The sequence below is a fragment of the Pseudochaenichthys georgianus genome, chromosome 16, assembly GCF_902827115.2.
Source record: "Pseudochaenichthys georgianus chromosome 16, fPseGeo1.2, whole genome shotgun sequence".
NCBI classification, from domain to species: Eukaryota; Metazoa; Chordata; class Actinopteri; order Perciformes; family Channichthyidae; genus Pseudochaenichthys; species Pseudochaenichthys georgianus.
This window is the reverse complement of record NC_047518.2, coordinates 30,729,412-30,873,590: the sequence shown is the minus strand read 5'-3', so window position 1 is coordinate 30,873,590 and position 144,179 is coordinate 30,729,412. Positions and strand designations below refer to the sequence as shown.

The window sequence follows — 144,179 nt, the reverse complement described above, 5'->3', positions numbered from 1 at the left end:
ATTTGACATCTTGACTAGGCCTCTTTCTGTGTCAAGAGTAAATGCCTGAAATGAGATTACAATCTGAATCTAGTCAGTGAGTAATAGATACAGATCAGTATCTATATTCCATGCTCTGTGGCAGTAATAATGTTTGGCCTGTTAGTCTCTGACATAACTACTGATTTACTGTCAGCTGACGTTTATAGTCAAACACATCAATCAGACATGGAGTAACATCAATGCATCAAATGCCACCCTGAGTTAACCCTTTCTATTACATAGTGATTTGATCCATTGTTAATTAGAAAATATTCATTACGATTTTTTCCAGCTTTTAAGGTTTGGTACAGTTGGCAGGTCATCATGTCTAAGAACTCTTAAAATTAACAAATTGTTGAAAACATAAAAACTGTAACCTATACATCATATGCCACTGTAATTTGCCCATGGTACAAAGAGGGAAATGTACATATTCTAGTATTTTAGTAAGACTCTGGATGTTCAGCGAGATAATAATATGCAGATATTGATGACTGTGTTTTTGTTTACTAAAATAAATCATCAGAAGCAAAATGTGTTTTCTCTACTGTGTAAATCGATTTGAAATAACATGCCAGTTTCCCAGCACTCTGCTCATGTAAGACTTGGCTCAGTTCTGCACTTACCACAAATATGACTCTCCTGGTGCCACCCATACTTATAATAAACAACGTAAGCATGCGGTGTACAGTGAATTGCTTTGAACTTAAGACGTTGGCATGAATATTGAATTATGTGTGTAATATAGCGGCAAAAGTCTTCATGAGTGAGTTTTCTTCAGCCACTTTTCAAAAGGTATTATTAAGACCCTTAAAGTGTGACCTGTGATCAGCAGGGGAACAGCTTTTTCTTCCATCAGTCTCAGCTAGTTATCTTCAAATGCAGTCTAACTATTTTTAATGACCAAATATAATTTGTAACAAGTGAAAAGGGCGTGCATATAATTTCTGGTTTCAGACCAATGTGGCTGGTAAAGTAGAAAAACTTGTCACAGCCAATTTTTCACAGCATTTAGCCGGGGGTTGTTTCTCCACCCTGCTTGTGGCACAGAGGTTGTTTTTGAAGTGTGTGCAAGTCTCTGCATGTTGGGTAGTCATTTTGTTTCCCAAATCTTACATGACAATTAAGATGGTCGTTATTTCTTGTTGACTTCTGCTCTGTAACCGCTGTCAGGCTCGATTGGAGCTACAGTTTTATTCTCATCTGAACACATTTGAGAGAAGCTCTGCTGGCTGCAATCAGAAACAGCATGGTTTCATTTGCCAAGTGCAGTAAATGTGTTGAAATGAATCACATGTGGATAAACACATTAGCATTTAAAACTGACAAAAGCGAGAAAGGAAAATGTCACATTGCTTTTTTTAATGTAATGTTCACGAAAATACAGTTAAGTAACCACATATGATTTTAATGAATGCAAATGCATACTTAAAGTAGATATTTCTTTTGCTGATTCCCCACAGAGGTTTTCAAACCCTTGCAGTTTCCATATCAGCAGGGGCCACAAACCCCGACCATTAAGTTCATGCATAATTTATCGCTGTGTAAAAGGACCCAATTATATTATGTGCGTATTTCACCACACTGGGGCTGCAGGACTCACATTAAACTGTGGTTTTTCACCAAAAGGCTACAAATAGAGGCCTTTGAAATGAATACACCCGGGGATCAGAGATGGCAAAGTCAACAGTGCCAAAGTGTGTAGGAATTTATAATCCGCCAATTACAGCACATGCATACATTCAGCTCCCTGGTTGTTTAATACATGAGTGTCTGGAGGGAATTCTTCATAATGTGAGAAAGGAGAAGAGAAACTGCACATGGCTCTGTGACTGTGTTTACGTGCGCGCGCGTGTGTGTGTGTGTGTGTGTGTGTGTGTGTGTGTGTGTGTGTGTGTGTGTGTGTGTGTGTGTGTGTGTGTGTGTGTGTGTGTGTGTGTGTGTGTGGAATAAAATGGAGAGTTGTAGCTCAGCCTCCTGATCCACAGGGGGTTAACAGCAATCGTGCACTGGGGGGATGTTGATAGTCAAGACATTTGTTTTGGTGAGTGCCTGAGCAGAAAGCTGCTCCCCCAACGCTTCACTGAGGCTGCGGCCCCACGAGGACGAATTCGGTCGTTTGCGTTACTGTTTAGTGTCATATAGACCGTTCGGCCCCACGAGGACGACCGAATATGGCACTAAACGACTGAGGAAACGACAACGGGTCCCAAGGTGGATAGAAAGGCATACGCAGCTCTCTGGGGGGTCAAGCGGCTCCGTGTGTGCGCCCTATACGGACATTTTCAGATCACTGATAGTGATTGCGCAATAGCCCCGCCTCTCCCCACCTCTTCTGCTCACCTCCGCTTACCCCGCGCCAGTGCTGAAGTGTTTCGCCACCAACAACAACAACAATGGCGGATCGCAGAGTTGCTATCGTGCTCCGGACGCTATTGACCATGCTACAGTTGTTTGTGCAACATCTACAGCAATAATGATGAGGCAATAGCCCCGCCTCTCCCCACCTCTGCTGCTCACCCCCGCGTCAAAGTAAACTGCACCCTGAATTCAGATTATTTATCTTTCTCTCGCGAGTGAAGTCTAATCTGACAGGACGGAGACACCAGCTCTGCTCCCCTGCAGCTCCTCCCGCTGCAGCAAAACACACACTTCAAGTCAGATCATCACCCTTAGATATTTTAATTACCTCTCAAACTGCCTAAACTAGTTATAACAATGTTTATTTTTACTGTCGGCCGGGTCACTCATTACTGGATGAGCTGCTGCATGAGACAGACACTGACGCATTCTGAAGAGAGGGAGGAAAAAGAGAGGCTCCGTGTATTTTATCATTATATTATATAGAGTCGTTATTCATTTGTTTTAAAGCTCAATAAATAACAAAGAAGACCTTTGACCGGCACTTTTATAATTGTGTCCGGAAGATTTCAACTTTAATACACGCTGACTGGCGAAAAACTCTGCCCGGTTCCCTCGGCCCCCACCGCGGAGAATAAACAGAAGGGCAACCATGACAACCATGCTTCTTCGCTGCTTTTGTGGAGGAAGTTACAGCGCCACGTACAGGCTCGGCATATGTACTGCAGCTTCTCCAGCGGTTGGAGCTAAACGGAGCGGTCTCGTGTGGGCAGACACTATCCAGATAATTATTGCATGTGGACGGAAGCCGTTTGCGATTGCGTTTGCGTTAATCCTATGCGTTTAGCCGTTTTCGTCCTCGTGGGGCCGCAGCCTGAAGCACCCTGAGCAGAGGAAAGCTGAATGGATAATTTATGCACTGTACAGTCAGGCTCTGCGTATTAACTTAAGGCACCTGTGGGCCGGGGATTATAAAATAAAGAATACTTTGTCTAGAACTTTTGTGTTTCACTGGCTGCATCCCAAAGGAACAATGGGTAAACTATGCAGTGCTAAAAGTGTCTATCGTAGACATGAATCCACAGAGAATTATCACCAGACACACTCATCTCTACATACAGTATCTCTTGAGCATCTTCAAGCAGCTAATTTAACTTTTAACAGAATATTTTACACCTGCTCAGCACCTAACCACAGACAAAATGGAGCATTTAGCAGCTACAGTAAAGAGCTGATATTTCCTTTAAAAGTTAGTAGAGTTCAAAGCAGAGCCAAAAGGTGAGTAAACACTTTTAAAAGGTGATAAAAGAAATAGTTTTTCTTAGTACCCAAGTCAACAATAGATACGATACGATACGATACGATACACTTTATTGTCCCCGTAAGGAAATTTGTTCTGGACTCCTGCAGTTCAGCATACATGTACATACAAACATAGTGGACATTAAGAGACATACACAATACATATCATCAGTCATACACCGTTTGAACAAACACAATACACAGACGCACATACTGACAATGGCGACCTATTCCCTCATGGCCAACATTTAAAAAGTACATTTCATTACATTTGACTACATTTCATTTCATGTGAATGTTAAGAAGCTTAATCGACATAGGTAGGAATGAGTGCTTATAGCGGTTCAATTAAATTAAATTCAAAACCTTTATTTATCCAGGTAAAATCCCATTGAGATCAATGATCTCTTTTTCAAGGGAGACCTGCAGCAGTAGGTTCCACAAGAAGACATAAACAACAGAACAACAAAAAGACATCATACAGCAAAATGTACAGGGATTACAATTTACATATTTAACCACATGTACAGGTACCAACAGCATCTGATTTTGTAGCATCCAACCGAGCTTTAAAAACATGTAGTGGTTCTAGCTTGGTAGTTTTCCATTCTTTTTGCAGACTGTTCCATGTTAGTGGAGCTGCACATCTAAAAGCTTTCTTCCCTAAGACAGTCCTAGCACTTGGCACATTTAATAAAACCACAGCCTGCTCTTGGGAACCCTGAATCTTCTACCAGAAGGTAGGAGCTGTAATTCTGGGTGGAGTATGTGGGTGGGATCAGACACAATTTTGTTTGCTTGTCTGATAATGGACTGCTCGTATATGTTTTGGAGAGATTGGTGTTTTTTAACCCCCATAATTTTCATAGCAGTCTGTACCAGGCGAGCGATCTGTGACTTTGACTGCACTGTCAAGTTACCATACCAGGCAGTAATACCATACCTAATGATGCTCTCCAACACTGCATGATAGAACAGTAACATGAACTTCTGGTCGACGCAGAAAGCCCGGAGTCGACGCAGAAAGTACAATCGCTGTTGAAGTCTAGAGCACAGACCTTGAACATGCGCCTTCCAGCTGAGTGTATTATCTAGATCAGTGCTTCTCAAAGTGTGGTCCGCGGACCACTGGTGGTCCGTGAGCGCCCCCCAATGGTCCGTGAGTATATTGGTAACATTTCACATTTGAAATAAATAAATGTACTTAAGTTTTTCGCACTCTCGCGGGAATATCTCCGCAATGGAACGAGCTTAAGTTTCACTTTGATTGCATGATATAGCCCAGATAAGCACCTTCATCACACATGTTGCCACTTGTTTGTACAATTTTCAGGCGATTTGTAAAAAACGATGTGTTTTGGATATTTGTGGAGTTAGGTGGTCCGCGAGTGTTTTTTTATTGGTTAAGTGGTCCTTGGTATCAAAAAGTTTGAGAAACACTGATCTAGATGGACACCAAGGTACTTATAGGTAGGGATCAGTGGCGGCTGGTGGAACATATTTTTGGTGGGGCTATTGATAGAGTGAGTAAAACATTTTTTTTGGGAGAAATGACCCCTTAAATTAGGACTTCTGGTGATGTAATGGCGTGTTTCCAGTGCAGCGCGGAGCTCGCTTTAATGCTGCGTTCAGACCGGACGCAGACAGACGGCAGGCGAAAAACCTTTTAGAATGCTTGTTCCCTGAATGGAGCTTGGCTAAGCTAACGCTATATATGCTCCGACCGTCCACACTCACAACAACGGCCTACAGACATAAATAAACCAGCGACTGTATTCTCCATGACACAGACAGTCTGTGGTTTGTACTTGTTTAACTTTTGTCTAGTTTCTGAACAGATCATATCTGTCCCCGGCTGTTTGAAGAGCAAGCATGTGAAACAAAAGATAGCATTTACCTGTTTGCATCCAGCTAGCCATGTGAGAAGCCTTGTTGATACGTTGTCTTTTTGAGCTTGCTGTGATATATACAAATCGGGTTGGTCCGGTCCAAGGTCTTTAAGTATCAATTTATCTCCCAAACTTCTCCTTTCAAAAGGATTGGAGAGTAGCTCTTGGGCGGACCGAGGTTCCGGCGACTCCACCTGCACACCATTCTCATCCAAATACTGCATCACCTTGGTCACTCACGAGTCTAAAAAACAACTCCTCACGTCAACGCACGTAAGCAACATGGGCGCCAACGTGAGCGCCCACGTGACCAAAATATTTGACGGCGCTGATTGGCTGAAATTATTTTTTGGCGACACAGTTTACTATTGAGACTTTTGCAACCTGCTGGTTGCTGCTGTTTCGCTCGGGGGCTCTGCCCCGTAATGATAAACTAATGCCATGGGCAAGGCCAGGCAGGAAACAGGTGACTTATCAGTAACTTTAGACATCGCAACACAATTTTAAACGAGATTGTATTGTAGATTATACATTTTTGTGATACTAATTGTATGATATTTACCTTGTTCATTAAAAATTAAAATATAAAATATATTTTTTTTTTAAATATATTTTTTTTAAATATATATTTTTTTATTTAATATTTATTTTTATTTTTTATTTTGTATCTGGCAAGAGGTGGGGCGGTGCCCCTAGCGCCCCTATGGGCCGGCCGCCACTGGTAGGGATACTCCAATCGCCAATTTCGGGGCCGATCGCCGGAATCAGTATCGGCCGATACCGATCGCCGATTCGATCGGTGGGCGGGGCCTAAATGGAAGATTTAAACATCACTTTAAATCTTCCATTTAAAGTAGGGCCGGGACTTTAACGCGTTAATTAAGATTAATTAATTACACAAAAATTAACGCGTTAAATCACACTTATTTTTGCACAGCGGAACGTTTCTCACTGGATGAGTTTCAGGCGTACTGATTATACTGGAGCACCAACTAACGTTCATGACTTCAGCATGGGACTTCAAACAACAACAAACCACGGTGAACAATAGTCAAACATGAACGAACAAGCTGATGAGACCGCTTTGGTCGGCCCCGTGGATGGGAAATTTTGTTTTAAAAAACGGACGGATGGAAGCGTCGACAAGAGCACGGTTGTGTGCAAATTATGCAAAAAATAATGTGCATATCACCGCAGCACATCAAGCCTAAAGTATCACCTAAATGCAAAGCATGTAGCAGCTAGCGTGGACGTTAGCCCGACTCCGAGTGCAAGGAACCACACCCTGACCCAACCCACACTCAACCAGATGACTGGTTTCAGGGCCAGGATAAGTAAGTCCACGTCTGAGAAAATAACCAACTCCCTGGCTAAGGGCTCGACATTAAGGACTGCCCGATGGCCCGGGGCCATCTAGTATTTAGCTCGGGCAATGAAGCCTCACCTGCTGGTTGGCCGATCGGGCAATCTATTATGCCAGTATCATGCAGCTCATCCAGTAATGAGTGACCCGACAGTAAAACTAAACATATCTATAACTAGTTTAGGTAGTTTGAGAGGTAATTAAAATAGCTACGTGTGATATTATAACCTGAAGTGTGTGTTTTGTTCCGCTCACCGCTGCATGTGCTTATGCAGAGCTGCGTGTCGAGTCTCGACTCGTCAGCAGCAGCTGATCTCTCTCTCCCGTCAGATTAGACTTCACTCGCGTTTATGTCCATATAGATCCAGCTAGTTCTAGCTAATGATATGACTACCTGCTTATTAAAAGACAACTACACAATAAGTGTCGCTATGCAACTGGATGAGGCCACAAAGTATAGCGCAGCATTATGCATTTGTTTACATGCCCACCGGAACCCCGAGGCATTACCAACAGATCAACGCACAATCAACCCATACAGGACATCTCTTTATCCACATTAAGTGTTAGACATTAGAGTTGACTATTCTTGTCTGTCACATACTCTTCTTGTCTGTCACATAAGTGGCGCAACTGAAGCGGTATTGCTCTAAAGGGAAATTATTTTGACCGAAGATATTTAGATTTGCCGGCTAACGGGAACTCTGACGTGTGCTTCGCGGATGCGCTCGGCTCCTCTCGACTGCTGCTCGGGTCTGCTCGGTCAGCTTTCGGATGAGGAGGCATTCGTTCGACCAATTTACAGTAGTTAACATTACAAACATTTTTAACAGGGGCCATAATAGTGTAAATAATGTTTGTTTTGGCAGTTATAACTGAATGTAATGTTTTTTACTTTTTTCCATCTGGGAAGGCATTTGCCTTCATCAGATGGAAAGTGTTTTGACCAACAACTTAAGTATTTCTTATAGCTATGCAGGGCATGCAAGCGAGCAAACACAAACAAGAACAAACAAACAAGTGAAATGAAGAATAAAATTGAAATTGTACAATATAATATTGTGGTGGTTCATCTTATAATTCAGTCTAGGGAATGCACCAGACAGCAAAAATCAAAATGTTCTAGGGGGACGGAGGCCCCCCAAACCCTTCGTGCCATTTCGTCCGCGTGCATTTTTCAGGGCAATCTCTATTGGGCTCAGGGCCATCTGTAAATTAGCTTAGATGGCCCACAGGGCCATCTCCCAAAATCCTTAATGTCATGCACTTGGACTGTAGACCACTTGGAGTAAAATCCATGTGAAAATTGCTTCTCACTGTTCTCAGGTCAAATATGTATATTTGATTAAAAATGCGATTAATTTCGATTAATTCATTACAAAGCCTCTAATTAATTAGATTAATTTTTTTAATCGAGTCCCGGCTCTAATTTAAAGTGATGTTTAAAACTCAGTTAATGGGGCTCATTCACTGGAGCTTCCACAAACAACAATCAACTTAATTATTACATTCAAATGAAGTACATTATTCAAGTTTACATTCACTTTGGATAATAACACGGGAGAAATGAGCGGAAGCGCTCTCTTTTCCTCTCTCCCTCTCTCTCTCCCCCCCTCTCTCTCTCCTGACAGCCTGTCAGTATCTCATGCAGCTCACTGATCTAGTAATGAGTGACCCGACAGTGAAGAATAAATATATTTATAATAACTAGTTTAGCTTGTTCCAGAGGTAGATCAAATAGCTAAGTGTGTTAAGTCTAACTCTTGTGTGTTTCGTCCCGCTTACCCGTCCGGCGGGCGGAGCTGCAAGATTTCTGCTTCACACACACGTTGCATACCGCTATTTTACTGTATTTTTCGGACACCTTAAAATAATGCCAGACCGGTGAAGCTATTTTGGCGAGCTTGTTGTGCCGCACACAGAGAAAAGTGTCATGTATTTTACGTCATGCGATCGGCTCTCGCGATCGGCATGTTTAGAGAGCACCGATCGATCGGTGCATCCCTACTTATAGGAGCTGACCTGAGTTATGGGTTCATTGTGGATAACCACCGGCCTAAGGTCACCCACTGCCTTTGGGTCCCACACCATCTCCTCAGTCTTCTTCACATTCAGCACTAGATGGTTAAAATCACACCACTGCACAAATCTCTCTAGAAATGAATGAATACTGCTTTGATAAAGAAAACATGGAAGCATTGATTTTGTAGACTTCCAACACTTTGTGATACACAGTGTATTGTCACTGCATGTGTCGTCGTATCCACTGCAGCAGGGTGTGAGTATAAACCTAAACCCAATAGCTGGATTCATTGGTTTGTTTACAGTCTAACGAGCATCTGCCTTTCTGAAGTGTCCTTGAGTGAAACAATGAATCCCACCGACAAAAGTGCTCCTTCTGACCTCTGACCTTCCTGTAAAGAGGCCAAGAAAGTTTCCCTTTTCACAAACTCAACGACTCATCTGCTTTAGCTTGGACATGCATTATTTTCTAACATTAAGACACGTGATATAGTCCAATTGAAGTTAAACTAAATAAATGGTTAGTTTAAAAGAGTGTATTTCCTAAAGAGGTAGCAAATAGGTAATTATTATTTCTCCTTTCGCAGTAACAGGAGCTTTAGTAAATTGGTGCTGTTATAGTCGCACTCACTGTAGTTAAACTATTGGCAGTAGTACAAGTAGTGGGAAAAAAAACCCAATGTGTTTATTGACATGTAACAAAAGCTTTTAAATAACAGGCCTGACTGAAATTGACATGCTGTTATTTGCTGCCCTCTGGTGTACGCTTTGATGACCCGCTCTATGATTTATTTGTTGGCACTTTCTGAAAGCAGCACATTTCTGTATTTCATTTAATTTCAAAACATATATTTAATACCAGATTAATCATTGTCGCACAATTTCCACTGTAACACACACACACACACACACACACATACACACGCACGCACGCACGCACGCACACACACACACACACACACACACACACACACACACACACACACACACACACACACACACACAATACCACCTGCCTCCCTACACATGCATCTCATTGTCAGGTGATCAACAATGCAGCTGGCTGGTGCTTCATTTCAGTCATACTGTGTGTTAATGATGGCCCGAGGGACAGTAAGACACACACACACACACACACACACACACACACACACACACACACACACACACACAGTTATTTGCACAAACTGATACTGTACACGTAGGTGTGTATTCTCACTGAACCACTGTGTAAAGATCCATCAATTACTTTAATTTACCGCTCAGCTAATATCTTTAATTTGCTACATTGAATATAATGACAGACATTTTTTTCCTCTTAATTATTACTAGTGTTAATGACTTTACTGTAAAATAGTCTAACCGTTAGTAATTGGTTTTATTCTGTTACCAAACAGTCCGACTTGTAAAGACATTAACCAAACATTTCAAAAATAATGACAATTAAAAAACGTTTTATTTCAAGCTAAGTGTTAGGCATAATAACTGAAGTATGACACAGGATAAGAACACTAAAAGCTAAAAGTGTGTTCCTGTAAAGCCTATTACTTTTTGGCAAGGCTGAAGGGAAAAATGTATGGGAAGAGTATAAATGGTAGGTGAGGGAGATTTGGGTTAGAGACATAAAACATATAACTAAAAGTGGGGGTTATAATGCCCGACAATAATGCAATAATCCTCTCGTCTCTTTCTCTTGTTTCCTTCACATCAAACCCTCAAGAGGGAGCCATTGTAACTCTGATGAACACACAGCTCCCACTTTTTGTCACATCCTTAACTCCTGTTTAACCCTTTACCGAACGTTAACCGTGTTATCTTTTCCACATTATTTCAGTTTAAAAACCTATATATTTCATACAGTGTGTGCATGCAGGGGTCGAAAAGCATTTGTATGTTAATGTTCTTCTCATTTAGAATTTGACAAGTCATTGTAGAGCCACAAACAGTAGGGCAAAACCCCATGTTTTATAATCCCTAAAATCAGTTTGCTGTGTCTATTGTCTGACTGACAGTCTTATATTAAAGTGACTGAATTTGAATTTGACAACACCCCTCTAGATTAAAAAAGTGTGAAATGTAAGAGGTATTTGTTGTCCTTTTATGCAATTACTGTACCTCAAGGGTCTTTCACCTATTTTTTAGATACGGCCCTCAACAGAAAAAGTTAGCAACAACTTGGTGAACATGACAGTGACTATAATATATATTTGTACACAAAAAAGGAAGGAGAAGAAAACAATTGATTTAATATTGCTTTTAAGATAAATGCCTTTTAAAAAAATGTACTCTGGCAAAACATGAGTAAACCAGAATCCTTTTTTTGGTAATATAACAACGCAACAATAAATTAAATCTAGCGGCCCCTGACAGACAAGAATATGCTTTTCAAGTTTTTGAAGTCAAACAACCTCATTTAGCATTAATTGAAATAATGAAGAATAATGAAACATGGCGAGCTTGGTGCATTTAGCTTTGCTGGTGGTTAATCAATGATTCATTTAACGTTCACCTAGTTGATACTCTACTGCAGCTCTGTGTATCTTCTGCACTGTACAAGCTTCGAAACAGGATGTTGAAGCATGAAGGCTATTTTGGGATCAATTAGTCCAAGATCCACCTTGAAACTTGAAAGAAGTAAATTTGTCCTTATTAGTGGATCTATTTCACAACTTTACTTTCTCATGAAGATTAAATAAAAGGCCTCAATCACACCCTTTTTAACTAGATTCTCCTGTAAACTCCCTGTGATCACACAGTGGCTGCTTTCTTTGTTTACTCCGTATCATCTTTTCCTCTGCGTACACAGTAAAGCTTGTTGTGTTCGCCCATAAACAACACTTGCGCGTTAACGCCTACGCGGCTGCAGCGTTCACCACTGCTTTTGTCTGCAGTTGCATGCCAGGTCGTCTCTGTCTGTGATTAATTAGTATCCAGTTTGTAACCCCCCCTGAATTAGCAGCAGAGCACTCGGGCTAATGAGCTGACTGTGAACCTCGAGGTTACAGTAACCAGCACAACTCATCTGTCAAGGCCCGAGGACAGAGGGACGCACACAGGCCTCTGATCAGCTGGACAATGTGTGTGTTATGTGTGTGAGATATAAAGATGTCAGCAGATACTCACTGAGCTACCTGAGTGTCTAGGTACATTTAATTCAATACCTTAGTCCAAATATTCAGGTATTTGTACTTGAGTATTTACATTATCTGCTATAATTTTACATCAGTCACTACAGTAGGTGGCCTACTTCAAAATTATTCAAATTATTAGCAAAGAAATATAAATAAAAACATATACATTTGGAGAAATATTAAAAATAATATTATATTTAACTGTCCTCTATAAAAAAAAGGATAACTATAAAGACCATAACTTTCATTGTTTGCAGAAGGAGGTGTTTGGTCGACAGTTATTTAGATGTAAATATTGTTCAGTGAAGAGGCAATGAATAGGCAGTGGTGTACAAATACAATCATGGCCTTAGAGGGTCAAAGTTCATTCAGGGCATTGGAAACAATTAAATAACACACCACTGGGACCATTTAGCAGGTCTTCTGGACCTTATGGTGACATCGTTTGGAAACAGTTGTTTAAAAGGTCATTAATGAACTTTGAACTTGAGCTGTTAAACAAAGAAAAACATTCATTTTAATGCCTACAATGTGAGTCAACTGTGCACACTCTTACTGCTGATGAAGATTGTTTATGATGATCAAAAGCTTCAAACTAATTGGACCTCAAAGAAAATCTTGAATACAATTTTGATAGACATTACAATTTGTCACAGTTTCTTTTGTTGCCAAAAGTTTACGCCTCACAAACCATTGCCCTTTAAGAAAGAATAGATCACTTTTTGCTTGTAAAATTACAAATAGGCCTACAACACGTTACAATTATTAGTATTCTAACATCCTAAATTGAGATGTGTGAACAGTTACCCAAATTAACACTTCTGTTGATTCAAATCTGAGAATTCCAGTAATAAATACTAGTTGTCTGGATACATGATGGTCCACATGTGGGAGCCAGGTGTTGAAACATGTTAAGCAGGTGAGGAATTCCAACAAAAAACACTAATTGGACAAACTTTGATTAGCAGATTTGCCAATCTTTTCTACGCAATCAGACCTCCCACAATGCACTAGCACAGACTCTACACAGGCCTGGTGGTGGACTGCCTCCCTCAGTGAGGTATGACCCACTTGGCCACACGGTCCGGCCCAGAGCCGCCAGCTGCTGTTACCACGGGTGATGATGAAGATGTTGGCACAGGCATCGACTCAGGTGGCGTCTCCAAGGGAACCAGCGGGACTGTGACAATCTGATCATCACCACGGCGACTGACACCTGACTGCACCCCCAACAGGAGCGGCTAACGGCGTCAGCTGTCCTCACCGAGCTGAACGACAGAGACACAGGAGACTTATGGGCGGCACGTGACCCGATGTGACACGTGAGCAGAGCGCCTATAGGATGTACATTAACTGTCTTCGACCAAAAGTGGATAACTGACACATAATCAATTACAAAATGATTTAAATTCCTGAACTGAATTAGTTTTTGTCCCAACATACGATGAAGATGTGCCACAAAGTTTTCCAGGCAGTTTAGCTAGCTCAATCAGACTAATTAGACTGCAATCAAGGCTTTATCATTATTTAACATTTTGCCTCTTTGATGTTGATGTTTTGGGTTCATTGCTCTGAGCGACGCACACGAACGCACACAAACACACACACACGCACACAAAACTCTAAGTGTTGCCAAACAGGCTCTCGACAGAACTTAATAAACTCTTTATTTGCTATTTAGATTTATTTTTGTATAGATTATTGATTTTGTGTTGCAAGCAAAGCTTGAAAATGCTTTACTGTTTGTTAAATTAATCAAATTGTGAAAATGTCAAAAGTTCAAATGGGTGGCCACCTCACCTCCAGCACTCATTTGTTAACTTGCCCTCTTTGATTTGTCATTTGTTTGTATGATCATTTGGCTAATTTTAATTGGATGAGGCATTCAGGAGGACGCTCTCATTGGTTCCCAGGCCAGTCAAGGCTCCCCTCCCTTTGACCCCCTTACTTCCTGTCCCCCAGGACACCATTAGACGCTGCCAGGTCCGAGCCTGTTCGTTAAAGCCTGTCACGCTGCGCCGCTGCCACACAGAACAACAGCAGCACGAGAGAGAAAATCACTCAAAGCTCCCTCCTTAAAAACTGTAATGCTATATTTATAAGCCAGTATTTATAAACACATTTGCATATATCAAGATGAAAAAGTTGTTTGAATTGGGGGCAATTTGCATTTGGTGAAACATATGGCACAGCCACGGAAGCCATGGGCCATGCCTTCATTACCCGATCTTCGTTTCATCAGCCCCTCGCTCCCCTGCTGAGCCTCCCCACGGCGGAGCCTTCTGTCCCCGAGGTTTCAGTGACAGGGGACAATATGTCCCCAAGGTGAGGAGCAGGGGGAAAGCCGCACGCACACCGCTACTCCAATGATTATTTAATCAGACTCTTCACTCTGGATCTAAAAGAGGAGAGAGGTACAAAGTGTCGCTTATTACCCATTTGTTCAACGCAGGCAAAGGAGAGCACAGAGAGGGAGACAGACAGAGAGCGGAAGGGGAGAGGAGTAGGAGCAGATCAGAGAGGAGAGATCCAGAGGAAAAAAGGACGTGAAGACAAAAGATCAGGACCACGGAAGGTCAGAAAAAAGTAAAGCGGAGGAGAGATCCAAGGACAAACAATGAAAAGGACTTTGTTGAGTGAATGAAAGATGACAAAACGATAAAAAGAGAAGGATTTAAAAAACAGCTTCTGTTACAAAGTAGGGGTAATCATTTTAAAATGTCAGTTTCTTTTTTGATAAACAGTCATTAACAGTGAAACACTTTCCAGATATTAATCATATACTGTATTGGTGGAAAGTTAATTTACTAAAGTACGTACTTTCTTTATACTTATACTTTTTTACTGGTCCGAGGGAAACAACTTTCTTTTTTCTCCACTACATTTATTTGTCAGCTATAGATGCTTTGCAGATACAATTTAACATGCAAAACAGCTTGAAAAATAATTAGCTTTTTTTTAGATTAACAACCTAAAGTATATAAAATGATCTCCACCATGACCCACTACAACACTAAAATGCTATTGACACATCAGTACAGTAACAACATATTATAACATATCACTCTGAAAGTATAGGACATTGTGCTTTATGCGTACATCTCGAAAAATAAACACTTTCGTTATTATACTTGAAAGAAAATTCCTCCATTGTTGATCGTTGGTGACATTCATCCGGCTTAATCTCTAAGTCCACACAACATTTTAGAGCAACAAAAGAGCGGAAAGGAGAATAAAAGAACAAAGTGGATGTGGTTTGTGGGGTTTGGGTGGAGGTCCTGCAGGTGAGGGTTCTCCCTGCAGCTTGACGCGCCACTCACACCAGCTCCTTATTTGCATGTGCAAAAAAGCCCTGTGTTGAAGTGCGTCCCTCCCCACCTTCAGTGTGTGTGGTCGGTTTGTTTGAGTGCTTATGAAAGCTCCTCAGCCACAGTCTGCCCTCTCAGACCTGATATGCTGTTTCGACATGGAGGACCATCTTTTTCCAGGCTCCAGTTTATTTCCAGGAGTTATCTCTGTGACCTCCGCGCCATTTTCTAACCCCTCCCTGTACAGTTGTCTGTCATGGTTTCTGCCCTCAATGTTTGTCTTTCTATTTCCATACTCTCATTGCATTTGGATGAGGCTGAATTTAGAGCCAGGTGGTTAGTTTTGAAGGTCATTTCAGGAGTACCTGTCCACAAACGTTCACATGAGAGCCTAAATTAAGGCAACGCTTTAAGACCTGTTTTGTGTCCACCTGTTTTCTTCCATGTCGTAAGTTTTACATGAATCATGCTCTTGAGAGAAGAGGATTTTGTGTAATCAAATCCAAGTGGCTATTTGTGAAGATGTATTTTTACCTTGCAACTTGCAGACTTTTACAAGCCTGTTTTCAACCTTGGGATGGTTAAATGTGGACAAACTAAGAGCAGACAGAAAGTCTGTGGTCATATTTTCTACCCTGCTGCGATTTTTAAAATGATGATGGCTGAGGATACACTGCAAGTTATTGTGCCATTTGACACATGTGTTGATGTCCAATAAAAGTACAATGTGACTTGTTGTTGGTCATCCAAGTTTGAGGACTGACTTTGGTAAAAACTTCTAAACTTAGTTATTTGCACTAATTGCTAATACTAAAATAATATTGTATATTTAAGTTGTGACTGAAATATAATTTTCTCTATTACAGTGATTTCCAACCCTTAATTGATGTTCACCGTTCTCCCTATTATGTTCTTTTAAGTAGATTTTAAACTGAATATTATTTAAAAACTAACTTTATGATTATTTTCTAATTAAAGTCTTTAAGTCGGTTTGTTTACATTAAAAACGTTGAACTTATATCTTATTCCATAACTTCCACTACTGACTTTCTACACATCCATTTATCCATTTTTTATTTCAACCATGTCAGCTACTTCAATTTACTGTCTTAACGTTCAGCTCACTACTTGAGCTATTAAAACTTTCGGAGTCATAACTTTCTAAGATATTTATTATAACCATATATATGTTACTTTAACTATTTCAACTGTTTATTCATTTTATTATACCATTTATCAATTACTTTATATTTTTAACACATTATCTACTTTTGGCTTCATTAGTTTACTTTAACCTATTTATCCATCCATCACTTACTCTTAACTTTCCCTGGCAGCGTTATATTGTATGTTAATGCACTGGTTAGTCGTTCTCCTTCGTTCAAATGGTAATCGGGCATCTCCCTGAAGAAATTGGGGCCATTTAATATCAGTCGGGCCCACATAAAAAACACTCCTCTGCTATGTAAACAGTTGATTCTAAATACGGGTTTAATTAATCTGCCTTTATGATAATGATTCCATCTGAGCCAATAAATAGTCATTTTTACAATGCTTTTTCCCTCAGTGTAACCCCAATATTATTTCTGCCGTTTAGTCGGAGCCAAAGCGGGGGCAAACAGGATGAGCGCGTCATTAACGTCGACACGCGGCAACTGGGGAAAAAGTATCCAGTCTGTTAATAAGTAATGACTGCCCGAGATCACAGGAACCTTACGCTACAACAAAACAAGATAAGCACAAGTCTTTGATAATGACTGTTAATAATTCAATATGAGTAATTATCGCTTTACAGGAAAGCACAATGGCGGCGGCTTGCTGTAGGGATCGTGGTGCTGCAATTAAAAACGAGAGACATTGAGGTCAGCAGATCAAGGAAAGTCGACAAACCTTACAAACCTTACATGAGAGTCATGAAGGAAAAAGGGAGTTTGTTTTTTGGTCCTCTTTTAACTTAACAGTTTGAACATCCTTATGTCCTGATGATACAAAAAACACATTTCTTGATTAATGGGAAAGCCTCTTGGCCTCGGTTGTGACATGCACAGCTTGGGTGAGCAGCATCTCTCTCTGCTGTCTGTGTGTGGTATCTGCGACCTACTACTTCCTCAAATTTGCTTCTGCATTGTCTCTAAGACCTTGGTTCGCACTAGCCAAATCTCGAGGTTGCACATTTGCAACTCAAATCTAGCCAGATCAATGGTGAGCGTAATCACTCTATTTGTCATCCCTAGGTTTGAATTTCACAATGAGTGTGTGCAGGAGGAGGGAGACAAAAAACTGGAAAGATTCCTGACTCCTCTCAAAATCAATGTCTTTCAACAGCCCTCCGCTCCTCTTTGACGGGAAAGGGCATTCACGCGCATTTGGCGGCCATTGTCGGCAGCAAAAGGACTAATCATAACATCATTGAAAGTGTTAAAAAAAACGACTACAGACGACAGTACCATTGACAACCTTTGCTCCCATCCAGAGAGAAAGAGTTAATTTGATCATGATGACACCAGTCTCTTTCAAGCCCCTTTTCAGGCCAGCAGCAGCTGGGGCTGGAAGAGCAAGAGATGGGATGAATCCTCCGCATAGTGAGGAGGTGGGGGTGAAAAATGACAAGAAGGGTCGTTATTACGTCTCCATTTTGGGACTGAGAGGGGTTTCTGAATTGCCTGGATTGCGCTCCTGCGTTCGTTCATTCCTATATAGACCCTCAGAGCGGCAAATGGGCCTTGGGCCAGTGCGAGGCACTGGAGCTGGAACAAGAATAAGATCACAATTACATTTAAAGCCCAGAGAGGGAAAGAAGAGGAGGAGAGACAGAAAGAGGGAGCCTATGAGCCCTAATTGCCAGATGGTGAATATTTTCACTCCCTTTCAACGGTGCATTAATTGCAGGGCTGCCCGGGGGTTGAGACGTACTGATCAATGTGGCAGAGGATCCTGACCCTGATTATCCCCCCTTATACTCCCCCCGCTAGAGTCAGTGAGCAGTTAGGGGGGTGATGGGGGTCTGAGAAGGGAGGGGAGGGGTGTTCAGTTTTTTTTTGCAACAGTTACTCACCCAATCATTTGCCTATCAAGCCACCTGGGCCTCGACACTTTCAAGTTGGAGAGGAGGTGATGGTGAGGAGGAGGAGGCTGGGTGGAGGGTCTTTTAGGGACAAGAGAAGGAAGAGGGTTGTGATGAGCAAAGGTAGGGAGGACAGACCACCCCCGTCCTCCTCCGTCACCCACCTTTCCCCCCCCCCTCCTCTCCCAGCCCCTTAGCTCCTCGTTTACATATCTCCAAAAGATGTAATTGAATTAAATAAAGCTTTCCTTCGGGGCAGCTGCCACAGCTGCTGTTTGTGGCATGTCAAAAGGCCCGCCACTTTAAGAGCACTTACATATGCTCCAAATTAGCAGGTCAGATAGGCGGACGCACGATGACAGGGCCGAGGCTGCCAGCGCGACAAGGGGCCCACAGCTGTGAGCAATTCACTGCAGAGTGGAGGCTCTTTCAGACCCCTGATTATGAAGGGCAGCATTGCACGTGCTCATACACACACACATGCATGTTCACAGGCGTTTAAATGCAGGCTCATAGACAAACACATATTCATAGATGTAGACACAGAGGTCACTGCGGTATTTAGTAAGAATGACTGGTTTATTGGAGGATGATGTTTATGGTGACCTTGAGGAATCCTTTAGAAAACACTTATTAGAAATAAGGAAAAACAAATCAAACTGTCACAAATAATCATCTGTTATAATTGTTTGTGTCACACATCTGCTCCTTGTATCAAGATGGAGAAACACAAATGGCGCGTGTGCGTCAGACAGTTAACAAAGAAACTTCAAGTTAATTGGAAAGATAATTTGTTTAATGACTGCATGTTTACACATATTTTCTGCTTACATTGTTGTTGATTTACTTTACAACTTTTTGACAAATCTAGTTCACTGCCTAGATCGACATTTTAATTTATTATATTATTGTATTTAAAAACTTTATTTCCAGGTTTGAAATGCTCTTGCTACTGCTTTATATGGTTGTTACTTTGCACTATTTGAACACTGATTCATTGTTTTGTGGCACTTAAAGGTGGGGTAGGTAATTTTGGAGTGCGCTAGAATTTGAAAATACACAGCCGGAAAAAATCTGCCACTTCCTTACAGAGCCCCTCCTCCAACACACACGCACGCGCACATGACCATTGAGGGCACGAGATAAGTTTGTGCCCAGATGGAAGGCTGACAGGCCATCCAGTTATTTTAGCCGGGCCGGCTCAGATGATTGGTCGTGCTTTTTACAGCACTACGGCTTCCACGGATGACTGGATTTGTTGTCAAAGCACTTAAGATATTCATTGCTATCGGGATGTTAAGAGCATTCCATGGAATATAACAAAAAGTGTATCTCGAGCCGGTTTCTCAAACTTACCTACCCCACCTTTAATTTGTTTTCTTATTATTACCGTATGTTTTTTTTTTCATTATTAACTCGATATGAACAGTATCTGCAAATACTTATCCAGCACAGTGGATTTGAAATAAATGTGGCTTTGAGTGGTAGGTAGACAGGCCCCTATCATGGAAGACATTTCGAAATGTCATAGTAAAAGAGAAAAGTAGAATGAGTGGTATTAGGTTCATGGTATTGTGCTTGCTGGCTCTCAGTCACTCTTACAGGGACACTTTAAAAGAACAGAGCCAACGTTAATGTGATAAAATAGGTTACATGTTCTATTGAGGTCATGTGGTTCACTATGTGAGTTAAGATATTTGCACTCTTGGCCATGAAAGACTTCTTGGTAGTCAAGCATGATCCTTCTGAATTGTCCTAATTGGGTACCTAAGTTACCTTGATATCAAATATCACAATGTAGATGAGAACAAACTCAAAACGTAGCTGCACAAGAAGTTCAACCCGCAGTCAATGTGCATGCCCTTATCCTTACAACTTGAATGTGTGTCTGATTAACGAAACGTTGCACAAATAATAAAACAGAAAAGGAAATATTTGTGCTGCAGAAACGTTGCTGTTTATCGAGGGTTTGGATGTGATGTGCAGAGGCCTTTTAAAATGATGTCAACACTTTACTTCAGTTATGTATCCAGCGAGACACGCCTGTCACATCGTAATCAACCGTTGTGAACAATCATCTAATGACTTGTCACTCAAGGTCTGCTGGGCAATTATGATGCATTTGCATGGCAGTGAATGGTGTTTATGACAAATAATCCATGTCCTAATTGCTTGTCTGTTTTCCTTAAGACGTGTAGTGCTGATAGGATGTGATTAGCTGGAGGCTGAAGAGTAAAGCAAAGTCGGCACTGATCATACTGGTTATCTTTAGCAGCAGAGGGCGGACTTTTGAGATTGTCTTAAATCTTGGGAGCTACTTTTGCGTTGTTTGCTTGCCCGTTGCATACCTACATTTGAATTGTCCGAACCAGATCCTCGTTTATGTACACATTTTGTGGCAATCTAAAGCTGTTCAACTTCTCCTACCTTCAGCTAGTCGAATAAACAGTTGGTTGAAGCTTGGAAATACATTAACAACGCAGTATTAAGGAGAGAATGTTCTGGAGATCTGAGAGCACACTTTATTATACTGTTATGACAAAACGTTCTGATATTACTGAGGGTTTTTTCAGTTCAATTTGGGTTGTTGATTTATTTACGTCCTGATAAAACAAACGAAAAGTTGTGGATCACGAACTTGGATTTATCTGTTTCAAATCATAATATGAAACACCTTGACTTTGGAAGAGAACGTACGACATTACATTTTTGCTCACGAGTCGAGTTCACTGTGGGTTATTTATTATGGGCGATGCATACAAACACAAGTAAACGCTTGAAACTTCAGAAAATAAACTTTATTATTCTTTAAAGACGCACAACACAGAAAGCCCCATCCGAACACTACCAACTCATACAGGGTCCCTTTTCTGTGTCTTGTGCAATTATAACACATTACTTGACTTAATCTGCAGACTCCTGCAGGAACACTATTGTCAAACACAATTTAGAATGAATTGATGCTATTTGACTGTACCTCAGCGACACCTTCATACCAGGGCACTCTCATTTTGAATGTGAGGTCGTTATTGTTTCATGTTGTCCTGTGGCGGTCAGAAAGGCTGTGACTCAGCTGTTTGCATGCAACATTGGAGAATAATGGATGTGAAGGCACACCAAACACATCCGTTAAAAATGCATGAGTGCCCCCCAAAACCCCCCCTCTCCCTCTGCAGAATAGAGCTATCACTGGTGCCTGTTATCTCCCTTGAACCCCCAGGTAGAAAATGGTAATGATACCACTTAACATCGCTGCACATATGGAGGGAAAATGGAAATGCCAACAGCACCTCAACTATAAAGCAAATCAAATTGAAATATTAATCCGCTGATTAATATAACATTATGAGAGCCCATTCTCTTTGTTGTTAAACAACAAAGGGTTGCAAAATAAGCAACTGCCTAAGAGGTAAGGGGTTTAAAAGAGTCCCACAGAGGTGCTAAAGCCCCTTTCAAACATCATTACTCTGCATAATGTATTCCCTTCCACAGTGCTGAGATTTGATATTGATGTTTACTCATTTATTTTTTAATTAACGTTCGTTGTTAATGAATTCTTTGATGAGAGGCATTTTGTAAATCATTATTCTTAGAAGAGGAAAAAAGGGATGCATCGCTCTTGCCCCTTACACTCGTGACAGAAGAAAAAATGCGAGGTGTAAGGGGAAAAGTTGCATGCGAGAAGTACGGTCATTGTTTAAAGTTTGTTTTTTGATGTGTTGATTTTCTTTCGCTCCCCCAGCCCTGTGTTGCTGTTTTTCTGATTGCATCTTCTATCTACAGGGATGAGCGTTCGGAGCCGACAGGGACTGGTGCAGGAGTCTCTGTCTGAGAGAGCTGGTGTGGATACTTAGCTAATTACAGGAATATAACTCAAGGCTTTCGGAGAGTCGCTCCAGTGGGGGAGGACGGGTGCAGTTGTATCCACGGAGCCCTTGGTGGAACTCTGTCCTTCCCCTCTTTAATATTGATCACTAGGGATCTCTTGGAGGACACAAAGTAGGCTGTGAAAGTTTGTTGGACCAACATTTCTCCGTACTCTTTCTCAGAAGTGTCACAAACATTGAATATTTACTGTGATTTACTGCCCCATATCTGCCTTTCAGTGTATAACATTCACTTTTGTTCTATAATATTAGGGATTAATATTACGATACCTATTCCCTTTGTAATGCAACTAAACCTAAAGTAATTTGAAAAACAATGTGACATAATGAATACTCTCAGACCACATTTTGTTTATCTTTAAACCGTTTTGGATCGTTATGCAAAACAATTTTCAAAGATTTAGTTCCATATTGTGTCAGTCATTTTGTTAAATGGCTGCTAAAGGTTTCAAACATATTCCCAATATTGCCAAGGTTTGTTTAAGCCGACTGACCAGATGTAACAAGATCACAGGCATGTTTTTTAACCAAAGAAAAATAAATAAAATGCGCTTGTCACTTTAATTTCCTATCACTAAACCGACAGAGATAGCGCTGGTCACATTGTTGGGTTGCCGGTTACCTTTAATCCCAATTAAAGAGATAGCCTACTGAACTCTGACAGAACTCCAGGTTTTATCGTGACTAGCCATAATACATGCGCAACTATAGGTGAAAAATAACCATCAAGTTCTCCCATTCTCTCATGCATTCTTCTACAATTAGTATGCTAGTATGGGAATTAGGACACAGTGAAAGTCTGCTTAGGGAGGAAGTCGTGATGGATGGGTGGCTCAAAAAAACATTGGGCTTTCACCAAGGAAAGGGTTGGTTAAAGACTGGTTTAAAGCATTGAAAAATGCCTTAATTAATGTTGAATTGGGAGGAAAATACATGTATTCATTCATAGACCTTGAGGATACACGCAGTGTGTTCGGTGTTTGTTGTTTACAAGAAAACTCCATAGGGCCCTTAAAGCAGGGAGGAGAGAGATCAGCAGGGAGATGCATCATTTAATAATGATTTTCCAATATTGACAACGAGATGCAGGAAAATGTGGCAGAGCATTGTTTAGGGACTGTGTGCCTATGATACTGTAGGCTAGTCTCAGTGTGAGGTTTGGACCAGTTGGCCACGGATGAGTCTCAAGCCCCCAACCCATCTGGAGCCGTCTTGGAGATGAAGCGAAAACCTGGAGCGTGTCCATCTCTTGGCAGGGCCGGCTCTACACATACAAGCCTGATCCTCTCTAATCCCACCAAATAATTAATTGCTTAATTGGATCAATTAGATGTCCCAATAGGTCTTGGTGATGTGCGGTAGGTGAATCAAATAATTATGAATTAAATCTGAATCAATATTTGAAAGGATTGTGTGGTTGGTGTATGCAGCTTTCTTGAAGGCTGAGAGTTATTTGCATCCCCAACACACGTTATTGAGACAATTCTACACAAGTTTCAAATAGTACTTAATATTAATTTGCTCATGTCACAATCTAATTTCAATCATGCAAGCGTCACTCGACGACATTATGCAGTGCTTGTTTTTGAGACAGAAGAACTATTTTTATGACTTATGGCGTTTGCAGTATCTCAAAGATCGCACTGCTGTTTTTCTTCCTTCAAGCCAGTTTTAAATGGAGCCAAACTGAACAGCTTTAAAGGCACATTCATCAAAAAGCGAGTGCGAGTGCAGATGCTGCCACTTTTTCTTAAAAAAAAAAAAAAGAAAAAAGATTGCAAGTAGAATTATGGCTTTTCATCAGCCGATAAATTTCACTTGTGATTAATTGCAACACTCACTTTTGGGATCACTTCTGCACAAAAGAGCATTTCTGCTTTGTAAAATTCATATAAAAGAAATGCAAATCAATGGTGTTCTTGGCACCAAACATATGCTGCCACAATGCCAACAAGCCTGCCCCTGACAACCCCAGCTGGGGGCTTGTAAGACTTGCTCTTGGCAAAAGACGTTTTTTCCACCCGCTTTGCAAATGATCACCAATTAATACGAACAGCATCCAATTCTAATTTTGCACCTGGTAAGATTGTGAGTATCTTGTAAAGCTCTTCTAAGCTATGCATCCAAATTACTGGATGTTTTCTCCCCTCCCTTTTTGGGCTTGCAGATAAATAAAAAAAAAAGAGATGGCAAAAGTCCATAACCCATCAAGACCGGCATTAGTGGAAACCATGAAAATGACCGTTTAGCTAGAAAGATGTTTTCATGTGCTTCAGATATGAAGAGAGAATTTGGCTGAGGGGGTTTCAGAGGGGAGAAATGCTTGTGTGGGGTCTTTTATCCGGATGCAACAATATGGTACTAATACAAAAACAGTCTGTTGGAATATGCCTAAAGAAAATACATTTTGTTTCCTTAGATCACACACAAGTTTATCCTTCATTATCTAAAAAGAAAGCCCAGTGTTCCCAGTTTCTTCAGTCTAAAAACGTTTAGGAGATGTAGGAGAGAGAGAACTTAGGGATGTGTTTATCACTTGGTAACGCAGCAGCATCCATCCATGTGATGAATTCCACATATTTCCCAAAGAAATGAAACTATAACAATTGAAAGACGTTTCACGTCAGTAATTGCTCATCAGAGTTCTGAGCATCTCTCCCTCTCTTTCTCTCACTCTGAAATTGATACTCGCCATACGACTTATGATGGATAGGAAGCTTTAATGAGCTCTTACAAGCAATTCAGTAATCAGGGAACCCTGCTGCTCGGCGCTGGAGCTAGCAAGAGCTGTGACAAACGGAGGCCCATCAGCACTGTAATCAGCACAGGACACAGTCACCGCTGCTCACCACTCCCTAACCAAGGGCAGCAATGGGCAGAGCAGCAGGCTCCCATCTCATGTTATTGTTTTGTCTGCAAATAGTCTCTGAACTTTGTGACTCAAATACGTGCTGCAGTTGGAATTTCCACATTAAATATATGTTTCACTGTTAAGGTGAAGTTGCTTTGTTGGCAAGAGACATCAAAGAAAAAGAAATCATCGCGCCACAAAGTGAATTAAGGTGCACCTCTCAGGTCAGACAGACACCTTTATACTGCAGGAGCAGTCACGAGCAACAAGTACCTGTACCAGGTGTGTAGGAGCTCCCAGGTGATCCTCATTAGACTCACAAGGACACACCTGTTTGTGTGAAAATATTGGGAAAAAAGAAAAAAACTTAAAACTGATGTAAATCTACCAAAATCTGCAAAACAATACCCTTTTACATTTTTACATGATATCTTGTTTTCTCCTGATAAAACAGTTTCAGTATAGTTTTAATCAAACTTGTTTAATTGGCTCTAATTCGTTTTTTGCACTTAAAAAATATGTCTAACACTTGAAAAAATATATTTTAAGACAGTAACCTTAACTGAGAAGGAAATCTCCATCTTGGTTTGTTCTTTCATGAACATGTTTCTAAAAAATAGATCCCTACAAAACATTTGTTTAATGATTTCCTATGTGACCATCATGTTTTCTGTCTTCTTAGTCGGTATGCTAAATAAAAGATCAATTATAAACATAACAAATAACTTAAATCTACAGTCTAACTAATGTCTGACTTACTTCAGCATTTTTTGTGTGTAGGTAAAACCAATCTGCTAAGTATTACAACTGATTTTACTTTACTTTAATTTGTTGTTTCCTTCTTGTTTAATCAATTTTATTTAGTAATTGTAACCACTTTACATAACCTTATTTTGTTTTGCTATGCAGTTTGTATTTATTGCTGATTGTCGTTTCTCCTTTTAAGTCCCCAATTACTTTGCAAATGTTGTTTTTTACATATTTTATCCACAGTGGAAAAGTGCTCTATATGAATAAAGAGTATCTTATTTTAGCAGACCGGAAGCAAGGCTAGCTCTCTCCTAAGATGAGGTAACAATTTGTGGAAACATTTTATAACTTGCTACTAACTGTAAAACCACAACTTGTCTTTTAAGCATTTCTATTCGATTTCACATTGACGTTCTTACAAGATGCAACGTGTTAATTAGTGAGATGTATAAGTGATATTATTTTTAAACAGTCATAATGACCTAATGATCTCCAATGCATCAAAACTGTACTCTTTCATTTCTCAAGTATTGATAAAACCCAGTATTGAAACCCCTGAATTAGTTGAACGGGTTGATCTTAAGTGGGTTTAATGTGGTAAACAATTCATGTTGTGACAAGGAAAATACATTTCACTGCAGGATCCGTTTCTCTCAGCTCGCTGCTCACCCCGGGCGTCTGAGCACCACGTTCTCAGCTTCACGTTCTCCCACACCCCAAGCATGTTGGACGCCCCAGGGTGGCGTGACACGTCTCCCACACTCTCCGACTCCTCTGAATAATTCTGCCCCGACCATACGTTTCACATCTACGTTTTTTCATGGGGTGAGACAATGCATTGGAAATCAAATATGTTGCTTATTAATAGGAAGACTTTGGCGAATGCTACCTGGAGAAATGCTGCAGGGGAGAGCTGCTATAGAGGAGAGGGACGCCTACAGTTTGGGTTCTCTCTCCTCGGTGCAAAAGAGGGGGAGAAAACAGCTGAGAGTGCAGATTTCTCATAGCTAAACTGGCACAGTTGATGTAGGTGCACACACACACACACACACACACACACACACACACACACACACACACACACACACACACACACACACACACACACACACACACACACACACACACTGCATGGAAATCAGAGAGCCATGGTTAGTCAGCCGTGCATGAAAAGCACAGAGCTTCATGTGTTTGTTGTAAGTATGGGGAGCCGGAGTAAGACAGAATAACGGTAAGATAAAGGCAAGGGGGCCAACGATACCTTACTTGAACTTTAGTTTATTTCAAACAATAATTTTATTTAATTAACTACATATATTCAAGTTCCCTACCTAAGCCATAAAAACTATTGAAAACCAACTTGGTTGCCTGGAAAATGCGTCGACACAAAGCTAAAAACTGTTGACTTTTTACCCCTGGTTCTCTGTAGGCAATGCTACGATGATCTAATGGAATATGAGGCGTTGCTGTTGATTAAACTACCAAACAGCATATAAAGGAGTTATACTTAAAACAATAAAAACAAGTCACAGTGGTTGAATGCAACATTACCTTACAGTTAAAATACTCCCATACTCCCATGCCTAAGTAAGAATTTGACTACTTTTACATGTGTAATATTGTCACAGCGTGGTGTAAAGTAAAGCATCCCAATAGTTCCTCCACCACTGAAGCAAACACATGCCAGTCAAAAATGGCCTGATATTAAGTTGGCAGCACTATTATTAAAACATTAGAACAGCCAGTCATTTTCATTAGTTACCTTCTTGTTCATTATATTGCTTCTTATCAAACATGGCCTCCTCACATTACACAGTAAGCTCATGAAACTGACTGAAAAAGGCTGCCGTCGTCTGCTCGTGTCTGTCAGCCTAAACGGCGAGCGAGCAGCTCCGCGCCGTGCCGCTAACTTGGCGTCATTTCCTCAGATTCCGTACAGATTGCAGCAGCTAATTATGATCTAATAACTGGCAGACTGTCTGTTTCAATATTATTACAGGAAGAGTAGGTTAAATGAATAGCTCATCATCTGCCCGCTGTATCAGTCATGTTGTTTTAATGATCATAATTCCACCATTAAATCTTAATAATATGTCAAGATCACAAGGGAGACATGTCAATTTGGGGCTTCAATGAGAATTAAGCCAAGGATTGCTGAAGTTGAGGCTGGTTTTTTTCTTTTCCTGGGAAGGCTTGATTTTGTTAGCCTTGTCCGCGCGCGCGCGCGCACACACACACACACACACACACACACACACACACACACACACACACACACACACACACACACACACACACACACACACACACACCCACACAGAACAGACACAGAGCTGTTTCTGAGTGAATCTGATATTCGAGGAATTAATATATGTTCCCTGACTGATGTGTTGATGTTCAACAGGAAAGAAGCCGAGGTAAATGTTTTCTAGCTTTGGTATTTTAGAAGATAATATCTAAACATGTTCTTTGTTATTTTATTATGAACTCATTCCCAGGTGTTTCTCCCTCTCAGCTTCTTAACAAATAAGATTCGAAGTTCACTTCAAATGTTCCAACAAATAACAAAAAAAGGACCATAACATATTGGGTATGGAAATAATATCCAAATGTCCCAGTTCAATATGAGCCTAAACGTTTCTATCAATGTAATTTTTGAGCCAAGACAAAGGCCAAATCCTTTCTTAGCTATTTGCCAAAATGCTTTTTACTACTCAAGCAGCTGTTGATCCCTTATGGCCCCTACTGTATGATGAAGATAATAAACAAAATGTATTGTTAGTAACTTTTGTACAAAATGACACTTTCGAGAACAATTCGAAACCCTAACCCTAAACGACGGTGTGTTGGATGCGTAAGGATAATTTCTTGAAAGACTCTTTGGATCCTGTGTTTGAGTCTCATTTACAGCACATTAAACTTTAAACGGCCTCCAAGGAGCTGGAGCACAGGCACTTTTTGGATGGACTTCTAGAGTCCTTAAAAAAGGAAAGAAATGTACTGCTTTGAGGTATAAACCTGTATTCTAATCACTCTTCCCTCAAGGTGTTCTGTTTGTGAGGTAGAGACAGTCACTGCACACAGCTTTAAGCCAAGAATAGCTTCAGGAGAGGGGAGAAAGTGAGAAAAGTGAGGCAACACGAAAGGCAGAGAGAAAAAAAGAAAAAAGAGGAAGTGGGCGACGGAGAAGAAAATAACTCAGGAGGGAGTGTGAATGAGACAATGGCTCTGTCAAAGAGTCAAACGAAGTAAACATCATCGGTGCGATCCGGCCGTGACTCGGTCTGTCTCGGGACTAAACACGACACTGGAACGATCAATCTAAATCAATCAAGTGTCTGAGGGGGTAGTGTGTGTGTCTCTGTGTGTGTGTGTGTGTGTGTGTGTGTGTGTGTGTGTGTGTGTGTGTGTGTGTGTGTGTGTGTGTGTGTGTGTGTGTGTGTGTGTGTGTGTGTGTGTGTGTGTGTGTGTGTGTGTGTGTGTGTGTGTGTGTGTGTGTGTGTGTGTGTGTGTGTGTGTGTGTGTGTGTGTGTGTGTGTGTGTATGTGTGTGTGTGTGTGTGTGTGTGGACAGGCGTGGGTGGCATTGTTGTGGTGACGGGGTGTACCCTGTCCCGAGGCCACTGCTCCGGTCCGAGAGACTGGAAATACATGTGCATATCTGTGTGTGTGAAAGAGTCTATTGAAGGAAAGCATGCAGTAGAGTTAATAAGAGAGCATTGTGTGTGTTTGAGAGAGAGAGGGCAGATATAGTCAATGAATCTATTGAAAAACACCAGCTTGTATACAATTACTGAGGTGCACAGGGGTTGTATTCTGTTGAGTTGCAGTATGTGTAGTATATTGAGGAGCCTATGATGGGGGCGAGGATGTTCACACAGGAAGTCCCCTATACATTGTTAAGAGACGTTAGTTCATACTTAGTGCCGTGTTTCTGCATCCAGTTCAGTATCTCCATTCTCCAGGAATTACATCCTACATGGGAACACTTGGCGACTCGTGATTTATATCAAACACCAAACATTTAGTAGTAATAAAGAAAGTGGCTTGTTTTTTATGTAGAAAAGCGGAAATAAGCATATGGAGGCCCTATGGAGGCAAGCATGTCTGAGTTTCAAGCACCCTTTCCTAACATTAAAATGTTGTCTAATCTTTAAGGAATGCTTCAGCACTAAAATCATAATTTGTGTTTTAATTACTTACCATGTTAACTTGAATTTGTGAAGAAAATAATGTTTTTCTCAAGCGTCTCCACCGTAGAAGTAGTAGTAGCTGAGGTCACTATAGTAGCAGTTAGCAGTTAGCAGTCCAGCAAGGAATAGACAACCCAGTCTCATGGTATTTCGTGTTCACCAACACGATTTTTAATCTATTGATTCGTGTTCACCAACACGGTTTTCCCCTTTTTTCGTGTTGCACAGCACGATTTTAAAAGCAATGTATTTCTACTGGTAATGTGTTTCGTGCCTGCAGCACGTATTTTTCTCCGGTCGGGTCGTAGAAGACCGGAAGCTGTGTGGTTCATAAAAACATGTTCTTACTCAATATCAAGCCACAATTATTGCTTTTATTTTAAATCGTATAATTTCTGACTTGTGTTGCCGTCTGTGAGGAAAATAAATGGGGCTCAGAGCCTCAGGATACTGAAATCTGTATTTTTTAAATCTTTTTTTCCTTCTAATTTGTTATTCTTTTCAAAATAACACACTGTTATTTACTCACCAATAACACACAATTATCCTTGCTTTTATTTATTGGTTTAATTCATAGGTTTAATTCCATAATCTCTGGCTTTTTTGGCGTCCGTCAGGAACTGAATTTCAAAATAAAAATAACCGGAAACAGACGTAGGCCTCTAGGAGTTTAGGGTCTATGTTTAGGATGGCCGAAGGCACAACACTACCCATAATCCCCAGCTATCGTTTAGGACTACAGTCCCCGTGATTCATCTTCAAGCTACGAGCGTCAAACAGCTGTTTGAAATGGAACAAAACCACGCCAGACTATCCAAAACTGGAATAGAACGCCCCCCCCAGAACTACACATGCTGGCTATTGTGTTTCGCAAAATGTTGCGTCTCTACTGAATGTTTTCGTTTTTCCCACAATTAAAAGTTGCCAGTATTAAACACATTGGTGTTATCAAATGTAAAACATATAATTAATAAATGGGTGAAAATCGCTTGTGTCCATAATGCGCAGCATTAATATATACCCACATGACAGCTCATTGCTACTTTGTAATTCTACTCCACTACAATTCAGAGGTTAACCTGGTATTTTTACTCCACTACACTTATTTGAGTTACTTTGCAGATTCTGATTAATGATGTGGAATATAAACAACCCTTAAATCAGACTTTAGTTACACGTGACCTGAGTAAAATTCAGGTAAGGTGATTGTCAAGTGCCAACAATCAGGAGAGATATTTGATAGTTGGTGCTTGAGAAGACTAAACATGTATCTGCAATTGACATGAATGGAAACGAGTAATAAAGTATATTCATTACTCGTTATTCTCTACTAATAGTTCATTAAAGACTGTATATTATGGCTATTTTGCACATCCCTTTCAAGATTTCAAGATTTTCAAAGCTTTATTGACATATCTATACACAACTACGGTGTATAAATTGAATGAAAATCTTGGGTCACAGGTTCCTCAACAGCGCATTACAAGACATCAATCAATATGTGTGTACCTCCACCATTAAACTGTCATATTCTGCACATTTCTTATACTATCTACATACATAAGAGTATAATTCATATGTATAATATCAGTTAAAATAAGTGCTTCAACATAGTTAACATTGCAGGAAAGCAATATATTAGACGTTAAGTACTTTGTCAGGCTTAATATTTATCTGTAGATAGATACCCCCACAGTTTTTTCCTTATTTAAAAGAAGACCTTAATCTGTTATTTAATGTTTAAATAAAGGTTAATTCGTTTTTCTGTTTTGCACATCCTCCTATTAATATCTGTGTACATCCTGCACTAAACTGTTTTATTGTAGAGATCACTTATAGTATCTTCTTGATTTTTTATATTCTATATTTCTATCACAGACCTTCTACTTTCCCCTTATGAAAGTATGTACTCTTAATATTTTTTTAATCAAATATAAAACATAAAAACAATAATTCAATAACTTGCTTTAACCACTAGGTATACACACAAGGTATACACACAACCATAATAGCGCCTCAACGTGTATGCAAACAGAAGCATCAATCTCATTACGCCAATCCTGATTGGCTGGTGATCTTGACGTCTACGTCAGGGAATCCACCCACCCTTTAAGTATCTTGCGCTACGTCGCAGCGTCATTCAAACACCTCTTCTCGCTTCAGAGCACATATCGAATATCAGTATCCGGGCTAGCTTAACGGTCCACAGACTGAACCCAAGCTAACATTCGGTCGACGGGCGCAGTTACTTTTTTGCTTTGCAGAAGAATTGAACAAATATTAACACACCAGTTAATATTGTAATCTGCCCAGCCGTTTTTTCTTTCGAAATAACGGTAAGGTTTGATTTTTTCTTTAAACAGTAACATACCTGTTGCTAGTTTATCCCTCCGCGCCGACACCACGGCGAGCTGCCTTTGGCTGGAACACGCCCAGGAAGCTATCGATACCCCCGGTTCGTGCTGGCATTGTGCCCGCTTCACCATCAAGAACCTCCGCCGACAACACACTCTCACTCCCTAAGCGTCCAATAGCGACGTTTGGTCAGTGTCCGTGGCGTCCAATTGTGACGCTCCAAGGCTCCTTCAGCGTCATAAAGGGACGCAAATAGCTTTCAACTGATTGCAATGTATTCCCATCTGTGTCGGGATTTGACGCTCATGGAAGCACGGCATTCGTTTATGTCGGCTGCCCTTAAAGGCAATGTGAGCATCCATTCCCATTGGATAACGGAGAATTGTACACCCGTAAGTAAGTATTCCTCTTACTGTCGATTGATTTTACAGTGATATCTGCACTACTCATCGACTAAAAAACACCAGATTATCCTTGTTAATTACACAACATTGATTGGTTTAAATTGTGTGCAATGCTTTTGTATTTTTCCCCTTCGATTCGGAGAAACAAATATTTTTTCTGAGTAAAGGATGGCAGAAGACACTACACTACCCAGAATCCCCAGCTATCGTTTGGACTACACCATGTTTGACAAACCCCGTTTTTTTCACCATTCATTCCATGGCTGGCGTCTATGTCACATGATCTTCAAATTTCTCCCTGCAGAAAAAGAAAACATGGCCGAACTTCGTTTTATTCTAGGTGGAAAATGCCTATTTTAAAGTTAGTTTGGCCATTAAAATGCGTTTTGATGTCATTTGATGCGAGAAATATGAGTTGTTATTTCAGATTATGTGTGCAGTGGATGTACATGATCTTTAGTTTGCTAGTTATTACGAAGATTACTTCAGGAAATCGCGACGTTTTCATTGTTACCAAGGTGGTTGCTAGGGACGCTGCTATCGATATTATTTCTGTTATGTTGTGTAACTGTTTAATTGTGTTATCTTTATTGCTACCCCCTTACCCGTCAATGTATAGTGTTGGTCCACAGCCTAAACATATTAGTTTAACAAAATCCGCATCTAAAGATAGCCTACGTTATTTTTCCCCTGTGCAATTCCAGTCTCACATCTCACAGCACATCGTCATTAACAAATACCGGAAACAGACCGAAAACATTTAAAAAAAAAAATAATAATACTTTATTCCGAGTGTGCTTGCTTTTCTCTTTGAAAGTCATCACATAACGGCATTGTAATACACGGTTCGGCTGCATTACATATTACATATCTGCCGTAGTTCTGTATTTATAGCCCTGATGAGAAGACAAACATGAGGAACTGAAAACGTGACGTGGATCATAAATATATCAGCCATTAAACAACATCTTACATTTCTTTTCACACAATACGTCTCCTTGCAGTATCAACACTAATTCGGCTCACTTTTATATTTGATCCAATTGGTACAGTAGATAGGCTGTATTTACACCATAAAGGTGCACAGCTGATATAAAGGGACACCTGGTGGTTAAAGCATGTTATTGAATTTAATTATTTTTATTATTAGATATTAATACGATCCCTATAAAGTATATTCATTACTCGTTATTCTCTACTAATAGTTAATTAAAGACTGTATGTAATGACTATTTTGCACATCCCTTTCAAGATTTCAAGATTTTCTAAGGTTTATTGACATATCATATAGGCCTACACAACTGTGGTGTAGTTCTGCACTGAATGAAAAACTTGGGTCGCAGGTTCCTCATTCCTCCTGCATTACAAGACATCTATCAATATTTGTGCATACCTCCAGCAATGTTAACTATGTTGAAGCACTTATTTTAACTGATATTATACATAATGTATTATACTCTTATAAGATGTATGTAGATATTTCATCTCCGGCCTTGTCAGGTATTGAACAATCAATAAATAAAGAACACAGAATTGTTGAATATAAAACACAGAATTTGTGTGATTATACTAAATGATTTTCAAATAAACACAACTGCATATTTAACTGTTACACATGCTGATGTAACGCAAATGTTACAACTTGGGATCAATAAAGTATATCTTATCTTAAGCTGATCGATGGCTACTGCCATATTTGCAAAATGTGCCTCTGAACCTTGACAAGTGCATGTTTCAGGCTTATCAATTAATGTAATGTAATGTTATCACAGGGGTCACACACATAAGACCAGCTGTTAAATAAAGCTCTTCTGACCTTAGCTGGCATGTGGGTATATATATTAATACTGCCCATAATGGGCACAAGCAATTTTCACCCATTTATTAATTATATGTTTTAAATGTGAGTGTTTCCTGTCCCCTAAACCTCCAGGGATGTACACAGTTTAATACTGGCAACTTCTTATTATGGGAAATACGAAAACGTCTTTTAAAACTACAACTCCCAGTAGAGACGTGCCATAGAGAACATGTTGCGAAACAGAATAGCCAGCATGTGTAGTTCTGGGGACGGGGTGGGGGAGGGGGGACGCGGTGGACCCGTTCAAATCCAGTTTTGGACAGTCTGCCGTGGTTCCATCCCATTTCAAGTGCTGTTCGAGAATCGGCTTAACCCTCGGAGCACACAGTGTTGGGAAAGTTCACTTTCTACATGAACTAGTTCAGTTCACAGTTCACACATTTTAAAATGAACTAGTTCAGTTCATAGTTCATAATTCAAAATGTTGAACTAAAGTTCATGGTTTCAAAAATGAACTAATTTATAGTTCATAGTTCTTTTTTCAATACGTTGCTGCGAGCTATTATTTGTCTCCTGTACGATGTTAATGGGCCATTTCAATGTTTACAATATCCTCAGAGGGCCGTACAAGTTATTGACTTCTGCTTAAAAAAACTAAAATCACAGCCCATTCATTTCATTCTGTGCAAAGAAAAAGCAACCTCTTAATCCAGATATCTCACCATGACTCGCGTATGCATGCACGTGCAGGGTGTGGCGTGACCACCAAAACAGAAAGATAATTTATGGACACAAGATGTGTGCAAATGTATTTAGTTTCCCCCATGGTTTAAGTGGGGGGGGGGGGGGGGTCCTTACAACTGTAAGCAGATTTTCTTTTAATTTATGGATATTTGACAAATCACTCCCCTTTCAAACTGTATTCTTCTTTATTAACAACTGTCATATAGTATTTTATACCTGTTTACATTATTCTCTTATTTTTTTTATAATGATCATATAAAGATGTGCCTTTACCTCACTGGTTGTAGACAAAGCTTCTTATATTCGTTAGCATAGCTAGCTAACCAGATGCTAATGATAACAACACAGTTATTGACTGTCTGATCAGTATGACAGATGAGCAGATCGCCACTGGGCTTTCAACTAAAGACACAGACACGCAGAAACTGCGGCATGTGTATGTATGGACTTATCGGTACTGCAATTTCTGAAGTGCTGGAGTGGCGTTCTGGTGCTCTCCGTCAGAACTGCACCCCTGTCAGTCGAGACATATACCACGTGATGACACGTTAGGCTCGTGTTGTGTTCAAGGACCCTGACCTTGGCCAGGAAAAACAGGCACTCGCTTGTTTAATTTTTTTGCGGTCTAGATTTCTTTCATTTTTTTATAAATTACCTCGAGGGCCGTACCAAATTGTCTCGCGGGCCGTATACGGCCGGAGGTTCCCCACCCCTGCCGTAGAGTCTCGCTCTGAGCGAGTGCTGCTGCAGCTGCTCTCGGCTTCGTCCATACTAATTCATTCATTCATTCAATGCTCGTCGGTTCCGCGGCTCCACATTGTTTGTTGTGAGGAGTCTGATATATTTAGTATATTTATATTTTAGTGCGACAGCCAGGGGTGACAGGCGCGTACGCGTCACAGGCAGCTTGCTGTTGCCAGATTGGGTGGTTTTCCGCATTATTTTGAAGCCTGTTTACGGTGTGTTTTAACTGGGATTTCGGCTGAAAGGCATATGAAATCTGGCACACTTTTGAACGCCGTTATAATACAGTGCTGAGAATGAACGCACTTTTGAACGCCGTTATACAGCGCTGAGAATGAACGCGTTCTCAATTACGTTCATCTAGCGGAAATACAGTACGTTCAGTTCACGTTCGCCCAAAATATGAACGCGTTCAGGAACGATCGTTCATGAACGATCGTTCATGAACGATCGTTCATTGAACGCGTTCAGGTACATCACTGGGAGCACACTCTCCAATCACAGAGCTTGAGGACTATCACGGGGTTTGTCAAACAGAGCACATGGCGTAGTCCAAACGATAGCTGGGGATTCTGGGTAGTGTAGTGTCTTCTGCCATCCTTTACTCCTGGGAATGGACGCTCACATTACCTTTAAGGGCAGCCGACACAAACGAATGCCGTGCTTCCATGAGCGTCAAATCCCGACGCAGATGGGAATACATTGCAATCAGTTAAAAGCTATTTGCGTCCCTTTATGACGCTGAAGGAGCCTAGGAGCGTCACAATTGGACGCCACGGACACTGACCAAACGTCGCTATTGGACGCTTAGGGAGTGAGAGTGTGTTGCCGCCGACGGCTAGCGCGCCAAGCTAGCCTGTCGGGACAGGACCACTTCATGTCCGTTGATTTGCCGGCCGGCAATCGGGACATGGTGGCGACCGCACCGTGGTTCCACCCGCGGAGGATGTCCTACAGCTGGATTATATGGAGGAGGATGAAGAGGATGCCTCTGAGTTCCTCTTATCCGACTCGGATGAGCACGAAGATGACATCTTCGTTTCATCTGCCCAGGCTGCCAAGCCGGAGGCGATGTCCGCTCCCCCGGGCGAAAGCACACCAGCTTCGCCCTGCCTCAGTATGGACTTGCAGGCCGTGTGCCAACGCGCTGCGTCCAGGCTGGACATCCCCTGAAGTGGTCAAGGAGACCTCCAGATCTCGCTATGAGGGGAAAAACTTGCCCCAAGCAGCGAGGATGAGGAAGCAGCTTCTCCCAGTCTTTCAAGAGATGCTGGACGAGGTGTTGGTCTCGTGGAGAGACCGCCCTTTCAGCAACAAGGCCCCAATCCAGGGTGCCTCCTCTTTGGACTGTGACGGCATGGAGAAGCTCGGCCTGCTCCGCATGCCGCCCATGGAGCCGCTGGTGGCAGCCCACCTCCAACCGCGGCTGGCTTCGGCACCAAGCAGGAACCCCACGCTACCGGCAAAGGCAGACTGCCTCCGTGTGCAGCGCTGTGCAGTCCAAGCCACGGGCAAAGCACTGGGGATAATGGTGGTACAGGAGAGAGCCAGGTGGCTTACCCTGACGAACCTTCCAGACCGGGAAAAAGAGGACGTCTTGGACATGCCTATTGTTCCCGAGGGCATATTTGGCTCCGATCTAGCTTCGATGCAGCAGCGGTGTGAGTCCAAAAAGAAGGAGGATGAGGCTCTCCAGCTTTGTCTTCCCCGAAGGGTCCAGCCGCCGCCGCCTTCAATGGCCCCGCGGCAGTCCTTCGCTCAGGCTGCCTCACGTCCTTCCCGTTTCAAGATCTCGAAACAGCAGAGGCCACAGCCCACCCCGGGTCTCCAGCCTTAGACACGAGGCGAGGACGGGCTGGCCAAGAAAGTCTCCGGTTCCGGCAGCAGCCGCTCAGCCACCAGACGAAGAAGAATAAGAGGGCGGCCTGACAGCCTCCTCTCCTCTCCTCGATAAAAGAGCTGGAAGTTCCCTGTTCTCCAGCTCCAGAACACGTTCCAGTGTTAGATGCAAATGTGTTTCCGGGGTGCAACCATGCCCCCATCTTCCCGCCGCCTCGAGTGATGTCAGAACGTCATCCTCAAGTTCTCGCCATGAGGGAAATGGACTTAACATCAACGACAGCAAGCTCCGCTGCTCGTTTAAGTCACACAAACACATGTCATCCATATTGTCTTTTAATAAATCATTTTCGACTGTCGTTTCCAGGCTTAAAGCCAAGTCGCAGTCAATAAAAATTAAAAGAAAGAAAATAAAAACAATAAACAGTCTGACGTCTTCCCCCCTTCTAAGAGTGGCTGCTACCTCTCTCAGAAGGCGGACGATGGACGGGGCTGTGAAGGTATCACCGCCACGCGCATGCGCAGTGTCGACCGGGGTTGTCAACCGAAAAGTGGAGGATGCTCACAGATTCTGCTTGGGTTTTCAAGACAGTAACACAGGGCTACAGGCTCCAATTCGCTGTCACCCCCCCTCACTTCTCTGGCATTCTGCATTCGCAAGCCCGGGAAGAGTCGGCCCATATTCTAGAGCAAGAGATCCTCTCGCTACTAGACAAGAAGGCTATATCTATAATACCCTCCGAACAGAGTCAGAGCGGCTTTTATTCCAAGTATTTCCTCGTTCCCAAACGGGGAGGGAACGGGATTCGGGCTATACTAGATTTGAGGGCTCTGAACAAATATCTCAAAAGATACAAATTCAGAATGCTCACTCACACATCTCTGTTGCGTCTTGTGCGTCAAAACGATTGGTTCACATCAGTCGACCTGAAAGATGCGTATTTCCACATCCCAGTATATTACCCACACAGGAAATATCTGAGGTTCGCCTCTCAGGGTGTCTGTTACGAGTACAGAGTACTTCCCTTCGGTCTGTCTCTCAGCCCACGAGTGTTTGTACGGCGTACGGAAGCCGCGATAGCCCCGTTAAGACAACAGGCCTGGCAACTTATCTGGACGATTGGCTCCTTCTCGCACAGTCGGAGCAGGAGGCTATTACGCAGACGAATTTCCTCGTAAAACACCTGCTCGACCTGGGTTTCGTAATAAACACAGAAAAGAGCATGTTGTCCCCAGCCCAGACTGTACTCTTCCTGGGCCTACGCCTGAATTCGGTGCCCTTTACAGCCCGCCTGTCAGCAGAGAGAGTGAAAGCCTTCAGGGCTTGCCTCGCTCATTTCCAGCCACGCAAATATGTTCTCTTCAGATCATGTCTGCGGTTACTGGGGCTCATGGCGTCAGCCTTCCTGGTGGTACGACTGGGACGCTTACACATGAGGGAATTTCAGCGCTGGGTAGCTGCCCTCAGACTGGACCCTGTGCGTCATGGCGCGCGGAGAGTGATGGTCACTATGAAATGCGTAATGGCACTGCGCCACTGGCTGCACCCGACTTTTCTAGTACGGGGCGTGCCTATGGGTGCTGTCCTATCGCGGAAGGTGGTCACCACAGATGCATGTCTGACGGGCTGGGGGGGTATATACGAAGGTCGACCTGTGAGGGGTCTCTGGAGCAGAGACCTCCAACGGTCACACATAAATTATCTGGAGCTTTTAGCTGTGTTCTTCACCCTGAAACGCTTTCTGCCTTTTCTCAGAAGACATCATGTCCTCGTGAGGACAGACAATACGACCACAATATCGTATATAAACCGCCAAGGGGGTTTGCGTTCTCTCCAGTTACACATGCTGGCACGCAAACTGATCTTATGGAGCTGCGGACGTCTCATCTCTCTGAGAGCGACGCACGTACCAGGAGTGATGAACCTCGGGGCAGATCTGCTGTCCAGAGGTGCACCACTACTGTATATACAGACTGGACTCTACATCCAATAATTGTGAGTCAGCTGTAGGTGCGTTACGGCCGGGCCGCGGTGGATCTGTTCGCATCAAAAGAAAACGCTCAATGTCAGCTGTTCTTTTCAATGCACGATTTAAACGCACCGTTAGGCGTGGACGCGCTAGCGCACGCTTGGCCTCCGGTCCTTCTGTATGCGTTCCTACCCCTGGCTCTGATACCCCCAACTCTGGCCAGAGTGAGAGAATAACGCCACACACTGATCCTAATATCTCCACGCTGGCCTGCAATGTACTGGCTGGCGGAGATATATCAGCTGCTGTGCGGGCAGCCGTGGCAGCTCCTACTACGCAGGAACATACTGTCTCAGGCGGGGGGGACGATCTTTCACCCACACCCAGAGCGCTTGGCACTATGGCCCTGGCCCGTGAGTGGTATAACCTGAATACAGTGGGACTCCCTCAGAAGGTGATAAACACTATTCAGAGTGCGAGAGCTTCCTCCACCAGGTCCCTTTATGACTGTAAGTGGAGGGTGTTTGAGGAGTGGTGCCTTCAAGAAGGACACATCTCTTTTCAATGTCCTGTCGGGGTGATTCTATCATTTCTACAGGACCTGATTGATAAACACAGAGCTTTCTCTACGATCAAAGTGTACCTGGCTGCTATTGCTGCATGCCATGTGGGCTTTGAGGGAAAGACGGCTAGTCAACATCCCTTGGTCTGCCGTTTTATGAAAGGGGCTCGCAGGCTCCTCCCTGTTCCCATGTCACTGGTGCCCTTATGGGACTTGGCAGTGGTTTTAGATGGGCTCACTCGACCTCCATTTGAACCCCTGGAAGAAGCTGACATGAAACACCTGTCACTGAAGACAGTGCTGTTACTGGCTCTGGCATCTGCCAAGCGAGTCAGTGACATTCATGCGCTGTCTGTACATCCTTCATGCACTAAGTTTGCCCCGGGGCAAACGAGAGTGTTGCTGAAGCCCAACCCTGCCTTTGTACCTAAGGTGGTTGGCTCATGTACCCCCATTGACATTGAGGCATTTCCTCCGCCACTGTGTTCCTCTGAGGAACAGCGGCCGAATTTGCTGTGTCCAGTTCGTGCTTTACGCATCTATATGGACAGGTCAAGAGAGTTTCGATGCAATGATCAACTCTTTGTATCCTGGGCTAACCCTCATAAGGGCAAGCCCGTTACCAGGCAACGGCTCTCCCACTGGATTGTGGAAGCGATTGCTCTGGCTTATACGAGTCAGGGTTTGCAGGCACCAACGGGCCTGTGTGCTCATTCTACTCGTGGACTGGCTACATCCTGGGCTTTGTTCAAGGGTGTTTCCATCCAAGACAATTGTGCAGCAGCGAGCTGGTCCTCACCGCTCACTTTTGTCCGCTTTTACAGGCTAGATGTCTCTGCTCCAAGAGTGGCCCGCGCAGTGCTGGGCCCCGTGTTGAGACAGGGCTCTACCTGTTAAGTTCTGGTTGCTTTGGTGATTTTCGAGATAAGCATGTCTAGCAATACGGGAGTTTCAATATCCCATAGTGAGACATCGAACGGAGTGTTATGAATGAGAACTATAGGTTACTTACGTAACCCCAGTGCTCAGAGTAACATGAAGTGAGATGTTTGAATGACGCTGCGTCGTAGCGCAAGCTACTTAAAGGGTGGGTGGATTCCCTGACGTTGACGTTAAGATCACCAGCCAATCAGGATTGGCGTAATGAGATTGATGCTTCTGTTTGCATACGCGTTGAGGCGCATCCCATAGTGAGACATCTCACTTCATGTTACTCTGAGTACTGGGGTTACGTAAGTAACCTATAGTTTTTATGAACCACGCAGCTTCCGGTCTTCCACGACCCGACCGGAGAAAAAGACGTGCTGCAGGCACGAAACACATTACCAGTAGAAATACATTGCTTTTAAAATCGTGCTGTGCAACACGAAAAAAAAGGGGGAAAATCGTGTTGGTGAACACGAATCAATAGATTAAAATTCGTGTTGGTGAACATGAAACACCATGAGACTGGGTTGGAATAGAAGCTCCAGTACAAGCAAGTGTTGGTATAACACTGCTGGGAAGAAGATGTTTTTGGTGGGCAAAATAACTGGGTTCTGCATCTTCAATGGACAACATGGCAGAGGAGTAGAGATGTATGCTAACAGAAAGCTAAGAGTAACCAAGCCGCCCTACAGGAGTAAAACATGCTTAGCTTTGTTAGCAATGTGATTGACTCCCTAATGCTTTGATCATAAGTAATCACAACAAATGCATGTCTAACATTAAGCTGTCCATATTTACAACAGTGGTGTATATTTGAACTGCACTTTGATATGACTATTTCTCTCACATTAGGAGTATCAATAGAACAGGGTTTAAAGTATCAAAATTGAAAGTAAATGTTACATATTATTTTGGAGGATTATAAATAGTGATTTCTATTTCTATCTATCTATCTATCTATCTATCTCACCTTGTTTCTATCAGACCATAAGAAACGAAACTACTGCTGTTGAAGTGGACACCTAAAATAGAGCGCTGGCAAAAATAACAATGTCTCTTCACATGCTCTAATGCCAGTTGATCAATAGTAATTACCTACCTGTGGACCTGGATAGCGGAGCTCTTTAGGCCCCTGGGGGTTTCGATGCAGACAGCTCACAATTCAGTCCCAGGTAACTCCATAGGACAGGCCCTTTTAATTGCTTTGTTCACTGTGAGTAATTGAGGGTTGGAGCGCGTTTGCCACGAAGAGTGTGACTTCACTTGGCCTCTGTTTAATTATTCCCGTAACACAAGCCTTCTGTCTTCATTTTCACTTTGCGCGTGGCATCTTGAGGTGTGAATACAACTGGAAATATAGGTTGGTAACTGTATATGGCATGCTGAGCCAGATGCACGACAAACAGAACCATATGGATCGACAGAGATGTGTTTCTGCATGTTTTTCCTTCAGTGTGGAAGGAACATATTGCCAGACATCTTTTTAGCACAGCAACTGTCCCACTGCTCTAATTTGATCTCATCCCTCGCTAGGCCTCAAACCAGACACATGGAACAGTATCAATATAGTTTCATTAGCATACTGATTAATCAACTGGTTAATTAGACACATTTCCTATAGGCTGATTACGCCTCCCGACCTCTTGGTGTGAAGACATATAGAGTGCATAAGTAATTTAATTATTATGACTGTCTGATGAGACAAGGTAAGATTTTATATTTGATATCGCTGTTTACACACAGGCAGTTCTGAGAGCTCAAAATAAGACATTGACATTTCAAGATCTTTGATTGTATGTGAGCATGAAAATAATATATACATTAAAAAACCCTCAAGCATAAGCTGCTGTTTTCAAACTCTAATTGGGACCTACATTTAATTAAGAAATAAACAACATGCTGTATTGAAAAAGACCTGGGACTAGCCATGATCTATGAACTTGTCAGGAAAATGGAAAACACTCCACACGCCCTGCTCTAAGTTTGAGTATATTATTGCCGATTCAGAACACAATAAATGCTGAAACGTATACGTAAACTAATGCTTACTAGAATGCTTCCGACCAGGTGTTATTCTGATCAACACGCTGTAAAATAACCTGTCCTACCTAAAGTAATCAACACTACTACAACTTGAATTTTGTCATGTTCGTTGGGCCTCTGTTTGTCCTGTAACCCACACATGCAGCAGCGAGAGCGGGTGCTGCCGTGAGGTGCGATGGGTGCCCGCTCTGGCATTGCCAGCTCGGGTGGCCGTGCAACAGTATCTGCACGCTGCCATCCTTCTGTTCGCAGAGCATCTGAAGAAAGCAAACTGCACTGTTGCTCACACTCCTCGATCCCGTTGTTGTCATTGGCCAGCAGCCACCAATAGTGAGCCAACTGAGTTAACAGACACTTCCGCTCAGCACATAAGGAACCATCTGTTTTAAAAGCCAGAAATAAATAAATAAACAGCCTTCTCTCCCTCTCGTGCTTCCTCTCTCCCCGACTTTCTGTTTTTACCACCAGTCTGCAGTAAGCAGAGCTCTGCTATTATCCTGTTCCTCACTCTTCATCATTTACAATCAACAGCCAGTTACCAACATTTCCTGCTGGGACTTTATTGAATCTCTAATGCCCTGTATTGGCCTTTCAAAGTGAGCCAGAATGAGAAACTAACCACTTTCTTATTTGAGAAAACTATTTTATTCCATCTATGTTCCTGGTAATTTAATAAATTGTCAATTTGTTTCTTTTGCCTTGCCCCTGGTGCATCATTAAAGGCGGTAATGCAGCATTTATGGCACACAAAACCTGTATTGGACATTAGCAAGGTCAGAAACATATTGAAGCCTGATGTTTGTAACATCTTGAAAATCACGGTTGTGTGCCTGTCTTGGCTGCGTCCAGCTCCTCAGACGTGCCAGCTTGTAGCTAAATAAATATTGGCCGATGGGTATTTGAAAAAACATATTGTCCTGGCTCACCACTCGGTCCCCCTGCCCTCTGTTGCCAAAACAAGACAACGGGGGTCCAGAGCAAAATCTTTTCTCACATGAGCGCTTTGGTAATGGTCAGCTCGCTGCCACAGCTCTGCAGCCTTTGTGTCTGCGCTCACAGGTCCTCCAGTTTAATGTATTTACTCGGCTCTTCATGGTGTGGCTTGCGGAGAGGATCCTGGAAACGTGCCATTTGTGCTATCACACAACGCCTTTGTTTCTCATGCGACTTACGAGAAGAAGGGTGTGCTTGGAAGTGTTTTGCAAGTTTTGTGATAGCCAGAGATATCTTTGTCACTTCTATTTATGACATTTGTTTTGAGATAGAGCCTTTAAATACTACTGTTTACCACAGCAGGGTTTGTTTTTCTGGCATTTTTAGTAAATGTTAACTCCTGCTGTATGTTGATAAGTGTTTGCTCATTTAAGTTTGAGTGCATTTACTGTACACGTAATCTTATTTAAGGCCAATACGTGATGCTTTAAAAATGACTTCATGCAGTATCAAGCAGAGAAATATTTATATATATCTATGTTTGAAATAGTGAACCCTTTAATCCACTTTTATCTCTTATACAGATTCACAAATCTTTCACCTACCGGTATTTGTTTTGATTGTTAAATAAAAAAACTGTCCTGTTTACTCTCTTATACTTCTGAGAAAACATTTAATTTTCACCTCTTTTACCCATCTTTCCTCATATTAGTTTTCACTGTTCATCGTGTGCAGGGAAACAGAATACCTTTGAGAAAAATATTACTAAAACATTAGTGCCTGCATTCAATTTAACCAGCAAATACCCGTTGAGTTCCTCTCTCCAAGAAATTAAGGTGTATCGTAACAAGTGCATTATTTAGTAGATTTGACATGGCTGCCACATATTCACAGAGAAAGAATTAATACGCCTGTGGAAACGAAAGCAGGAGAAGTAGAAGAAGAAATGTACTGAAAATAATTAATTATCAGAGCCTATTTCCAGTCCTCCTCTTAAGCCTATTTAAAGGGCATTAGGTATTATGAATGTGAGGTAGTCTAAATTTACCCCTGTAATATCTATCCTCATCTGACTACATTAGTATACTTTTCTGGGCTCCTCACTTGATATTTAAATCACATTGCATGACTATGATTCTTTTTTCTTTCCTTCACAGATATTTTCCTTTCTCCCAGGATTAATCAGGTTTACAGAAACAGCAATCAGATTAACACACCTGAAACTGTTATTTAAAAAAGAGAAACCTGACATAAGTATTTGTTAAACGGGTGAAAAGCGCCCGTAAGTGACTAAGAGACATGAATTATGTATATGCTAAAGAGAACTCATTTGGGAATTAAGGAGGATAAGTCGCAGTCCATTTTGTGCCTGTTAAGGGCCTCTCTGAGCTACGGTGGCTGCATTAGGGGACAGCTAATGGGCCCTGGGAGGGGGTGAGAGTGGGATGGAGAGGTGAAGGGAGGGGTTGGGCCCTTTGCCGCCCGAGGTCTGTGGGCCCCGGTGACAGATGGTTGGCCACCTCTCTGGGTGGCTGTGGCTACAAGGTCTGTCGTGAGGCTGATCTGTGGCATTGACAGCATCACAAAGATCAAACGACATTGTGGAAGGTGAAGAGGAACAGGGTTAGGGGTCCACCAATTTGAGAGTTTTAAATGTTAGCCCTAACACACCATTGTTCAAAACTAGTTACGTTTTTACACATACTGAAAAAGTCACAAGTATTGGCAATTCAGGGAAACATTAAGCATCATGGAACACAAACAGTCTGCACTAAGAACCATCTATAGCTTAAGGAACATGGCTTTGATAGAGTACCTGATACTCCATTACTTCCTGTTATCCATTGTCAACTGATGATCTCCATGACATGAGTTTGTTGAACCTCCCCTATAACACAATTTCCTTTGTTACGTTTTATTCATTCATCAATAATGTCTCTTGTTAATGCATTCACGATTTAAAGGCAGTGGTAAATCCCAGAGAGGCTCGTCCATTGAAAAAGAATGTATTGAGTCAACCTGCCTGAGAGAGACGCTAACTTGACTTTGTTTCATTTCAGATCTAACCTAAAGCAATTCAGTGTCCATGATGTATATACTGTTCCAGATGATTGTTTGCATCCTGACAGGAACCCACTTCCTTCCATTTTTTTTTGTTCTATTTTTGGAGCAGAAAACTATTTTTTTACATTTGAACATTTGTTTAGTAGCTGTGTGGATTTTATCAAGAGTTATACATGTTTGTAAATGTTGAAAATTACATATCGTAGTTTATTGAAAAAGTATTAAACCTCCTTGTCAAAACATCTTCTTAGTTGAAGTGTTTTTTCTTTCACTGTGCATCTGATACAATTACTGCATTCATGCTGAGAACATAATTTCACATCTCATCCTCATATGCCTGTTAAGAGAGACATATATATACCACCCAAAATGTTTGATTATCTATTTAAATCTTCATCAGGAAATACGAGGCAAAATACTGCCTCTAAATGGGAAATTAATTCAATCAAGAGTAGACACAAATGTTGATGAACTGTTACAGGCTGCTTAAATGTACCTGTAATGTAAAAAGGAAAACCTGCATCACATCAGCAGAGACAACGCGAGAGGCCAATATTCAATTTCAAATTAAAGTGTAAAGTAGCCCCATGCTGTGTTCTCATTTTGAGGGACTGTTTATTAAGACACCAGCATCACAGCAAACAGCTTTCATCAGGTTTCATCACACTCTGATGAAAGATGTTTGCACAGACATCGGTGTCTTTACAAAGTCACAGAAATGAGAACATCCCGTGTCGCAATTTCAAATTAAATATTGTTATGCCTTATCTAATATGTGATTGTATACCGATATATATATGTATATGTGAGCCCGTATGCATATGTGAACCCATATGTAAATGTGTGTAGTGTACCCATATGAATGTTTAACTATACGTCAGGTATTATCAGTTGCCTGAGGTGATTTTGTACACACAGATCGACAGCAGAGATGTGCGTTAGCAGGTAGTTTACACCATGCGCAGGGTGTCAGTCTGTCACGAGGCTGGGCTGAATGTTATTACAATACTGAAAACAGCTTTCACATATACTGTATCTCTGTCTTTTCCCAATGTAGTTTCAATTGCTTTTGTTTTCCTGTAATATTTCTCTTGACTACTACAATGCGGAATGTGTTTACATCTCTAAATCTGGCATGATTTGTTCAAATAAATGGTATCATAAGCAAAAAACTGCCTATTTTAGTCTAGTATGTTTTCCAATGCATTGCATGCACTGAACATTGTGTACTGCTCAACAACATTTCATCGCTTATGTGATGACATAAAAAAGTGTTTTTACGAGTGTCTGTGTAACTAAAGACTTGATAAATCTTCATTCTGAACGAGCACAGCATCAACTCTCCACCACCACCGCCCCGTGGGCACAAGAGATCGGGCCCTTCAGGCGATTAGCCCGTCTTACATTCCCTGTGATCGGATTAGACGATTCCCACAGTCTAGTCTGAAACTACTCCCGACCCGCAGCTCCGGAGAGCATCTCAATATCCAATTTCACAGCTTTCTAAACCTGGATCACGGAGGCTATTTATTACTGTCACAAGCTTTTGTGTTGGGGGCGCGGAGGGGTACGGCTTTTGTGTTTCATCTGCTCCGTAGCAGGAAGGTGATCAACAAGAGAGCGAAAAGGGTAATGAGTGAGGAACCAGTGGCGTGGCCTGAAACCCTTAAAAACATGGCAGCCGCTAAATTAGACCAGGCCGACGCTGCAGTCCGCAGCTTCTCCAGGACCTTTGATCCGCTGAACACAATTATGACCCAGCACATTGTGGTATGTTCTGTTACTGACAACAAAAAAATGAAATGGAAAATGTTGACTGCAGTCTGAATTTGGGAAAACAAACTTCTGGAGAAAATTGGGACGTTCTGGGAAGTTTGTGATTACACCTCAGAATTGTTTTCAGGAGTGAAATATAAATGGTTATGTGGTTTTGGACAGATGTAGCCTTAGTTCTGGTTGGCTGGCTAAAATAGAGCCCCCTAGATAATAAAACCATTTATAAGGCAGTCTTAAACCGGACCAGCAGCTGTAATAGGGGCCTCCATTATAGAGGCTTTATAATTTCCTTGCTTTTTCCTTTTAGAGCCTCTGTTGTTCCTCTGAATTACCCCTGAATGATTTATGCTCACTGGTCTGGCCACTGATAGACCCTGGCAACACAGATAGAAACACACTTAGGGCTTTTTGGTGTGTAAACACACTGTATTAAAAGCCAACTTGTTTCAAACAGCCAAACACATTTGCTGTGGCGGGGGCCGCTTGGTGTCATTTCACTCGTCAAACACCACAGTGTCACAGCCAATCAAGGGACTCCAGGGGCAACACAAGCCATTTAACCTGAGCAAACAGAGTGTGTCACGAAGCCCGAGGATGACTTAAGAGCCTGAGCAAACACTGGCGAGAGCCATCGGGCACGAATCAAGGCGGCCGGGCTGAGGACAAGTCACTCTCGTAATGGCTTTGTGATGACTCAAGATCGAGCGGCCATCTGTTTGTTACAGTGGGGGAGGCCCACAACTCGCAGTTCAGATACACAGAATATTAGCTGGTAGTGCAGCAGAGGAGGGGAGGATTTGGCCGGTGGCACAGGATGTAAAGCATATGTCCATAAATGGTAAGTATGCTGATAGCTGAGGCCCTGATAGCCTGAACTGGGGCCAGATAACAGGATTTGCATGGAGATTTTCAGCCTGGGTGAAACAACACCTTCAAAGGTGTAAGACAAGTAATCCTGCAAGTGACAATAAGCCCTCACTATATACTGTACAGTACAGGTGGAAAAATACTGCATTAGAAGCTCACCACATATTTAAAGCACTAGAGAGTTTGCATGAGATTTCAATTATGAGAGTTTGAATAAACCGCAGTCATTTGTGTCCGGTCTGTAACCGTGAAGTTCATTTTAACAGCAAAAGTCAAACCACACAGCCTCGGAGGCCTCACACAGGGCTGTGACCAGGGCTTTAGAAACAGGTTAGCCCCCCCACCCCCAACATAGCACCCGCTAAAAATCCGAACAGACACATAGAAGAAAGAGAGGTATACTTAGTCAGATCCTTGACATAAAAGCTGTGTAAAACGTGGAATTTGCCATTCAACCTAATGTGAATTGTCCATGTCAATGTTATAGTCGGCAACATTTACTAATATTTACTCGTAGTTTGGGAAATTAAGTTGCTAAGTAAGTACACTTTTTGAGTAACTACTACTTGTTAAATGTTATAATAATTTGATCCTTTTAAAATGTAATTAATTTAATTTTCTTTAATTTAATAAAGGTCTAACTGCTGTGTTAAAGCCCTCTATACAGTCAGGAATACAATTGAAATTATTTAAAGAAAGTAAAACCTTAAAAGCAAATGATATCTCACAAATACCCAGCATGCCGAGTGAACACAGTCCATTTCTCAAAAAGAAGCTACATTAAAAGGACCTTTTTTGGTACAATATGTATGAACGGACATGTTGTTTATCACAGTCGGTTGTGTGCCAAGCAGCTTTTTATATGGCAGTTTGAGTAATATTATGTTAGTATAATACCTTGTTGCTTGTAAACAGACAGGTTATTGCAACAGATTATTGCCATTTTAAGGGGAAAGCCCAAATGAGAAGTATCATTCATCATATTAAAAGCGTTACTGCTGTTTTCGGCTTTGCACATGTCGGATTAGATGTTGTTAAATATCCTCAGGGAAGCAATCAGGTGTTTTAAGTTAAGGGCAATTCCCCGCTCTACAGACAATCAATACAAAAATCTAAGAGAGGGGACTGTAATAGGGTTGGCTCGTAACCTGCTCTGACAAATTAAGGCAGGTAATGTTTTTTCATTACTTACACATCCGTTTTCATTTTTCCCATCAGTGAAACCAATTAAACAATGCTTCCTTAAATTAGTCATTGATTTTTTAGCAATAGTGACACTTTGCCGAAGGAAATAATAACTTTAAGGCAGTGTTAGTGTTTTTTTTCCATTACTGCCAGTCTTGTAAGAGCAGAAACAATTCACCTACATAAAAAGTGGTGTCTTAAATTAGTCATTGATTTTTCCTTAGGTGTCACTTTGGTTAAATGCTTTGTGGTAGGGAGTTTTCTCTCTAACCTGGAAATTGACAAGAGGCCACAATCTATTAGTCTTTCACACAGACACACATTTGCTTGGGGTTTGGGGTTTTCTCACTTCCAGTATGTAAATGTGTGACCTAGAACTCTTATCAGCCTGGAAATAAGCGATAAACATAAAGTTTGAGTGTGGAAATCACAACAAATGTGCAATACATGAAACTTCCAAGAGATGAACTACTACAGAACAACATTGTTTAGGGAAACCATCTGAAAAGTGGTCATAAATGTGTTTTTCAGAACTATTTTATTACAGAATATTTGCTATTGCCAATCTCATCCCACACACGAGAACACCGAGAAACAAAACTCAGACCAGATTCTTTTTTTAATGCTTGAATAGAACAAAACAAATTAAATTAAAACAAAATAAAAATAAACAAGAGAAATCCAGAGCAGCACATCATACCTGCTGCTCTTCCTTTCTTTCTTTTTCTTCCATGAGACTAGAAAAAAATACACTTACAATTTGAAGCAGCAACAAAATGTGCATTTACCTGATTATACAATGGAACATTATCTTATTATTATTATTATAACATGAACGTTTTATCATCACATTATAAACTCTTCATATTTCTTATGGTTTTTTTTTAGCAAAAGAAGCCACCCTTTTGTAGGTAATGCAAAATATACACCTTATGTTCACTTGGAACAAAACAGAGAACAAATCAGGAAAGTATTTTTACTTTTTACGTTTGATTTTATTATGTTTTTTTAATTGTTTAAGCCAATAAAATCTTTTGTAATTAGGGATTCAAATAACATCCCAAATGTTTTGATGTTTTCCACTTTAACTGTACATACACTTCATCTGTTATGCAATGAACAAACTGAATACCTGAATGGCAAAAGAAAGACTGCTGCTTTGATGCGTCAGAATAAACAAAGGAAATCTGCTGTTTACAGTGAATGAGATATTTTACAGCGGCCTGACGCTTTATTGATTATCCTAAACACAGGCCGTATTTTCATCAGCACAATTCGACGTGTCTTTACTTTACTAACCCACGAGGTTTTTCCGCCGTTGAGAGATGCTCCAGGGGTTTATATCATCACAGCAAAAACACCTACATGATGAGATCTACAGTCTGATTGGATGAGTGGCAGAGATCATTGACAGACAAGAGGTGTTGTGATCAAACTGACAGTGAGGCCGCTCTCACTGTGTGTAGCTAACTGTCTCTTTTATTATCACATTACTTTTTCAAGTCTATAATCATGTCACTTCACCATAAGAGCATCGTTACAATACGTTGCCAGTTTTCACTTTAAATGAGCGTGAAAGTACAGGATGGCTGATCGAGGCAAAACAAGACGAACAGAAGTGATCATCCTTCCCTTTGCTGCGTGTCTGTTTCTTTAGCAGGAAGTCTAAGATTCAGTCCTTGGGAGACCATGAGTTTGCCGCTGAGTCCTGTCTCTTTAGGGCGCCACATGCTCAAAATCATAAGAATAAAAAAACAGATGACTCCCACATTAATGTACAAACATAAACAACGGTAAAGAGCCAACCACATAGCTAGCCTCTGGCAGGTTAACACCGAGCTTCCTGTCCATAAAGTGCAGACTCCATCCTGCTGTACGGCTTGAACGTCAGAAGAAAAAAAGAGGATGTGTGTGTTTATGCGAGAGAGGAGGGGAAGCTCCGCTGCATGTGTGTGTTCAGTCTTATTCCCCGAAGCGACTGTGAATTAGAGGACAGTCTCAAGTGTATGGATGGAGGAGGCGGGGGAGGGTAGAGCGGAGGTGTGGGCTGACGTTAATAAACGTATCCCTCGCTGTAGGGGTGCGGCGGGCAGTACGGCCCCTCCTGTACGTAGGCCATGTTTTCGTCAAAGTGCGACAGCGGCACCGTGTCCTCCTCGTTGATCTGCCGCTCCATGTCCGTCTTCAGCACCGGCCGCTGGTTGTCGGGAAACGCCATGGAGAACAAGGCCTCGGGGTCGCACACAAACTTGTAGACGTATCTCTCGCCGGCCACCTGGAGGGAGACACACAGAACGAGAGGCTTTTTAAAATTGAGCCAGGTTGTCAATACAAGAGCACAGAGTCTCTATTTTCAACCGAAATATTGAAAATGTATACTCAAATCCGATTATTCACTAAACATTTTTGGATACCCCTGACAAAAGTTAAACTGTACATGAACGTCTTAGAGACAGACAAAATCTCAGTGGGCAGATTTGTTGTTTTTGGGGGGGTTCTTCTTGATTGCTGAATGTAACTCTTTATCTCCGCACACTGAGGTTTAACTCCATCGGTGAGATCATTTGTGTCCCAACCGCACGGGAAATATTGACTTTTAACACGTCGTGAAAACACTACTAAATCAGGATTTAAAGGGTGTTGCTGCACTCTTGTCCAGGCTGGAAAAAACCAGGACTAATTGTGGAAGGCAAAATGTTGGAAATCATTTTTGTCATCTCTTTCTTATATTTATCTGGCAGTGACATTTTGAAGTTGCAATTTGATGGAAGTCAGTCAAAACGTTTTGAGTCATTTAATGTGAGTATAAAACATTACATTAGTACTCAAGCACAAATAGTACTCAACCAAGGACCAAGTAATTCCATAATTGATAGTTTTTCAAGAATAAAGTGTACAAGAAGTGGTTTCTCTGTCTTGTCTTCATGGGGCTCATTGTTTAGATGCTCCACCTCATTAAATACATGAGGGGAGTTAGCACATGCTCCTCGAATCAATCAGGCTTAATCAGGTTTATAAGCTCCAAACTGTTCATATTTAAAACCGCAATTTTTCTTTTATGTTGTTGTAGTTTACTTTGAATTGTTGTTATATATTCTCTTATATGATTTGATTTACCTTTTGCATGATTCCCTTCTCGTAGTAGTAGCGCAACGACCGACTGAGCTTGTCGTAATTCATCGCCGGTCGATTCTTCTGTATCCCCCACCGACGTGCCACCTTTGTACCACACAGATAAACAACACAAAGGCAGTCAGCAAAAAATAAACAGAGAGTAGGATGCAAAAACACAAACAGACGCGGTCGACCTGATTTCCTTGCGGCAGCTGAAATGTTGAACAAACTTATTAATCCATATTTCCCTAATAACAGTAATTAGAGTGCGTCCAGCCTGAGCAGACCTGACCATGGATGTGTTCATTAGGAGCTGTCACACACCCAGCGGAGGAGGCAGCAGATGTTACAGCACCTGTCTACCAGACCACCCACCACCCGGCCTCGCAGTCCAACCCACAGCCCCTCATTGCTCTCCTCTGCATTGCCTACACCCTTCACTGTCTTCTTTTGTTCAATTATATCAGGTTTTCTAGGAGCCTTTTACAAGAAAAATGCCATTGCTGTGTCTTTCCTCACTGACATGCTACAAAGGGCAGAAGCCGCTAGCTAACGTTTGTCTGCAGCATCCCAAAGGGAGTGCGTTTGGTCACCTGGTTGCATGAATGGGGCCCCCTGTTAGCTGCAGCTGGCCCGTGCCGCTAGACACTGTCGGGCTGCGTGGAGCGCTGCCAGGTACCCCTCTATCGCCCCCCCATCCATCCCCCGCCTGCAACCTGCATCCTCCTCCACCCTCCAACAGTGGGCAACAGGGACTGAGCCCCACTGTGTGTGATGTGGGCACACATAGACCCAGCCTCTGTCTCCATTTAAAAAGGCCCAACCGTCAACATGGGTTATATTTTTAGGAGTACGTCCTGTGAAATATTTAGCAGGCGCTGGCTAAAGGGTCATTTGGATGAATGTGGTTGAGGACAAGATAAATAAAAAAGCCCTAAATCCAAGCCTGACTGGACCACTTAAGCACAGAAAACATTATTCATTCCACTTCAATTCACCTTTGACTTTGATTTGGCTTGGATGTGACATGCAACCTGTTTCTTTCTTTTTGCTCACATGAAGCTGTGACATGCTGAGAATCCACATTTGCAACAGGCACAGATATACAGTAATGCAACACATTGAACTATAACTACTACTGACAATTATTTTCATGACAACTGATGAGCGGTTATTATTTTACATTTATAACAATAATATTTTAGTCTATAAAAGGTCAGAAAATTGTGAAAAATTGTGAAAGACTTAAAATGACTGGTGTTCTACTGTCTATTGCTTATCTTTATCACACCATGTAAAAAAGAAAAAAAAGCATTTATTGATGTTGATTTTTTACTTGTATGTCAAGGGTCCTTGGTTTTAAATAAAAGTTTTTTAAATAAAATCTTTTATTCATAATGTAAAAATGAAATACAAAAAACATTTAAATATTAGTAATAGTGTTTCTCTGAGCCTCTCACCTCTTCGGGCTCGATGAGTTTGAACTCCATGCCGCGTCCGGTCCAGGCGATGTAGTGTGAGTTTGACGGGTCGTCCAGCAGAGCCACCAGGAACTGCCAGAGCTGCAGCGAGCCTCTGCGCTGGTACGACGGGCCCTCGCGGTACATCCCGGACTCCTGCTTAATGTCACCTAAAGGACATGAAACACATCCTTAGCTTATGGTGTTCTAGCAATTATGGAGTAGTTTTAACGTAGAATTCAAAAGTTCTTGAGGCAGGACTCACCTTCAACCTTTTCAGGCACCACACAGGTATCATCGTAGAAATGCCTTGCCACTTTGTCAAACATACAACCTGAAAAACAAAGGAGTGTTATATAATATTCAGCAAGAATCCAAACTGAAAACTCAACATATTTACTCGTATCATCACTGGTACCTTCAGTCCTGTTAGCGTGAGCCAGATAGCCGTCTTGCCGTAAGTAGACAGAATGGCAGCTAGGCACTTCTGCTGAAAGGCAGTAAGAATGGGAGAGTGGGTGTTAAAGGGCCCGAAGGCAGCATTAAGAACACTATCTCAGTTATCTGAGAGCAGTCAAAGCTTGTTCACTCAATGCACCACTGGCTCTGATTAAAGAATATGCCCCCCAGCAACGGCCCCCAGCCACAGGCGAGCTCACTATATCACCCTGCTAATACTCGCTCGCAGCTTCGTCTCCACTCAGAGCAAGATTTACTGCCCAGTGAGAACATGGTGCTCTAACACAACAAAAGCTGATATGATGTAAGTTTTTTCATAATGTGTGGCATCAACATAAAGCCTTTACACTATTTTTCTGACCTGAGGGTTGTCTTTTTCCCCTGAATGTTGTGTCACTGCAGCACGTTAGCTTGCGTTTTGATTTAAAAGCACAGAATATTCCCAATCAGGTTATACTATGAAAGTTTGGCGTGAAATTAACAGATTAAAGGCTATTTTCTGCTTCAATTAAAACTGAGATTTCAAATGTTTCATATTTCAATGTTAAAATCCGAATAAATACTAAACAAAGATGTTTTATGTTAACATTGATTTTCTCTCATCTATTTCTCATTTTTTATTGTAAAAGACAAATCTGAGATAATACAATTTAAGCCACATTTTCAGGGTCTTTCAAATAATATGTGCAAAAATATTGGAGGTGCTTTTCGATGATAGTTGTCAATTTAGTCACAACGCTTTGACCCCTTCTTTAACATTATTTCTCTCTTCCATCGACATCATGGACTTTCACATGTATGCATGTACAATAATGAAACTGTAATGACACAAAAAAAGTGTTCTATCTTTTAAAAACCAAAAACCTCATCTTATTTTAAAGATCTTGCACCGTAAATCCTTCAACTCCTTATCTGTAATCACGTCCTTCTCATAAACACCAGCCTGCATTTACCAGTTGCTTCACCACATTGTCCAAATTGACCATTTACTGCAAATGTCCGACCCTCCCACAACACAGACAGTGATCAGAAAACGGCCAAACAGGTTACAAAGTGAATGTTCAATAAACAGACTGAGGCCCTTCATCTAGGCCCATAAACATTTCTCTGAACTTCATCAAAGTAATGGGCTTGTAGGGGAAATTGCTGCTAATGAAATTACCAGCTCCCCTCCCATCCTCTCCAACAGGCCTGCTCCAGTCAACATGTTCCACTGTGACGGCTGATCAATTCACTCTGATGCTCCGTCCTGGATATACATGATAGTGTGGACAAAACACTTGGCTACTATAAATCAAAATATACCTTCTCGTTCTCTACTTATGGTCTTTATAATAAGTACTTGTAATGATAATAAGTTAAGAACATTATGTTACTGCTTCACTTATTGTCAGTCAGTGAATTGTATATCTAACATCCTGATTAGTGTTTGAATAAATAGTGTGAGGTATCGATAACCATTTTGATCATTGATTAATGTTAAAGCCAAATATCAAGTAAAATTGTAATTTAAAATGTGCTCGATCAAGCTTCCTAAATGTGAGCATTTATTGTTTAACATTATTATGAATAAAATACATTTTTGTCTGAAATTGTTGGTTGAAAAAAACTAATTCCCCTTGGATTATGAGAATTGTTGACCCTTTAGGACAATATAATAGATACATCAATAAAAGAGATAAATGAATGTCATTTTAAATAATTGCTAGCTGCAGTCCTAGTCTTGAGACAGACCCTTGCTAATGGGCTACCACCTGATAGCTAGAGAGGGAGAGATGTATGTTGTATAGAAGCCACACAGTCATGAAACTCAAAACTCAAAACAAATGCTCTCTTTGACAAAAACTGCAAAACTGTTGTTCAGAAAGCAAAGGTCTGAGGTAACAGAGACCTGAGAGAAGCCCACAGTGATGATCCTGGGAAGAGGCTGCTTTTCTCCGTGACTGGTCCCCCTCTCTCTCCTCCAGCCTCTCCTGGGTCCTCTCTGTCCGCCTTGTGAATGAACCCAGCCGTCCGGCGTATGTTCATTCATGTCCTGATGTAGCCTCAGGCTCCACAGAGGCCTTTACTCTCAAACTAAAGAGAGCGGACAAGCGTGGGAGGGCGGATTTTGGATTGTGACCAGACACAGTCACCACCCCCATACCCCCCCCCCCACCCCTTCCTCTTTTCTATTAGAGCACCACAGGAAATGGCGACCGGCACAGACACCCGGCCCAACCAGATCCCCTGCCCTAATAATGGGCAAACTCAATAAACGTCACCCCCTCCTCCCATGTCTTCTCCCATTCCTGAAATGATTACGCTCCGGCAGAAAGAAAAAAAAGGAGGCTATCTCTGTATGACTGTTTCACAGAGTAGCTCAAGAATAACAGCACTGAAACAAAAATAATGCCTCACCTGAGTCGTAGGTGAAGTCCCGGGGCTCCTGTTTGATCATCATGGTGGCGGGGTAAGCGTGGGGGAGCGGGGCCCCCATCATGGCCGGATGTTCGAACAGTGGGTCGGGGTACTCCTGCTTGAAGCCTTGAGGAGGGAAGGGGATGTTGGGCTCTGACATCTGCCGGTGGTAGATGGGCCGGCTGTCCCGAGCCATCGTCGGCGGGGAGGGGAACGAGTGGCACGGCTCGGAGAGCTGACGTCGAAATCTGAGGAGGAACACAGAGTCATTATCAGATACATGTTCAATCATATATAAACAGCCATGAACTTAATTGTATTTACTTCTAGTCTGTGTACAGAGAAGAGTGATGAGAAGAAAGGGCAAGTAATAAGAATATGATACATATAGTACATGACACTAATTTAAGTTATCTGACTTATAAGACATAATATGTTAGAAAATAATGTCAGCTCAAAGGCAAACTTACTAGAATTCACTCAAATATGAAGACTATGAGAGATAAAGCAGGGCTGCAACCCATTAATTTATTAATCGTTTGCTCAATAACATAAGAGAAAGTGCTCCTTAAAGGCTTTCAAGTTTTGTTTTAAAATCTAAAATGTTAAGCCAAGAATATCCACTATTGAAACAGTTTTTGCTTATAAAAACACATTTAAGCCTTTCTTAAGAAAGGCTTGGATCATTTTTATTGAACACAAAATGCCAAGAATGAACTTCCATGCTCAAATAGGATTAGAGATGTAACAATTTGAGAAAGGTAATCACGGCAGAGAACATAACAACTACAGAACATTTTGAATACTGTACCAACTCATTGCCTATCATTGACTATTGAGGTGCATATCTGTCATTCAGATTTAGCCATTAGATAACATTTGTAGCAGTTTGTTGGCTCCTCCCATTGAACATTAACTCAACCAATGAGTTGTTGCTGTGACTAATACTTGGATCTTGAGATTATCCCATATGAGCTGATAGCGTATGATGTAAATGTGATGTCAATGTGAAAGGCTGGGGAGTGCAGTACCTGTGGTCCATAGAGTAGGCGTTGTCTGGGAGCGGCTGTGAGGCGGGGATGTGGGCGTAGGTCCTGTCTGGTTTGGGTGTTGGAGCCGCAGTGGGTGAGGCATGATGGAGGGGGGACACAGGGGTGCTACAGGGGGGCGTCACGGGGCTAGAGGGCTTCATTCCTGCAGGCTGCTTCTGCTCATAGGCACTGTGGAAACCAGAGGAGAGAGAAGAGTCAAATATGGTCGTCGCACTGAGTTTCTTATTGGTTTGATTTCTTGTCGAAGATGTCCGTACTGAATATGAGAGAGTAGGTTTCAATATTAAGGAACATCACAGCACCCTTTGGCACAAGCTGTGGAGATTGTGATGTAAAACAAGCCGTTGGACTTTGCATTTCCGTCCGCATGGAAGCAAATGAATCACATGTATGATTCACCACTTATGGAATAGTACCTCTTTGCATAAAAAGGTCATTATACGAAGATGCAAGCAGAATAAATGTCATATATAACAAATCAAAATCAGTTCATTTGAATTAAAAAACAGCAATATAATTGGCATAGAGTAATTTGAAAAAACAGATGCCAGCACATTTTGGTACGTCTTATTTTAAACGATTAGCAAGTGTTTGAAAACTTGTTTTAAGGGTAAAGAAAAAATAAATAATTTAATCTAAAGCTGATCAATTGAAACATGAATACTAAAGTTAAATATTCAACATGCTTAAAACACACAGATGTTTGGTCAAAGTGTATAAAATACAAATGTTTTTAAACGGACATGACTGGTGAACTATCCCACATGTATTTAGTTTTTGCACGTATTTATACTGTTTTACAATAAAGTTGTTATTGCTGTTTAAGGAAGTGGAACCAAATAACAGAAAGTGTCTGTATTGCCAAATTGTAATTGCTGAGGACTCATTAGGAAGTTTATTTCAGTGTCGTGCGGGGCCCACCTGACGTTGTACGGGCACTTCTCTCCATACTGGAGTTTGAAGGGCCGTTCCTGACTACAGTTGACGCTCAGCTCAGAACACGGGCTGTGCAGCTCCCTCTTGATCTTCAGCTGCAGTCCGTGGAAAGCCACTACACACCCAGAGAGAGAGAGAGAGGAAGATGGAGAAAAACTAATTTAAATACTGAATGTCAATGAACCACCTCCCTACCAAAGAGTAACTTGTTAGGAATCAGAGAATGTGGTTTTGAAGCAAAGTGCAAATCATTTTTTTTAATGAAGGTGCATTCTTCTTTTTGTTAGTGCTCAGTATTTATTCATAGGTTTATAGCGTTTATTTCTTTAGGCAGAATCTATATGCCCCTAAAGTAGCTTTCATACGATCACTGGACTGAATTGAAATACATCTATTTAATTGTTTTTATCTGCTTTTTATGTCAGGTTGAGCCACCACCTCTATCCCTATTTACGTCATATCCTTAAAATCATTCACAAAAACAATCAACTTAATACATTAGACAGAAATTGCTGTGTAAAGTCACAGCCTTAGTGTAACCCTTCCTCTGTGTACTACAGCAACTTTCACCATATTGGATAACAGCCATGATGTGTCCTATGTGTACTTGTATTGTCAGGCCATCAGCGATTAGTTGATATAAATAAGCAATAAGTTCAAATAAATACTTTTTTAAGCATCCGTCCAACTACAGATCTGAAACAATTCACTTCAAATCTCATTTGTTGGGCCTTTTCCTGACAGAGAGTGAAATATGACAATCATAAATCTGTGTGGCGTGCTCCTATAAATGCTTTATCTGCTTTCAGCTGCCTGTCAATACGTTCCAGACGACAACAGTGCTCATTGATCTGATGGGGGGGGGGGGTGCGCTCTCTACCTATGGCCCCACTGTGAGCCTGCCTGGTGCATCTGAGAGGCTGTTAAGTGCCTGATCAGTCCTGATTAACATGCCATCATCTCAAGTCATGATCAACGCTAATCCAATTGGCTGCGCTTCTTAAGAAAGACCCAGTCAGTCAGAATGAAGTCAGGCTCAGGTTGCCGTCTCACCGCGACTGCACAGAGCCGCGGTGAGGCCGTCCCACAGCATCTCCCCGCTGAAGGGAATGATTTTTAACTGGCATTTCAGGCTGAGAGACAGCCTTTTTCCTGAGTTAAAAAACAAAGGGAACTGAAATTATGAATGGAGAAAGGATGTCCATCAACTCCTGGTTCAACTCAAGTAGAAACATTTAGACATACGATGACTAAAATACTCATATCTGTGGTTTGGGGATATTTTTGTTTTAAATACTCTCACAGTCCGGACGGTCTCTCAGACTACAAGGAGCTGAGAGAGGAGGATGTTTTGGGGGCTGACTGACAGCTGCCGTACGAGCAGGGGTCGATCTGCCAACACCCCATCTGACGCACAGCGGAGCCCCTGGGGGGGTGGGGGGGGCACACGGGCCCGGCAGGACAAAGCTCAGGGGTTGTTCGCAGCCCTCGCTGGGGGCCTGACCTTTCCGGGTCATCGATCGGAGGTCAAAGAGACACTTCCTGAGGGGAGACCTTTGACGACACTGGCATGGTGGAGCCTCGTTAAGTCTTACGGAGTCAAAACAATACCTGGGTTTTGAATGTTGAGATCACAATGTGTCACATTCATTACCTGCTACAATAAACTTCGATGTATTTCTTCTTCAGAACAGAACAACTCCCCTCACTCCCGGTTTCAACTCACCTCATGTTAGATTTCATTTAGTTTCTCCATTTAACAGTAAATTAATACAATTTTTTTCAATATACATAGGTCTATAGAAATGGTTTGTTTAGTTATATGCGTCACATCACCTTTTAACAATAGCTTCACATGTGCTGCAGCGCAAGGCCTTAAATTAGAAATGGAAATGTCACAATAGATTTCTTCAGCGGGGTGCCAAGGTACACAAATCAATAGTGAGGGTATTGCCTCGGACTAAAACAGAGACTTCCTTTTTAGTCCAGAATGTCATGCCCATCACCGGTTGATTGCTCTCATTATCTACATATTGATTAACTAAGATGGTAGGGTGTTTAAAAGAAGAAGCAGTTAGAACAATTACTGGGTCTATTTTAAATGCAAATGTTTTTGTTTTTTTTAAATGTTGTCACTGCTATTAACTAAACATTCTGCTACTTTTTTGTTTTTTGTTCTACATATGCAATAAAATATATTTTTTAAATGAAATAAACAATGTGTTCACCTTTTAAAAACCCATTTCTTTGTCATCCATGTTAGGACAATTAAGGGTTGTGTTTCTTATTATTTAATTTTCTGGCAATCCTTTCTGTGCATCATGAAAGAACTCTTGGCCTCAAATGTTGTGTCTTCTCAGGTACAAATGGAGTGTTTTGGCAGAACCAGAGCCTACGTTTGGCAGATATTTCTCCCGTCCATTCATAACAAAATACAGGTCTTTTGGCAACAGCGAAAAACCTTCCATTCCATTTTCACCTACTGTAGGTGCTCGCCGATCCTGTTAAATGATGGAGGCTCAGATCCGCCGGTAACGTGTGGCCTCATTTTACACCTCCACTGCTCCTTCATTCCCTGCTAAGTTATGCTAATGGTAAGCATCTGTGTTGGAGTTTGAGACAAAGAAAATTCTCCTTCAGCCTGAGGACACTTTTGCTTCCAGGCCGCTCACATGCTGCTTCTGTGCTGCATGGATGGAGAGTGCGAAGTCGACATTGAGAGAAACTGCCATAGCTTCTGCAGAGGTGATAAATCTGAGGCCAAGAAAACATAGAACAACGCAGCTAAGGAAAAGTAAAACCTGCCTTTCTGATCCAATCTTTAAAACTACAATACTCAACGCTCTCTCCATAACCTTTGATTCAAATTCTAGCTTTCAGCAAAATAAAAATATTGTTGCTTTACTTTTGCTGTCAATTAAGACAAACAACTAAAAATGTAAAAATCTATTTAGATATAAATACATTTTAAAATGGAGTAGCAAATAGATAGAAAAGAAGAGGTTATCTTTAGGACTATTCCAATACATATAAAAAACATTTCGTTAACTCCGGTAAGAATATTTTACTTGAACAAAAATCTATTTTTGCTACAGCAGTTTATTTAGCCAATTAAGTAAATTAGCAAACTAGCTAGCAGCCGATTAGGCTAATAACACGACAAAACAATTTGAATCATTTTAAAGGATAAGACTCATATTATAAAGAATTGCCAAATATTTCAAAGTTGTCCTGAAAATCCTTTTAAAATAATCAATAGAACACTATGGCACAGAGGAATAACGTTTGCCAGTCTTTTGATACACAGTAATACTTGCTAGAATAATCTATGTATTCTTAGTTCTGGTCTTTTCCTGTCTTTTCCCAGCTTTGCCGCAGTAATGAGATTGACTACATCTGTCCTTCTCACCTAACTCCAAGAACTTCCAGCGATATCTCTTTGAATCTCCATCTCTGTTCTCCACCTCACCGTACGCCCCTCCATCTCTCAGCTCGGTGAAACCCATATGGGAGAGCTGCCGGCTGGGATGCCAGCGCCCAACCACGGTGCCCTCACCCTCCCGCCATCTGTCAGTGCCTCTCCAGTCTGCTGCAGGTTTGCCAACAGGACAATTCAGATGGTCAGCAGTCTCCTGCCACCGTGGCCACCCACCCTGGCTACCTCTGAAGGACAACAGGACAGTCTCTGTGACCTCTGCTTCTCTACTGTACACCGCACTGTCCTCCACCTTGGATTTTAGGATAAGCTCATTCACACCAAAGGGTCAGGTTTTTAGCTTACTATTGAGGTATGTTTTGGCTTGAACAATACAAAAGCAAGCCAGATGAATGGAAAAGATTTGAGAGGGTAAAATATTTGATGGACCTCACTCTTCTAATTATGATTTACTTAAAGCTACGATTGTCAAAATTGAGGTAAGACATTGAAAGGCACGCAAAAAGTTAGCAACATAAAAAGCAAGACTTTTCATTAGAAAGAGAAAACATTTAATCTAACGCAGTTAACTAACAGGAATCTGCTTGAGGATCTCAGGCTGCGATCTGGCTAACAAGGGGCTAAAAGGTCTGAGCTCGGTCTGATGTTAGACTCATTTCAGCTTAATATTATCCCAAATGTATTATTAATTTCAATACAATTTACTGTAAAAGTGCTATGCTATATCGTCTGCATTTTGTCAAACTTTGTTTCCAGGTTAAAGGGCGTTCATGACATAGGGAAGACTTGTTTTGTGTCTTTTCTCAGTTTCATGGGCTGTTTGGCTCATCTGAAAGACATGTGCTCGCTCGGGGTCCCACTGAGCTCTTCTCACTCCATTTCTGTCCCCACCTTGGCACTACTTCCTCCAGAAGTGGAGCGTGCCAAATCACCAGTCACCATGTGCAACCACCGTGCAAAAACCAGGTGAAGTACGACTAAATACCTCATCCTTATTACTGAGAGTGTAAAACAAGCTCAGGCCATATATTTGTATTTCTCTTGCAGGAGAAATATTGAGGTATGAGGGAAAAAAAGTATATTTGCTTTCATTCTGTAAACCAGGAGGAGAACAAGCCATTCTGCTGAAAGGGGTACATTTAGCTATTATTAAACTGCTGGATTTAGAAATTCTAACCACACTGGATGGTTTGAATAAAAATGTAATTCTAGAAAAGGTCAGGGAGGAGAAATATTTTATTCTAAAAAAAATCAGAACAGTCATCTTGATAGCTATTTGTCCTACCTGAAGTTAAAAATATCACTTCAACGCCCGGTAAAATCTGCCACAATATTCTGATGTTTATGCAAATAAATCACAGTGCAATAATATCTCAGTGATGGCGAGAGGTACAAGGGCAGCAGAGGGAAGGGAGAGACAAATATAGACAGAGAGAGAAAGAGAAAAAGAGAGAGACCCCCCCACATCCAACCCCTCACCCGTGCACCTGTTTGAAGACCCACAAGACTGCTGCAGCTCCCCAGAGAGCTCTAGATTGAGCAAAGGTGAGGGTACCAAGACACGGGAAAACACATAAGCACTCTCCCCAAGTACCAACACACCAGTCCAGACAAGAAGAAAAAACACCACAGATGTTCACACAGATAAACAAAAGCATGCACACAAACACAGAAAAGCAAAGTGGTCTCTTACTCACAGTTTTCAGTCTGGAAGTCTGGAACGAACTGCTCGTCATTGTCGGGAACTTGAGCTAAAGACAGAAGCAGAGAAGAAGAAAGGGAATGATTGTTTCTGATGTTGATGGACAACGCAGCATTGATCACAGTTCCCTACAGCCCAATACCCTCCTCTGGCAAACGGCCTCCTGGGATATTAGGTTGGCTTATCCCAGCATTGTTCAACTCTGCTGTTGGGTAAAAACACAGCCGCGAAAAAATATGTTTTGCAGCAAATCAGGGCAAGGAGTACTTTGTTTTTCCTGGCTGCCCATGTATTGTAAAAAAAGTATACTATAAGGTTATAACAGCATTTGGTTACGGACCAAAACATCTTCATCTTATAATAGGATTCTTTGTCTTTTATTAAATCCTAGAAGTGTGTTTTTTAGTAGAAAGATTACAATTCTGTATATTTGTCTTTTTAAAAAACCATCATTTTATTTTAAATTTGATTTTCCCCGACGAATTGAAAAAAACTGAAAATTGGCCAATTGTTCAAATTCCCATTTTTCTAATCTCTTTTTCTAACCTCTCGCCAATGCTGGCTTCAATATTTTATAAATCAAATATTGTCAGCATTACCGGGAAATGCACCATAATTACAGTTGTGTCAATATCAATGTACACAATGACCTTGAAATGTGATGAAAAATATGATTTACAATGAACCATGTTTCTAACCAAGCCTGCTAGGGATTTAATATTTAGTTACCCATCTACTTCCTAATTCCACTTCCTGAGGTCGCCTTGTCCATTGACTGCTCCGCGGCCTCGGCTCTCGCTGCTTGCCAGCAGCCAAACACCCATTGTTAACTGTATCTAATTGGCTTCTTCCCTACTGGTGAATCCACCTGTACCTACCGAGTCAGGTCTGTTCCAAACCCTCCTGCTTCCTCTTCGCTTCAGACGCCCCTGCACTCAGGCTAATGCTAAAATAATGAAGCCTGCTCCACTACGGCTCCAATTAAACATGTACATATTTATATCACACATATTTGCACTCGCTGACAGTTCTCCGTGTCCCTCAAGTTCGTCTCTGGCAAAAGTAGATTTAAATGTGTCATTAGCACGTCTATTTATACGCACAAAGAGATGGATCCTCATTATCACAGGACCAGTAACATGTCTCGACATGTCTAGAGATGATAAAAAAATAATCACTGATTTTCCAATTTTGTCATTTTTTATATGATCAGGGATTTTTTTTCTTGTTAGGTGTGGATTAAAAGGAGTAAACATCAAGAGATGAAATTACTTCACATTTTTAAACAATGTAAAGCAGCAAGCTAAGACTTATTATTATAATTTGTCTCCAAATGTTGCTCTATTGAAAGCAACACTCGACAGTCTATTGTGTTGTTTTTTTTACATACACTTTACATTTTAACCTGGTTGATTTCCTATTGAGCTGGAGAACAACTTTTCTGTATTAGTCTATGCCGATGCTTTGTTAAAGGGCCATGACATAAACAATATGTAATAGAATAATAACCAAAAACAGATTTGATCTTAAATCATACTAAAACCTTCTTAAAGCCTCAACCCTTTGACTCTTATCATATGTTCTCCCTCTTTTTGCTTCAAACCACAATCACCAAACAGGCCAAAACCAACACAAGTTTGAAACATATGGTGGAGCTCAGCTCTCGGCTTGTCACTACAACACAAACAAATAGCAGAAACTTTACCAAACCTAACTTGGAAAAGGACAAAGAGAGGAGGGATGAGAAAAGAAGAAAAAAGAGAAGGCAGCAGTCGGTTTGTGTCCAAAAAGGAAGTACAGGATGGATGAGTCACCAGGCTCAGTCTGTGAATGAGCCAGCTGATCTCTGCAAAAAAACTCCTGGGGAGAACGGCAGAGCTGGAAATCTACCGCCATTCACAAAACCAAAAACACAGAAAAACTGAGGGAGGAGGACAGAAGGTAAAAAAGGAGTACAGATAAAAAGGGAGAAGTTGTAAACATGGGGCCTGAGCAAGAGAAACTATCTGAGGCGTTTCGTAAACCCTGCGACAGCTCGATGTGTGAGGCTGAGTTTTAAACAATTCTAACAATTGCCGTGATTTTAAAGAATGCTGTTAGTACCAGGGAAATCATTGCATAAACAAAATATACAATGTTCAGAAATCTCTAAAGGATGAGAGCTTTTTTCCTAGCAATAAAGGTACTTAAAGTAGTCTAAGAAAGCCTGGGTGGAGGTGCAGGGCAGAGGTTTGTGGGGGTCAAGCAGACGCCTGTTAGCTGACGAACATCCTCAACCTCTCGGTCTTTGAGTCGGAAATTCAGTCAGTCTCTCATTATTCCTCCTCTTATTCCAATTACCTGAACTAATAAATCTTAGAAATTGGAAGGTATTCCTTTTCAACTTAATGGACAGGAAGTCATTTATTAAATCTACAATCTGGAAGCGTACATCATCACATTGGTCCATGACAGGCAGAACTGTAATCTTTAACAGTAATACCTCTTATCAGCCGCCGCCGTCTCTTTCTCACTTTGGATACTGAAATATTAAAATCATGTCTTATTCTTTTTCAACGCCCTGCGGTGTGCGAACGCCGCCTCATAATCTAACTGCTACTCAGATTGGGCTCAACTACTCTAATACAGTATCTGTTTCAAAGCATACTTTTCATTTTTTAAAAGCTGTGGGTTTCACTGCGAGCTTTTGTAGGGTGTTAAAGAATAGATGGAGCCTATAAATGATTGAGAGTCTTATTCACCTGTGTGAAGGGTGCAAGCTAGAATTTCTCTTTTCCAGGGGATGTATTACAACTCAATTCTTATTTTATTTTTTTTAAGATTGAAATTGATTCAATTAAACTGTGCACTTTAGAGTTCTACTTTACAGCTAGAGTTATGGCTTCACAACCAGAGCACTTACTGATGTGTTGAGATAGATACTGAGATTTTATTGGAACAATGCTATGATGAAAAAATACATAGTCCATTTCTAATTGACTAAATCTGCACAAATCATAAAAAAGTGAGTATTTGTGCCTTTTTTCTTTTTACAGTAGATGTTGATTTGTTCTCATAATTTCTAATTATCCAAATTAAAATAAAGGACTTGAACTGAATCCAACATTAATTAAAAACATATATATGTTAAAAGCAATGCATTTTTTAAAAATGTAATACAAATATTAAAATAATGTAATAATTAGGTTTTTCTAATTCTAACTGTTTTATAAACCAGTATGGTTTGGTAAAAAGTAGATGCAGTCTATTGTTGGCTACAAAATATAATTTTTACATCAGGCTTGTTTTCAGACAAAAAAAATCTGTTCATTTACTTTACTTTTAATATTTATATACAAGACAAAACGACTTCATATCACGCTTTCCAATCAACTATGTTCTCACACTATACAACTTTAAACTGTGAGAATTTCAGTTTTTACTGCGACTTCTTCCAATGTTCTACTCTTCACTTTAAATCTCTGAGATATCCAACTGACACTTTACTGAGATACAAACTTTCATCTTACATGCAATAATAACAAGTGCATTGACTCTTGTTGAGAAAAATCTAAAGTCAGGCAAAGAAAGCAAGTGTAACATGCACATGCACACAAAAAGACTTCAAAGTTAAAATAAGATGAACAATATTCACTACTAACCAAAACTTCGGTGCTGCAGACACGCTGGAAAGAGGACACTCGCACTTAAATCCTGAAGCATCACGTCTCAGTTAGACCACAATGAGCAAGTATTGCCATTAGAGAAAAAACAAATAATAAAAAGCAAATAAACGGATAAATATATGTTTTTGAATTCAATCGTTGCTTTGAAAACTCATGTTTTTAAAGTCTGCGATTAAAAGAAAAATGATAGATCCAATCTTTCTTTTTTTTTGCCGCCAAGATACAAAACTGAAGAAGACAAGGTGATGGTACAGCTGGAGAAGATAGAGAGGTGTGCTGAGTGGAAGCAGAGAGAGAGAGAGAGAAGGGGGGGGAGAGAGCAGACGAGAGTGTGTGTAAGAGAGAGAGAGAGAGAGAGAGAGAGAGAGAGAGAGAGAGAGCTGGTAGGCTGCAGCAGAGCTCTGGTGGAGGTGGAGGTGGTGGCGGCTGGCATGCAGCGCGTTAGCTCCTGCCAAAAGCAGAAGAGACAGTGAGCGTCGTAGAGCCTTCTACTGGTAATTTGTGATGACACTCTCTGGGTAGAGCCTCCTCTGTCTCCCTCAAGACCCTCGCTCACAGTCTCTAATGTATGCATGACACACAAGGTGCCTCTTCCACACAGGCTTTTAATTGGACTGCGACGCAAGACTTGTAACTCCAGGCAGCTTCTTTCCCCCCTCACAACCTATCCATTTATTTTCCCCCCATCTTTCCTCTTCTCTCTGCTCGAGATTTAAAAACACTCACCTTCTGCCAGCCAAGTCTCCTGCAGCTGACTGAGGTCCTGGAAGAGCTCTGGAGGCGGAACCAAAGCAGAGAACAAGACTTAAAGGATGTTATAAAAAAAACACAATCAAAGCCCTGGAGGAGCATCAGAAACAACTGACTTCATTACAGCGGGCTGATAAGCCGTCGGAGCCAGTGGAGCTCAGTGGGCATGTGTGCGGCTAATAACAAGTCAATTTGTGTCTCTGACCACTGACAGTGGCTTGTGAGAATCATCACAGGCCGCTGTGTTGTAATTGAGATTCTGTAGTTAGCAGCGCAGGTGGCCACAAACCAATTGAATTTTGCTAAATGTTTAGGAGCCGTGAAATTAACTTCTCCCTCTGCCCTCTGCCTACCTTCGGTGTCCAGAGTCAGGTCGGTCTTAATGAATTTTCTCTTTCTGTCATTTGCTGGCCTCTCACAGCTTGTTGTCTTTTCTTTCAGCTTCTGCAACAACAACAAAAGAAGAGACAAAAATCAATTTATTATTTTCCTCATTGGAGCGTTGATTGTGTTGGCTGCAGCAAATGTGCAAGTGAAATAGCCTCAATAATGTCTTACATTTCTGAAGACATGCATAGGGACCTGAGCTTCATCCATCGGATATAACCAGTTGTAACGTGGTATTCTGTGTTAAATAGTGGGCACCTTGTATAGATGTTTAATATTTGATAATCAGATGAAACAAATAGTCCCTTAAGGGAGAAATTGGTTTTAGCTGCAGCAGGAAGGAAGAAAGATGACATCAGAACAAAAAGGGAAGTATATGAAAGAAAACAGACAACAAACAAATATATTAAAGTTGATGTGAAAGATCTGCATCCATTATGTGTTGTTTTTTGGTCAACTAACTCACTTTGGAGTTACAGTAAGGCACTTGCTGGTCGCGGAATCTATCCATGTTGCACCGCTGTGGCTTTAATTGACGAGCGATCTGCAGTCCTCCAGTCTCCTGTCCGGTCACCCTTCAGAAAGCAACAAGGACAGAAAGCAGAAAGTTATACACGGGTGGATTGTTCATTCATCAAGACATGGTTCTCTTCAGGAACCATTTTGCTACTGTTTGAAGACGGAAATTACCGACAACACCTCCGGCGATGCTGTAAAGTTAAGTTGACAATCTGCAAATCTCGTGCGTAAACGAGGAGCGAACTGAACTGAAGGGCGCGCCAAAATGTTTTTGCCTGATTGAATAAACTTGTGAAGCAAAAGAAGTGACAAAAACCTAACATCCACTTACCCAGCAACCTCGCTTTCACCCGCTCAATGAGTGCCACGGAGCGGCTGCAGGGTCTCCACAGTGCCGGCTGCTGCCTGCGCTTCTCCCCGCTCACTGTGCTGCTTTCGAGCGGCTTGGCATCGCCTCCCGGGGCCTCCCATGGAAACAAGCCGCACTACGCTTCCTATTGGTTGCCAATGTCTTTCACTGGATCAGATTGCTGGCAGTCAATCACGCACGGCTGCAGGCGGTAACACCGGAGAAGTCAATGGTTGCATTATAGTAGCCTACCAAGCGTTTTAATTTAAACAAAAAAAAGTAAGGACTTTAATATATTTTGAAATTAGCACCAAACTTCAGCGTACTTGTCATGCTTTTAAAGTTTTACTGCACCTGCCCAACCACTCCCCTCACACACGCACACACACACACACACACACACACACACACACACACACACACACACACACACACACACACACACACACACACACACACACACACACACACACACGCACACACAATCCTCACCGGGTCAAGTTTGTGTCCATGGTAACTGTGTTTTGAAGAGTCTCCAGAGGGACTTGCTTTAAGCCAGCTCTTCCCTCTCCTGTAAGGGATACTTTGTTCGGAGTGCCGAGGACCCGCAGAAAGCACTGACCTGGAAGGAAAGCTCAGGTCACCAGGCAAAACAGAAGACAGCTTTAAAAAAAAAACGGAGAAAAAACTGACACAAACACACATGGCCGATAGCAGTCTAACTTTAAAACTGGTTTAGTGGGGAACGTTGTAATCGTGCCTTTTTCCTGGAGCCTCCTGATTAGCAATGGTACAGTTATCAAACAGTGGGATGAGTTTGATTTACTTTCCAAATAAAATGCTGATCACGAGGTAGAATGATCTCCCTGGCTTGAGTTCGAGTTTCAAAATGAAACCCAAATCTAAACAAAACTATAAAATAATTCTGTCTGGCAAAGTGCTTAAAATTACATCACATGGCTAGTAAAGGACTACTAAGTCATAATGGCATAAGTCTACAAGCTTGAAAGCAATTGTGTGTGTTTGAATGTGGCTCATTCACAATGTTACCTATTCATAATGCAGTATGGGCCATTTTGGAATAATGTGTATTACAGTAATGGTTTAAAATGATTGATTAATAAAATAAAAAAAGATAAAACAATGATGTTGCAACGCAAGTCATGTCTAGCTTTATCTGGATGCAATAGGCTAATGGAGGGAAGAGTTGGCACTATAAGCCTACATATCACTTCCGGAAGCTTGGACTGTTGTCATTGGTAAAACTGTGTTTCTACAGTACAACAATCAACAACGATTTCCTCTTCACTGATACAGGACAGATCTAGGATAAATCCCAGAAAGGGAACTTTACCATTGCATTAAAACCTTGACTGAAAGACGGACATATCGGAAGTCAGCAGTGGTCACGCTGATGCCATCTTGGATCCACGCACGGTTCCATTACCAGGCAGTTGAAGTGGATGTGAAGTGAAGTGCTGTGTCACTCCTGCTGAACTCCCCCGAAGACGGAGAAACGCAGTTCAAGCGCAGGCATCAACCCATCTGACACCGAGACACGCAGTGAACACAGTGCCACTCCAGACCATTGGAAAGAAAGATTTTGTCCAGTTGTGAGGAAACGGCTAGTACAGTCTAATGAGGCCATACAGTGGGTGCCTGGAAGTCAAAACTAAAATTGACAATACTCTTTTGATATGAAATCTGTATCTTGGGGTTTGTTTTTTACTCCAGAATTGTTATCAACAAACAAACATACAATTGTCCAATCCAATTGACAATATTGGCACAGGTCATTTGATTAAAGCAAAAGGTCGGCACTACTGTAGTCAACATTGCTAGCATTTCTGCGTCCTAATTGATATAGCTATTTTTTCTGTGACTGTGTCTTGATGAACTCACAAGATAATGTAGCTGCAGCTAACAAATTAGCTCTTGTTAGCTAGTTGAAAAGCTAATGTCTTAAGGCAAGGCAAGGCAAGCACCTTTCAACACAAAGCAATTCAAAGTGCTTTACAAAAAATGAAAGACATTAAGAAAATGGCATTTAAAATCAGTCATTAAAAAGCAAAGATAATAAAAATAAACATTAAAAGAAAAAATACGGATAAAAGTTACAGTGCAATTTAAGATGTGAATAGTTCAATTAAAAGCAGCGGCAAAAAGAAAAGTCTTCAGCCTGGATTTAAAAGTAGTAAGAGTTGCAGCGGACCTGCAGGTTTCTGGGAGTTTGTTCCAGATATTTGGAGCATAATAACTGAACGCTGCTTCTCCATGTTTAGTTCTGACTCTGGGGACAGAAAGCTGACCAGTCCCTGAAGACCTGAGAGATCTGGATGGTTCATAATTTAGCAGGAGGTCAGAAATGTATTTTGGGCCTAAACCATTCAGTGTTTTATAAACCAGCAGCAGTATTTTGAAATCTATTCTTTGACACACAGGAAGCCAGTGTAAAGACTTCAGAACAGGAGCGATGTGATCCACTTTCTTAGAGTTAGTGAGGACTCGAGCAGCAGCGTTCTGAATCAGCTGCAGCTTTCTAATAGATTTTGTAGTGAGACCTGTGAAGACACCATTGCAGTAGTCCAGTCTACTGAAGATAAAAGCATGGACAAGTTTTTCCAAATCCTGCTGTGACATTAGTCTTTTAATCCTAGATATATTCTTTAGGTGATCGTAGGCTGATTTAGTAACTGTTTTAATGTGACTGTTGAAACTCAGGTCAGAGTCCATGACTACACCTAGATTTCTGGCTCTATCTGTTGTTCTGAACGTTGCAGACTGAAGCTTAGCGCTAACTTTTAAACGTTCTGCTAAAGTAGTAGTAGTAGTAGTAGTAGTAGGGGGGTCTAGCTAATGAGTAGCTGTGTCTCCCTTTCTCTCCTTTGAATAATGCAGAATGAACGCAGCACTTAATGTGTGAGTCGCTGATAATTTAGCAGCTCTTGAAATAACATGTGCAAAAACACCTAATGGGAATTAGTGTTAACTTAAGGTTAACTAGCAAGCTTACCATACAATGTTGAACCCTATAACTCAACAACACCCTTCCTCCATTTTTACCCTTAACACCCACTTCCAGGAGCGCCCTAAGGGGGTGACAAGTTAGGACGATTCACGCCCATTAACCAGGGACCTTACACTGATGAGTCTGGGACCATCGTTTGATCCCCTGACCCCCTAACTAACATCATTTCAAAATCTTGTTTAAGCTTATTTAACGTTGTTTTGTTTTTAGAATGTTATATATTTGACCTCTGGCCAAGCATCACAAGCTCAACCTAAGGATGCTGAACACCTCTGTTTTAACAGTAAAGTCCTTTAAAATTGTAATTATTGGTTGGAATGAACCTCACACCAGGTATTTATTGGAATACAAACATCACAGCACAATGAGTACTCTCAGATGTTAAGTGATGTATGTGGAATTATGTGTTGAATCCCTAAGGGTACTCAACAAACTAGGCTTACAATATGTAAGCTTGGTGAAATACAGCATAACAAAATTGAAGAGAAATAAAGAAGAAAGTCAAGATGTATTTGTACTTGATGATTACTTGTATGATGCACAATAGCTGCAGTATCATTGTAGTTTTTATTTTTCACACACAAGGCGCAAGTGTAATTACAATTCTGTTTGTCCATAACGTGTCAGGGGTCAAAGGTCAAAGAACACCAGAACATTATGTCAAACAAAAAAACTTTATTTTTTATTATTTTCATTATCACTTTACCCAGTCAACATTGGCAGGCAGAATGAGTTTTCATTGTATTCAGAACAACATGGTGCTAGTTCAAGAGTGAAAGCAGTAAGCGGAAAAATAAATAAATACTGTGTACAAAATACAACCTCACTGAACAAACTCAGCACCGTACAAAGCAAAAACGCAGGAGACTTACCAGACCTCAGTCTCCACAGGCATATGGCACTTTTAAAGACTGAAACAGTCAAGCTTTAAATCATCATACAAAACAAGCAGGAGTGCAATTCAGTTAAAACAAAAAATATTTATCAGGTTTGTTTCACGCTGGTAGGTCTGTAAGAAATCCACCAAAATGTGTCTTTGGTGAGAATGAATGAGATAAATACTATTTAAATGCAGAAATGTGTTGAATCAGTAGCTTTACCACCCAGTATAATGCCATGTTGTTATACAGTAAGGAGGATCTTATGAATTAAGCCGTTTGAAACAAATGAAAATGTTCCAAAACAATTTTTTTTTATTAATGTGTAGCCAGCATGTGCACACTCAGTGACTGTAAAATGCCTCTGAAACTGTAATTATTAGATGGGATTGATTTGAAGTATTGATTCTTTAAATCAAGCATGTAGCCTACTATATATATATATGTCAATAGTCATTTTGTATTTAGACCTTAAATTGGTCAATATACGCTTTGATGCACAGCAGACTGTAAACACTCAACCGTAGACATTGGAGCAAATCAATAACCAGAGGAGGTCAAACTGCCTCTTGTGAATATCCAACTATAGAGTCACTGTAACAATATACAGTATAAACACTTCTCTTTTTTGTTTCATTTGAACCTTTCTCAATTTAAAAGTTCCTGAGTACCTGCTCAGAAACACAGGATCTCACAAAAATGTAGCCATGTTATGAAGTTTGATATGGTTCAAATGAGCAGCACGGCAGACGTAGATTAAAAAAACAATCAAATTCCACAAGTGTCACAACAGATCTTGGTCACTCATGCAACAGGAAGTGTTCACGCAGTTGGTCAAACTGTCTGGAAATCTCTCGTGCAACATAAAACAAAGAGTGTCATGCATTTTTTATGAGGATCAATATTCATTCCTAATCTTTCCACTGATGGAGCAGCATCACAGCAGATCACAACATGACAAGGATGACTTGCAGGAACCATTAAAAGAAACAAAAAGTTACTTTCTCTCTGTTCACTACTTGAAGCCATTCACGAGTGAAGCGCTGAAAAAATGCTGATCAAATAAACGTTACTTCTTACTAAACACTTACTAAGGATCAGCTGCAAGCTCCAGATATGTCAGCCTCCACAACGACAAACTCTTTCTCTGTCCATCATGCATCAGTGGAATGCAAATGCAAAAAACTGTTAAAATACATCAATAGCAGCAAAGTATAAATAAATAAATAAATACATCCTATCACAAAAAAACACATTCATTTGTGGGCTTTTTTTCCACATGGCACAGATCACAACAGCAAAAATAAAAATACTTTTATAAAATGTGACTTCCCGAAATAGCTTCAGTATTTTTGGAGCTAAACTACTCTACACACTGTAGTTTGAAGCATCAGTTCTAAAACACACCTCATTCTGCATCGAATAAAAGCTTCTCAGTGACCCCCAGCCACCGGCAATACATACTGAACCTACAGTTTGCTACTTCCACTGCGCTGTCAAACAGGCATCAAAGACCCTCCTTCACTAACAGGCCGAGTGACGATCAACTCGTGGCTGCTGCTCTGCAGCGGATTGTGGAACTCAAAGGTCTTGAAGCGATCAGTCTTTGCTCTCAGTGCGCGTTCGTCTGATGACGGAGGAGAAGAAGCTTCGGCATTGTGGCGCCCCAATTAACATGGGAGCCTGGTTCTTGTGGACGATCTCAATCTGAAGATGGAGAGGAACAAAGGAAGCTCTGGTTTAGTTTGGTGCTGCATTACAAACAAGGAAGTAAGGTAATTCGTGAGTTCATGCTGCATGCGTACCATTTCCTGCTTTGCGTGTTTTTTTCTCTCTTTGTTTCAGGAATCTGTGGCCCATTGAACCGCCTGTTTTAATACTGTGAGCATCATGAGTTGCACCTTAGAAGTAGACATTTTAAGGGGCCCCTCTCCTTCTCCCAGGCGGGAAATTCCCCCTTCCTCTTTTGACTCTATTAGTGCTGATCAATTAATCAATTCAGAGAACATTTTGAGAATCTATTAATAAAGTGTATATGGCACTTTGAGTAAATGTTTCTAGGTTCACACGAGTGAGGATTTGTTCCCTTTCTGTCTAATAACGTCAATTAAAGATGTGTGGTTATCGGAGTGTTGGTAGGACAAAACAAAACTTCGGGTCCTTTTCATGGTTTTCTGACGTTGTTTTTTCTCGGACATGACCATGTATTCATTACATTTGGATGTGTTTTTATTTCACTTACGTTTTCAACCAATAATAATTAGCATCCACAACAATCTGCCCATATGGGTTCTTGTCAAATAATATGCATTAAGATGGATTCTAGTAAAGTATGGACTTAAATGTATGAGTACAATATCTGATGTTGCTCCCCAACAGTGATGCCATTTCCTTTGAAAGTATACATTGTAGATCACTGGAAGAACAAACATCAACCATCAAGTGTTGTCATATTAAACCCAAAGTGCATTATACTGTTGCACTAAGTATCTAAACGCAGTAATGGGGAGAGGAAATGCAACCATCTGCATTAAAGGGACCACATTTACTTCTGAGGACCGCTGTCTTCTAATGTACTTGACTTGGTAGCAATCACCACCTTTCTCATGCTTTCTAAGATCATGGAACCTGATTTAGGTTAATGTTTCTAGAAAATAAAAACCTTTTCATGGAAAACGCTGATCTCATCCAGTAAGAAATATATAAAGGAATAACTGAAAAACATTTGGAGGATAACTAAGCCGTGTTTTAAAGATGCTACATTAAGAATTTCAATGAAATATTATCCCCAGCTACGGAGCAATGTGGCTCTAAAAAAAGAAAAATACTACTAATACACATTATCTTTGTATTTGAACATAACATTGTGGAAAATGCAGTCACATTTCAGTTTGCCGTAGTTATATCAAAGCTAGTTATCAAAGAGAAAGTGATGCATGTCATATGTCACTTTAAAATGCAAATGGTTGTATCGTGTTAAATATGTTATGCATGCAGGGGAACTGTGACGCATTTGCATAGTTGTTGTTGTTAATAATTAGTGGGATAACATCCCATTTGAACTGTGGTGTTTTTATAAGCATTTAACAGTTCGACTGATTCAAATTCAGCTCCAACATACAGTATGAATAACTCGCCGTGGAAATCATTGCAGCACAATAACGGATTGTCAGAACCCAACGTTGTGCCAGCAGACACAAGAGCACTCGTTTTGTCATGCATTGGGGTGTTCAGCTTCGTCTGAGCAATCCTTATGTAAATCTCGGCAGCACTTCATCTGCAGTTGCGTTGTAATTAAAGCTAAACACAACCGTAATCAACACAAAGTGAGGAGTTTCATTTTGAAAAATAAATAACTTGGACAGAGGGCAAACACTTATCAAAGCACATGTTGGAGGAAAAGACGGAACGCTAATTAGGAGAAGATAGACTTGCATATCTAAATATTTGTTATCAGAAATGACTGCAGAAGTAACATAAAACAATGATCTGTGGGAGAAATAGAAGCAGCACTGAATACCAATCTGTCTTTACTTCCAGAGCCAGTCCTTTAAGACCTTACTGGATTAATTGATTTTGGTATTAACTTTAAATGAATACACTTAACTATTAATTGAATTAAATGTATTGTATTTTGTGCATTCTTGCACAGTTTGTTGTACTGTAATGTTTATTCGGAACACCAACCTGCCAAGGAACTGCAGATTAAAATGAGCGACTAAGGTAAAATACATAACGTCATAATGATGTCCATTATTGTGCATGTTCCTAGTAATAAAATATAAGGTAAGGTCAAGTTGTATGTATCTTTTGAGACCAATATGTGGAGTATTATGTGGAGGATTTAAAAAAAAAAAACAACAACATATATTCTGCACATTAGCAGTTCATCTGTAGTGATTATTGCAAACTACCATCTTAAAGGTTTTGACACTGGGATTTGGAACGATTCAAACAAATAAGGCTATAAACAGAATAGCTCAAACAGGTGAAATCACATATTCAGGTGTATCGTGGATGTGTGAGGCTTTGAATAATGACACCATCAAGTGAGAGTAAATAGATACCAGCCATTTTTTCATGTAGCAAGTTTTATGTAATTACAGCTACATGTAATTGCTGGATAATGGATCATGGCTGACCTGCTGCTGTGGCCCTGCTCACTGGTACTACTGTAAATATATCATCATTATTTATGCCATGTGAATCGTTTATTTTGTAGTTTTATTGTGATGTTGGTTCTGGAATACTTGTTGCACGTCAGTCTGCCCTGGGAGAGGGATCAGAGCGACTGAGGGGGGGGGGGGGGGGGGCTCCGTGAGGTTTCTTCCATTTTTCCCCCTTATAAGTTTTTTGGAAAGAGTTATTTCTTATCTGTTGCAACAGTCTAAGGAAACAGTGTGTCATATGCTGAGCACTCTATCGGCTGCTGGGGGTAATTTAGTCATTTGTGATATTGGGCTATTACATCTTTTTTATTTATTTGATCACCCTTACATTGGTTATACACGTAGGTGCAACAGATCACACTTATATTATGATGACACATAACACGGAAGACGGGTGTCGTCAATGGTGCTAGAGACTTTTAATGACTCACAGTGCAGGGAGTCTGCATCCAAGGTTCCCCATCAATCTGCATGGGGAGGGATTTACTGGTTCTGCAAGAGAAGAGAACATGTAAGAATTTTAATTTCTTACAATCTTCAACTGGAAGGAAATGATAACTGAGGACTATTTTACCATGATTAAACTGCTAATTGTGTTTTGCTTTTTGCCTCCAGGCCAAATATTGATCATGCTAACAAAATCAAGCAAAGATGTTGACAAAAAATCATCAACAAAATACCAAATTCTGATAAAGCAGTGTGTTGTGGTTCAGTAGAAAGCTGACCTGACGGTCACGGAGGAGCACTGTGCCAGGCGTCTCCCAGCACTCTTCAGGCCGGTGTAGATCTGACCCATCTCCATGGCTCCTTCCAGCCCCACCACCTCCAGCAGCTGGTCAGACAAGTCTGAAACACAGAAAACATAACCGTAAATATACTTATTTCCCTATCAAGACCAATATACAAGATATGCTGCTAGCATGCACGCTAACTTGAGATTTAGCTCCAGTTTTGCAAGGGCTGCTGATTAATAATTAAAACGAGAAAAATGACCCGATCAGAAAATGACATGAAGACATAAGGATCGTGTCATGGTTTGTTACTGCATGCATGCAAAGTGTGCCATACAAGTATAACCGTTAGATCTGAATGACTGTTTTGGATAGGTATACACACACTATGCTTAAATGGTTCCATAATTAAGTTTTATATACAACCTTTATGTACAGTACATGTTTGCCCTAAATATGGCTGATCAAGACCAACACAATGAGGGGTGGAATTAAGAAAATGTACAAAGGAAGAGAGGAAGGAAGGGAGAAAATGAGAAGGAAAGTGAGGATAAATAAAACAATCTAACTGATGTTCTTCACTTCAGAAACATTTCACCACAGATACAAAACTAATCGAAAAAAAGGAAGCCAGAACCAGCCTAATACAAAACAGCTATTAATTAAATTGCACCGGCAATGAAAAGCAATTTTGTGATATTATAATTATTAATATCTCTTCTGTTTTGCAGTTATGAGCATTGATTTTGCCCCTGCTGGAAGCCCCGTGTCACGCAGGGCCCATCTGCTTCAGCGGCCCGCTCTGCCTCCGACTCTCCATCGAATCGTCCCTCCACAAATGAAGGAGCTGCTGCCACGCTGCTGGGAGCATGCAGACACTAATTGAAACGAAGACCCATTTTTAGGCGCTTGGTGCGTGTGAGCGAGTTAGTTCTGTGTCACCAATGCTGCTCCAACGCTGTCATGTGTATCTGAGCCACGGTGGTTTCCTGAAGAAGTGTCGTGGGTAATGTTGCTGTGGTCGTGAGGTGTTGTTGTCCCTGCCGAGCTGTGGTGTCCAGCTGTCACCATGGTGATGGACATACGTCTGCCCCTATCTCGGTGCCGGACTGTGAGTGCAGTGCTTTCCAGGGTCGGAGTGTGAGAGTGTGTGTACAGACCCAGCAGGTTGACCTGCTGACACAGGGCTTTGAAGCTGCTCCCCCCCGCTCTGACTTCTCACGTTAATGCAAACGGCTCACACAGGCCTACACTGACACGTATGGTGGACAGCATCACCATGGCGATAGGGATTCCTTGTTGCCCGGGGCTACACAGATCCAGTATTCCCAAGAGGGCTTCCTTTTTGAAAGGGCGTAGAGCCTTTCTGCTAAATATAACAAGGTCAGCCAAAATATAATGTACCTGTATGTTTTGGGTATAAACACAGAGATGTTTCATTCATTTTTTATTTGAACACAGTACTAATGCAACCAAATTGTTTACAGTTGCAAATGCCATAGGTCATTCAAAGGAATAGTTGCAGTTTGGGAAATATGTCTTTTTGCTTTCTTAATGACTCCAAGATAAACATATCGATGCCACTCTTACATTAGACCTTGTTGTATATTTAAGTCTCAAGACTTATAGTTTAGATTAGCATAAAGATAGGAAGCAGGAGGAATGATATGCCTAGAAACACCTCAACAACAAATGTATGTTTTGACACAACATTTCGTTTTACCCAACATGTATTATATTAATCAGAACCTTGAGGGTAAAAAAATATAATTTAATCTCAATGATTTCAGACCCATGATACAATCAGGGACAGTCTACTTGACTGACACTGATTGTGACTATGATTTTGAAGGATATTTATTTTCTTTTTTTAACCATTAATTCTAACATTAGAGGTTAAAACAGAAATAAACGTAACAAATAAACAATGGCCTCAGCCAAGTTTTCTAAAAGCCATCATGTTTACTTTCAAAAGGCAGTAAGTGGGGGGGAAATACAGTCACCTAACAGTTTACATAAGAAGGATGTTGCAATGTTAAACACACAAGATAAGCAGTCTGAGGCCGAGGATAACCTACAATAAACATTATGTGCCTCACTCAGGTGTAAAAGGCAATATTTGACAGCAATAAAAAAACAGCCACTGAAAGTAACAACGCGGAGAGAGTGAGACAGTCATGTGAATTAAAGTCCTACAGTATGGGAGTATCCCAAGCAACCCTGCAGCTTTAATCTTAGCAGCCATGTCCCATCAGAGTGTGGGATAAGAAACGGCGTCCTTGTCAAACAACTACCTGTCGGGGCTGGTGGCGGCACAGTGACACATGTGGAGCAACAGTGAGAGAGCGGAGGAATATAAGGGAGACAGTGAGGAGCAGCAGCCGATCAGCTGAGAGTCAAACTAAACGGGAATGGCGGGAGGAAAGCTTCATGGGGCTTGTCATGGGGCATCAGTCCCATGCCTCAGCCCCTCCACCCACACATGGACCTCCCACCCCCCCACCCGGCTTAAACCTCAGTCCCATTCTAAATAATTCACTCCGTAGCCATTCCTTTCCACCTGAGGGGCTTGTCTCCTGGCGTCACCAGCGGGACGATTTAACAGCTCCCGAAAGGTCAGGTTTTTCTTCTTCTTTTTTTTTTCCAGCAGCCACCCTCCACCCACAAACTCGCGCAACCACACACACAATAATCCCTGCCAACAGTTTGATCCGTGCATCGTGCTCAGCGGTGCCCCCTCTGGGCTAATGCACTCCTGTGTTTACCTCTAAATACGTCGTTCTCTTGATCTGACAAGTTAGGCTGCTCACCTTGAGGGCACCTTCCACAAGGGCACACACAAACACACACAACACACGTCAATAAAAAGGCAAACACAAACAGAGAAGAATGACAAGAGGCAGACAAATGCATACTCCCCACTCACACTAAGTGCCTTTCCAGGTTCAGATGTGGGCCTTTTTATAAACCAGAGGGATTGATTTTTATTCAGGGATTAATGGAGTGTTCATTGTAGCAATATTGGGTTTACATTGATCAACTATCTCCCTCACAGTCGGTGCCACACAGCACCTTAACCTCACAGTCTCATCTATAAGCATCCCGGCATACAGCAGCAGTTGTTTAAAGAACGTTTGTTGTGATTTGGCTGACTATTATTCCACTCTTTCACTGCCATTGCTGTGATTTGCTGTGTTTACACAACAATAAAAACACGTTTTCTCTCATCAAAAGAACAGTTCATGCTGCTTCTGTAAATGAGGTGCTACTTTTCTCTTTCATTCTTTCTCCCTATCTGTTGCATCTTCATTTTGAAGGTGCAACAGCATCTGATATATAAGGAAGCAAACATGGAATAACAACAATTAAAGAGTCCTGTTTTTTGTTCATGTTCTGATCAGTGAAGCCTCTTAAGGGATCACTGTCGGCCATGTCTGGAGGTCCTCATTGAGACACCTAAAGATTTAGTGTGCACCTAAGCGAGTAACAGTTGAACATGATGAGAAATTAAAAAAAAATGGTTTCCGCCAAAATGACAACTTTTGTGGGAATTAAAAACCAAAAAAACATTCTCAATCTTGTAGTCAACCAGAGGTGAAATATCTTGAACCCTTAAATTCATCTTTGAGTTAAAAAATCTGCAAATTTGGAGATTCCTGTTTTTAACAATAACGGAACGTAACACGTTTACCATGGCAATGACCTCAAGCTAACTCCGGGGCAGAACAGTGAAGCGGCCCCTTGAGGCTGGCTCCAAGAGGGAGCAAAACTATGGGTTACTTACGTAACCCCAGTCTCAGAGTAACATGAAGTGAGATGTCTCACTATGGGATGCACCTCATCGCGGAGCAAACAGAAGCATCAATCTCATTACGCCAATCCTGATTGGCTGATGATCTTGACGTCAGCGTCAGGGGAAATCACCCCCTATAAGTAGCTTGCGCCACAACGCATGCATCATTCAAAATAAGCACCTCTTCTCGCTTCACCATAGCAAAGAGGGCCGTCTGGTGAGACATCTCACTTCATGTTACTCTGAGTCCTGGGGTTACGTAAGTAACCTATAGTTCTCATTCATAACACTCCGTTCGATGTCTCACTATGGGATATTGTAGCTCCCGTATTGCCAGACGAGCTTATCTCGAAAATCGCCAACCGATCAGAACTTTAACAGGTAGGACTCCGACTCAACCAGGTGCCGAGCACTGCTTGAGTCAACCTGGGAGTAGAACGCCCAGACTGTTAAAAAGCGGACACAAGTGAGCAGCGAGGACCAGCTCGCCGCTTGCACCAATGTCTTGAATGGACAGAGCCCAGGATGCCGCCAGACCTTGAGTCAAGAGAAAACTTGCGAACCCGAGTGTGCCTGCGAGCTCTGACTTGTATGGGCCCCACAGCAATTGCTTCCACAAAACAGTGGGAGAGCCGTTGCTTAGTAATAGGCTTGCCCTTGTAAGGGATAGCCCAGGACACAGGGGGCTTGGTCATTATGACAAAGCACCCCCGATTATGGTACCGCTCACTGGGACCGACCCAGACTGCAAGGAATCTGGGTGTGATCCTAGATAACAACCTGTCCTTCACTGCAAACATCGCTGCTACAACCCGCTGCTGCAGATACACGCTTTACAACATCAGGAGGATGCGTCCCCAGCTGACCCAGAAAGCGACGCAGCTTCTGGTCCAAGCTTTCGTCACCTCACGCCTAGACTACTGCAACTCCCTCCTGGCTGGTCTACCTGCATGTGCCATCCGACCTCTGCAGCTCATCCAGAATGCAGCGGCTCGTCTGGTCTTCAACCTTCCTAAATTTTCCCACACCACGCCGCTCCTCCGCTCCCTTCACTGGCTTCCGGTAACTGCTAGAATTCACTTCAAGACACTGGTACTTGCGTACCATGCTGCGAATGGATCTGGCCATTCCTACATCCAGGACATGGTTAAACCGTACACCCCAGCACGTGCACTACGCTCTGCATCAGCCAAACGACTCGCTGCACCCTCGCTGCGAAGGGGACCCAAGTTCCCATCAGCAAAAACACGTGGGCTCCAAAATGGTGGAATGAGCTCCCCATTGACATTAGGACGGCAGAAAGCTTACACACCTTCCGGTGCAGACTGAAAACTCATCTCTTTCGACTCCACCTCGAGCGATAGAATTACTAACAAAGAACTGCTAACAGAGTACTTATATAATAATAAAGGACTGGCTTATCTATAGCCAGTTGAGTAGCACTTGAAATGCTTGGCTCTATGAAACCTGATGTACTTTATGATTCTGTTTTCTTCAAGGTTGTGTCTTCCTGGTCGAATGTACTTATTGTAAGTCGCTTTGGATAAAAGCGTCAGCTAAATGCAATGTAATGTGGCGTTGCTCTCTCACTATGGCCAGAGTTGGAGGTATCAGAACCAGGGGTGGGAACGCGTACAGAAGGCCCGGGGGCCAATCGTGCGCGAGTGCATCCACGCCTAACGGTGCATTTAGATCACGCATCGAAAATAACAGCCGACACTGAGCGTTGTCTTTCGATGCGAACAGATCCACCGCGGCTCTGCCGTAACGCACCCACAGCTGGCTCACAATCCTTGGATGTAGAGTCCAGTCTGCGTAAAGTGGTGCACCTCTGGACAGCAGATCTGCCCCGAGGTTCATCACTCCCGGTACGTGCGTCGCTCTCAGAGAGAGGAGACGTCTACCGCTCCATAGGATAAGTTTGCGTGACAGTGTGTGTAACTGGAGAGAACGCAAACCCCCTTGGCGGTTAATATACGATATTGTGGTCGTATTGTCTGTCCTCACGAGGACGTGATGTCCCCTGAGGAAAGGCAGAAAGCGTCTTAGGGTGAGAAACACAGCTAAAAGCTCCAGGTAACTTATGTACGCCCGCTGGAGGTCTCTGCTCCAGAGACCCCTCACCGGGCGACCTTCATAAATACCTCCCCAACCTGTCAGACATGCGTCCGTGGTGATCACTTTCCGTGAAAGGACAGCACCCATGGGCACACCTCGTACTAGAAAAGTCGGGTGCAGCCAGTGGCGCAGTGCCATTACGCATCTCACAGTAACCATCACTCTCCACGCGCCGTGGCGCGCAGGGTTTAGTTTTAGGGCGGCCACCCAGCGCTGAAACTCCCTCATGTGTAAGCGTCCCAGTCGTACAACCAGGATGGCTGACGCCATGAGCCCCAGCAATCGCAAGCATGATCTGAAAAGAACATGTTTGCGCAGCCGGAAAAGAGCAAGACAAGCTCTGAAAGCTTTCACTCTTTCCGCTGACAAGCGAGCTGAAAAGGGCACCGAGTTCAGGCGTAAACCCAGGAAGAGTATAGTCTGCGCGGGGCACAACATGCTCTTCTCTGTGTTTATTATGAAACCCAGGTTGAGCAGGTGTTTTACGAGGACATTTGTCTGCGTAACAGCCTCCTGCTCCGACCGTGCGAGAAGCAGCCAGTCGTCCAGGTAGGTCGCCAGGCGAATACCCCGTTGTCTCAACGGGGCTATCGCGGCTTCCATACACCGTACAAACACCCTTGGACTGAGAGACAGGCCGAAGGGCATTGCGCATGCGCTTGGCGGTGGTGCCTTCACAGACCCGTCAACAATCCGCCTTTTGAGAGATGCCGTAGCTGCTCTCAGAAGGGGAACAATTGGCGGGCTGTTTATTGGCTTTATTGATTTTCTTTTCATCATTTTTTTGAGCTGCGCCCTCGGCCTGAAGCCTGGATGCGTCAGCGGAAAATGTTTTATGACAGAGGAATCAACCAATGTGTGACATGTGTTTGTGCAGACTTGAGGATGGTGTTTAGGCATCTCTCGAGGAGAAGGAGGGGCTGTCACGCCGCTCGCTTCTTCTTCCTCGACTGCTGGCCGAAATTCTGGGTTGGCTGAGCCTGAGCTGCAGCCGGAACCGGAGAATTTCTGCCCTTGTCTCCAGCCTGGGCTGGGGACTCGGGGTGGGCTGCGACCTCTGCGTCTTCGGTGTTTTAAACTGAGCAGAGTTCGAGGCAGCTTGGGCAGAGGACTGCTGCTGCGAGAGCAGCGGCTGGACCCTACGAGGGAGGCAGAGGTGGAGTGCCTCGTCCTCCCTCTTCTTCGTCTCACACCTCCTTTGCATGGAGGCGAGAGCAGAGCCGAAGATTCCCTCGGGAACGATGGGCATATCCAGCACATCCTCCTTTTCCCGGTCTGGGAGAGTGGTGAGGTTGAGCCATTTCGCTCTTTCCTGCACCACCATGATCCCCATTGCCTTGCCCGTGGCCTGGACGGCGCAGCGTTGGACACGGAGACAAATGTCCGTGACCGCTATCATCTCGTCTAGAGTGGCTGCCCCCGGGTTACCCGACAGGTCCTCGCAGAGCTTCGCTTGGTAGGCGATTAACAGCGAGGACACATTCAGGGCCCTGGCGGACAACGCTGCCGCTTTGTAGGCCTTTTCAGTCATTATAGACTGAAAACGGTCCGACTTTGCTGGCAGCGTGGGGTTCCTGCTTGGTGACGGGCCCACCTTTGGTAGAAGGTGAGCCGCTACCAGTGGTTCCATGGGCGGCATGCAGAGCAGGCCGAGCTTCTCCATTCCGTCACAGTCTAGGGAGGAGGCACCCTGGATTGGGACCTTGTTGCTGAAGGGCCGGTCTCTCCACGAGACCGACACCTCATCCAACATCTCCGGGAAGACTGGAAGGAGTTGTCTTTTTTTCCCCGCTGCTTGGGGAAGATGTTTTCCCTCGTAGCGGGACCTGGAGGTCTCCTTGGCCATTTCAGGCCATGGGACGTTGAGTCTGGCCGCAGCGCGTTTACACACGGCCTGCAGGTCCATGCTCAGACCGGGCGAAGCTGGTGTGCTATCGCCCGGGAGAGCAGCACTTGCCTCAGGCTTTGCAGCCTGAGCCGGTGACATGAAGGTGTCCTCTTCCTGTTCATCCGATTCGGACAGGAGGAACGCCAGGGCGTCCTCCTCTTCGTCCTCCTCGTAGTCAGGCCTGAGGACATCCTCCGCGGGTGAGACCATGGTGAGGTCTAACCGGGAGCCCCGCGTGTCTTGCCGTCACCGGGTCCCGGCCTGCCAGGGCACGGGATTCCGGTTCTATAGCCATAGCAGATAGTGAGCCCCAGACCGACACGGAGAGGGGCTCACTCTCTGTGGCGGACGCCCCTGTGTCCTGACTGCCGGTCGGCGGGTCCGTGGACATGGAGGAGTCCTGTTCCGACAGGCTAGCTTGTCGTGCTAACCGTCGGCGGAGGCTCTTAACAGTGAAGCGGACGCAATATCCGCATGAGCCGGGGTTGTCGATAGCGCCTCGGGCGTGTTCCAGCCCGAGGCAGGACGAACAGACCTGGTGTGTGTCTGTGCCCGAGAGCTTCAACCCGCAGCCGCAGAGTCGAGCCACCGAGTCCCTGACTCCACTGGTGTGAGGGAGAGGGGCGTCCATCTTGGTCACCTCGTGGCGTGGAGAGGGCCCGCTCTCGACAGGTGGGACGGGAGAAAAGATAAAACCACCTTGTCCTTAATCCAGAGAAAAGGACAGTGTGGGTCTTTTATTCCCGGAGAATACTGACTGGTGTGGCAGTATGCTCCTTAAATCCTTTCTTCCTCCGTGGAGAAGAGAGAAGAGAAAACTTCCTCGCTACCGTGGTGTCGGTAGAGGGGGAGCGAGCTAGCAACAGGTGTGCTTCTAGCTTGAAAAAATCGGACCTACCTTACTTTCTCGGGTAAGAGAAGGGCGAGGTCGATTTTAAATACTAACAGCGTTAGTACTACCGTCTTCCTGCAAAGCAGAAGGAGTAGCCGGCGAGCGCCCGTCGACCGAAATGGGTGTTTGGGTTCAGTCTGTGGACAGTGAAGCTTGCCCGGCTACTGTGAGATGTGCTCTGAAGCGAGAAGAGGTGTTTGAATGATGCATGCGTTGTGGCGCAAGCTACTTATAGGGGGTGATTTCCCTGACGCTGACGTCAAGATCACCAGCCAATCAGGATTGGCGTAATGAGATTGATGCTTCTGTTTGCTCCGCGATGAGGCGCATCCCATAGTGAGACATCGAACGGAGTGTTATGAATGAGAACTGCAAAGCCCCTTAGGTTAAAATACCCAACTTCACAGCGCCAACTTTTCAAATTCTAAATGCAGAGATGACATGTTTTGCATGTTGGTAATAATATCTTTACATATTAGATTGGAATATGTCTTCTTCATATTTCTTCCTGTTTCTAATGAGACCTTCACCATTTTACCAGTTAGGACAGAGCAGCTGACTCATTCTGCTTTGTTCTTTCATAGTTCCATTGACGGGCTTCCTTTGGACATAAATGGATTCAGGGGTATGCCCAACACCCCCCCCCCCCCCCAGTCCGCTCTTATTAACTGAGCCTGCCCACTGGAGCCTACACAGACCATTAATACACAAGTGACAGTTCCAAACAGTGACAAGATTGTACCTTTCTTTGCAAACACAACCTGCTAGCTATGATTAACCTTGTCCTCTTTGAAATATTCATGCACTCAAGAAAAGTTTGGTGGAAAGTTTAGACTTTGACCTATCTAAAAGGAGCAAAGACACAGACTGTGTCTGGTGTAGGCCCCTGCACTTTAAAACCTGGATGTCTGCAGACAATGTTTGTAGTCTTTTCAATAGTGAGATATTTCAGACAGGACCAATGTGGTATAACAAATCCACATATACTCCTTTATATTTCATTGTCTTTTATCATTGGGAAAGCAATAAACAAATGTCACATGTATGAATTATTATGTTGTCAAATCTACCTTGAACTGCAAACATCAGTTCCTTGGGGTCCAGCACTGGTGTCCTCTTGTCTTGGCTCTTTTTGCCTCCTTTGCGGTTACCCCTCCTCTTCTTGCTCTCACCCCAAAGGTTTGAGCCGCCGTGCATGCTGGGAATGTTGAGAATGGCAATGCCTTCCAAAGAGATGCTGCTGAGGTCCAGAGTGACACCATCACACTTTTACAAGGGAAAATAAGAATTGATCTGTTTAGTATTTCAGGCAGAAATATTATTATCAGTCAAGTGGTATAGTATATTCAAATGAATCATCCACAAATCACCTGATGATCAAGGACATGTCCGAGCCTTAACCTGTGTCTGTACTTATCTATACATCTGCCTCTCTTTCTATATCTACCTGAGCCTTCCTTTAAAGCCACTCTTCTAGTCAATTTGATCTGATTAAGCTGAAAAAGGCTGTGAGTCCTCTAAATAGTGGATTTTGTACCAGTATGGATCCTCACCTCCCATGGTAGTGTATGTACTTATCGAGCACTAATTAATGAAGACCTCTGCACTGTTAGGATCGCACGAGAAGGGGGAAGATGAATTGTATAGACACCATCTTCATTATCACTCAATATCACACACAGCAGGGTCGTGTAGGGCTAATTACCTGTGTGTTGAACTGATGTTCAGTGAGAAGCGGGTGGGGAGGTGCACAGATAGCCTTCACACATCAACACTTTGTCTGGCTTCATTTGAAACAAGTACCATTTGTGCCATTTATGGAACACAGGCAGACCAGATTATGCTAACAAGCACCATTATTCTTACCAAGGTACTTGCAGCGATCTGCATTATGTGAATATGTTTTTTAAAATACAAATAAAATAGATGTAGGACTGGTTGGGATTCCCATAAAAGAGTTGATCAAATAATGTTTCAAGCCTATCTATCCCATGCTAATAGTTTCTCTTCTATAGGGCTCAAAATACTGTGAAAAATGTGGTTTGATTACCTCAACCTCCAGAAAGTCATGGAGCTTCTTACATGTGGCAGAAAAGGTCTCTGAAGTGCCAAACTCAAAGTACCACAGCTTATTCTTTGTTCTGAAAGAAACAAGACAACATGAATTGCAAAGGGAACGAGCAAAGAGCCAACATAGAGGAGTGTTTTCCCCACATCAAAATCTGAAGCGTGTAGTCATACTGTAGCATCTCTTCTGCTCATTCATATCTCTTGTTCTTTATGAGATTATGGAAGGAGAACATTCTGTAGAGGTGTTTTGATTCATGCTTGGAAAAAAGGATCTTCTAAACTACACAGGAAATATACCTTTAATGTTTACCACTGACCGAATCCACACAGTCATTAATCTCCAGAGAACGCATAATGTGGGTCATTAATCACATATTGAAGCATAATGATGAATCTTAAGCCAGTTCAAGAAGCATCTGAGGGAGCACACGGGGTGACCAGTGGGTACCTATGCCCAACATTAGGGCCCAGCGAGGGGTGTGAGAGGGTAATCTAACTGCCCCTTCAATTAACAGAGGACTGGGGCGCTGCTCCCCGGGCTTCCTGCAGCTAACTATCCCATTGCTAAGGCTGATGATCAATGACCTCGCAGGGGTGACTCGCCATCTGTCCGCAGACTGCTACAGCACATTACATTCACTCATGACTACTCAAATAAAATGTACCTTTTTCGTTTTAGAGATTGGATTTTTTTGTTGTAACCCTTTATATAAACATATATTTGTTTTATTAGTTTATTCGATGCTAAATGGCATGAATAACATTTAAAACTGCAAACTGACATCTTACAGTTCGGTCAACACCTTAAAATTGAATAGATATTATCTTGTGGACTTAAAGGTAGGGTAGGTAATTTTGGAGAAACCAGCTCGAGTGCGCTAGAATTTGAAAATACACAGCCGGAAACAATCTGCCACTTCCTTACAGAGCTCCTCCTCCAACACACACGAACGCGCACATGACCAATGAGGGCACGAGATAAGTTTGTGCACAGATGGAAGGCCAGTTATTTTAGCCGGGCCGACTAAAATGATTGGTCGTGCTTTTTACAGCGCTACGGTTTCCACAGATGACATTTGTTTATGGATTTTTTGTCAAAGCACTTAAGATATTCATTGCTATCGGGATGTTAAGAGCATTCCATGGAATATAACAAAAAGTGTATCTCGAGCCGGTTTCTCAAACTTACCTACCCCACCTTTAAAGGGAGAATGAAATACTTAAATATTTGTAGGCAGCTGATTTAACATTTCGTGCAATGCTAGGGCTACCAATATTAGGCCTAAGCCCGCTAAAGCTTCCTGGAGGGCAACATTAGCAGAGATGAGCTATAAATGATTTACACGTCGTTTTAAAGAATGTCCTATAGGGAAGTGGATCATCTTCATTACTGCATTACTGGAGCTAGACCTTTCTCACAACAGTGTACCCTATAATTAAGGTCTACTTGAAAATAAAACGTAATAGTCTAATATCACGTGGACCTAAGTAGATAAATATAAAAGCGAGGGCATTAAAACAGGAAATCGAAGAGGGACAAAGACTAGACAGCTGTTGTTGATGTCACAGAAATCACAATGCAACATCACAGCTTTCAAGCAGCGTCACAGCGTCCCACCGATCGCAAAAGCCTTTTAATCTTTCCAAGAAACAGCAGACAACACACTATTCATCAAAACGGTTCAAGGACAGACACAATGCTGACACGCAGAATTGAAAACAGTAAAAAATGGCCTTCTCTTAGCTTGAATCAAAGCGCTACAAGAGGAACGTATTAGTATAAGAAGAGTAACAATCACTGAATTATTGATTTCCTCATTAGGACTTTTGTCAGGACCATTTAGCCACTTTATAAATGAGCTTTCATTAGGGTACTTGCAAGGTAGCCCAACTCACAGTTGATTTATAATGTGCAACATGGTCAATAGAAGAGGGATGGGAGCAGAGGGAGGTGGGAAGAGGCAGGAGGGCGATGGGGCCACGCTGAGAGGCTTTCCACAACAACACATCCCTACATCTCCCACTGCATCACCACCTTCATCATCCTCATCATCACCAGTCTGTAGGCTCAGTAGTCAAACCCAAGAGAAGACATTAACAAAGGCCTGGGACATTTTGCAAACAAACAAATGAAGGTGGCTACTCTGAAAAGCATATTCAAAACTAGTGGCTTGATGGAGAGAATGAGGCCAAATACCCTACAGCGCATGTGTTGTATGCTCTTTGTTATTGCTGATTTAAAGCTGGTTCTGGTATGTTGTTGTAACATTCAAGAGGCTCTGATATCTGAAACTATGTGTAAACCAAGGCGTTTGAGAGGTAACAAAGTGAGTGGAAAGAGGATGCTCTCTAACTGCAGCAAGCTGAGGTAAGGGTGTTATTTCAAACTGCTTCAAAGAAGAAAAACGTCAAATTATTCAAACTACAGCTTCATGAATGTATGGACGCGAGGTAAGGAGAAACTAGAGGAAAGTAACAGAGAACACAGACATGTTCCTCACACATTTACACATTCTGCAAGCAGTACTGCTAGCTAACACATCTCCAAGTAAACTATATATTGCACTGCATTGTTTTGTGAACATTACCCACAAACTGGAACTCATTGCACACGGCCAGACAAGAGGAAGAACCGCATGGGGGAAAATACAATATCTCTTTATATCTGTTTCTTTGTCGTTTACAATCTGCTACATGTTTCACCCGTTACATGGACATTCATATAATAATGACCAACTTTATTTTCAAAAAACCTACTAACCGACTGATTCTCCTCAAATCTTACAGCAACATCATGTGGACAGGAACATCATGTGTACAGCAACATCATGTGTACAGGAACATCCTGAACAGAGACATCGTAATACAGAGAAACCCAGCTGCACTTGGACACTGAAGACACACTGTAGGAATAGATACAGTAAAAGACAGAATCTAACCATCCTGTCGATTTCCACCACTTAACCTAACAAGCGCACCATGGCAACAAATCACCTCATCTGCCTGTTCATTAGGTAATTAGGAGCATCCCATTGGCCGGATCGGATTGTCATTTGTTATCTGCCGACTGATGCTAAACACTAGACTCCTCTGACAGAACGACAGAGGAGCGTCTTCAACAGTGGCAAGCTTATGCTAGGATTAATAGGGAGTCCATTTGAGTAAGATGACTTTATTGTATGGTAAGTGCAATAAACGTGAACATAAAGTGCCCATTTACTTATACTGTTGGCTGTACTCCTGCATCTTTCTAGGAGATTTTAGAAATCCCCTCATTACAGTAGGTCTCCTGTGGAATATCTGTGTCAGATTCTTGTTTTCAGTCGCATGTAAGTAGATGGTTTTATAATTCAACTAGTAGCCACAAGGCCCCTGTGTGTGATTGTAACTTCAGTGTATCAATGCAAAGTGTACTGCAATAATAACTCTGGCGGTGTGAATGTGAGATCAGCTGTAGTAGTCTTAGCTGGCACACCAAAAGGAAACAGTGGCTCAGGTTTCCAGAGCGACTGAGGTGTCGTTTATTTGCACAAACAAATCATAAAACAAAACTGAAAGAAGAGGACATATACAAACTGTGTGGCCAAGATAAACAACAACCCAAAAGGGCTTTAGAGAAACATCTCACACCAAGAGAAAAACATCAGAAACAGAAAGACAAACGTAGCTCAAAAAGGCTGAATTCAAACAATACACGATGTTCATCCCAGCTCCACTGGTCACCATATTAAAGGATGTCAGAGGCAATAAGCTTCAGTGCAGCGCCGCTGTCCCGAGGCCACAGCACCTTTAGATGCACTTTCCACCGGCCACACTGAACGCCAGGCACACAGCCATTGATTTATTTCCCCTCTGACACTTAATCTAACCCACAATGATCTACGACCTTATCTTCACACTAATTTCTTCTTGATCAGAGGTGATAAATATCGCATTGACATAACCAAGTCTTTGTGCATTGCATCAATGCACTGTTTTGTTTAACATGACACCGCCTAGAGCGCTCCGACTCCGACTGGCAGTTTGAGAAATGACCCGAGTTGCATCGCCTTGCCTTCAGAGATGCGGCAAGCAGTTTGAAAAATGTATTTCTTTCTGTTGCACTGCAGTGATTCATAGGAGCTTTTTATATACCAAAACTACTGATACGGGTATTACACATCCAACATCTTTAGAAACAAAAAAACTGAGCTGATAACTGATAAGCTGGATATACTTATACTGCACAAAAAGAGCTAGATTGTCTCATTAGCAGACAGTTGGTGGCAGTGCATGTGAAGTTAAAAGAAAAAATAAGGATAATTTTAGGCTTAAAGGTCTAATTTGACTTATGTGTTAATGGCAGGAATACTGGGTTGGGTTGCCCTTCATTGCACAGACATTCCCGCTCTTTCATTTTAACACGCAAATGCTGTTATCAGGCTGCTTAACGGTGAGCATAACAATAAAATATAGTAATACTAATACTAATTTGTGATACTGTGGGGAACTGTTACGACACCTGAAATAAACTAAAAGCAAAACTGTTAATTAATGATAAAAATCATATTTAGAGACTGAAAAGAAGCCTGTATCTTAAATCATTGACATTCTTCAACCTTCCCTCTACGTTTTCATTCAAAAGCAATAAAGTGTGATGAAATCAAATGTTCCTTTTGAGGAAAAATGTAGGACATTACAGCAGGAAACATTATCCTTTAACAAAGAATAATGGTGAATGTGGGTTAATAATAATAAAAAAAAGATATGGCTATTAATGTTTTTTTTTTTTAAATACTTCATGTTCAGTATAAAAGGCCTTTTTCAACAATGTTACCAGGAACATGAAGGTTTTGTATCCGAATGACATTTGCTACTGTACGAGTGATACAGATTAATAAATGATGTCCATTAATATTAGCCCGGTATCCATAGGAATAACATCTATTGTGGATACTGACATACCTTATGGTACATTTTTTACAATTACCACTATCCTTTTTATTTTTTATTTTAAAGATAAATTGCCTTTATCGGATTGGTAACAGAAGAGAGAAAGACATGCATTAAACAGGAAACATGGGGTGAGTCTGAGACATGCAACAAAGGTCCACAGCCGGACATTAAGCCAGTGACTTGTGGTACGATAACCATTTAGCTACTGGACCTCCAGCTTAATACTGTTTAACATGTTCATTGTTAATATGGCTTAATGAAAAGAGTTTTGTAGATACATCATCAGATTTAGTAGTGAATAAACATGAAAATCACTGACCAATCTTACTATTGAATGCGTGCGTGCGTGCGTGCGTGCGTGCGTGCGTGTGTGTGTGTGTGTGTGTGTGTGCCCACTGAGCTGGGGACAGGGCCACAGGTGAGATCCCTCTAAATTACACACAAGTGGTCATTAATTATAGATGACACTTTGGTCACATAAACGATTTCATCCTCAAATGAGGTCCAAGGGCGGCCGCTACTGAGGTCCACTATTCATGTGTGTGTGTGAGCGTGTCGGTGTGTAAATGAGTGTGTGCACATGTGTAATTTAAAGAGCCATCACCTGTGGCCCTGTTCCCAGCTCAGCAGGAAACACGCACACACCTACATGCCTACACGTACATTAGCATTAGGTGTGTTGATGGCTGCGTGTGTTGGTGATTCCGGCGGCCCTTCAGCACATCGCAGTCTTTGATGAACATACTCATTATGCTAAAGAGTGCTCCATGCCTGGGCTTCCCTGTGCCTTCAGGAAAGGTTAACTCAGGATGGTTACACAGCACAGCGAGACACTGTGGGCGCACGGGCGCAGAGCGGCTCTGGAGGAGCGCCGTGACGGTGTTAGATGTATCGGGACCAAAAATAGATCTGGGTATGCAGGGCAAATATCATGGGAACATCAAGGTGCCATGATCGATGCCAAAGAATAAACAAACATTGCAGGTGAAGCCTCACCAGCTTTCACACGGAGCCTAAAACGTCCCAAATCAGATGTTTGCCCTTTGATGAGCTCTAATCAAAAGCCACTTTGTATTGGCTTTGTATCACAATATGTTCTTGAAGTGAAACAGACTAATGTCTATTCATATCTGCCCAATATCCCTTTGGTATTTATCCAGATTGGATGATTCCAATCCTCATCTTGAGTAAATGTTTCTATAACCACAACAATTCCCATAAAAGATGTATAACCTTTATATAGGTAGAGTTTGATAAACGCAACGAAGGTCAACAGCCTGACATTTGCCCGGGGAGTTGCACTAAAAATAGTCATTGCCTTTACTTACTATCTTGAACCAGGAAACAATCCGAATTTCCATGGTTCAGGAGTAATGCAAGGAGGGAAATATATATATATTTTTTAGAAGTTATAGGAACAGAAGTGTCGCAACTTCAGAGTCTTTTGTTTCCATTCGTCTGACGCTATTGAGGTTGCGCAAAGTGGATATCACGGTGTTGATTAAATGTCCCGTAAAGCTTTGGGGTCGTGTCAGTCTGCGCGACAGTCATGTACTGTATGTCAAAACTGAGAATTGGTTCAAATGAAAGAAAGGAATCTGCTCAGTGGCTCAAATCTACCAATCTGAACATCAACGGGTGAATAAAGATATATAAGAATGAAACCGTACAAAGTTTTTAATTTTCTAAACCTCTCTCTCTCTTGCTCCACCTCACTCTCCTCATTTCTCACACTATCCATCCCTTTCCCTTAGAGTCAGAGATTAGTGTGTAATTACATTGGAGATCAGCAAAAAACGGGGTGAAGAAACGGAGTAGTATATTTTAACAAGGCGGTGGAGGAGTGTCAGAGGGGGAGGAGGTGGCGCAGCCCTCGTCACGGGTCGACTGATTGTCTGCTTTTAATCCTCAACCTCATTATCACCTCCAGGTCCGGCAGTGGCAGTAAATGAATCTATCTGCCGAGTGTCAAATCTTCACACCTTCGCCCTGGTAATCACCCCAAGGTGCAAATACAGAAGATGGATTGAACAAGAGAGATGAAGGGAAGAGCTAGGGTATGACCCCTGCATTTCATCAACAAAATCCCCTCATTTCATGATTAACAAAAGCTACATGATGTTGTTTGTTTGGTAATTAAACCTCGTTAATTGTATGCAGTTTCTTTGAGGTCAAACCAGGGAGAAGATGTATACTGTTGATTGGGATCGGCTTTACTGCTGTCAGAAAAAGAAAACAACTGAATGTTGGGCTGACAACTTACATGTTTGTTTATCTCATAATTGTGTCTAAGAAAACAATTGAATAGCCACGTCAAGGTTTCAAAAATACGGTGACACTAGAACTTTGAAAATACATAATAAATAAGGAATTGAATCAATGAAAATGTGCCAATATTCATTATTTTTTCTATCCACAGTGCTGTTCCAAAATACATGTTGTTGTACAATGAACACTATCAAAAATAAATCTTATAATTCTGAGTATTCTGTACAACCAACATGTTCAAACAATGTTACGATGCAGAAAGTCAGGTGAATCTCTACAGCAGTTCAAAAGTCTTTCATTAAATACCTTTAACTGATGTTAAATTACACTCCAGTCTGAGGAACAGTACATTATTCATCCAAAAGGTTTAGCTAATCAGATCAAAACAAACAAAACGACTCATTAGTATCTTGTGCAAGAAGGTATATTAGTAAAAGTCTCTATCTACTGTAAGAATGTTTCTTTCAAAAATAAATGAAAGGATTGATATTTTTGACTACTTTTTAACAAGCTTTATGCACCATAAAACTCACTAAAAACATGAATGCACTGAAAGATTTCAGTCAAATAAAATCCTAATAATCACACATTATAGACACACACATGTACTGTATTGCAGATAAAAGTGATATAAAATACTGTAGCAGAGAAAGGCTGCCTCTTTTGACACTGAAGATCCTGAGAAACTGCTTCAGGCTGCGGGAAAATGACTCTGTGATAAGTTGCAATACACCTCCAATGGACATGAGCCCTTTGGACAAATTCAACAAAGTCTATGCTACCTTGAAAAACTATAATCATGCATTATTGAATCAGCAAGGATAGTGTGTAATAGAGAGATCCTAAACCCATTCCCCCTACTGAATTATTCATTGAATTCAAATAACAGACAGAATAATTTTCTTAAAATATCTAAATCATTTTTCACAAAGGCTTAAAATGGTGTAAAACAACAGAGCTGTGTGTGTCCTGCATGGAGACCTAGAAAGTGACTGAAGTTGAGTGTGACAAACAAGGTTGAAACATGAACATTGGCACCAGCGTATATGGGGATTACTACCCAACACCCTCTTTATTTTATCACAAAATTAGAGTCAATACGTTTATCTATAAACCTTCTTTTCCTTGTGAAATCTTTCTCTCTCATATCTGCATGTTCAAGCAACAAGCAGCAGAGGGATGGTTGGCTAAATGTTGTACTAGGGTAAAAAATGATAATTAGTACAAATGGGATTATTAGGAGGCTGCATGTCATCAGTCTGACTGATCCATGATGTCAAACTAGCCAAGCAAATTCAATTAGGCCTGCAATTACTCCCTGGCGCTAGTGGAGACGTATGGGAGACTTTAAATATTGATGGAAACATAGATGCCACATTTGTTCTACTCATAAAGGTAGACGCATCTTCTCGAGGTAATCGCTAATGCTAAATATGGAGCTGGTCCATTCGTCATGCTGAGCTCCAGATCAGATCTGCACATACAGTACCCTGTTGGTTTGTTTACACTGGGAGGAGTTTGACATTTTCTCTTTCATTTCTTTAGATAAAGTGAGACTTGTTCCCATTGTGGTCGTTGGTTCAAGAAATATTTCTATATATAATATATTCTATCTAGGCCATAAAGTTGCAAGATTTTTGATTCTGAAGGGGACAAATATTTTTCAATTACCTCAATGTACACATTCATGAAAAAGAGTGTGCTCCTATAATTCAAATGTCAGCTGTATGTTTTATAACAAATATGTGCAGCCAGAAAAATATAGTTTGGACTCATTAGAAACTGCATGTAGATAACGGATCTATTGTGGCAGTTTAAAATAAATGAAAAATAAATAATTATAATATATTAAGTTGTGCAGTATACAATTACTGAGATCGATAATATAGGTGTTGGCATACTCCATAGTATATAGTATTTTTATAAACCCATTATATATATACGCAATGAATTAAACCAAATGTAAAATATGCGTAGAGATCAGCCTGTCCTCCTACAAAAAACGACCATATAGGTCGATTGTTCAGCAGCTAAATACGACCCAGAGTCACGTGTAGCACCTCTAGTGGTCGTGTAAGAAACAACATGCTCCTATCGATTGCAAACGCTCCGGAGGGTCGTTTATTCACAAATAACCCTCTCTGGAAAATCCTAAATTGTGGAATAGTTTGGCCATTAAAATGCTTTTTTATTAGATTTCTAGCGAGAAGTGTATATTGTACTTTTATAATCTACGTCCAGTGGATGTGTAGGATCTACAGTTTGCTAGATATACGAAGATGATTTGAGGTCTCGTCAGGAGAACGTGTACTGTATATGGGGCGGCTTCCATGTAAAGTTAGCGTGGGTGAAAACAGTATTTCCGGTCTCGAAGTTTTCATCATAAAACCGTATTCCCCACACTGTCAAATGATTACACAGTGATATCTCCATTACTCATCCACTAAAAAACATCAGTTTATCCTTGTTAATTACACAATATTGATTGGTTTAAATTGTGTACAATACTTTTGTGTTTGTAACCTTAGATTCGGAGAAACAAATAGTTTTTTCGGAGTTTAGACACTACAGAGTTTTCGAAGACACTACACTACCCAGAATCCCCAGCTATCGTTTGGGACTACAACATCCGCCTTGCTTTACAAACCCCGTGATTAGCCCTCAAGCTCTGTGATTGGATGATGGAGTGGCAGTGCGACAAGGTTACGCCGAGTGTCAAACAGCTCTTTGAAATGGAATGGAACCACGCCAGACTATCCAAAACTGGACTTGGACGGGTCCAGCCCAGCCCACCCCCCCCCCCCCCAGAATTACACATGCTGGCTATTGTGTGTTTCACAACATGTTCTATGGCACGTCTCTACTGGGAATTGTAGTTTTAAAAGACGTTTTCGTATTTCCCACAATTAGAAGTTGCCAGTATTAAACTGTATACATCCCTGGAGGTTTAGGGGATACGAAAAACATTGGTGTTATCAAATGTAAAACATATAATTAATACATGTATGAGTGAAATTTGCTTGTGTCCATAATGGGCAGCATTAATATACCCACATGACAGCTGGTCTTATGTCTGTGACCCCTCCTGTTGTTAATTGATAAGCCTGAAACATGCACTTGTCAAGGTTCAGATGCACATTTAGCAAATATGGCAGTAGCCATCGATCATCTTAAGATAAGATACTTTATTGATCCCAAGTTGGGAAATGTTTTTGTTACAGCAGCATGTACTACTTTGTTCTACTCCACTACAATTCAGAGGTTAACCTGATATTTTTACTCTACTACATTTATTTTTGTTACTTTGCAGATTCTGATTAATGATGTGAAATATAAACAACCCTTAAATCAGACTTTAGTTACACCTGAGTAAAATTCAGCCTTATCAGTTTGTCTGTTTTGCACATCCTCCTGTTAATATCTTTGGACGTCCTGCACTAAACTGTTTTATTGTAGAGATCACTACAGTATCTACTTGATATTTTCTATTCTATATTTCTATCATTGACCTTATACTTTCCCCCTATTTTGTAAGTAGACAACTCTTAATATTTAAATGTTGTCATCAAATATAACTTATTCAACAACTAAATTCAATAACGTGCTTTAACCACTAGGCGGTGCGGTTTAAAAAACCAGTGGTCTAGTTAATAAAACATAATAATATCGTACATAATATGACTATTGACTTTATTGTGAAATTAAAACAGAACGGTAAAGGAAAATACAGTTTCAGTCTCTCGATGTGAAGCTTATGCATTGTACCATGAACCTGTATAGACCTGTAACAGTCAACTGCATGAGGAGTTGGAAAGGTAGTTCAGAAAATCAGTAATATCTTTAAAAACTACAAAAAAGTCCCTTTCTATCAGCTGTGCACCGTTATGGTGTAAATACAGACTATCTACTAATTGGATCAAATATAAAAGTCAGCCGAATTAGTGTTGATACTGCAAGGAGACTTATTGTGTGAAAAGAAATGGAAGATGTTGTTTAATTGTTGATATATTTATGGTCCACGTCACGTTTTCAGTTTTGGCGGCATCTCTTCCAGTTTGTCAAAAGGTCTTCAGATCAGGGCTCTATAAATAAATATCTACGGCAGATATGTAATATGTAATGCAGCCGAACCGTGTATTACAATGCCGTTATGTGATGACTTTCAAAGAGAAAAGCAAGAACACTCGGAATAAAGTATTATTTTATTTTTTAAAAATGTTTTACGATTTCATTTCACACCAACACCAACACCATATCCCGACCTGCATTGCGGCGTGATTTTAGCCTATCAAAACCTCTGAAAAAAGAAATGTGTCTCTCAGAATCGAGAGAGAAAAATCTATGGGAAAAACACAAAAGCATTGTACACAATTTAAACCAATTAATGTCGTATAATTAACTAGGATAAACTGATGTTTTTTAGTGGATGAGTACTGCAGATATCACTGTTAAATAATTTGATCATTGGTTTTATTATGAAAACGTCGAGACCGGAAATACTGTTTTCAACCCGTAACTTTACGTGGAAGCTTGCCGCATATACACGTTCTCCTGACGAAACCTCAAATCATCTTCGTAATATCTATCAAACTATAGATCCTACATATCGACTGGACGTGGATTCTAAGAGTACAATATATACTTCTCGCTAGAAATCTAATCATAAAGCGTTTTAATGGCCAAACTATCCTACAATTTAGGATTTTGAGGGTTATTTGTGAATAAACAACCCTCTGTAACGTTTGCATTCAACGGGAGCACTCGAGGCCGACAACTTTAAAACGTAATTATAGGTCGTATTAAGCGCTTGAACAAACGACATATTTGGTCGTACTGTATGAGTTGGAGGACTTGTTGGGAGAGATAGTCATCATTGAAAGGAATTTGCAAAGCCCATTGAAATGTTTAGATCATTGTTGAAAACAAATGCAGCCGTTGTAACAGCCTGATAATGTAATCAGGCTGCTATTCATAGCATTAACCGTCTGAATTAGTGTTAACTCGTATTGCAGTATCTTATGGTTTTATGAGGACAGAACAGTTTGGAGCCTCTGGGATAATATATTACATTGTCTTTACTGAACAAAAACATTTCAAATAAACCGTCAGCCACAAACTTACCTGCTGTTGAATTTCTCTGGATGCTTTTCCCTCATAACATGGAAACGATGTGCGATTGAGGCATCCTGAAAGAAAGAAAGACATTTAATTTCAGCGACTGCAAATAATGTTGAGTTTGTTGCAGGGGATTTTCTTCTCCTCAAACTTAAATGTCACCTATTATTCTGTTTTTCATCAATATATTATGGGTCTCAGATATATACAAAAAAATGCTCTGAAGTGTTCGGCTCCAAATACCAAACAGATCACCCATAAACCCCTCTGTTTCAAAAGTGCTGATTCTCTGTCTGTTACTTTAGATGAAAATAAGGGACCACTCCCCACGCCCCTCTGATTAAAAAGAACACAATGTGCTCTAGGAGGAGATTCAGGTGATAAGGTGTGTGTGTGTGTGTGGGGGGGGGGGGGGGGGGGGGGGGGGGTGCAAACAAATCGTTATGACATCATAAAGTGGCCAAAATCTGATCATTGATATAAATGGATCAGGACAAAAAGAGAGAGAATATTTTTTCCTGAAACTTCCAGAATCTCTTTCCACAGAGGGGACACATGTTTATGTTTAAAATACATGACAAAGTGGATTTTGCGTAATAGGTCCCCTCCTTGCTCAAAATATTATACATCCTTTTACACTTAACAAATATGATGTTTAATTATTCTGTGACTAACTACAGTATATCCTTCCGGCATTTAAAGATGCTCACATGGAAAGCAACTAAACAGCCACAGCAGAAGTGTAACTGCCTTTGAATCCTATGCAACTTCTTCCTCATTAACCAACTTTCTAGAGTTCTCAAACAGCACGGTTACACCTTGCGTGTCCCTTGTGTATGTTTCTATATGATGGAAGAAGCAGTGTGCAGGAGGTGGCAGCGGGGTTGAACCTGGGATGGAGGGGTATTGACAGAAACTCTGATGAACAGCACGCTGTCTCCACACAGGCTAATTAATTAAACACACATTGGGAGTAATCACAGCTCCCAGCTAACCTACAGGATGCTGCCGACACCACGGCAACCAAGTTGTTTTCTCTCTCCCTTCCTCCACCTCCTCTCCTCTCTCTTCGTGTCACTCTCGACCTTCCTCTCACCCTTTCCTGACTCACCCCGCCCCCAGTCTCTCTCTCTCTGTGACCTGGGGCTCAGGGTGGAGCCTCATTGGAGCTCTTGGTGTGACTGTGAAACAGTTCATGTTACATATGTTAGTGTGGTGTGACTGACAGAGACGCTCCACCAGAGTATTAACACCATCTCAGTCTGGCAAGAGTGTTATCCAGTTTTTAAGTGAGAACTTACACAATAATAGTATGTTTAAGGTAAACCTATATGATGTCGTTTTTTAGAAGACACTTTTTTTACTATGCATTTTTGTGTTTTTTAGGCATGCGTTTTGTGTCTGACCATTTCTGCTGCCTCAAAAGCCACATTTTGGAGGAAAATCTTTCGTCGTAATTTATCCAGATTTAGTTGGTCTTAAATACGATCAGATAATAGATCACTTTGTGCAAAGGGTATATTTAGATGTCTACAGTATATCAAATTGTGAAAAATGTCAAATCAAAATGCAACTTGATTATGAATGAAGTTATCAATATATCGAGTGATCAGATATTATTATTATTATTATAAATCCCCATGTTATTACCAGATGTTATTTTGCCAAATGAACACGACAGATATGAAGTATTAGTTAAGCATTATAATGAGCAATGTTGTAATAATTTATATTTTTTGAAAGTTTTACTAATTATGATTCTGCTTTGATTAAAGTAATTGTTTTCAATAATTAATAATTACATATTGAACTTCTGCCTGAGTAGTAACTTATTATTATATAATAAGAAATACAATCCTTTGAACAAAGTGTTTAATGTAAATAAGTAGTGTACATGAAAACTGAATATATTTGACATCAATAAAGTATGGAGGGAACTTTTGTCAACAGATTGTGAAGTCTCAAGTAATGAAGTACAAAGGCATGCAGACATTTTCTTTAATTTACACTTCTAAGCCAGTGTGAGAAGGAACATGCTGGCAAGGCCTTCACGAACAACCGACCAAACTTTGAAAAACTTGTGCGGCTCTGAAAACATCTCAGGAAAGAGTCAGAGAAAGTTGCTGTAAACTTTCTGAATTGGTTCCTCTCTCGCACTCCCTCCCCTCCACTGAAGCAATCTGTTTTGACCCACTCCATTTTTGAGTGGCACTATTGAAACAGCACCTACAGGGAGGACCCCCTGCTAGCTCTCAGTACAGAAATGTAGGAGAAGCCAAAAAAGAACAAAATCAATGGAGCTTCTCTTGATGTCTCTTCAAGACGCTGTAAGCAGAAGACCAAAAGAATCCTTCAAGATCCCCGCAGACTCGCCTCACGCTTCCAACGCCAGCCAGAAAGGTGAGATGATGGATATATCTGAGAGACTGTAACTTGATTTTCTTACAAACAGGACAATAGCTGCAAGAAAGGGAGCAAAAGCAAGAAGAGGTTGTCTCCCCTTTGGTTTGGGCTCTATTATCTGAGATCTGTACAAGTGGAGCTGTGGCTTTTGCAACAGTAAACAGCGATTTCAAGCAGCTACCAGTGGACGAAGCCCTTTGTCGTCCTACATCCATGCAGCTTTGTGTGCTTTCAGTGGAAACACTTTAAAACAAACCAGCAACACTGCCTTGTAGTTAAGAATCAACATCACAAAGAATATTTGAATACACAATATTGTTTTTGTATATCTGTCTAAATTGTATGATTATATATCAAAACATTGTTGATATGCAAAAATATATATATATATATATATATATATATATATATGAAATATACTTTAATAAGAAATACTTTTTTCCACATTTAAAAACAGAACTTTATTTTTTAATTCCCACCACTATTTCATTACAAAAAAAGCATAATTTTGAGCAACTTTTTGTTTTTTCTACTGCACAGGTTAAATGTGTCACCCATTTTATTAGGTGTAGTTTAACAGATGTTTCAATAATGTTTAATATCAATATTAATTTACAGTATTTATTTATTTTTACGAGAAGATGTTTCTACTTATTTAGTTAGAAACATTGTTGCTTTTGGATAAAAAGGCTCTATTTTTAGACCGTTTATGTTGCTTTACCATCTGCCATTGAAAATGTGCTCCTGAAAATCTGTCGATGAAGCTTATAGGACGTAATTGAGAGCTCAGGAATAGCTACTAACTGTAGATTGTGGTGAGTATTAAGTGATGTTTACAAGGTCGAATAATTCATTTTACACGTTTAAACCAACAGGGATGAAAGGCCTAATCTGCTAATCAAGATCATGCGATATGATTTAACTCTAAACATCTACTAAATGGACATTGTGTTCAACTACTATATACATCTTAAGACATTGTTAAAAATAAAATGTGCGAGTTAATCCCACCAACACACGTCGGACACATTCACATGGTGCAGCCTTGACCCCCTCGCGGCAGTAGGACATCGTCAGCTCACTCACTCGCTCTCTCCCTCTAGCTGCCCTCAAATAATTACCAATGTAAAAATCTGGCACCCAAATTAATACAGGACATGTGTAATGTCCTCTCATAGCTCAAAGTTTAGTCCAATTATGAGTGGGCCCCAGCAGTTTGATGTGCCTTTCACCACGGGGGAGAGTAATGGCTTTGACAGGAGCGCCAGGGTCATTAAGGCGACTGACTGCATTATGGTAGGGGAGCGGGCGCAGTGATTAGTTCTGTCTCTCACCCCTGGCCCTGATTGAGATCATTACACTTCACGTCACTTCCACATCCTCCCAAAGCGATGGCCAACATTAATTCTCAATCCAACTGGGCCCTGGCAGTAGGGTACGTTGAAGGGATTTACAAAAAAAAAGATGGTTCTCCTTTTTTTGGAAGAATCACCTGAAAATGACCTGAGATGGACAATAATTCGGTTTGTTTGTCAGCTGCTGACACTTATTATTTGAGAGGGATGAGAGCAAATTCAAAGTCATAAGGAACTTCTCTTTAAATGACTTCAAGGTGTTGACACTCTGCTGCTGATCTTTTGATTTCTACATTTTTATTACAGAAACAATCTACTCTTCATCTGCATAATCTCTGAGGTAATTATTAGCTTGACTTGTCGCGTAATCTTTATTATAATTTGAGTTGTTTTCATTCGCACGGAAAGCAAAAAATGCAAAAATGTGTCACAAAATATGATATCACACTCAAACCCATAGAGAGCTCAGTCTTTTTAATCCCCCGACAAACAACTTCATTTGTCATCATCACGCCTGCTGGGTGCTAATCCCTCTAACAGAGGAGAGAGACAATATGGCTTATAATCACTTTATGAACCAAGCACGCCAAAGCTGCTGTCTTTGGTTCAGCAACACAGAATCAACCGGTCCCACTAAAACACACACTTGCAGTTGTTTTTAGGGTTCTGTAGCTTAAGTTAACGGCGTGAATGACTTTTATAAGAAAGGATGACATGTTTTGTCCATGAGTACTCATTGAATCAATGCATTTCTTTACTCGTCTTCTCTTTATCCAAAACCTTGCCACCAGACTCTGATCCCGATCCATCCATTTGTAACCTGAAAGTGTTGAATTTCATGTACTGCAAAGCAATGCAAACATCAATTTCTGCAAAGTATGTTTTTCTTACACTTGTGTTTGAAGCTGGATTTTTGCTAGAACATCCCCTACAGTATATTCTCTCACAATGTTCACAAGACCTGTCCCTTAATATCCTCTAACATCGTCATTAGAGGCACAGGCTGGACGTGTTATTCAACTAACATTTGTAAGGCCATGCATCACTTATGTCCCTGCCACAGTCTGCACACATCTCACAACACAGAGTGGCTCCCTCCTCTGCCACCTGCAAATGTCAATTACCATATTTCCCCCTGACATTTATCAGTAATGGCTAACATGAGCTACGTGAAATAAGCGTCATTATGTTGGAGATGGACAGAGGGGGTGCGTAACCCATGCAAAGACACAACAAGGCTTGTTTGTCAATCAGAGCTGGATGAGGCTTGAGCACATCCTAATAAAGGCCTAACCACATTGTAATCAAAAACAAATGGATGAATGATTATGCTGCTCCTGCAGAAAGTGTGTTTAAAAAAAAGAATCGACTCGATCCTTAATAATATAACAAAGCATCTTATTGTTAGTGCGTCCTTTATTTATTTCTGTATTTTGGTTAAGCTGTTTACTGGCACCTCTGCTTTTCTGTGACTGAGACTCTTTGTTGCAATCAAACTTAAGTTGGGTGTGAAAGGTTTGAAAAGTTGCCATGTGCTTCCTCCAACAGCAGAGCAAAGTGTGCCACCACTGTAACTCACAGCCAAGTACGTTTTTCTCTTTGTGAGGTGTTGATTGGTCAATGTGGTTGGAGCATTTTGAGTCATCTTTATACATCTGATACCGGCCTGCTTTAAAATATCCTTTACATCAACTACATAATGTTTAGGCAACTATAAATAATGTATAGTGTATGTGTATCTGTAAATATGATGCAGGAAACAAAACAATGCAGTGTCTGTCAAAATTAAATCCTATTTTTCTGATACTCAGGACTTGCATTAGTTGTGGCCCTTGACTCAAAACATAATTAATTACATGTTGTCTATAAATCTATTAGACATCCCATCCATTCGCACTCTTTTTTCCAAATCTGTGATTTTTGTATGGTTAAGTGTCAAGACAAGCCAAACTAATGAACCATGTATCTAATAATTGTGAAATGGAATGGAGCTGTTTGATTTTTAAATGCGTCAACCCAAGACCTTTTAATATACATAGAACTTAAGATTCATGTTTACTTGTTCCTGTATGTCATGAATATTGTCCGACTCACCACTCCGATGGAGAAGTAGTTGTTGACGATACTGTAAGGCACCGGGTCCCCTCGCTCCTCTTTGTCCGTGGGCGTGACGTCAATCTTCCAGCGGTCCAGCATCAACTCCGAGCTGTTCTCAATGTCCCGCATTATCTTCAGGAGGCTTTCGCCCTCATAGCCTCGGGAACACAAACCATAAGTGTGTTAAAGTGTGTTAAATGTGTTGAGAAACACATTGTGAAACTTTCCTGATGGTTTTAGGCGCAACTTACATTGTGAATATACATTTTTTATTTTTAATAAATAAGAAACAGAGTTCCTATACACTTTTAAAGCTCTATTATTAAAAAGTGATAGATTTTGTCATTAAAACTAAGACTGTTTCTGATGTATAATAGAATACAGGAAGGTGTTTAAATGTAATGAAAACAAATGTGGGCTTTAAAAATGTATCTCATGAACCAATGTGTTTTTCAGTCTAGGTTCCACTTGTGAGTGGGAAACCCTTCATAGTGTACTTTATTCAATATTTTGTGTTAATAATTACTTAATCAATCTTAGTCCATGTTGATAAATCAATTAATCATGTGAGTTCGTTACTACGTTTCAGTTTCCCAAATGTGAAAATATGGCGTTTGCTATTGTCTTAGAAGTTTAGTTTCAAATCATACATTTCTTAAAACGTTGTTAATGATAATTATAATAACAATTCAGGGTTAAATTATAGTAGTCTCTCACTATGAATGTAATAAGAGGAATTAAGGCAATGTATTTCAGTGCAATGTATCTATTTCCTGTCAGTACCTCCTCCCCATCGCAGACACCTCGCCAGGTCGTTGCCCGTGCCAAGAGGAAGTATACACACGGGGGGGTTCCTGTCCAGGTTGGCCTTATCTGGGGGAGCGGGACAAATATTACAACATGATGCGAAATGAGGCCAAACCAAGAAAACAAACTCACTGCAAAGACTTGCAAAGACAGAACCAAATCCATTTTGCGGCAGTCAATATGAGCGTTGTCCAGTCTATTCCAGGAGGCCATTATTACCTCTCTTTGTTTTGATTGATAAAAAATTGAGGCAATTTTTCAGAGCAAAAACAAGTCACACGTCTTCAGAACCCAATATAGGAGGGATGGTGTGTTCTTCCTACACAAATGATGACTTGTATGTTGTTTTCAAACTCACGTAATCATGCCATTTACCACCCTTGAATACATAGGCTCGGACGTAATGAAAGTGTTTCGATACCAACCATAAAGTACGCTTTATAATTTCAGCCAGAACAGCAAGAGCTGCTGCCTTAGAAAACTAATAAAAACACATTATATTTTTCTAAAAAAGGAAATTGAGTGTTTAAGTTCTTGTGTGTCGAGAGTAGGGTTGCAAAGGGGCTGAAAGTTTCCAGTAAATTTCCGGAAAGTTGCCATGGGAAGTTAAGCTGCGGGAATTTTGGAAATATTCGATGCAAAATTAAACAAAAAAACATTTTTTAAATTATTTTTCTTTTAAGTAGAACAGAGCAAGTTTTGATTGTTTTATTGAACAATTATTTGTTTCATTGAAGAACGAAAACAGGAATGTTGAGTTAAATATTACTCATCCCCCCAACCCCACTCATTAAAAAATGAACAAAAATGCACCTCCCATCCAAAAATCCCCACCAAGTCCCATTCAAAATGTTAAATGAAAAGAGCCCTTCTCCCTCCAAGTCCCATTAAACATGCAAATCTTCCTTCCAGAAATCCTCTGCATTTTTGCTAAACCCTTTCAGTCAACAGGCTCTTCCTGGGCCTCATCAACATCACACTCTGAGTCTTCCTCTTCAGTGTCACTGTCCAGCCTTGTTGAGGATGGCTCTGTGTCCGGCTCAGACAGCCTTAGGTTTGCCCGAATGCCAACCAGTTTTTCTACTCTCACATTTGTGAGCCTGTTGCGAACCTTTGTGTGGTCTCAATAGCCATGCAGCAAGCAGTGTGCTATGGCATGGATATTCAAGTGTACTTGAATGGCATCTGTTTGTTTTAGTCAAGATTATGCTAAAATTGACTTTCCCCAACTATATTTAAGTTCCCTCTGAAGAGCCAACCTTCAATTTTGAAAATTCCCATAAATTCCCGTTTATTCCCGTGGAAAGTTTCCATCTTTGAAAATGCCCGGAATTTTGCAGCCCTAGTAGAGAAGAGTTTGTAATCTGTGTGATATAATTGATAGTAGCAGATTGTTGATATTGTTGTGATGACATAAAGTCATAAAGTATTATAAAATATATCATGTATTCTGTACCTATAAAGTCGAGGATCCATCCCACAGTGCCGTCTCCTCCGCAGGCCAGCACTCTGAAATCAGGAACATCTCTGAAGAAGTTCAGCCTGCAAAAAAACGATTGTGCATTACGTTTGTTCTCCACTTTGGATTTTCCACTGTTATTGTATATTTAAAAATCTTATTGGAGAACTTATCTAGCTAGAAATGTTTTGAGGTGTATTCTTATACATGTTGTACTTCCGAAAATTAACCCCAAAATATATTGTATTAAAACTGATATAAGGTTGAAGTGCTTTCCCATTCCGTTTTGTTCACATTGACTTTACTTCCTCCTTTTTCTGTTTGTAAAAACTAATAATAAAACAAATGTTTGTAGGAAATAACTCTACAGTATATAAAAGCATTGTTTTTACACCAAATAGCAGAATTATGTTATATGAACAACTACATTATCAAGTGGTTTCTTAAAAGTGTGTTGATTATGTTGCCTCTTGAACAAACTTGTATTACAGACATGTAATTAGACTTTGAGGATGGCAAATGGCAGTCCTGATTCCGGTGCAAAGTGAAAAAAGTGATGCTCTAAAAAAGGCACTAAACGTCACTTCGCTTCATGACATTATTCTGTTTTGTACTTGGCATTCCTTTTCAAGAAATAAACAGAATATGAGATTGCAGAGTCCTTCATTTTGATCTGCTCTAAAAAAGGTGTTGAAGGCTAATGACAAAGATCAGCTTTTCTCTCATCACTGAAAAAATAAAATGTTAAGTGTTAAGAGATCTGTGTGCAGATCAGGAGCATATATTTGAGCCTACTGCCACTGCTTCACTGCAAACCCCCTCTAATTCCACAAAATAACACATGTCGCATTGACAATTATTCATTCGGTGAGTTAGCCTGCCTGTTCGAGGGCTAATTGGATCATGACAGGCAATGTTCAGTCCAACTTCTTCCGTTCCTTCACAATAACAAAGCCCTAACTGAATGAGCCAGCCTCTGAGCCTCGTATGGCGGGTAAATGATTCGCTCAATTACTCTCCAACTGGGACCACAACCACATTAGACGCAAAACAGAAGGCCGTGAACATGAAAGGCAACTTTGGGGATATTTAAATACCAAGAAACAAACACTTAATTTGCTATAATTGCATTAGTGAGGCAGCTAATTGACAACAGTGCGTGCGGCTGCTTCGACCTGCAGTGTCCAACGGTGACCGGTCACCTCTCTAATGTGTGCGGCGGTGCGTACACTTGACTAAATGTTAACAAGGTTACAGCGGGGTAAGGTCATCTGGAATGTTGTCAGCTCTGAGGAGAAGCTCTGGGATTGATCTGCAGACAGCAGAAGGGATGCAGGTGATGTTTCAGGGAACGCGCAGGGACACCAAGAGGAGAGAGACAAAACAGTGAACACAAGGTCGGCCACAAGAACTTGCAGCTTCGTTGGCACAATCTGTGGCATGGGATTTGTGCACCCTGCCTGTATCGCTGTGAATTTATTTTTTATGAGCCGTTCTGAGATCTAATCAAAGCCAAACAACGTGGCGGCACGGCGGAGAGACATTCCTGTATGTTAGGTGCCACCAAAGTGTCGAAGGAGCCTTTTGCATGTAAATGATCCATTCATTTTCCTAATCACAAATGTGAACCATAGGAAACCTGACGCTGGCCGCAGCTCCAGCCTGCGGAGAGCTCCTCGTCTGTATGCATGATCACATGTGGTATGGTGAGAGTTTCACCCCTCTCTATCCGTCACTCAGCTGTGTCACCGGCTCTCCCTTCACATACGGCTTATGCATATGGAGCCGCCGCTCGTCTGAGGCTACAGCATGATGCTGTCGTCTCCAGGTTTTGTTATGTGTGAACTCACCTCATTTGTGTCTGTGCTGTGTGAGGGAAGCGAGTAAAAAGGTGTAATGATAAAGGGTCTCTCTTGCATGAGATTGTGGTTATTAAATGTGAGCAACAACAGCCTGTTTGTAAACAGAAGTTCATTAGCAGATACTGTATGATATGATGTCTTTCCTTTTTTCTATTTCGATGTTTACAACAATTCACGTCATAATAAAGCATTTAGAAATGCAACTTTATGGTAGCAGGATTGTATTTTCCTTTGAAATATTCCTATTTTAAGGTTATGTTTTTAATTTAAACCATATTTCTTGCAGTGCATTGCTTTTCTTTTGCGTCTTTTGAAATAAAACAAACTAAATGGGTTTTTTACTTTACTCAAGAATTGAGGATGTTATGCTTCCATATAATTCGACTCCAGTACGATTAACAGTCACTTTTATCACTCTTGAATAGGCAGTATTTAAGGGGTACATTTACAACGCTACATTCATCTAGTAGAACTGCTACTTTTAGTTAAAGTGGACCTATCATGCTATATTTGAAAAATATATAGTAGGGCCATAACTATACAAAATGTCTGGTATTTTGAAAAAAAAACTTCACAAACAGTTCACCCATTGTAGCCATGCCTCATACTGCTCAAACCCCTCTTTTGCAGCCCTGTTAGAGAAACGCGGATCTTGGGTCCTTAGCTTGAAAAAAAAGAAAGAAGAGGAGGCAGAGCTAATGCCTGATCAGAATTCTACCGGAGATAAAGTTAAATTTGGTTGTGATAAAACGTCATCCTGTTCTAAACCACGTCAAGGATTATTTCTGAAACAATATGGAGCGCAAATGCTTTTTCTCTTGCAGGTTTATCACAAGGCGAGTTCTTTTTTTATTTCCTGCTTTTTAAAAACACATGTGCTCTACAGTACAGGTTAGCTCTGAGTGTTAGCGAGGCTTGCTAATGTGAAAAAAGATGAGATTACGTCCAAAACACGTCAGGCATTGTTTCTGATAGCAACTTTCTGTGGGTCCGCCGACGTCACAGCGGATGGAAACGTCACAGCGGATGGAAACGTCACAGCGGATGGAAACGTCACAGCGGATGGAAACGTCACAGCGGATGGAAACGTCACAGCGGATGGAAATCTGTATCCGCTCGTTGTACACCCGTTTTTAAAAGATTTGGGTATGGAGGAAAAGAGAGAGGGTTTTATTTTCTGACGCTGCGTGAGTTCCCCGACGCACACATATTTATGTATAAAAGACATCACAAAGTGCATTTTGCATGATAGGTCCCCTTTAAGTTACCTTCTTCCACCACTCTTTAATAAACAGGGGGAATTTGAACAGCAAGCAAAAACAGTTTAATGTATATATGTGCATTTAACTGTTGTTTTAAGACAGGCTTGAAAAATAAATTAATAATATAATTTAGTGATCTACCCTCGTTTGAATATACTGTACAACATACCCTGGCATGGGTCCATTCTTGGCCAGGTTGTACACTTGTCTCGGGTTCAGAAGATACTGGAACTTTCTGTATATCCTAAAAGAGTGAATATGCCGAGAGATTAGAAAACATCGAGATGACAGAGACACAATGCAATCATTTGTTTCAAACATCCCAGATAACAACTACAAAATGTGGATTAGGTGTAAAATGGTGTCCTGTAAATGCCGACGCAGGCCGGCGTCCAATCAGATCGTAATAAGGCAGTGGACTGGGCAGCAGGGTGGGACATACCCAAAGTCCCCTTGAGGAGAAATCATTAGAAAGACTAATTCATTTTAATTTCAATTTCATTATATCAACTGGCTGAAGTCATATTTTGATCTCATAATTTAAACAAATGAGGGCCGGCGTAATAAGTAGTGAGTGAATATGTTTCAGTAATAATCCAATTAGCCTTGGGTTAAAGAAGGGGGACCAGTCAGGGAGGTGACAGTGAGGAGGGCGTGGAGAGCCGACGGTGAAGGCGGCCGGCGCTTTAGGTTAGTGGTATTGTGTTTTTATTTGACTAAGTAAGCCTAAAGCACTTGGCAGCCAGAGGCCATGCAGCCTCCCTCTGCGGCTGAGGAGCGGGGCTTCAGAGGCCTCTTGTAGCATGTTGAGACAGATTGTGTACTTACCTCTCTCCCTGCTTCCCTCCGCTTTTTGGATTGACAAACACTAGCAGAGGATGAGTGCCCTCTATTGTTGTGATCTGAAAGGGAGATGTCAAAACAAACCGTTGGTGTTTGGAGACTGCAGGATGCTTCACAGGAATTCACTTTCAAGCCATATCCCTCAGACGTTTTATCGAGTATATACTGCACATCCAAGCAATGCCAGTCATCTGTTTTATTTCATAGTTTTCCAGTTTCATTCCAGAGGAGCACAAGTGGTACCTGGATACGGCAAAGTCAGGCCGCTAACCGATTCTTCGCCTGAGTCCAAATGAAATCGTGTGTTAATTATAATATCCAATTATAAAAGGAGAACAATGATGAAGCCCCAAAAAATGTATTTCTAAGGCAAAATAAATCACATAAATGTTCCTTTTATGTTGAGTTTTGGTCAGATGATGTTAAGGATCCCATGAAAAGAATCGAAGCAACAATGTATTAGTCCACATGTCAATAATTTACTACAGTGTCTGTGGCACACAGCCCGAAGCTCTATCCTTCTAGAAGTCACATATCAGTAAAACAAGTTCACAAATATCAGGTTTCTTTTTTTAAAAGGCTCAGAAATGTCCTGAAACAGCAGAGCACTGTCACTTTTAGGAATTTAAGCTCAACTAGAGTTAAAATGTGTTTTTGGACAACAACAAAAAGCTCTATGCCATGCAGTATAGGTAAAAGATTGTTCAGACTTTGGATACACAGACACAACTTTTATTACTGCCGTTTGTTGATATTGCACATTTTCTGCAAATCATTTCTTAGAGGTTATGAAGGCAGGTAATATGAGATGCCAGGTATCAGGTTTAAGCAGACAGCCATGGATATACAGTACAGTAAAACAACCCATCTTTCTCTCAGCTAATCAATACTCTCAACTGGATAAATCATGATTCACAATTCAGTCTTAGTAGTTATCTGTCACTGCTTCCTAATTGGCAGGGCAGTTTGTCTGGTGTCACGTGGGGGGGGGGGGGGGGGTTCTCTGAGCGGTAGTGAGACTGTGGACAGACAGAGCCCAAACTCACAAATCGCCACATAAACAAGCTCTAATCCAGCGGCCCTGTTTGGATCGCTCCTCGTGCAGTTAGTCTGCGACAACTCGCCCGTGCTCTCCCTGACACAGATTAAGCGCTTAACTCCCCCTGTCTGCTATCCCAGCAGGCCGAGGGTGAATTAATGAGCTCCCTGTCCAGTCCAGAGTGATCCATTACTTCCTGTAATTATAAATAATAATCTTGATTATTATGCTGGTTAGCCAGAGAGAGGCATAGATGGATGTGCCTGGGATATGATTCATCATATTTCTCTCCCAGCCACACGTAGACGAGCAGTCGCCACGGACAGCGGCAGGTTTCCATCGCCTGCCCACTGCTGATAGATATTAGAGAGGATCGGAGCGGACTGAGCTCTGCTGTTTAATACTGAGTCCCAGCAGCGCCTGCAGAGCATCCCATCATTGGTCCCAAGACCAACTGCAGAGGTTATTGTTAAAACAATATGGGTCTGTCTATTTTCAAATAAATGTCTTTCTTCATATAATTGTTCAGACTGATGGGCTATAACTGGTGCAGCATGCAGCAGCAACTTCACAATAAATCCACCAAGATATATCAGATCAATCAGATATTGGTAAAGGTTCCACAGTTTAGTCTTGGGACAAACCGTGGAACAGGCTTTTACTGTTTTAGGAACAAATTCTTCCTTATTACACCAGCTGTGATATGTTTGACTCAAGGACCTTCTTTGCACCGGTTAAGCTCCCTGTTGCTCTTATTTTAAGTTACATTATTTACTTTTTATGTCTAACTACTGAAGTTGTGACTAATTTTACTACTTCTGCTTCCGGTATAAATGACTAAGGGATCAAAAGGCATAGTCTTGTGATGATCTGAAAGAAATACATCCAGGCTGTAGAATAACTCTGGAAATAAATTGATATTTTACATCTTAAAGTTAGAAAAATTGTAAAAGTATGTAACTAATGTAAAATCGGGAAATATTTTCCCATCACAGCGAAACCTTATTTTTGCTGAAATCAATATGTAAAAGGAGATTTAGATCGATATAGGATAGATACAATAAAAGTCATCTATGTGTATTGCAGTATGGTGCAGATAAATTGTGTCAATGTGAAAACACTACACAGAGCGGAGGGCAGAAAGCTCTCACCTGCAGTCCTTGGCCGTCCACAGTGACGGAGTTGGCTCTCTGCATCTTCCCCCGGCTCGACAGACTGCACCGGGAGTCCTTCCTCAGCGTCGACTGCCTTTCCTGAGGTCAAAGGTCAAACAGAGAGGATCCAAAAAGATGTGTCCAATGTTATGATGTCGTAAAAAATAAAATATATTATGTATCCTCTCTCCAACTGAAATGAATTCATGGCAAAATAAATAAGACTTTCCAACAGCATTTAGACCATCGTTTTGAAATGTAAATACAAAACAAGGTCAAAAGGTCGTTTTTATTAGTTTAGTTCATTATCAGATGTTGATATTCAGAGATTGTTTCTCTCTTTCTATATACAACTAGCATAAATTCAATTAATATTATAGAATCCGATAAATTACAAAGATGATTTGTCAAGCCTTTAAAGGAGAGTTTGGCTGTTGCCCTGATTGGAGCTGCAATTGTATCCGTTTTAAAAATAATTTTAACATTTTATTTTACAGCTGGCAACTATGAATAGCAGTCAAAATGACCACACAAAGTGAATAATCTATGTTTTAGAGATATTTAATGAGAAATGTAGGTTACAATATTTTCCCCTGAAATGGTTTTGAAACATCTTGGAAATAATCTCGTAAAATCCGTCTTTCAGAGCTCAGTGGGAGAACCCAGGTTGATGATTGCATCCTCAGAAAACAACAGTGTCAAACAAGGTTATCCTCTCTCTGCCACGGGACCGCTGACCAGCGAGCAGAGAAGTCTTACCAGGACGACGGGGCAGATTGAATTCGGGGGCAGGATGTGATCCTTCAGGGGTCCGCAGTCACACTCAGGTTTCACATGGGAGGCACACTTGTTATGGAGCTGGAGGAGGTGGCAGTTGTTATTAACAGCAAACGTGTGTCAATAACAAAACATGTGTACATGTTCAGATATATGCTCAGGATTTATTTGCATTATTTGTGTCAATGCTTCTGTTTCTATTTTTCTATTAACTTGCAACAAACAAGTGTTTTCTGGGTGTAAATTGGTGGAATGACTTGTGAGGTATCAGAGGTGCTAAAACAAAACCCTAAAAAACAAGAAGCAGTGGGAATATAATGAGGAGGTGGCTGCCTCTCCTCAGGTGGTGGCTTACCGTGATTTGACACCACACACAGTGGAGCCCAGTCAGGCCCTGGTAACACTTAACGGTTTTGTGACACTTGTCACACTTGGTGGGGCAGTTCCCTTCCACCCAGAAATGATGCATTACCTGCGGAAAGCGGGAGAGACAGAAGGAGTGAGAAAAGAAACATGGTGCAGAAAAACAAGATGTTGTATACAAGTGACAACAATTAAAGAAAGCAAGAAGGAAAGTAAACAAGGAAGAAGGAAAGAGAAAAAACCCAGCAGAGAATCAGAAAGGCCAAACAAATGATGCCATCTGTGTCTTTAAACTATGCTTGTCCTGGTAATTAGAAATGCTAAGTAGCAGATCGAGTTTTAATTCCCATTAGAAGAAAAGAAGCCCTCATCCAAAGCCCCGTGGAGCATCGCTGATCCAAGCGTGCCGATTGGTAAACACTCCAATTGGACGCACCTCTGTGTTTTTCTTGGACTTGACATAGGTTTTGATGCAAGACGGAGGAGCGCGAGCCACACAGCGCTCATGCACTGTGTATTTGCAGACTGGGGAAGAAAGGAGAACAATGAAATGCAATGTAAGACTTTCAACTAGGAAAAGACACAAAACAGAAGGGAAACCACATTTTCATACAGTTTGAAATGATATACACCAAGGTTTGAGTGATGTGTTTCTTTAGCCACTATAAACACAAGCTGGCTTTATTCACACGACTGTCTGAATGTGCCTTAATTGTCTTTTTCCCCTTTTCTGCTCATAGTGTTGGAGAAAGCACTAGAAACATATTTTAAATCATCATGTGACACTAAACCTCATTTTAATTACTTCTGTTTTCAAAGGGCCAAGTGAAAAATCAGATGGCAATTTTTAAAGTAAATTTGATCACAGTGAAACATCCATATTAAGTGCACTGCAACAGACAACACTGGACAGACAGTAAGGGCCAAGTGTAATGTATTTCTCTCTGTCCGTGCCAATCAATGTATCTGTCGAACCCTTAATGGTAAGTGAATTACTCACAAGAGCAGCAGAGTCCCTGCTTCCCCAGTCCAATTAGCATGTTGAGACACAGGTTACAGTAAGCCGGCTTGTTGAAGTGCTTCAGCCTCCACACGTGTTGCCCGTCATCTTTAACATTCTGGAGCAGAAACACAAATGATTGATTCAGTAATTAAGGGATTCAATTGATCATTTCACATTCGAGTGGAACAATCATTCCCTAGTTATTTCAATGATTTAATTGTCATTAAGATTTGATCACTAGCTGTAGTTAGCTTTCTATTTTTATTTAATCCTTTCAGTAAAGACTCAGGACAAGTTTTGCCGTCTTCCCTTTGCAGTATTATTCATTCATAAAAAATGACAATTGGTAGGGAAGACTGCTGAAGCCGGTCAAATGGTTCCATCTAGTGGAAGAAATATGAACCGCTCCCAGTTTGAGGATCACGCTGCGGCAGAGGGGATACACGAGAATAAGGAAGTTCTCAGGAAACCACTGGGTTTACTTCATCTGTTACTAAAGCATTTTTGAGTTTTACAATATGAATTAATGATGATGATGAATGTGTTTGTGTTGTCATTTACTGCGCCTGACCTCTTTTAGATTATGCTTGAAGTAGCAAGGGCATAAAGGAAAAAAAACATTTCAGATGCGTATTTTTTTTTTCTTCTAAATGATAGTAGAAAAAACGTTGAGTATAACGAGAGCTGATAGCAGCGGAGCAATATACACTTCTAGGATGCAAACAAATACTGTATCAGCTTAATTTCTCCAGGTCGTTGTTGACCCACAAACAGTGTAAGGAAACTCTTAAGTATCAGTTCTTAAATAACACCTTGAGTCAAGTCATTATAAGTTTGTATGTACAGAAATTAAAATATCAACTTACCATTTAAGGTGATTGGTCATTTGTCAGGGTTATGTCTCAACATCTTTTGCTTGGATTGCCAACAATATGGTTAACAGACTCCGGTCACTGGCAGGATGAGTTGTGATAGCTTTGGTGAACCCATGAATCAGGCCCACCATGAGGTCAAATGTTTAAAATACCAAAAGAAAACAGCTTCATTTCATATCAGCCTTTGCTGGGAAAACGCTAGACTTGAGGACCATGTTCGCCTGCTGATGTTAGCATTGAGCACAAATCACAGATGTGTCTAAATGCAACTCTTCATCATGACTGTAGACTGTTAGTTTAATAAATGAACATTTTGATATTGTTAGGTTATTGTAAAATGGATACAACAGATAAAAACTGCTGTACATGTTTTGACTTTGTAAAATGAAACTATTTGAATATACTCCAGGTTCACAATACATGAGATTTCAACTGATGAAGAAAGAGCTGTGTCAAAACTGGAAGCAAATATTTCAAGGTGATCCCATTTTAACCCAAAAGGCCCCTTCCAAGCCTTTTGTCTTGTAACATTACAAGTGAGTGGTATGCCTATCTCTCTGTGGCCTCACCGTCTCCAGGCCCAGCAGCACCAGCAGTGGGATAGTGGTCATGCCTCCTTGGATCCACTCCTCCAGTGACACCGTGCCATCGCGATCATAGTCTATCTCCGACATCATATCCTGCAGGATCTACAGTAAACACAAAGACAGAATTAATTATACTGTTTTTCATCCATATATTATAGCTCTCAGATATATACAAAACATGTCTCTGAAGTGCTTGGCTCCAAATACCAAACAGATCATTGTAACATCCCATAATCCCCTCTGTTTCAGGCCTGTTTCCAAAGTGCTGATTCTCTGTCTGTTACTTTAGATGGAAATAAGGAGCCCCTCCCCACGCCCCTCTGAGAGAGATTTGGTTAAAAAGAACACAATGGTGCTCTAGGAGGAGATTCAGGTGATAAGGGGGGGGGGGGGTGGAAAGTGAATCTTGCATAATAGGTGACCTTTAAAAAAACATAAATATTTTTCACAGTTTCACGTTGTATATTGGAGTAATCTGGTCTCAAATAACATGGCGATGAAATAAACTCTGTGGAAACTACATTTAATGAGCATATCAATACTATACCCACTTGTCCTTTTCATTTGAACGGCTCTTTAATAATGTTCAGTAACATCCTTTGTGTTAAAGTTCTGCCACATTGTTGTGAAAGAAACATGTCTAAGATTGCTGAGAAGGCGTGTGGTTACAAGCAAGAGGTTTGGCAGACAGGATATTATATTCAAATTCCCATCATTACTGATTTCTGTTAACTGGGTGAAATATGTCTCTTACTGGTTTCAGCTCAGTCACGTCCCACTCCAGGTACTCGGCTACATGCATCATCTGGGAGATAATGTGCTCCAGCTCCTGCGGCGAGACCACAGACAGTCAATTACAGGCACAAAAATACTGTATTTACCTTTCTGTATATTGCAGCCTTACACGTTGATGTCCTTGAATGTCTTTGGCGTGAATAGACTGATGAACAGTGTGTAATAGTAGGTTAGGAACGTCATTCTCCCAAACAGAAGAGTTGTTCAGAGAAAAACAAAGGCAGCGTGGGAAGAGCTCCGAGGCTGACGGTTTAATTACAATGGTTACTTTTTAAGGGGGGGGGGGGGTTTGATATTGGGATAATAAATCACCATGATGCACTTGGACCTCTTCAAGATGTTAAAAAACAAAATGGTATTATTATTATTATGTGTATTATCTTTAACATCTGGGTCACACACAATGAATATTTCTGAGCGCTCTCTGTCCTCTTTTCTCTACACTCCCGATACCAGCTTATAATGGGATACTAATAATAGAGTACATTACAAAACCTCTCCCCACCTTTCTCCCTCCTAGTTAACCCACCAATCCATTCTATGCACTTTCTATACTTGTACACAAAAGCACTGGTGCGCTTTCATTCACAACTATTCTCTTGGATATTTGTTTTTATGTCATATTCTTAAACATGTGTTGAAGTATAAAATGTAGAGAATGGTAGCAAACGGTTTGTGCGTTTGTAATAGTATTATTTACCCCTCAAGTACTAACAAGTAGTAGAAAGACAACTTAAGCCTCTAATATAGGTACTCATTATGCAAAATGTCCACATTATGAACTCTATTTACTGGACTTATTTGAAATGTAATGAATGAGCAGTATTTTAATGTTGTCATGGTTAATGGTTTATAAACAGTAGGAGTAATTGAATCAATAATAGAGTATACAATACTAATTTATAGAGAAATGTACCTTTAAAATGTTATCTTGATATAAATCCAGTAAAGTGAAAAGTACCATATTTTTCACTTATTTGTAGCTAAGCAGAAATAAAGTGGCTAAAAAAACACAAAAAATGAATTTTTTTCAATATAATAATTAGTAGAGGGATGGAACTTTGGTGGTTATTAGAGTCTTGGATGAGTCAAAGATTAGCAGCAAAATTGATTTCACTGCATTATTATTTTTACGTAGTATCAGATACTACCTCTGAACACCTTTGTGGCAAAAATGTACACGCCCCAAACAACTGCTATTAAATCATACATCAATATCTTTCTCTACTTTTCTTTTCTTGAATCACTTAAACAACTTCTAACGTACTCAAACTACCAAACATTCAATCATTGTCAGGATTTTAACCCTTTAAATGCCTGTTTAATTATTTTAATTATTTAATTTCTCTCGAAAATGCCTCATTGACTTCCGTTCAAACCACATTTTTTGATCCCACTGCCATTGCAGTATAAAACCATGCTTTTTGTAATGTCAGCATTTCATTTAGAAGAAAAGTATATATATATTTGTCTCTATTCCAACAGATTACACAATTTTCCCACTGTAGGCCGACGCATGAAATTCTTATATTTTTACCAGTTATATTATGGAGCCGTGTGACTACCAGGGGCCCGAGAGTGGTATTTTGAGGGATGTGTTTGATGTGTCTTTGAAGAGCTGCTTGATTACTCAAAAACAAAAAACAACTGTTACTGTAGTAGTCCTCTGAAAGTGGAGAGGACACTGAGGGTCCGGCCCACCATCCACCACCACGGGGGGCTTTCTTCTCACAATCTGTGAGGACACCCTGGTTTTCCCCAGCTCCTGGGAGAACGACCTCCGTTCTTCTCCGTCTCCTCACTGTGGACGGCATTTAGTGTCCTCTCCACTTTCAGAGGAAGGGTCAGAGGAACTCAAATAAATGCTGGACTCCAGAGAGCATTCAGTGTCAGACCCCCCTCGAACCTTGTGTCTTCTTCAGATGAGTCCTGCAGCTCGCTGGCAGAAGAAGGCTACAAGATTACTTCTGAAGTCTCTTCTGCACTGAAATGCTTCTTCATTTGAGTTCCTTCTCTTTGCTCCAGGTCTTTCTCCTTCTCTGCTCACTAAAGAAATAAGCCCTTGGTCAAACTGCATGTTTCTCTTTGGCAGCCAGGTGCATAAACACACCAACAGTTGTTTTTTGTTTTTGAGTAATCAAGCAGCTCTTCGAAGACACATCAAACACATCCCTCAAAATACCACTCTCGGGCCCCCTGGTAGTCACACGGCTCCATAATATAACTGGTAAAAATGTAAGAATTTCATGCATCGGCCTACAGTGGGAAAATGGTGTAATCTGTTGGAATAGAGTAGAAATATCAAATATCACTACTTTTCAAGATCAAAAAATGTGGTTTGAATGGAAGACAATGAGGCATTTTTTAGATAAATTACATAATTAAAATAATGAAACAGGCATTTAAAGGGTTAAAATCCTGACAATGATTGAATGTCTGGTAGTTTTGAGTACGTTAGAAGTTGTTTATGTGATTCAAGAAAAAAAAAAAGTAGAGAAAGATTTTGATGTATGATTTAATAGCAGTTATTATGGGCGTGTACATTTTTGCCACGAAGGGGTCGAAAGGTTGAAAATTCGAGGAGGGCACAAGGGTTAAGTAAATGATTGCCCATTATTATTATTATTATTATTATCACCAAAAGTGCTCATGTATTTTCATCATGTTGATTTGTATATTTTTATGCATCTTGTTTATCAGTTTCAAATCATTAACATTCAACAATTATAATGTTCTTAAGGAACGCAAACCCTTGAAGATAAAATGACTCTTAATTGATGATTTATCAATCAACATAATAATTATCTGCACGTTTTTAATGTATGTTGTTGGAAGTATTTTAAGAGGCAAACTAACTGTTTGTGAAGAAGTTGTGATTCCATATTTGTTATTGTTTTATCTAGAATATAATCAGCACATAGTGCTAATAATTGACAGGAGAGTGTATCCTGTCATAACTGTACTTTGTGTCTTGAGAGCTCACATTGAAATACAACTCATTAGACTTGATCATTAAATACAGGGGTAATATCAGGTTCAATTAAGCTTTTTTGAAAAATGAATCCCAGTGAAAGTTGTTCTTATTTACCGAGCTGTCCAAAGAGCCATTTCCATCAGTGTCATAGAGGCGAAACATAACTGTGGAGACAAAAAACAAAATGTCAATCTGCAGCATACGCAGCCTGTGCTCGACACCCTGAGGGTTAGTGAACAGAGCAGTTATAGGCAGGAGAAACACAGAATTCACTGCTCCATAAAACTGCTCTTTTTTCTCTCTCGGCACTTCACTGCAGGTATATACAAAACATCCTTATACTGAAACTTTAAGTGTCTCCCAATTTCCACTCAAAAGTGTCTCCATGGAAACAGACAGCTCCCACATCTCAGCTGTGATTGGCTCTACCTTTTACATCACAGTGATGCGTTAACACCCTCAAAGTCTTTATGTAACATAATTGAGACAATAACAACAACATGACCTGGCCGCAGATCATTTCCATACTAATGTCTGCTCTAAGAGGTGCTCTTACCCCCCCCCATCCTGCCTTACGTGCTCGAGGTGCAGCAGAGGGGGGGGAGGGGCTAACACCACAGGGAGTTGACGTCAGATGGAGGTTCGCCAGGCCACTAACGAGGAGCTAAGTGCCAGTTTCCTGAGTGGGTGTGACCATTTGGGGGTTTAGTAAAAATTATGAGAATTGTTACTTCTGTCCACAGTACAAAAGCAGAAAATAGTTTTCTCTGTGGCTCTCATGAAAGAAAAAACTAATTGGAATCACTTAAATCTATATATTGATCTAACTTAAATATATGTCTCTCTACATGGATACAATCATTTCTATTAAATATAAGAATAATACAATTATGATTTTTTTAAGAGACAAAAGATGCTTTCATTGAATATAGGACTTGATTCAGCCTTTTCTCCATTGCTTCAATATACTGTCACTCTTTGTTTATAAATGCAGTACCTGAAACAAGGGAAACTGCACGGGAACAAGTTACATTACATATTTTAATTTGTTTAAGTTAATAACAATGCAGACATCTGAGCTGGATTGCCAGAATCTGCTCATTTTAGATGATCCTGATAGTGATCAACATGCATTGAAACCAGAGCAGTTCTTAAACTAACCAGCAGAGGGAGCTGTCCACCTGATCAAATACCAACAGTGGGGTTCGCAGAGTTTGAGAGAGGCAGGGATACAGGCAGGAGAAGAGCTCAATAAGACATCATCCATAGTTAAATCCATGATGTGCTAACACACAGGCAGCATCAGTTTAATTATTTAATCATCCTTGAGCTTAATGAGAGCTACTCTACTCAATAATTCAGGGAATGGATGAGAATTATAGCTACGCAGAGAAAAAGGTCTGATGTCCAATTAAGTGATGTTACCTTGTGATAAATGCAATTAAGAGATGTGGGAAGATGTGTGAACAATTGAGAAGGGAGACTTAATGGGAGCTGCAATGATCGTCTCCAAAGAAAGTTATAAAGATAAGTGTAAATGGTGGTAATTAAAAATTAGGAAACCAAATTTGGTTCTAAGACAAAACAACAGGAGGAAGAAAGGCCAAGAAAGGTCCAGTTTTAATGCATGAGTTTGCTCACAACAAAATACACCAGAGACTGAAACTCTGACTTTATAACCTCAAAAATAGATGCACGACGACAGAGAACAGGTAGAAGAAGATACCTGGACAATATGTCACTGGAAAATAAATATGAATACAAAATCCCAAGGTAGATTGTTTTTAGAAAATATCAAATATCTGTTTGGTACAAAATAAGATGACTGTGTATTATCAGGGTTCCCTGCTTTCCCAGGCTTATGTTCTTATGTCATGTTGACCTCACAGACAGTAGTTGTAAGGATGAGCATTTCTCACAACTCAAGATGAGAAAGAAAATAATTCAATGTTTGAGTTAAACGCAGCTGAGGACCAAGTTACATTTAGACAATACACTTGATAAATATTATTATTTGGGGGATTTTCTGATTAATTGATGTCGTTTCAATCTTTTGTACCCGAGCCAGTCCAATGTGTGATTAAGAAGAAGGGGGGTCTGGGGGGGGTCCGAAAACCAGTCAGTATCTGGTGTGAGGGGTAGGATTAGGGTTAGGTTTAGGGTAATGTTGTGAATCGAGTGGCCTGTGTTCGTCGTCCATAACATACGCCTGCCCATACCATAACCCCCCACCACCATGGGCCACTCAATTCACAACATTACCCTAACCCTAACCCTACCCCTAATCCTACCCCTCACACCAGATACTGACTGGTTTTCGGATGCCCGGCAAAGGAGAAGTGCTCACTATCACAGATTTTTGAACCACAGAAAATGGTTATTTTGTGTATATAGAAAATGTTTTAGATCTTTGAGTTCATCTCATGAAAAATGGGAGCAAAAACAAAAGTGTTGCGTTTATATTTGTGTTCAGTGTATATACACATTTAACTTGAGTCTTTTCTTTCCATGATCTCATAGGCAAATATTGCAATTTCTACTACAATATTAATTACCAGCTTAAAATACTAGTTTTTGCAAACATAATGTATGAAGATTCAAGAAAAAACACATTTTGTTATATATAAACTACCCGACAGTATATATAAGTACTGCTGAAACGATGTGTTAATTAATTGATTGACATAAATGTATAATTGTTAACTATTTATATCTTACTACCCATAGTGAAAGGTGTCTGTTTGGCTTGCCCTTTTACACCATTGTAACACAGATTACACAGTTAAACAGATGTTTTCATTAACTGTGAAAGTTATATCATACAGCATGTAACCATAGCAACTGTAGTTCTGCTGCATTAGCAGATCAGACCAAACCAACCATGAGTTACATTGACTGAACATAAACTTTGAAAAAAGAACAAAGCCAAACTTACTTTCCTTTGATTTGTGCCTGGCCATGGTATAAGCAACTATAACACACTCAGTATGCCCAGTTCAAAAAACAGAATAGACTCCACCACATTCATTATGTAAAAGGCCTTTGGCTTTGTGTAAAATTGTGAATTGTAATTTATCACTCGATTATTTCCTCAATCCAATTAATGAGTTTTGTCCCTAAAATCAGAAAAAATATATAATTACAGCCATTTTCAAAACCCTTTGTGACACCATTGATTGCTTGTTTTTATACCAATACCACCAAATGTTCTGAATATTTTTGAATAGATGGTAGCATTTTTCTACAATGCAACAGAGCAAAGATTCATGGTTTGTCCTCTCTTGCCCTTTGTCTTTCTCACTGGACTTCAGTCTGACCTGACTGCTTTCCACCCACTGAGGTTTGACTCAACCAGTGACATTACTCCTGCCCTTATATTGTGTGGTTTTTCTATTCAGCTCCAAGTGTTTTATCTCTGCAGTTCATAAACCTGGATTTTTGTACTTGACTGTACAACACTGACTTGCTAGATTCTCAATGTATAAAGACATAGGAGCCAAAAGCCTTGTGATGTGGAGGGACACTCACACTCCAGCTTGTCCTCAGGACGCCCGCCCTCCAGCAACGAGAGGTAACACACGATGTCCTTCAGCTGCACTGTATCCAGAGGCTGTGGCAGTGTGACTGTCTTCAGAGGGGTTGAGCTGCCTTTCATCAGCTTCAGCCCTGCAGGGAGACGGATATGAAAGGTCAAAACATCCTCCACAATGCTTCTAATGTTAGCCCAACAACATCCTGGCACCACATTAGTCATACAGTGAGATTGATCAATGGTGGGTGTCCAGTTCACAAAAGGCGAACAAACAATCCAGTGTTGGTCTTTGTTTTTAAATCAGGGCTGGATTATAGAACTATACTGTACTACCGTTTTTCAACCTGATCTCATTGTGTTCAAACAGTAATGATCAATACATGATTATTAACGCTGCTATTCCTATTGATTCCCTACTCTGGTAAACTGACATAACCAGCTAATGTACATCAGCTATCTACTAAAGGTCCTAGCTTTAAACTGCATCCAGCTTCTTTATTGGCACTTACATCACTAGTTTTTCTTTGTGGTATATAAAAAACGGTGTTGTCCCATTTGCATGAGCAACACACGGTAGAAAGAGGCATTTGTGTTGTGATGGTATTTAATACCACTGACGAGAGTAATTGCTTCATCGTGTTCATAAAATATGCAACAGGCCCAAGGCTTAAATATGGAAACACAGTAAGTATAGTCATTAGCAATGGCAAACAGTTGTGCAAAATAGAAATACACACTGAAAAGAAAAAGTGAGAAATGTAAATACATGCTCATCTCGCCGTTATGAGCAACTTCTCCGGGGTACAAATGCATTTGTTCTCTTTCTCACAAACAGGTTAGCTTTGACTCTAGTCTACATGCTGATGTGCAAAATCATCAGCCCACATTGACATCATTAACACGCTTTAATATTAACTTGGAATGCCTAGCTGGGATTTAGGGTAATTATCCCTTTCTAACGACTAGATATCGGTCTCATTAACAGTTTTGCAAGAATTCCAATTAGGAAACTAGGAGTTTTTGAAAGCTTTGAAAAGTCTGATTTAGCGAGTTAGAAATGAGAACTGGTCGGTGTGTTCCAGTACCCTGTACCCAGTGAACTGTAGTGAATTGAACATATTCTAGAAATGGTTGGCAGGACTATGACAATAAGAAGGCCACTGTTATTTCTTAGCAGTTTTGAGTGCATTTGAAATAGCTCTTTCCCATAAAAGCAGGTATCAATTGAGATAACAGTGGACTGTTATGGGGGAGAGGAGCATTCAGCCTAAGGGAAAAGTTTTCCATTTACTAGTCTACTTTTCAGTACTCACTATGGTCATGTGTTTTGGGTAATGACTGAAAGGACATATTTAATACAAGCAGCTAAGGTAACATTTTCTTACAGTCAGTGTATATACTGTACAGTACACAGCTACAGCAGCCATAAAAGAAGTTATTATGCCGTTTGCTTCTAAAGTGCTTTTATTGGGAAATAAACCTCTTGTTAACGTTGTAAAAAGAAGACTCCTGTGTGCAGACTGGGCAGTTTATGGTAGACGGGACATGTTAGTTCTCCCATCTGAACTCAGATGAGGATCTGGGCTCCATGGTGTGAGGACTTCCTGTTTAAACTAGATCAATAAGGCCTAATAAACACATTCACAGCAGGATGCACTGACTCAGCTCAGCACATGCTGTGGGAGGTAGGGGCAAACAATGTGCATTAAATAAAAAATGCAAATAATACAAATCATGTTAGGTGATGTGCCGAGTCTACATTAATTTCATTTTCTGTTGATATAAAAAATGTGTGAGATTTGCATCCAATGTGCTGAATATTTACCCATCATGAATATATGCAGATATCTTGTATTACATTATGTAAGATATAGAAATAGAAGTGACACGCAGGTTTTATCTCTGAAACAAAAAACCTTTATGTATTAAAGGAATTAAAAATGTTTTATCGGATGTACCTGTTGTGTTATTAATCATTTCAGAATATGCATGCCAAGGATGATTTATTAGGTTTAATTGTCCTTCATTGATCTCTTTATAATGCTTAACTGATGCTAGTATATTCATTGCTACACTGCAGGTCAAACACTGATTTTATAAAATGTCAGCAACTTGTTTTTAGGTTTGAAATAATGCCAGAGTAGAAATCCCCTGCTACAAATGTTCAGCTGAACTGTAGCAACCTTATGTGCTAATGTACTGGTCAATCCCCAGGGAGAATCTTCTCCAATTCCATCAACTGAACGGTAAATGCTGCTTTTGATCCTGCTGCTGTAAGCTTGGGGTAAATGCACACCAAAAAGCAATACAAGGCCATTTTATTATTTCAATTACTGCATCTGTGCGTTTTGTTGGACATTAACTTACATTAATGATAACAGTTGTACACAGTACATCCTCACCTGTAGTTATCAGCATCATGGAAACACATGCTCAGCCAGTTGAGTAGCACTGGCTCTATGAAACCTGATGTACTTATATGATTCTGTTTTCTTCAAGTTTGTATTTTGTTGGTCGAACGCACTTATTGTAAGTCGCTTTGGATAAAAGCGTCAGCTAAATGCAATGTAATGTAATAATGTAATGCTTATTGTGCTTTTAAGAAACATTTCATATTTGAGATCTATTAGTACGTTTCCTTGCACCCTCTTAGTTTCATGACACAGGTGACAGTTAACTGTGTAACCCTAAGCAGACATTTGGTCATGCAACATCCATATTACCACTTGCTTTAGTTTGCTGTCTTTTATAAGGAATTTGAGAATTATTCAACAAAAAATCCTGTGCCTGTGAGATTAGATTAGTGTTCAGGCTTTACATGTGTCCTACTTCCCAAGTCATCTGCACATCATGCAAAAACACTCGTAACATCAGCACTAATTGTATGTCATGATCAATAGGCACACATTGGACAGTGTAAGAAGCTCCTTTAATAGCCTCAAACACAACCAAGAATCAAAGTGAATGCTAAGAATTGAAAAAATTACATTACAGGTCATATCAGGTCAGAATTGAGATATTGGCCGACACCATGGGATGTTTGGAGTATGCTCAAAGAGTCAATGCAGGGGAAGGCTGTCTCTATTATCAGTAACTCATTATCACAGCAGAATCAAATATAAGTGTAAATACTGTAAACAAAGGAAACCGTAGCCAAGACAATTGGCAGCCGCAACATAACAAATTGCATTGTGTGCCACTGAGCTGAACTTGGCAGGAAATCTGTAATTATCCGATGGCACAAAAAACAGATTCAAAAAAATGTTGCGGCTGTTACACAGTAAAGAAATAAATCATCACCAAAAATAATAAGGGACACATTGGTTGCACTTTAGCCACAGATGCTGCAATGATTTCATTTAAATATTAGTAAGCAAACACCAACAGCTTGAGGGTTTGTTATGGTAAACACTTCCTTTAACACTCACCAGAGACTCTGGGTTTGTCAGAAGATGAGGGACTGGGTTTGGGACCCTTGTTGCTAAATGTCATGAAGAGGTGTTGACAAAACTCTTCGGGGAGTTCGCTCTCCAAGAACGTCTGCATGAAGACCTTGAAGCCCTCAAAGTCGATATCCTAGAAAAAAAAACATGACAAAAATAGAGCATGTTGATTGTCATGGTGAGCTGAGCTGCAGTTGAAACTGTTTTACTTTTGGGGGTGACGTCTGCGATCACTTGCTAAATGTTTCAAAACTCTTGTTACAGAAGTATGCACTCAGAAAGAGTGTTGATGTGGGTGGTGAAGATTGGTTAGAGTGCTTTCAATGTTTTTGCAGTTTATGTTCTGTGGTCTTGCCTATCATTTATTTAGGTTTACAGCTTTGCCCATCCATGTGGTTGGCTGATAGTTTAAATCTGGGAGTTGTTAATGTTTTCAAACATTTCGATTCAAGAAACACATTACAGCAGTAATGTCTCCTAAAAATGATAATCCCATACTACCAAACTGCATTGTGAATTACATTTCAAAGCATATTTTTGACAGTCTCATTCTTCAGTCAAAGTCACTGGAAGTCCACTAAATGCCGGCTTACAACATGAAAACCAAATAATGTTTTTTTCAAAACCAACCAAATATTTTAGTTTTGTTTCAATAAACATTAACCACATTTTAAAACAACATAATCCAAGGACCGCACATGTCTCCCTCTAAACCAAACTAAATATTGTATTTAAGTTATATGGGAACCTAATTATGTAGGAGACAAGATTGCATTTGTTTACTGTGTATAAATGCATTTCTCTATGAATGCCGTTAACTTTATTGCTCTCTGAAAACATGTTTTTGTTCTTCACCGTCACAAAGTGTTGAGTTATCAAGCGTGACACCATACACAGTATGAGCAAACACAACAACAACAATTTAAAGTGAGAGGTGAGGGATGAGCGTTACCTGGCTGAGGATGTCGTGATTCTAAATCCGCAGCATTGTAGAAAGAAAGAAACCCAACAGGTTGATGGTTCATGCAGTTATCACAAAACTGCATGGCTTCATATCAAAATGTGCTAAATGTCCATTTTACACCTAAGCATGTGAAAACCCTAAAAAGGCATGATAAAAACAGCGTGTAGTTCTCTGGATTAACTGCCACGACATTAAGAGGTAATAACTGTCTTGCAACAATTATCAATCCATGCATAGTGGATTAAAATTGTAAGAGTAAAAAGCACCGATCACTGTGGATTGAGATTATGGTACTTTCTTTCCCAACCTTAAATATACATAATCAAACAAATATGAAATGTTAAACATTTGTATGTACAATTGTTAACAGCCATGTTCTTAAAATGAAACGTATTTATGCCAAAATAACACATGACGTCTTCAAGAAAGGCCTAAAAAAGCTTTTGATTAAACTTTTGTTTGTTTTTAGTATGCCTCATTAGCACCTTGGGATTGCTGTTAGCAATGAAAGGTGCTTTACAAATCGAATTTATTATTATTATTACAATTGTTATTTCTCAATGTTTAGGAATATGCAGATAGGCGTACATAAAGTATAAACTGTACATACGTACCTCCTCTGGATTGTATTTTGCCAACACACCATCTCCATGGAACTCCTGCAGCACATCCTTCAGCTTCTTGGTGGAGTCTGACGGAAAGCATGAGGACATGGTAGTGATTTGTGTGTTGTGTTACATTTCTGTTACAAAGTTTGGCTTCTTCTCTCATTGAGTTTGTATTTTAATAATAAAGATGTATTCACAGTACAGTCTGGTCTTTGTCATCAACACTTTGAAGAGCTGCTGAAACCTGGTCATGGTAATTAGTGTCGATGCAGCACCATAATGTCTGCGTTACACCCTCCCACTCATGAGTCAGATATGAAACAAAGTACCTTATGCTGTTGACTACTGTGTCACCTCATGTCAGCAGCACATGTTAGCTTACAGGCTAAACAAGTTCCACCTAGGACAAACAGTTTGAACAAATATTCAATCCTAATAAAAAAAGGAATGACACAATTAAAAAAAAAAAACTGCATTCAAATGCATACAAGATTAAAATAACCAAAGTAATGGTATCAAAATATACTAAAAATGCCATACTGTAGGTACTCATGCAGGATGGCTCATTACACAAGAATAACATTATTATCCACCACGAGTGAAAAATATTGCGTGCATCTGCCACGTGATTCGGACTTTCATCCTTGCTTTATGCTAGCCTATACATTTAATGAAAATCGGACCGGTAGGTGACCAAAATGGCAAATGTAATTCACCCGTTTTAAAAATACAGTTTTAGCATTCAGTAGAGTAGACAACAACATATCTTGAGCATTGAGGCATTTGCTGTGTTTAGGAGTCCCGCTGCTGAATCCATTTGCTGCACCACAGATACCAGATTATAAATGTAACAAATTAATTAAAAGTAACATTTTCATTTGCAGCTTAGGGCCTGGTTCACCCTTCACAAAGCTGTTGTTTGAATTTAGAAGTGCTTCATATTAGCTTTGTTTTCTCTCACCTGTGAACAAGCTCAATTAGCACAAGGAAACGCAGATCTTTGGCTCCTATTGTGGATAAAACAGCAGTTTTGCGCGCCGATACTGTACTCCAAAACATCCTCATCTACTATATAACGCAGCCGGAAACCCTAATGTAAAGTTGCTGTTCATTAAACAGCAAAGCGTGTCACTGATTGGTAATTAGCTGGTGCATTTGGATTTAACCTAGCAGGTAAAAAAGGAAAGTGTACTGTAGTTGCTGATTATTTTATATTCAAAATCAGTCAAAGTTGGGAAAAGTGTATCATTAATGTTACATAATGTATTTCACTCTATTAAACTGTCCATACATCTGTTGCTAAAGGTCTATTAGTCACAAAGCATTATTAGTAGCTGATTTTCTGCCCCCATTAAGATGTGCGTTTGAGCTCCTCTTAGCAGCTTTGTGGTGGCTGTAACAATGTGTTGCCTCAGGCACTAATGGCTTTGGACCTTTGATTTTTTTCAGTATGCATTTGACCAACAGTGAGTAGATATAATTGCTTCGCATTGGACTGTGGGTGTCATCATTATTGACCACCTTTATTAGCACGCTGTCGACACAGACCCATTACGAAGCAGAGTGATTACGTATCCACCGATTGCCTGTCACATTCACCAGCCACAGCTGAATTACAATGTATTTCCTTAATCAGGCTAAAGAATAAACCATTGTGTGGCACACATTAGTCAGAGGACATGACTTATTTCTCATAGGTTTCTAAAACACACTGAAGATCTTGTCTAGCTTTAGAAGTAAAAGAATGTTCCCTCTGTGAAGCAGCACTGGGCTACATAATACACACATTAGCAATTATATCAGACAAAGAGAGTCTAACTGTTGAGAGATAGATCTCAGGTATCTGATTCGGTGCACAGCTATTAAAATGTTATGAAAGTGGGCCCGGCTCACTTTAATGAGAACGAAGGGAGACATTCAGTAGGAGGCGCGATGAGAGGGGAGGCTAGCATTGTGATGCCCATTGTTGCTGCTCAGAGAATGGGATATTTTATAACCTTTAGCTGCACAGTGCACAAAGCGCTGCCCGGAGCTCGTTGAAACATGATTATCCAAATCTTTCTAGCGTGCACACACGCCTTCACGCAGGCGTGCACCCACACCGAGACTCTTTAGTTCTCCATTACTGCTGTGCTTTTTTTCATCCTGCCTTTTATTCCAACACAACTACACGCTTCTGTTAAGCCTCACGTCTCTGAAACATTTACTTGTTTAATTCTAAAAACTACTTAGCCACCACAAAGGCAAAAATTGTAAGAACATAGGAACAAAAAACAGAACCTGATTGGCTCTCGAAGACTGTGAATGTGGAACAATGTTGACAATGTATGACAAGGCATAGCACATTTAAAACGAAGAATTGTCATTACCAAGGAAAACAGTGGAACTAGAGATCTTAGGTGAAGAGCATCAATTATTAAGATTTATAGCCAGTTGGTGCAGTAGTTGAAATCTCGAAGGTATCATGTTTGACACTGAAAATAGCTGTAATATATTCCACCCTGTGTCTACACCCTGGCACAAAAAGCACTTAGGATATATAAAAGTTAAACACCAACAACACATTTCTTGTGACAGTGAGTTCCATTGTTTTTCTTACTGCAAAACAATTTACTCCGACTTGTACTTTCAAAGTCCGTCCAAAGCTATGTGTGGGTGGTGCACAACATCCCACAGTTAGGCTGCTAGGTATCGTCATATTTTCCGTCCCTGGTACCATTTCAAATGATGAAATGTGTCAACATCTTGGAGCGTAACATAAACTCCAGGCATCCAGAGCACAGTCTGCTGAGCAGGGGAGCCATTTGTTGGGTTGCGAATGAATCATTCAGAGCTAAGGCGGTACCACACAGATTACATGCTTCAGCAGCTTGAGCTACCTACATTAGCATGACGAACATGCAGTGTGAAATTACGACGACAACAGTTTATCAATAGAAGAAGGGACGTTGAGATTAAGCAGGGAATTGAGTCATAATGTAGTTTTGAAGCAGACAGAAATTCTCTTGATATTTTTTAACTGGGTGGATTGATGCTATCGTTAATGTCTCTCGAGGTAAAGGGAGGATTAGTGGAGATATAAAGGCAGAAATTGGGATCATGCCAACTTTCCAATAACCCAACCTGATGAAGTGAAAATGTGCCATTTGTTATGGAGTGCTCTCTATTTTCTCCAGGAGTAATATTTAGAGTGAAAATGAAGAAGGGAATACGTTGCACCTGTTGCCTGCCTTAACAATGGTCACTTCTCATCTTTTATTGTTACAAGTTAATTATTATATATGTTAAAAATGTTCCTAGCAATAGTAACCAACTAATGCTGCACGATAAATAGAAGGGTCTGTTATTGGTATTGCCCGTTACTGCTTCTTTTAATTTGTGATAAATGAAGTTAAAAAGTGGTCAAAGACATCCCTGAAATCAACCTTTTCTTCTCCTCTTTGTTCTGAGATCCACAAATTACAAGAAAAACACTGGTTGATGGAATGGATTACTTGGAGCTGAGCACCTGTAATGGCTTCCTGAGTATCATGACACATGCAAGCAGAACATGATCACACGTACAAAGAGACACCTAGAAAAAGACATTCTGCCCTTATCACACACAGCCAGGCACAAACAGAGAGTCCCTCTCCTACTCACACTGAGTGTAATCCTGCAGCAAGGCGAATTCAGTTGGGGTCAGTGTGACCCATTTGTCCTGGCTGCTCATCGTGTTCAGGCCTTTTCTGTCCGTCAGTCGAGCATTCCCCGGGCAGCAACGCACAGCGGGGAGTCTAACCCGGGAAAAAAACAATATCAGATCATTGCCCATTAACAGCGGCACAAATCTCTTATTACTTCATGGCTGTGAAAATGAACGGTAAATTCACCAAATAGATGCACCCAACTAATCTATATACTGTATGGCTGAATTGGAGCTTGTTTGCAATAAGCTGTGTTTTTTCTATATTGTAAAAGGTCCAAAAAACTCTAGGTATATCAATACAGACAATTATTTCGAAATGTCATTTTGCCTCAATTCCCAAACCCTGATGTGTCACTTTCCCCAGTTCCCTGCCTCCGTCTGTAGCTGTCATCTGAATGCTTGGCAAAAGAAGAGCCAAAATGGGCTTTGGTCTCTTGATCGCCATGTTTTGATAGATGTTGCAACGATTGGACATTTCAGGCATTGACTTTTATGTGAAGCAGAACAGATGACTACAGAATTCACCATAATTAAACATTTATGGAGACCATTTTTTGGATGGAAACAAATAATAACAGAAAAGGGCATATCACATAATGGGAAGTTTCTGATAACATTTGACCTAGGCACATAACATATACATAAGGTCTACGTTAGTGTTGCTTTATAACACTTGGAATATGCATAGTATAGAGGTTATTTGTGATTCAGAGGAATGAAAAGAATATGGGAGTGAGGTGGGTGACATTTCTGAAGAAAAGATCCACCCCAAAGTAAAAACCCAAATCTACCATCGGCTTAACGGATGTTTTCAGGGTGAAGCATCATGAATTGTTGGCAGCAAGTGGAAGGTAAGAGGAAGGGTCCTTGAGTGAAAATAATCACAATGGTGCTGCTTTTCAAATGACGTTCCCTCAGCTTGACTGGTTGCTATCATGACAACACGATCAACAGTTTGTCAGCTGTTACTTGTATTTTTTAACCGAGTCCAATGTGTAGTGTTTGACTAGAGGTAAATTAGAAGCTGCCAGTGTTCCTATTAAAATACCATTAAAGCCATTTAAACAAGGTTTAAATGGCGGCGGTGGTGGCAAAGTCGATAGGGACTTGGCTTGGCAATTGGAAGGTCACCAGTTCAAGTCCCGGCAAGACCAAGTGCTACCGAGGTGTCCCTGAGCAAGGCACCGTTCCCTACACTGCTCCCCGGGCGCTGTTCAAAATGGCTGCCCACTGCTCCTAACACTAGGATGGGTCAAATGCAGAGAAACAATTTCCCAACGGGGATTAATAAAGTATATCAAAATCAAAAAAAGGTTTGATTCATTATGGAGAACCAAAACAGGAATGCAGCGACTGTTTAAAACAGAATCATGCACCATACAGGAGCGTGGATCAAGTGTTAGCTGTTGTGGAGGAGGAGCTCCCATCATATGAGTACAACATCAAGGCTGTCCCTTACTGTTTGTGTAGCTGTCGTGTGTGTGTGTGTGTGTGTGTGTGTGTGTGTGTGTGTGTGTGTGTGTGTGTGTGTGTGTGTGTGTGTGTGTGTGTGTGTGTGTGTGTGTGTGTGTGTGTGTGTGTGTGATCTCCAGTGTAAAAGGTATACTGAAACCAGGAATCAACAAGTAGTCATGTTCATTCGTGAGGTGGATGGATGTGTGTGTGTGAGAAAATAAATTACATTGATGAGTTATAGATGTGTCTAATTTAGCTTGGACGTCTGTTTGCCTGTGTTTATGCAAGTGCGTGTGTTTATTAATTCATGGGCGAAGACTTTCCTGATGGTACAACATGATACCCCTTTATAAAAGGATAATTGCATGAACAAAATATATACAAAATAAGAAGGCAACATTAGTATTATATTGACACAATGTAAAAAGGATAAGCAACACTCAGTACAATTTGCAGCCACCATTGATTTTGTGTGAACACGCTGGGTGCGTAGGAATCAGCCTCCCTCATATAAACTTTGATCTGCAGCTGGAGCTGAAACTACAAAACACTCGGCATGGTCTTCAAGGTTTCACACACAAAGCCAAAGAAGGAGCTGATAGAGAATCTTTGTATTCATCTTAAATGTCTATGACTCTAGTACTCCTGCCATGCACTGCACTGTAATGATCCTCTCTCTCTATCCAATGTTGCCTAACTGCAGTGCATCCTCAAAACACTCTGCTGGCATCCATTCAACAATCAAACCCATTTCCACAAATGTCATCGGATCATTGTCCTCCAGTGATCCAGTGAGTATATTCAGTGTGGATCCATGCTCTGTTCACCACACTGACACAAGATCTAAGCTCAAACATCACTGATGCCATGCCGCTCAGATATAATAGATAGTGGCCACTGCGACATACAGCACCATGAATGAGATGTGGTATCAACATGAAGCTCACCTGCTGCAGAGCTGGGGTTGACCACCAAGAGAGGAGAAGGGAGGAGTCCTCCAGGCAGATGTTTTCAGATGAAGCTCCTCAGCCACATTACTGCCGTATCCTTCTTTCGGTCTCCTTCAACTGCAGGGCAGAAGTGGGTGTTTGTAATTAGATAGAGGGTGAGTGTCTGTGTGTGAAAGAGAGGAGACGAGGGAACAGAGGCAGCAGCCCTCTCCGCTGCATGTCAGAGTATGAGTATGTGGATGGTGTTTGTTTTTCTGGTCAGAGCAGCTCCGCTAGGGATGTATAGTGGTGAGAGAGTGAGAGCGCAAGAGAGAGCGCGAGGGGAGAGGGAAAGAGGGAGAGGGAAAGAGGGAGAGCAGAATTATCCAACACTGCTCTGCCTGCAATGATCAGTTTCCATACTCCCGCTCGCTCACGTCACATCCCTCCCTCAATCTCTCAATTCCTTCCCCCTCCCTGCCCTGAAATAAAAAAGCCCTTAGGTCCTCTGCTCTCTTGCTTCTTCTGTGTGTCTCCCTCTACTACTCCCCCCCCTCCCTCCCTCCCTCCTTCTTTAAAGCCATCTCTACTCTGGCAACAGTGGCACGCATCAAACGACAGCATTAGCATTCAACGCGACAGGCGGTAAGTGCAGCAACCTGTGGGATGCCCTAAGAGAAGGCGGGAAAAAGAGGAAGATGAAGACAAAGTGAGTAGAGGGTGGGAGTAGAGCACAGCGAGAGCAGAAAAGATAAGAAATTGGGACAAATAAGGGGAAGGGGATGAAGATGATGAAGGGGGACAGGAGATGGAACAGGACATTTTCTAACCAATTCTTTATTCCCCATCTTATTTCCTGGGGACACAAAACATGAGGTACATTAGCAATCACATCATGCATGCAGTGAGTGTGAATTCAATAATAAAATACCTATAAAAACCCTACGCTGAGAACAAAATATTAAAATGTGCAGAAATCTCTGGTTTAGATCTTTGGAAAATAGGAATCCAAAACTCTACGTTTACTATCAACGAAGCTATATTTAAGGTCGACATTAGGCTACAGTTTTGAGGGACAACGCAAATGTCGGATGATGCGTAAGTGTCCAGATTTCAAGAAAAAGGCTTAAAAAAAAAATCATTGTTTACGTCTATTGTAGTCCCCTCCGACAATATGGCCATATGTCCTCAGGGGGATGAGGAGGTGAAATGCGCATTTTTAAATGTTTGTTCGCCTCTAGGATCCACTCGGGCTTGAAATTACTCGTTTTTTTTCATTTACCAAAATCGTCATGTCTCAAAGGATAAAAAACCATAACTTTTGTGAAATTATGTTTAGAAATAAAGCTGCTTGAGGCTAATGTGTTCTTCCATCATTGATATTCCAAACAGTGTCATGACATTTTCGGTAGGCTACTTAGCCCACTCTCTCATCCACAGAAATGCATGATGAGTGCACATATCGAAATGAGCTCAGATTCTTAGGTGGCCTCCCTGAGAGCAATCAATAGTAATGAAGTCAGAGGGTAGAGACACAGCATCAACACATGAGCCCAGTCCAGTCCATTTTATTTATATAGCCCAATATCACAACCCTCCCACAGGGGCCTTTACAATCTCAAGCTGTAAAAACACTAAGTGCTTTTCAACCCAAATAAGTGTGTACAAAAATATACATGTACAAAATGAAGATAGATCCAGAAGGAGTTTAAGCAGATCCAGATTTTTAAGACAACTGGACAAGACAGTGTTAATTAAAAAAGATAGCACGTATTTGATGTAATTTTATTTGATCAATGAATCAGAAAACAAATCAATAAAATAAAATATTAGTAACAATATACATAATTTAAATCACACCCGTACTGTACACTTAAACAATCGCACACACTGTTTTGAGAAAGACGTTATGCGACACAAATTCAATCTTTTAATATAATAATAGGGAAATCATGTAAATCGCAAAAATGTTAAACAGAAAACACAAGCAAAATGTTTACTGTTTACAATTAATTGTTTTTATTCTAAAATTACCCACTTTTGCATTATAGTACATGCTAAAGAGCAAATTAGCATGACACACAACATTGTTAGGCACTCACAGTATTTAATCTATAGGAAAGGGAAAGATAGTGTTTAGTCCGAAAGGTTTTATAAATATAATCCATGTACTTTACATTGCGGTAATTCTGAAGTTAATATGAGATAACATGTAAACGATGAATAGTAATGGACCAAGTAACCTGTGGAACTCCAAACATAACATGGAGATTCAATATGTCTTCTTTCTATATTATATAGTTTCCTTAAGGTCACAAAAAGTTCATCTATATTGTTAATGGGAGACATTTTGACTGAAATCCAGGTGTCAAAGTGAGATCCTAAAGCAAAAGTCGAGACAACTTGAAAGGATATGGCGTTCCACTAAACTTGAAGAATCTCGTTTAAATTGGCATATTACTCTCAATGAATATAAGAAAGCACTGCGTAAAGCGAGAGCAGCCTACTACTCTTCATTAATAGATGAGAATAAGAATAATGCAAGATTTCTTTTCAGCACTGTAGCCTGGCTGACAGAGAGCCACAGCTCGATTGAGCCTTCTATTCCCATAGCACTCAGTAGTAATGATTTTATGTGCTTTTTTAACGATAAAATTGTTACTCTTAGAAACAAAATTAATGACCTCTTGCCTTTGACCAGTATAGTGTTATCAATAGCTCCCGGAAACGTAAGTTCTAATATTACACTAGATAGTAAACTAGAATGCTTTTCAGCCATTAACCTTGAACAATTACATTCAATGATTCTCTCTTCTAAACCATCAACGTGTATGTTAGACCCAATTCCAGCTAAGCTGTTGAAGGAAGTTTTTCCATTAATTAGCACTTCTTTATTAAATATTATGAATATGTCTTTATTATCAGGCTATGTTCCACAATCATTCAAAGTAGCAGTGATAAAACCGCTTCTTAAAAAGCACAACCTCGATCCAGAGGTTTTAGCCAACTATAGACCTATTTCTAATCTTCCGTTCCTCTCGAAAATTCTTGAGAAAGCGGTCGCAAAACAGCTGTGTGATTACTTAAAAAACAATGATTTATTTGAAGATTTTCAGTCTGGCTTTAGAACGCACAGAGACAGCTCTGGTTAAAGTCACAAATGACATTCTAATAGCCTCAGACAAGGGACTTGTCTCTATTCTTGTTTTGCTCGATCTCAGTGCTGCATTTGATACTATCGACCATGATATCCTATTGCAAAGACTAGAGCACTTAGTTGGCATACAGGGAACTGCTTTAGGCTGGTTTAGGTCCTATCTATCTGAACGCTCTCAGTTTGTACGTGTTAACGATAAATCTTCCACGCAAACCAAAGTTAGCCATGGAGTGCCACAGGGCTCAGTGCTCGGGCCTATTTTGTTCACATTATATATGCTTCCGTTGGGCAATATTGTGAGGAATCATTCTGTAAACTTTCATTGTTATGCGGATGATACTCAACTATATTTATCAATTAAGCCTGATGAAATTAATCATCTAAATAAAATGCAAGACTGCCTTAAAGACTTAAAAACGTGGATGACCTTAAACTTTTTGATGTTAAACACGACCAAAACTGAAGTTATTGTACTTGGCCCGAAGAATCTACGAAAACAAATTATGTAAAGATATACTAACTATGGATGGCATTAATTTGGCCTCCAGTGAGACTGTAAGGAATCTTGGTGTTATAATTGATCAGGATTTATCCTTTAACGCCCACATAAAATCAATTTCAAGGACCGCCTACTTCCATCTACGTAACATTGCAAAAATCAGGCATATCTTGCCTCAAAACGATGCAGAGAAACTAGTCCATGCATTTGTTACTTCTAGGCTGGATTATTGTAACTCTTTATTATCAGGGTGTACCAAGAAGTCAGTTAAGTCGCTTCAGCTGATTCATAATGCTGCAGCTCGTGTACTAACCAGAGTTAGGAAAAGGGACCACATTACTCCTGTTCTGGCTGCCTTACACTGGCTCCCTATAGAACACAGGATAGAATTTAAAATTCTTCTTCTTGCCTACAAAGCCCTTAATGGGCAGGCGCCATCTTACCTTAAAGAACTCATTATACCCTACTGTCCTACTAGGGCATTGCGTTCCAAGAATGCAGGGTTGTTGGTTGTTCCTAGAATCTTTAAAAGTACAATGGGAGCCAGAGCCTTTTCTTATCAAGCTCCACATTTGTGGAATCAGCTTCCAGTTTGTGTTCGGGCGGCAGACACCCTATCCGTTTTTAAGAGTGCGCTTAAGACCTTCCTTTTTGATAAAGCTTATAGTTAGGGCTGATTAGATTCAGCCCCTAGTTTTGCTGATATAGGCTTAGTTTGTCGGGGGACATCTTACTTCTTCCTTCTCTCTGTCTATACCTGTGTACTCTCATGTTCCGATTAACCCAGCTTCCCCAAATTTCTTTCTTTTTGGAGTCTATATACGCCGGGATCCGAAGTCATGGATGATCCTGCGGTCCTGTGTCCTGGATCGCGAGCCCTAGATCGCGAGTCGTGGCTGTGGTCCTGGATCATCGATCCTGGATGGATATCCTCGTGAATTCATCTTCCTATTATACACACATGCATTTCCAAACATTTGGACTACCTATGTTGCAAATGTATTATCTTTTCAATTTACACACGGCATCTATTGCACGTCTGTCCGTCCTGAGAGAGGGATCCCTCCTCTGTTGCTCTCCCTGAGGTTTCTCCCATTTTTCCCTTTAAACTGTGGGGTTTTCTCCGGAAGTTTTTCCTTGTACGATGTGAGGGTCTAAGGACAGAGGGTGTCGTATTGTCATACTGATATTCTGTACACACTGTGAAGACCACTGAGACAAATGTAACATTTGTGATATTGGGCTATATAAATAAACATTGATTGATTGATTGATCCTTTGCCATCAACCAAACAAGGATTCACTATGCCTCTAACAAAAAAGTTCATACAAGGTGTTGTCCAAACACCTCAGTAAAAGCAATAGTGTTTAAACTATTATATGTTTATTTAATAATACATGTTAAATTGTTGGAGTAGCAATATCTTTAAATTGTATTGGTATTATTCTGAACTTCCCAATGACTGTCTAGTTTTCCATGAGCCAGATATTTAACCTCCAGCTGCACAATTGGAGATGCTGTACAATATACATTGAGCTTTTATAGTGTGTATGTTCAGAGCAAAACCCTGCTGCAGTTCACATAAAGGTTACTCAATAACAGTTTCTGCTCTGCTGTTTTGGCATTCAGGCCAGTCTGGAAGGATAAAAGGGCCTTAGCATGCTGCTTCCTGGAACAAACGTATTGTCTTCAATTCATTTACCAGATAACCTTTACATTGCTCACACATTTTACGCAACCTCCCGCCTACAGGATCCTCAGTTTAATTTGACCCACAAG

At 41.0% G+C, this 144,179-nt stretch overlaps 2 protein-coding genes across 6 annotated transcripts; both read right to left on the bottom strand.

Moving 5' to 3' along the window:
* Positions 1-50,903: 50,903 nt before the first annotated feature.
* On the bottom strand, positions 50,904-70,762 carry etv1 (ETS variant transcription factor 1). 5 transcript variants are annotated; one of them, XM_034101610.2, is made up of 14 exons: positions 70,567-70,762; positions 70,183-70,291; positions 69,683-69,773; positions 69,306-69,353; positions 68,556-68,579; positions 64,910-64,963; positions 59,762-59,891; positions 58,820-59,008; positions 57,789-58,036; positions 55,348-55,416; positions 55,195-55,263; positions 54,930-55,099; positions 53,473-53,574; positions 50,904-52,630 (listed from the first exon to the last, which is right to left on the bottom strand). In XM_034101610.2, exons 2-14 carry the CDS (start codon positions 70,225-70,227, stop codon positions 52,409-52,411), a joined length of 1,461 nt encoding a protein of 486 aa, XP_033957501.1. In that variant the 5' UTR covers positions 70,228-70,291; positions 70,567-70,762; the 3' UTR covers positions 50,904-52,408. The 5 variants fall into 5 exon arrangements, with proteins under 5 accessions (XP_033957501.1, XP_033957500.1, XP_033957505.1 ...); XM_034101609.2 differs by having other exon boundaries at positions 55,348-55,419; positions 70,567-70,761; XM_034101614.2 differs by lacking the exon at positions 68,556-68,579.
* A 3,442-nt stretch (positions 70,763-74,204) lies between these two features.
* Positions 74,205-139,172, bottom strand: dgkb (diacylglycerol kinase, beta). Its single transcript, XM_034103498.2, has 25 exons — positions 138,762-139,172; positions 136,314-136,447; positions 132,678-132,754; positions 132,052-132,072; positions 131,085-131,232; positions 127,653-127,790; positions 124,239-124,288; positions 121,110-121,184; positions 120,338-120,457; positions 118,891-119,008; positions 118,327-118,415; positions 117,883-117,999; positions 117,510-117,608; positions 116,748-116,849; positions 114,543-114,616; positions 113,884-113,958; positions 110,588-110,673; positions 109,108-109,197; positions 108,322-108,482; positions 102,476-102,540; positions 90,132-90,222; positions 89,152-89,347; positions 79,385-79,505; positions 79,091-79,151; positions 74,205-76,197 (listed from the first exon to the last, which is right to left on the bottom strand). The coding sequence occupies exons 2-25, from the start codon at positions 136,381-136,383 to the stop codon at positions 76,090-76,092; spliced, it is 2,352 nt and encodes a 783-aa protein (XP_033959389.1). The 5' UTR covers positions 136,384-136,447; positions 138,762-139,172; the 3' UTR covers positions 74,205-76,089.
* Between the last annotated feature and the right edge of the window lie 5,007 nt (positions 139,173-144,179).

Excerpts from the sequence above, each read along its gene's own strand:
- dgkb (XM_034103498.2), bottom strand. The coding sequence starts at position 136,383 with ATGAGCAGCCAGGACAAATGGGTCACACTGACCCCAACTGAATTCGCC. Across the intron at positions 131,233-132,051 it reads ATCACGACATCCTCAGCCAG|GATATCGACTTTGAGGGCTT; the intron begins GTAACGCTCATC and ends TTTTTTTTCTAG. Across the intron at positions 90,223-102,475 it reads CCAGAGAAATTCAACAGCAG|AACAAAGAATAAGCTGTGGT; the intron begins GTAAGTTTGTGG and ends TGTTTCTTTCAG.
- etv1 (XM_034101609.2), bottom strand. The coding sequence starts at position 70,227 with ATGGATAGATTCCGCGACCAGCAAGTGCCTTACTGTAACTCCAAA. Across the intron at positions 69,774-70,182 it reads TGCCTTACTGTAACTCCAAA|AAGCTGAAAGAAAAGACAAC; the intron begins GTGAGTTAGTTG and ends TTGTTGTTGCAG. Across the intron at positions 69,354-69,682 it reads CCTGACTCTGGACACCGAAG|AGCTCTTCCAGGACCTCAGT; the intron begins GTAGGCAGAGGG and ends TTCCGCCTCCAG.